The sequence below is a fragment of the Lethenteron reissneri genome, chromosome 24 (genome assembly GCF_015708825.2).
Source record: "Lethenteron reissneri isolate LAM-NWPU_2019-01 chromosome 24, ASM1570882v1, whole genome shotgun sequence".
Taxonomy (NCBI): domain Eukaryota; kingdom Metazoa; phylum Chordata; class Hyperoartia; order Petromyzontiformes; family Petromyzontidae; genus Lethenteron; species Lethenteron reissneri.
In genome coordinates this window covers 11193898-11312401 of record NC_083802.1, presented here as the reverse complement: position 1 = coordinate 11312401, position 118504 = coordinate 11193898, and the positions used below count along the sequence as shown (strand labels likewise).

General features: G+C 42.2%; 2 protein-coding genes and 2 pseudogenes across 5 annotated transcripts; 2 read left to right on the top strand and 2 right to left on the bottom strand.

The window, feature by feature from the left end:
- Positions 1-17436: 17436 nt before the first annotated feature.
- On the bottom strand, positions 17437-24874 carry LOC133346591 (methyl-CpG-binding domain protein 2-like). Of its 2 annotated transcripts, none has more exons than XM_061558258.1 (8): positions 24618-24874; positions 21454-21612; positions 20954-21113; positions 20706-20843; positions 19769-19859; positions 19077-19254; positions 18378-18508; positions 17437-18133 (listed from the first exon to the last, which is right to left on the bottom strand). In XM_061558258.1, the coding sequence occupies exons 1-7, from the start codon at positions 24728-24730 to the stop codon at positions 18379-18381; spliced, it is 969 nt and encodes a 322-aa protein (XP_061414242.1). In that variant the 5' UTR covers positions 24731-24874; the 3' UTR covers positions 17437-18133; position 18378. The 2 variants fall into 2 exon arrangements, with proteins under 2 accessions (XP_061414242.1, XP_061414241.1); XM_061558257.1 differs by having other exon boundaries at positions 19769-19880; positions 24618-24873.
- Positions 24875-25088: 214 nt separating this feature from the next.
- On the top strand, positions 25089-47828 carry TERB2 (telomere repeat binding bouquet formation protein 2). Of its 3 annotated transcripts, none has more exons than XM_061558255.1 (8): positions 25089-25144; positions 34545-34627; positions 35438-35519; positions 38351-38490; positions 39986-40047; positions 41720-41820; positions 42732-42817; positions 46184-47828. In XM_061558255.1, exons 2-8 carry the CDS (start codon positions 34564-34566, stop codon positions 46273-46275), a joined length of 627 nt encoding a protein of 208 aa, XP_061414239.1. In that variant the 5' UTR covers positions 25089-25144; positions 34545-34563; the 3' UTR covers positions 46276-47828. The 3 variants fall into 3 exon arrangements, with proteins under 3 accessions (XP_061414239.1, XP_061414237.1, XP_061414240.1); XM_061558253.1 differs by having other exon boundaries at positions 25104-25263; XM_061558256.1 differs by lacking the exon at positions 25089-25144 and adding an exon at positions 25309-25375.
- A 12652-nt stretch (positions 47829-60480) lies between these two features.
- On the bottom strand, positions 60481-102255 carry LOC133346589 (dual oxidase 1-like; annotated as a pseudogene).
- Positions 102256-102557: 302 nt separating this feature from the next.
- LOC133346588 (dual oxidase maturation factor 2-like) lies at positions 102558-115257 on the top strand (annotated as a pseudogene).
- Positions 115258-118504: the final 3247 nt, after the last annotated feature.

Here is a 118504-nt window from a genome sequence, read left to right as displayed (position 1 = left end):
ATTCAAAGCAATACTCACCTTCTTTAGAGTGTTTGCAAAGGGAGGAATTGTTTTAATTGTAAGAGCTTTTATACGTATAGTACTCTGCTGAATGACTATAGTCTTTTGCCTTTCATTCTCCGAGAGACATTGCAAGGGAATGCCACAAGACAGGCTTCACAAGTGCTTTTGTTTCTTGGCCCAGTGACTAATGTGAGGCCTAGAGTCATCTCCCTGAAAGCACAAAGAGAGGCCCTGATACCGAAGGTCGAGTGCCATGCTGTGCCATTGCTATATTGAGTGAGACGTACAGAAAGTCCTACAGGCATGCAACTGTGCACAATAATCCACACTGTGCTTCCGTGTGCAGGAAGCCAAGTGTCCCTTCCATTCCCAGTGGTATCATGGCTCCTTACCCAACCTAGACGAACGGAGCGGCAATAACAACAAATATCTGTGCTGTCACCGTTCCTTGTTGAACAGGAATTGTCCAAGTTTATTTCGGGTGAAATATCGTCTCTGGAGCTTTTGTTGTAACACAGAAATTGGAATTGAAATGTGTAAATTTGCACGTAAAAATATAACTTTCGATGTTTCCAGCAATTATATAATTACAATATATGTAATAGCCACACGGTCCACAATTGTGTAATGTGATTGACTTAATATAAGCACAAAACCCAATGACTTACAAAATAATATTAAGTAATGCAAAACAAAATGACTACAAAAGAAGTCACCGAACAGTTGTTTTGTTCTCTTTTAAAGGAAACGTGAACAACGAAAGGAAATAAATAAAACCCAACGTTGCTGTCTTATTTGTAATTTACAGTTGAGTTTAAGAAAAAAAAAGATCTGGAAGGATGGAGGGCATTGTTTAAATGAAGGCATGGGCATGATTCAAGCTTGACACTGACGCCATTGAAAAGCCCAGTTTGGCAGAATTGCAGAATTGCACAGGCATCGGTGGTCAGAATGCGACTGTTCTCATAACACGACTCTGTGCATGGCTGCACATAATGTGAAAGTGGCACCTCAATCTTGTGTTTCGCCCCCTTTGAGCAAAGTCGTCATATATCGTACTTAAACGGTGTCGATGGTGCTTTATTATTGTATCACACTACTCTGACAGCCATCCATGAGGATTTATGATTAAAGTGCTGGATACATATCTTTGTAACAGCTTCATAGTGCCACCCACGTTATAAATATGAAACATTTCTTAGGCGCATTATTCTCTACATGTGTTATGCACTTACATTATTAACGTTATAAAAGGTGTGAAGGTGTGAAGTTACTAATGCAACAAAAATGTTGGCTTCAAAGGTCCATTTAAAATCTACTGCCAATACCAGGCTAACATTTCAACGTTATCCTCTGTTCCCGCACAACTTTTAAATTGCTATATCCTTGAGACCATGAATTATCTGCTAATGAAATTAGCATCAGAGAAAGTCTATTTTTATTTTCTTAAAATATTCACTCGCAGAAAGCCATACAACTCTCAAGAGCTACAAAGTCACAACCTCGCCAGGGTTTTTTGTGTGTGATGTAACATAATCTGACACATACCACAAACAAGCAGGAGGGGGTGAAAGGTCATGGAAGTGGGTCATTAAGGTAAGCTCGTGTGAACAGCTGACTCACCTGCGCGTTTCCCATTTTGGGTAAACCAATGCCCCAAAAATGTCTCCATTGTGCTAAAGTTCTCAGCGTGAGTGAAAAAATCTGTCAATGCGGGTATGTCATCTTCTGCTGCTGCTATAAACGTATAATTATTACATGAAGCGTATCTTGCCTTAAGCATGGAATCATTGTCATTTGTAACTCAGCTAAAGGCGCACTCAATGCAAAAACGCATTAATCTACCGAGCCATTTGCTATAAAACCACGCTTTACATGTGGAGATTACAAATGGTGCATATGTTTTACCGGAAAATGAGAGAAAAAAAACATTTTTTATTGCGGTTTTTAGTTGGTGCATACAAATGATTTCTCTTTAATAAGATATACACACATGTACAATTAAGTGTAAATGTAGGAGAAAAAAAGGACACTTAGATTTGTTATTGCAAGCGCTCGGCACAATAAATGTGCCAACTGGTGCACATTAACACTCCCCGTCCGTGCCTGTTGGAACATCTAATTAGTCAGATCGCAAAACAATGGGCTGTTCTCCCAGCTGCCTTAGTGCGAGATGATGGCTAAAGGGTCATCTATGAAAAGAAGCTATGTTTTTTTTCCACCTCAAAAAACCAAAAAAATAAAAAAACAATCTTGGGAAATGGAACTCATTTGGCCATCGGAAAATGAACAAATGCTTACTTACTCTTTGGTTCTTTCAGTAAAAAAATGCTTACTTGTGAGTGACAAAACCAAACCAACATGTCTGGCGCATTGTTAGAAAATAAAATGCGTTCAATGTGTACAATTCATGAGATACAGTATTTCCTTTTAACTTGGCCTAACGATACGAGAAATATTGTTAGGCTATGAAATGCCGTGTTGCAAATTTCAGTCTTTCTTCAGGTAGATAATGACTGTTTTTTTTAAATATTTCTTAATATCTCTAAACGTATTAAATTATTCATAAGCCATTGCAATTCTCAGTAGCGTGCAAATTGTTTTAATTATCCCGGGAATAGTGCATATTGTTTTTAGTAGCGGTTTGCGAGACCATATGACGCCAATGCATAATTGGCCTTCTCCTGAGTGCTAACTTAGAAGTCAGAATGTTTACATTTTAAAGGAGAGGGTACAGCTCGTTCGACTTTCCCTACAAAGGATGGAACACTTTGCAATGCTGCACGAAAAAAACAGCCAAACTTCCCCTTTCAAAAGTGTGTTCTATGCTTCGTAAATGCCTTTCTGTGAGCCTTTACCTCATATTTATAATGAGTTCTACTTTTGCATGTTTTAATATATATAAATAAAACAACCTTTGCAGACCTCTTTTCATTAAATGTAAATTAAAATCAATTTTGAAATAAGAAAATAAATTCAACAATAATTGCTGACCAAAAACTGAGTTACACTTGCACAAGTGTTAAGAAAAACACCTGATTTCAATTACATTTGCATTTCTAAAGTCAATGCGTATAATTAGTGTCGTGTGGTGCCGTGTTGCATTGAGCAATATAGGGCACTCAGCAGAATGTGGGTTGCACGAATATATTAAAAGTAAGCTTTAAAACATAAAAGGATAGTTATTTTACTATGAATGTAAAATGTTAAAGAGTGTAAAGAATAAAAAAGAACATACAATGAAATGAAACTGCGTAATTAAAATTGCTTGAGAAGATATTACCTTTCGATTTAAAGCTTTCGTGACTGCAGGGATTCATCTTCTTGGTTCTTTCGGTAAAGTCACGTAGAAGGGAAGTAATAAAATAATAAAAATAAAACATAATAAAATAATTCTCACGACGTTTCGGCCACAACGCAAGCAGCCGTTCTCAGGTGAAGACCAGGTCAAAACATATGCTGCGACTCTAAGACCTGGTCTTCACCTGAGGATGGTTGCTTGCGTTGTGGCCGAAACGTCGTGAGAATTATTTTATTATGTTTTATTTTTATTATTTTATTACTTCCCTTCTACGTGACTTTACCGAAGAGAACCAAGGAGAAGATATTACCTCAAAACAATTTCAGGAAAATTTCTTGGACAATTGTGAGCATTCTAAAAACAAACTCTGGTCCATGGATCTTAATTTATGCGAAATGATGAGTTTAAGCTTAAACCTCCCAAGGCACTGGAGCACAGAATCCTAAGGCACACACGACTTCCCCATTACAAGCCATGCTTATCCTTAGCTCCCTGATGTGTTTTTGGGTGGCATTGCGTGCTGAGCAGCACGATGTCCAACGTTCCGTGCAGCGAATTGTCAGACATCAAGCCGGTCCAGAGAGCTCCACAGCACAAAAGATGTTTAAGAGGCATCAGTTAATAAACCACAGGTATAAAATTACAACATATTTATCATGCAAATCAAAACATACACGCCACCTATTGCAATGTATACGTTATGGAGTTAGCACATTTTCCGCACTTGTAATATTTAGTAAATTGTGGCTACGTTAATGAAGAACCAATTTTATGGCTTTGTCATCACTTACCGTATAAGCTCCGAATCATCATTTATGAATGCCTTTGCAAAAACTAGGCCATCCATTCTTGTGGGTGTTGTAGTTCATCCTTCTCAGGCAGAAAACCCCAGGAGTGCTGGGGGGGGGGGGTTGTGCATCGCTGCTTCAGTAATTATTAAACAGACATTCTCCGTGAGATTAAAATTTTATTCGGTAAAATCGTCCTGAATTTAACTCAGACGCAAAGTGCGCATCGTGATGTGACGGTGTAGAATTATGAAAGTAAATATTATGAAAGTAAATATTACCTCGGCGCCAAAGCTGTAACACTTTTGAAATAAAACACCTACTTAAACTCATGTTATTACTATAATCATTCAGCTTTGAAATAACAAATTGATTTCCATTTTTCTTTAAACGGGAAAGTGAAGTTAGGCACTAAATCTTTCCATTCGTTCATTCGCTAGAATCTCTGGTATTAACTGACCGATCTTGACAAAATAATTTCATAGATGGTCTACCACCACCATACGTCATGTGGAATTGTATTGCAGGTGAAAAGGTCAAAAGTTAATGTCACGTTGGTCTAAGTCCCGCCAGGCACCTACTGTGTCTTTTGAACCCTTGCACTAAAGTGTTTGACATGTTTAGGGATAGTCCGGCAGCTCACATGTCTCTGGCTGGGGATAGCTTTCCTGTGGCAGAGCTAAAAGGTCAACAACACAATGCTCTTGCGAACTGTCATTGAGGTGAGAGTTATCGGAGTGAGGGGTCCAACATTGCACTGCTTACGTTCCCTGGTGTATAAAGCACGGGTGTGAAGCAATGGGTGGAAGAAAATAATTCTGATGAAGCTGTAGAAAGGGTTGTAAAGCGTTTTTAAAACGTCATCATATGAAATTTCTGGAACACATCTTACATTTTTACGATTAGTTGTCCCGTAATAAAATGTATGGCTATAAAACTATCACGCATGTAGACAAGAATTGTGTGTGTGTGTGCATGCACAGGACAGGGTTAATCAAACTTGACCAAACACACTGTGTGCAATGCAGATTCTAGAAAGGTGTTTGTTTAGTTGTTACATTAGACCACGTGTGTGCTATCAGTAATTTTCAAGAGCAGAAGAGCGAATATGAAATACCATCATAAATTATGATTAAGGCATTTGATTCAGTATAAACTAATGCAGTTATCCCAGTTGTCACAACACCATTTATATAGAGCGAACAGCAGCAACACATTGCACAAATGTGAGGGATGGTGATGGTGTGAGGGAGCCTTCATCCAGCAGTGAATAATGATGCTGAATACAACTTACAGGTATGCCACCCTCAATGGATAAAGACAGCACAAATTTACACCAGCGAGTGCAATGTTTGCCAAAGATTTACAACGACGAAAAACTGCATGCTAAACTGATTTAGGTTACATGGATTTCATATTGAGTCTTACTCAGAGTGTATTTTACATTCTGCGACCGCACTCCATTGGTTGCAGGGTAGCACAGGATTACTGAATATCGTGTATGAGTATTATACTTCTATTGCCCGCTAATCCATATTCCGCACATCATATGATGATGCACACAATTGGGCATTGACACTGCGCTGGTTGGCCTGTGACACAAAAACCCACTGCCATTCGTCGACCACAATATCACACCTGCACTGTATGTCCTGATGCGGAGCAGCACACTTCGTTTTGAACTGAGATATTGCCTCAAGTTTCAAACATATTCATGTTTAGTGGACCATAAGTGATGATTAATTACATCTGGAGGCTATTTTGACTAATGGCATGAACCGACCGAGCAAAACAACGCACATGGTGAGATTTATGAAGAAGCTGTTGGCCCCCTGTCCAAACACACTTCATCCTCCATGTCATGGAGTGGAACAGAGCAATTCCATCGCTGTTTGTTCAGGATACAAACGTTTCCTTCTTGTCTTGATTATTCGCGTGGTAAAGGCCCCGTGCAGCGGCTGCATTCGCCGTTGTCCTAGCAGTATCATCACCTTCGTGGAGTTCACCATGAACCTGCCCCCCCCAATATCTACACGACCCAAAAATATAGCATAGATCAGCCGCATAAAAGTTGGAAGTTGTTTGAAGGGGCAGAGCCCCCCCCCCCCCCCCCCATCAGCACCACCGTCATTGAAGGATCAGCCAAATTCTAAATTCTTATATAGCTGTCAAATATTTCAACACATAAACTGTCCGCACCAGCGCAATAAAGCTGTAGGCATCACAGCTTTTCTGCATACGCACAGGGGGTGGGAGCCAGAGCGGAATACATGATAGACACAAGCGGATCGTATCATTACTCATTCTGTTCTATGTTTCACATTTGTTGAACGTTTTTTAACATTGGCCGTGTCGTTCTATCCACCCTGAGTTTGTATGCTAACCCCCCCACCCCCCACCCTTTTTTTAAACAATGGGAAGCTAGAGGGCTGGAATAGTTGCCAAAATATTTAAGCCCATTATTTTTTTACCAGGTCTGGTAGTCTCGGTGCTGATGCGTTTTAGAAGTATTTTATACCGTGCTTGCAAATTATCATAGATTAAATATGAATGGCAGACTGAACACATTGATTAGATATAATAAAGTCATATCTGCGTACTAATCACATCGTCATTAGTCACATCGTGGGGTACTAATCATATGAAGAAAACTACATTTGTATTCAAGGATCATTACATTGAATAGCACAATATTTTAAAGGAGTTCTGGGTCAATTCTTGTGAGGCAGAGACATCTAGTGGAAATATACTTTTTTTGAAAAAGGCTTGCAGTTTTTAAAGCGAATTGAGAATACTATACATGTTTAAATGCACTAAACAATTAATATCCGTGAGAATGTTGAGGAACAGGATTGTCGAGAGGAAAATTAAGATGACACATGCTCCCCTGGGGTTATCTGCATGCTGCGTTTTGTTTGAACGAGGAATCCTCAAGCCTATCATCGCGATGTCTGAACCACATCGCACACATGATGTCGGGATATCGCATTGTCAAAAACAATAAATAGCGATCATGCCACGTGTGTCGGTTTATCTGTTGATTAATGTTGTATTGTAAAAAATAAAAAATTCGGAAGTAGGTCTGTGATATCACCTTCCGGAGTCACTCACCCTGGTGCAATGATGGGACGCTAGACTGCAAGAATGGCCATAGTAGAGGTTTTTGGGTGAAATCGCGTAAATATAAACGTGTCGTTAAACCCGCCACCACCCAACACAGCCACATACGTGACTTACGTGACTTTACCGAAAGAACCAAAGAGTATGGATTCCTGCAGTCACGAAAGCTTCAAATCAAGAGGGCTTCTTATTTATTTCTCACACTTGGGCACAAACACTGGGCGATCTATATAGCTACACAAAGCCGACCTTTCTACACAGCCCCATCGCCGGCGGCTAACTACAAAGCTGGCCAACTAATGTAGCGATGACGACGATGGGAGCCGTGCAGAGGATCGGCCATGCGGCCGAACGAAGAGAGATGACGTCGAGCAGCGACGCAGCCAGGACCCGGGACCCCTTGACAGCTCCGAAACTTCGGTGACGTCCCCCCTATATACTTCCCGGCGTGGCCAGGCCCCCTTCTAGAACCTTCGAGCAGGTTCCTGGAGCTTTCCGACTGACCCTGCCTTTAACCTTTAACCCAGACACGCCCCCTTCTAGTTGGTTATTATACAACGCGCCCATACCCGTGATTACCCCTCCTGGCCAACAGGTGGCACCCTGTCATTACATAAAGTACAGAACGCTGGCATATTGCAGAGTAAACCCACAACATTTACAATTCGAGTGCGACATTTAGCCGGTAATTAGAACCAGCATCATCAGGCGGCAGCCAGAGTTGGATAATATTGATCGTGAAAGCACCTGCGCACGTGTTAAACTGCGAGAGTTGTACGATGCCGATTGGCACAATTTAAATGCACGCGCCGCAAGCGTTCATGAACATTCAACGAAAAAAACACGTAGCTCCCCCATTAATAATGCGTCGATAACGTTCGGCGTGGTGACGAGGTGCGCACACACAGTGAGATGGTGGAACAAGTAGCGGAGGGTATGCCGCCGCGTTCCTGCATCACTCCCCGTACTGTGTAATTGTACCGCTCAGCCGTGCAGCTCAAGAAGGTAGCGAAAACGCGTTGTGTTGACATGCGTTAAGCGAGAACTTACTGTGTTTGTGAATGTAATTCGGTTAAAATGTGTGCTGGGGGGGGGGGGGGGGTCACAAGGGTTCCCGCCATTCACGTTATATCCTCTGCATTGCTTTGCACTCCGTTCACTTCTTGAGCTTCGAAAGTTCGATTTCCAATACTTTTCAGTTTTTAAAAGAATCTATGTCAATGCCCCCAGCCCCAACTCCCCCCCCCCCCCCATTGCTGTATATGCGGGACATGGTACATACCCCGAGTTTACATCTCCCCCTTTAACACAGTTTCGCAAATACGTCGTCGCTGTATGAATACCACCACTCAGTTCTGCGTCGCCTCAACCCACACTCGCGTCGCTGACGGCACCGTCCGTCCCTTGTCGTATCCGTCACCTCCCGGCCTTCGCCCCCTCCACCTCCACCTACCTCGCGAGTCGCTTTGATTGACGTTGTTTCCATATTCGTCGTCGTGCATTTCAGGAAAAACGCATCCCCGACGTCAACCCCCCCCCCCCCCCCCACCTTTGTCTCCAGCAGCAGAGGTGCAAATGTGCCCTGGATCTCTTCACCCCCCACGCCCACGCTTGACCTCCCACCCCCTCAATCTCTGCCCCCCTCTTTCCACCTCCTTCAGCCCTCTCCTCTGCGCACCCACCAAGCCAACCCCGGGGGTGGCATAGCAGGCATCGGCAACAGCAGCAACGGGGAGTTCCTCTTTGCCTCCCCCGTGCGTACCCAATTCCTCCGATGATGATGACGGACACAGTGTCCAGGGAAGGCTGTGCGGTGCTCCGAGCGGGCTCGCATTGCTAATCTATGATGACAACAAGCAATCCGCCTCATGTGGGGCTTGAGGGAGGGAAGGGAGCGATGGGCTGGATGGTTGAGACGCCGCATTGGTGGCGAACGAGCGAGAAGGCAACGCATGGAGGACCGCAGGAGGTTGCGTTTTGTGGAGAACCGCAACACGACATAGATAATATTTCACGCGCGTGGGTGCCCTCCCTTCTCTACGCTTGCGAAACGTGGAGCCTTCTAAAGGAGCACCTGCGCATGTTTGAAACATTCAGGCTGAGGCTACCTACGATCCATTCCGGGTTTAACCAGACTGAATTGTGTGAGGAGCTCACAGATCCTTGAAATATTCTGGACACAGCCCCATCGGTGAGCTCCTCCGGCAAGCGAGGCTCTCGATGGCTGGGTCATGCACAGACACAGCACGTCCAAGCAGCTTCTGTTTGGCCAGATACAAACATGACCCCCTCCCCACCCATTCATGCGCAGCGCCGGCCTTAATCGGTGCTGGCTAAACAGAATCATAATATTTATACTGGAGGAATCCGATGAGCTATAAAGCTCTTTTTTCACAGTAGGGGTGGGTCAGAAAGTTACAAACCATGCCAAAAACACGATACGTGTGCAAAGTATTGGAAAGGTAAGCAAATCACTTAAAACATATACAGCACTTGCGCCTCCACTGCAGATCTGTATGGCTTGCACACACGTCCCTACTCTCTCTCTCTCTCCCTCTGTGTGTGTGCGAGGGGTCTCAATGGCCTCTTCACGTGAACAATTGGGCCCTATACAATGTGAAAATTGCCGCATACCGTGGGGTTACACGCGTGACCTTCATAAGGGATTGCATTATCAGACGGGTCAGAGTGTCACGGAATGTATACACGTACGTACAGCCGAGGTTATGTACAGCTATTCTATTAAACCCTTCTTGGCAGAACACGACTTTTAGTCTGGCTATAGAGCGTTGCTCGCTGCAAATGTTGCCCGTGAATGCCTGTTAATGTCTGAGCGACACGGACGAGAGAGAGGGCGAGGTGGGGTGGTGGAGGTCGTGGCGTTTATATAAATCGGCCACCTTTGTTAATTCGCAGTGGCGATGTCGAGAACTCGTATTTTCGGCTGAGTTGACTGAGGTGAAGTCAAGGCCAAGGTTCATGGTTATCCCTGGCTCGCTAAGCACACCATGACCGGGGATTGAACTAGACGGTCAGGCTGATGGTATTCAGAGAAAAGACAAAGATTCCCCATATTTTCAGACTTGCTTGCCGTGTCATCGCACTTGCAGAACCTTGTTTTTTGGACCACTCATTGATATGCAAATGTTTTCCCTAACCCCCTCCCTCTCTCTGCCTCCTCCCCCCTCTGTCTATTTAAGGCCACCCCACAGAGATGATCACCCCTCTCTGGTTCCTGTGTTGCTCCCTCTATGTATCTTGGTGATATCTGTCTGCTAATATGTCTGTCTATAGTTTTCTGGTTAGATTTTATGTCGCTATTTCATTATACCTGATGATGATTGCTTGTGTTGCAATCGAAACGTCGTATGCTATTATTTAATTTATTATTTTATCTTTAGACGTGACTTAACCGAAAGAACCAAATAATCATTTACTGCAGTCACGAAAGTTCTAAAATTAAGATTCCCCATATAGCCTTAACAGTTGGGGCAAGTGCTGTGAGCGAGCACCTATGAAGGCCAGTACGGCGCACGAGGGGGTGGGTGGACAGCACCACGCCCGGCCGCCTTTGTCCTCCCCAGCGGGTGCTCATTTGAGGCTCAGTCGACCTAGGGGTGGCCCAGGACCGGTTCAGATCAGCGTCATTGTTGGTAGCCGTGAGCGGGAGTCGAACCTGGGTCGTCGGTAGTGTAGAGTGCTAACCTCTACACGACTGTTCCCCACTACACGACCAGACACAGTGGAACACACGGACACTCACACAGAGACGCAGATATACTATACACACACCTATCTGCAAACTGCCACGGTCCATGAACAACAATTAACAATTTAGAACCTCTGGCCTCAATGGATAACAGTATCTTTAGATAAGAGGATGGCACACATGAGATTTTCATCATTACAAATGGATGAAAAGTTTTACCACAAAATATTGGCAAAAGGCAATATTTAGAATACACTGACAATTATTGTGCGCTGTTAAAATCTTATTGTAAATGTAAATAAATCATTTAAGGGACTGCACTGGCAATGGTACAGAGGCAAACATCAAAGTGCAATATCCAAGTCTGCGAATCTGTCTACCGAAAAACGGCATATTTCTGAAATGTTCCATAACAGGTTATGTTTCTAAAATGTTATCCAATTATACAAATAATGTTATAACTACATGCGTCCAACCTTCCAAACTTGTATACACCATGCAATCTGAAAAAAGGATATTGATTGTGAATGCAACACATAGAAATACAAATATATATTAAGAGGAATAGAAATGCAGAAGGGTTAGCTTTTAACAGAGGTCTGCCGAGGTGGCCACACATTTAACGTGCATAACACACGCAAGTTCAATTGACCTTTACGAGCACAATGGAAGTTGTACATCCAGTTATAGCCGATTTAAATTTAACACAAAACAGTTACATTAGTGCAGTTACATTAGTGTAACTGCATCTTCATTTGAGACATTTAAAGTTGAATACACTCACTCCAGAATAAAGCGGGCGGTTTGAAATTGTGAATTTGGTAACACGGCGAAATTAGGTTTTGGCAGAGTGAGCCAGAGAAAGAATCTGGAGCACACACACAAAATATAAAAAAGACAGAGCGGTAAAAGTCAGTGTCCTATTTACCTGCCATTAGGAAAGTGCTGTTTACTGCCACAGTTCTGGCTTTAAACATCTGTCATGCTGGATTACAGCAGAAGGGGCTACATGGCTGTGCAACGTCATGATGGCGTGCTGAGATCTCCGGTGTAGCTGTCACTTGTGTTTAGGGTTTTGTGGGGAAATGCTTTTAACCCTGCTTTTTTCCAGCAGAGTTGCCCTGCAGGATGGGACTGTTTGAGAGATTTCTTTCTTGGTTATTTGTTGTGACTATGCTATTGTCTAGTCAGGCCAATTTTGTCAGGGACAATCTTTTATAATGACGAATATGGAGCAATATCCGCTAATGAAACATTAAGCACTGACCCACTTTCGGTCGTAGTAGGAGGCAAATGAAAAATAACTATGGAGATAAATCATTACAACAAAAAGGCCCCAAACTCCCCTAGGTGCCGTGGTCACGTAATGGACTAATGCACCATACACTCACAATTTTCCATTCCGATGTCTGTGGATTCGTGCCCTAGATTAAGTGAATGCCTTTATTGTCTGTGCGTTCGCAGCGTGTGAACGCAGGCACAAATTACTCCACGAAAGTACAACCGCAAATTGTAATCACTGGTCGGTTATGCTTAAAGGTGAGCATAATAACATCTTAGATATATTTATTTAATAGTGACAAGATTGAGTTAACTTAAAATGTAGGGTTTTCACAGCCAATACAGTGATCCGTATTTGTTTTTATTTGGGCCACGGATTATTTTATGTCAAAATTCTTGTCATTAAAAACTTTCACCACTCAACAAGATTGTCACGTCTTTGTAACGGTTAACAAATACGAATGTCATCAGCCAGTGAAATACGCTAATAGCTGGTGGTGGGATATGAGGTTGGTCTGTGATGTTCCTAACAGGAAACTAATTGAAGATCAAACTAATGGAAATCTCTGGTTTCTGCTGATCTCAAAGACACCACGTGGAATTTAACTGCATTAGAACGAGACATGGGAGGAGGTGCAGTTACTTCCTCCATCAGCGGAGAATTAAGAGATTGTCGCATTGTGACTGCGGTGAAGTGCAATCCAAGTGCAATCCATCACGCACATCACAATCACTGCCCTATATACACTATTGCAGTAGGGTACGAATAGGATATATCTGCTGACCACAACCCCATCGAAATGTCATTCCAAAATTCAACGTACTGCAGTTCTCAACTGGGTCCATTGCTTTTAATATGCCAAACGAAATAAAGTGACAATTGTGTGCGCATGAGCATATACACACGCAAAATTAAGGGAATGCATTGGCAGTTGTGTACAGGCACAGCTCAAAAATAAAACGCAAGGCATTAATCATTTACACTGCCTTACAAATGGAAGATATCCATTATGGGCAATGACCCATTTTCATTGTAGAGAAAGAGAGGGCAGGGAGATGGACTTAAGAGTTGGAGGTCACACCTTATTCTGCTGGGGATTTTTACCACTTAAAGAATGCAAAAAGCACTTTCATATAATCGACGGTACAACTCGATTTCACTTTATATATACAGCAAATAGAAACATTTATATATTTGCTATGTTTGTGAGGTCTTGTAATAACAGATTCAAAAATAACCAGAGATCTTGGCAATTCAGCCATCTGGCCTCGTTTTATGACAGGACAAAAAAGCCTACCCCGTTATTTTTAATTATCCTCTTAAATGCATTTATATGGAGGCACACGTTTAGATGACCAAAATGCATGTGCTGGAATATACGCAAGGCAAAAACATTCCCTTCTCACTCCCAAATGTCTCCTACACCCTTCCTCTTCAATGTCATACATTCCCAGTACCTTTTCTCATTGCTTAAGAATCCTGTGTACTCGTTCTTTGAAATATGTCGTCTACTTTGTTGTTGCTGTGCTCACGCACCACTGATCTCTCTTGTAATAGCAAAGGAAACTGGCTAAACGGGAGACGTGTAACAAACAGAAACATGCTTACTCTTTGGTTCTTTCGTTAAAGTCACGTAGGTATAAAATAAAATAGATCACGACGTTTCGGGCGCAACACAAGCGTCCGTCATCAGGTGGGAAAGCATGGCCTGCTGCTGATGCAGACTGTTTTAAAGGTTTGAAATGGGTGGAGCCCAAGGGTCATAAAGAAGTGGCTGGGTCTAGTGATGTTAATGTAAAAATTAGCATGTAACTGGGTACGGAAGTGGCTATGTTAATGTGAGATTAGCATGATGTTAAAGTGAGAAATTAGCATGTAACTGGGCACGGAAGTAGCTATGATGCGAGAGATTAGCATGATGTTAATGAGGAGGTAGCATGTAACTGGGCACGGAACTAGCTATGATATTCAGTCCTGTACGTACCCATTACACTCACTCCTTATTTACACTCATACTCTTTCACATTCACAATCTTCAATCCCAACCAACTCCACGTCCAGCCAATTGGTGAGGTGGGATTTGTATTGTGTTCGAGTAAGAGCGATTCATCGAAGCATCCCACAGCACAATTTTCTCACTAAATTCGCCTTACTTTGGCCCCTTAGGTTTTCGATGCTGCCAATGAATTTAACAATTCCAAGATAATACATAAATGCTAAATATAACATTTCCTAGACGTGATAAAAGTAGACCTCTGACCAAACTACTAGGGTTTGACCCAATCTTGTCAGGTTTTGGAAGCTAAGCAGATGAGAGCCTGGAAAGTGCACTGAAGGGTGACCAAAATGCACAAACAGGTAGTCATAGGCCACCGGGCTAAGCGATTGGACAGCAAAACTCATCGTTGTACATACTTCTCCACATCCACGTCACCCTGCACTGACCAGCGCGGTGAAGTATGGTCAACCAACCCCCCATGACTTGCAGTGTGTAGGTAGGCACTCGCCCAGCAGTGGAGTGACAAACGGGCTGTAACAAATCAAGGTGCAAACCATCATCCACACGCCGTGCATATTAATGCAGGAATGACGGTAGCTCACGTGTGCTCCTACCCTCTGGCAATGAGCAGGCTGGTGTTCACACATACTTTGCTCGCGGATGGAGTTTGGTGATTAAAATAATGATCTCACCCTGCCCCCTCCTTTGACCACCCCCACCCCTCCTCCACTTTGCCCACTCCCTCCATTATAAAATTACTGTTCCACATTGACTTTTGGCATCCAAAGAGAATAATGGGTAGACTAAAACGAACAATAAAATTAACTAAAAGGTTACACTTTTTTTACATTTCTGAGAAGCACTACACTTTGTTTCAAGACTAAAAATACTGTGGTATCAAAATCATCCGTATTTATTCTGGAGTAATCCGATGAGCTATGAATGTATTTTTCACAGATGTCGTCTGGTTACATAGCCGAAACAGGACATATATATATGTACATATAACTGCAAGCGAAGTGTTAATGCCCTGTGGGAGAAACTAAAACTGATTACTCGACACGTACAAGTAGACTTGCATGCAATTAATGTGGCTATGCAGGTGCCTATTAAACCATATTACAACATGACATTATTTTAGAAGCAAAAAAAGTTTTGCTGGCTGGCCAACCCACGGGCGGCCAAATGAGCGGTTGAAACGTCACCGCGCACATCTGCGTGATGACGTCACCGGCTTTGCATATCTTTGAACCGGGTTCGTGTGTGCCGACGTCAACCCTCAACCCCACCCACCCCCCACCCCCGGTGGCATATTCCACGCAAATGCTTGGGGAGTGCAGCTCAAATAAAACAAGTATTGCGTCCTCACTTTCAATTTGACCGTACAGAGCTGAAAAATAAAACCTGAGTAAACAAATGTGTGGCATTGGCAGGCACTGGAAAACCACGTCTCATTTGAATGAATTGTATTGTAACTTGCATCTGAGCAGTTGGTGGGTGTATGTGAACAATCACACTTCGTAACTCGTGACATTCCAGCCATAAGCCTGATGAAGGGAATCTGGCCGTTTTCCACCAGCCATTGCTGTGAACTAAATTACAGCCACCTATCTGGTGCTGAGGTGTAAGAAGTGAAACTGTTCTTCGCTGCTATAAAATAAGGAGCTGTTTGTGAAGGCTGTTAACCTCTGTGGGATTTAGTGAGCAATAAAAGATCAATGCCTTCCTGAAGCCAAGGAACAAAGCTAAAAAAAATCCAGCACATTTCAAACCCAACTAAAACTCATTTGTAGGCAGTATGTAGTGCTACAACAGTAAAATAAAAATCTATACAAATTAGAACATTTATATAGGTTAATTTTGACAATTTTACAGTGAACAGAATATGCATTGTAATACTCTTATTACCCATTGGTGTGAAGATCAAATAAGCACAAACGCATGCAGTAAAATACAATAAATAATATATAAACCGTAGCCCACTGAAAAGCATAAATGTATTCCATCATGTATGCAGCTCCAATTTAAATTGGTCAGTTTATCATATTGTACCATGGATACAAACATTGTAGTTGACCATTAGTGTAAGTATATGCATACAATCTTGATTTGAAGCTTTCGTTACTACAGGAATCCATACTCTTTGGTTCTTTCGGTAAAGTCACGTAGGTATAAAATAAAATCACGACGTTTCGATCGCAACACAAGCGGTCATCCTCAGGGCGGAAATATTATATTTTTACCTACGCGACTTTACCGAAAGAACCTGAGTATATATGCATACATTACTTTTAATCAGTTGCTTAAAATAATCAGCAGTTACATCGGTCTGGCTTACACTAAATAACTATTACTTCGTCCATTACCCAGTTTGAAAAGTTAACTCATGTTTCAGTAATTTTCTCAAGTCAACCATCCATTTAGTCTAGCCCTTATTATGGCGACATTGCGTCACACTGGACATGGCTGATAAGAGGGTTTAAGACCTTTGGAAGGCATTTGGGGGGCAGCCACCATTTTTAAAGAAGCCCAAATAATCGAGTACCAAAAAAACGTAGTCGATTGCCTGACTCGATGTATCGTCCCAGCTGAGCGAAATCAGTACACCAACCCCTTGGCTTAAATTCTGCCCTCAGGCCACTCTTGTGTGTGCATTTTTTTTTCCACGAGATTCATGTCAACGGAAAGCCAGTTAGAAAAGTGGCAAAATTGCAACAATTTTCTAATTCGGAAACTTTGAACAGAAACACTGTTAAGTGTTTTTCACAAATATACAAAAACATCGAGAGGAAGATTATTTTATATACGGATTTTTAGAAAATTATCCTTTTACAATTCAATTCCACAGCATTTAGAGAACCTTATTAAGTACAAATGGAGGTTAAAATGTATTAGCTGAATATTTAAAAATTCCACATCACATATTTCCATCGTTAGCTTTATTGTATTTTTTTCTAAATTGGTAAAAATTATATTGCACGAGTACAACTGATTACATTATGGTTTCAAAAACCCATTATGAAAGAGAATAAAAACACGGGAATGTATACCTGGTTTCTAAAGTAAAAGTTATTGAATAACATACAGCAAAACCTTTTTATATGTACTGTACGTCACTATGCAAGTCTGAATCTTGCAAAATACAGATAACTTAAAATATACAATCTTATTGTCGGAATTAACCTCATGTCTGTATTTACAGATTTCTGCATAAAAAAGGAAATCAGAAGCATATATTTTAATATATATTTATTTTTTGTAAAGAAATCCACTATGCTAGATGTTTTTTTCTTGTAATATTCAACTGCATTGTACAGTCATGGACAAATGAACACCCGTGTGAATTAAACTAATGCAAGCCAATACAACCATATAGCAATGAACACTTGTGCCACAAATGGGAATATACGCAAATCTATAACTAGCTTTTACTTTGTGACAGTTACCTTTTTAAAGGAAACAAAAGTGTATTACAATGATTCCATAATTGGTATTGAATGCTCATCATACTAATAATGGGTTCCATCATATCACAAATACTTATGGCAGATTTATCAAAAGCACTTTACACTGTTTTATTAAGCAAACATGTATTTTTTGACTGAATATAACTTTGTTGAAAAAGCAAAAGTATAAAAACAGTCACAGAAGCATGATCAATGTACAGCAAAGTATGACTTTGCAAAAAGTCACGTAAAAAAATGAAGACCCTTAGACTAGTCCTCATTTTACATCATGTGCACAGCTACAGTTACATACCGTTCGAGAACAATTATCAAGTTTGAAAAAAAAAACGGGCAATATTTCAAGCATGGCAGCCTTATCTTGTCAGCCTTCTTGTAAAGGGCAAGGACTTCTGGAATATTGGACACACTTGGCTAATTGTCGTCTTGTTGAACTAGTTGCTTTTCTCAAGATATGCACAGCAGCCCTAAACGAATGGGAAGACAAATCAAGATAACATTATATTCCATTAACCCTGGATCAATGACGTAAATAATTGGATTAACTAAAGTTATTCTGACATAGAACATTGCTTTTGAATAGTTAGTTTTGCAGTGTAACATTCAATATTTTAAAACAATGCAAGTATTTTAAAAACAAAATCGCAGATTTTACATTTTTACAGTGGTATTTTAGCTTATTATATAAATGTGAAATGTACTGCTTCACACATTAATCTTCTTCCATTTTCTCTGGCGGAGGGCTCTCATCGTCCACTATGTCCTCTGCTGAAGCCAGGATATCAGCCATTACCACTTGCTCCAGTTTCTTGCGAATGCTTTGAACCCGTTCTTCTTGTTTTCTATGGCAACAGAATGTGAGGTTGAATTAATCATTGTCTGGCAAAGGCATTCAATAGCTACTAATGTCAGACCTTCAAGGTTCCTGAAAGATACCAGCACCAGAGATTTACCACATTATCGAATTAAGCAAAACATTATTCATGACGTTAAACATGTTTTAAATGTTTCTTAATGGCAGAACCTACGGTTCTCTTTATTAGTAAACGTAATCTTAACATAAAAAAAAAATCGTGGCAGGTATTTAACCAACCTCGGCCCATAACAACCACAAAGGACACGACGTAGCATGGGGGATGCAGATAAACACGGGGATATGTATGGAGCCGATGTGACAAAGGATTGTATTGTGAATTAATGTCTGGACCACTTCATTCATACTCCTGTTTTGTACTAAATAACAAGAGTGGTCTTTTAGCGCCACCTTTTGGCTGAGCAAGTTAATACAGAAACGAAAGGTCAAACAACTGTAGATTGTTTGTGACAAAAATAAGACATGTCATTCTATACTTGTGATTGCTAGTTGGGAGGTCTCAGTGAGTCAATTGATACTTATCTTAAATTTCTTACCTGATATCATCATCGGTGACGGTGAAGGCTTTACAAAGAGGCTGGCTGGTGTTGAGCCATATAGCTGGGTTTTTTTCCACACCTGCAGACATCTGGCCAGTGATGGAAGATGAGCTAGTGTGCAGTGCACTAGCCAGTGAGGACAGGAGCGTCTCGGCAGACCAACCTGGGCCAACACCTTAAACAAGCAGAGTTTCAAAACAAACATGTTAGATGAGTAACATAAAGGTTATGGCATTTTGATTTCAAAGGCCTCAATATGTGACTGCATTAGACGATTTTGTAAAATAACAGACGTGTGCATCAATAGGACTTTTGAAATATATATATAGGATTACTTTGGGAGGTTACTGACGGGGTAGTAGAATGAATACTCTTAGAGTAGGCAAGTCATCCACATGCAGATGATGGGTATTTAGATGGATTGTCAACATAGAAGTTGCAATCGAGGACGGGAGGCCTGTGTTGGGTATAAAATCAAGTCGGAAATAAAGTTTGGGTGTCTATCTTTGGCACATAACAGAATTTAATTTGGAGATTCAAAAATGGTTCATTGCAATTTATTCACCAAACTTTATTTTTCAAACTTTTAGAATAGATAACAGAAGACCATCTTTGTCAACATCACGAGGTCAGCATACAGATGTGAAGACAGATACATTGTAAGCCGAAGAGGAGTAATATTACTGTACCTTGGATTCCTTTTGGTAGGTCCATAGACTTGAGGATTTCCTCAGTGATATCAGAAGCACTCCAACCTTGAAGCCTCTTTTCCCAAAACAACTGCCACAGGGAAGACAACATCTGACATACTATTATAATATAGTAATAAAAACAAAATATTAATTAAATGTAACATCACACATTTTCAACAGGCAAGTGCCCTTTCAGATTCACCAACTCTTTACAAGATAGCTGCGTTATGGTAACTGCATACGTACAGTCCGTAAACAATATAGTATTGAAATGTGTAATTCTGTTGGACTATTATTTGCACATAAATATATTGATTTACTCTCAGAATTATTTGTCTCATACACGAGGGTGTCTATAATTCACATTACTTATAGTTTATGTCACACATATTAGTTGCATATATTAATACATTTGTACATGTTATAGTTTAAGTTAGGTTTAATATTTTGTTGTATTCCAATGACATGACATGACTGAGATTTCATTGTAAGAGGCAATGCATCATGTCTCAATGGGCTTATTAGTCATCTGTGAATCTAAACTGATTAAGTAAAATAGTCACTATTATACATTATAAAATCAACATCTATCAAAAGTATAAACTATAAAATTTCTATTTGAGTTAAATCCAGTAATACATACATTAGAAATTGATCATCTCAAGTTAATTTAGACCAGAACTAATATTACTAAAGCAGAAAGAACTGAAGCACTAGGAGATAACCCCGTGCATGCCAGGGGCCAACTCTATTCCATACAGTTGGAACAGATTGATTCCAAATTTTCTGTACCGACTTCATCTGGTATGCCAGGATTTTACAACATTTCTGAAATGTACCAACCCTCGTCTCAACAAGGATCGATTCCAGGCGTGCATCACCACTGCCCAGCTAATCATATGTATTTATCGTGACAAATGTGCACTTGACTCACCTGTTTTGGCTGGTCAATGGCTCTGTGTGGATCTGCCTTCACTTTGCTAGACGAGTGATTTACAACTTTGGTGACAGGTTGCTTAAAGATAGAGGCTGTTTGTCTGATGGGCAGGGATGTATTCAGATCCGGTTTTCCCTTCAAAAAGACATAAAATGATGGGCATTATTTAAGGAACTGAAATGCACATGTCAAACTTAGTGAACATTAAACAAAGAATGTTTTTTGTATTTTTCAAGAACTCTTACCTTTCCTTGGCCAATTTGGTCATTGCGAAGGCGAATCTTGTTTTTCTGTAACTTGCCCGGGATCAGTTTTCCAGTCCTGTAATCGAAACTACTAATATCTGCACCGGTCCCCAGGTATCGAGCCAACTGTGGCTTTCCACGGAACTTCTTCACATTTGGACTGTCGAGGAAAAGCAGAGAAAACTTGGTGTGAATTTACATCGTGTAAAACATGTTAAGGGACCACATTAATCTTCAAGATAAACCTTTACCAGGAAGGACACACTAATATGAAAAGGAAAAATTGCCGGAACTAAACATTGTATTTTGCACGAATTTTCAGTACAAATCCTAAGGAAACAAAAATAAAAATGTGTAAGATAAACAGTTTTCACGGCTCATCAGTTTTGCAATATTCAATTCAACTTTGTTTTAACCAGGTGAGAACTCAGGAGACCAGCATAGTATCCTTCGCACGAGTAGATGGGTATATTGGTTAGATATATCAAGCACAGGCTTACTCATTTGGATCGATGCCCCTGATGAGACGCCGATCACTTGCCGGCAGCAGTCGTGTGTTGGGGCTGCGTAAAATGACAGCTGGGCCATGTTCTCTTTTTCCATCTGGGAAGTGGCAGCTACAAACCATTGAGTGTTGGCTCGGCTCTCTGTCAGCACGACTACAATGCACACCATAAAACACATGTTGAGTGATTAGTGGCTTACAAATCACGTGTACACAATTCTATTGCAAACACTGAAACTGGATCATTATATTCTTTGGTTCTTTCGGTAAAGTCACGTAGATAGAAAAATAATCAAAGAAGCACGTGAAACCCTTTACAATGATATGGAAGATTACCATTCACGTCTTTTAATACAAGGTCTTCTTCCAATTATCCATACAATTTTTTTGTATCTACCTTAGCCTTGCTCCAAAACTCATCAGTGGTGCACATTATTTCAACTCACGTGAGTTTGACAAAAACCTAGTTTTAAATGCAGATTTGAGTAACCTGTCTTAAATGCATAGTCAAAAGATACTACTTATTTTTGACGTGTATTATATGAAACCAAAAAAATGGGAACATAAAGTGAATAACTTCAGCAAAATATTAAGGAATTCTTTTTTTCTCAATAAGCTAAATATATATTTCACGTGAGATGATTATGCAATGTTTATGCGACTCAGTAACAATCGAAGCAAGTGTTACTTTAACAGTGTTGCTGACAACCAGACGTTTAGAATGTATATATTTACATGCATACAAGTCAATTAACATTTAAGTGACCTAACAAAAGTGAACAAAATCTGTATAAAACTGCAATCCACGTACTCGATCGTAAGAATGTTATTAAGGAGAAACACCGTGCAATATAGATTGCATTGTGCATTTTGCAACCAGTGGCCATTAATATCTGGACCCAAGAATAAATACAGGAATGCATTCATTAACTGAAGACATTTCCATTCTGAACTCTGTAGTAAGGAGTGCACTTCCCTGTCAGAAAATGACCTTGGAAGAAGACATCACGGATATCACTTTCCTAAGTCACTTTGAAAGGCTGGAATGTATCCAAATTAATTGGGAAAATGTTTTTTTACATGACAGTTTTTATCTAAATAGTCATTGGTGAATGGGCTGAAACCATCAACTCATTACACTTGAGAACCTGGTTTGGTCACGGTAATCTGCCTGAGAATTAATCAAACCTATAATATCAACAGTGATCATTCAGCCCTTACTCAGTCATCCGGCCACCTAGACCGTATTGTGTTTTTCAACTACTTTGTGGTTTCCCATGGCTAGACCGCGATTGAGACTGGCCTTTTTGGTTTCGGATATTGAATTTTACCATGAGAATCAAAACACTAAACCCTAGGCATCATGAAGGTGACAACTTGGCACACTGCGTGCTATTTAATCGATTGGTGTATGCGTGAATATACAACAAATGTTTGTACAATATCACATCTGCGGGGACAGTCTTCACTCCTAAAAAATCTGTCAGACGCAGAGGCGTTCGACACGCCATTGACTTAAGAGGCAATGTATCATAACATTTAACAAATAGAACTAACCTATTAAGGTTCAGTGTACCGTAGCCGACCAAACGGACTGCCAAACAATCGTGAAAAAGAACTTGCAACACGTGCAATATGCTTCTATTAAAAAAAATCAAGTAACGGTGGACGTAAACACCATTGTATTTTGTAGTGGTTTAACAGGCGAATTCGTAGTTTTACCCATAATCCACCACTAGAGCCAGACACGGGGTCAGTGGCAAGTTAAATTTAGGTATCGATTTAAAGCTTTCGTGACTGCAGGGATTCATCTTCTTGGTTCTTTCGGTAAAGTCACGTAGAAGGGAAGTAAAATAATAAAGTTATTATGTTTTATTTTTATTATTTTATTACTTCCCTTCTACGTGACTTTACCGAAAGAACCAAGAAGATAAATTTATTTAGTTTAACCAGGTAAGTTAAGAGACCTGGTTTGTCTCATTTGCGAGTGACCTGGGGCATTCGTCTGCCAGTAAGGGTCGATGATTGCTATGAATCATTAAAGTCGAGTAATATGCGGCTAATTTTAGAATATGGCAAATTTACAACGTGACACCGCCACATCATGACCTACTTTTTCTAATAACGTTAAGGGAAGCAGACAGCGCGTATTCGGTTATTACATCTGCAGTAATACTCAGGGCCGCCGTTAGATTACAATTGATATACATTTTATATTTTGCAAGCAATATTTTATGTTGGCTAAATGCAATGCTGCCGTGTTTGAAATTATAATCGAATCCTGGTCTTATAAGGGTACATACACTAATACACACTGTCAAATGTGCTTTGGTTCCAATGAGTAGGGTTAGTTGATGTGCGTGGAGAGTTATTGCCTAGAATAGAAGGCAACCCGACAGTATTTCAGACTCCACATCCTGCTGATCACTCAAGAACTGAAACCAGCAAAGATGTTTTCCTTGTACAAATTCTGCTTGAAAGCATTATTCCAGAACCGACCTGGGGTAAACCATATCTACTGAAGCATTGTTAGCTTCAAGTACAATTAAACTGCAATTGCAAATCATTACAAATAACACAGTGACTGTATAGCAGTAATTGACTCCACCAGGTCTGGTCCAGAAGAAGAAAATGTGTAGCTTGATGGACATAAACATTACTGCATTGTGTTGCCGTGCCACACAGAACCCTCGTCTGGATGTCGGTTAATGAATTCACAATTACAGCGGGGCATGGCTTTGTTCGCCCGAGTGCAGGCAAATCACCTCCGCCCCAACAAAGCGCCTCGAACCGACGACGAGCACACATCTCGCCTTAACACTGCAAACTTCACCACAAGATGCGCAAAGTCGGCGAACAGCGACGCGTAGAGCGTGCAAAAGTGTTGGGCATTAACGCGTTACATGTGCACAGGCATCGGTTACACGGCAGAGCACCAGCCCTTGACTGAGGCCCAGGCAGGCGCCAAGGCCCCGGGCTTCTTCTCCGATGAATGCAACTCGCAAACAACAAACAAAAAACCCCGAACAATAAACGACAGCACACACGCGACTAAACCCACACGGTTTTGCGCGTTGCGCCTACGAATTGCCCGTGAATGCGTTATTATATTTGCTTTGTGTTCGCCGGCGGCCGCGCAGAGCCTGAAGCCCTCCTCACCTGATGAGCTTCTTCCATTTGTCGAACTCGTGGCGCGTCTTGGGGAAATGAAAGAACTTGCACGAGTCCCTCTCGCTGTAATGCCTGCAGTTTGGTACGAAGCACATCACCATGTTTGTTTACTCGTTTGTGACCGCTATTGTCCTCTATTAATTACATCAATTGGGTTTGAATTGTACACACAACAAATGTTGCTGCCGTCGCGGCGCCCCCCTCCTACAGTCATCCCCCGCGCCGGGGCCTCGATCATGGCCGAGCGGGACCGCGTTGCCCCGGCAACCGCGATCCAACCGAAGTCGTGGGACAAATTCTTTTTTTTTAAACACGACTCGTAAAATTACAGTCGCGGGTTATTAATTGCTCCGATTGCAAAAGAACGCGGTAAATTGTGTGTTTTGTAAAATTAAAAATGTTTTCGTGTTTGTTAATCTTTCGGCCGCGTTCGTGAGAGTCCCACCCCCCCTCCCCCTACCCCCCTCCCCCACCACCCCGAGGGGTCAGTGCTGAGTGCTGACCGATAGTGAGACGTAAGTTTATTATACAAGTTTATTATACTTATACAAACGCGATTTAATTCAGAGGCGTTCATAGTGTAAGTTGCAAATCGAAGCGTGGCATCGAATACTTCCCGTCAAGCGTGAGTGAGGTAAAAAATTGTGTTTGTTTTTAAACCGTTACAACTCACGCGGAAGAGTAGGCCAATTACCCCCTCGACAAGCTTTCCCCCCTTGTTGGAATTCCTCTCGCAAGCAGTGGCGGTGAGCAAGGCATATTTAACATTAATTAAAGGAGTACTTTGCCTTGCAATCTCAAGCCTTGTCGACCCATACGTTTGACCTGTAATGTTGTACAGGGAGAGATTTCAGGTCCATACGGCGTACAGCCGTTTCAAGTTAAAATGTTTCGTCTATTTGTGTTTCTCCCTTGTGATGGGACTTTGTCGGATGAACGTTGAGATTTATGAGGGCACTGAGGTGGCCAAGAAGGTTGGAGTTGGTCTGTAATAAGGTGTGGCACTGCTATAAGGGGTTGGCAGCTATGGAATGTGACTTAATCATCGTAAGCTAATTGGTAAACACGAAACCCAAAAAATGAGCTCGTACTTTTTTCTTCAACGGTTTTACTTAACTTTATTCCTCTGTTTGTCGTGGTCAAATCTATTTCGTCCACTTCCCGTTGTCCACTCAATTCCACATTTTTTACACGTACTCAGATCCGGTGACAATGCATGCCTGTATCAATAATTGTATTATTTCTACGTGACTTTACCGAAAAAACCAAGACGATCGATTAATCAATTAATTAGCTACTTTAAAGCAATTTACATTTTGTCGGTCAAAAACGCCGCAGTCCCTAAACTGCAGAGGCGTAGCTAGGGGGGTGCAGGGGGGTACACGTGTCCCCGGGCGCCAAGGTAAAGGGGCGCCAAAATTAGGCTTACAACGTGACATTATTACTTATTGCGGCGGGCGCGGCAGCCTGAAACTACTGCGCAAATCTACACCTCAACCTAAACGTTTATATATCCCGCCACACACAGCCTACATTGCATGTAATTACATTTTCTCAGGTCATAAGATTTGTGGATGTGGATTTTCAAACTAAAAAAGTAACTATCAAAGAATCATTTTTAGGTTATATCGAGATACATGCAAAAGATGCAGCAAGTCTAGAAAGAGTCATCGTCGAGAGACTGAAATCTGACAACATACCTCTAGCCGACTGTCGGGCACAATGTTATGACAATGCTGCTGTGATGACTGGGCATATATCCGGCCTTCAACAACGAATATGTGACAAAAATCACAGAGCATTGTTTGTCAACTGTGACAACCACAGCTTAAACTTAGCAGGAGTACACTCAGCTAAACAGGATCCACTTGTCTTCACATTTTTTGGAACAGTTGAAGATATATATTTTTCTGTCGATCAACAATTCGTTGGGAAGAGTTAAAAAAAAGCTGTGCCCATCACAGTAAAGCGGGAGTCTGAAACACGCTGGAGTGCACGATCAGAAGCTGTTAAAGCTATCTATGAAGGACTGGATGAACTAGTAGGGCTGCTAGACAAATTATCGGAGGACGTAACTATGACGCCTGAAACCAGAAGTGATGCAGAACAGTTACAGGCATGCGTATTAAATTTTAACTTAATAGTTTTATTACATTTCTGGAATGTCATTCTTGGAAAAATTTATCGTGTTCAGAAGCGCTTACAGGATCCTACTATGAATTTCAAGGAATCAGCAACTGATCTTGAATCTTTGGAGCATTAATTTGTCCAGCTTCGTGATGATTTGAGCCAAGTTGCTGTAGAAAACGCCAAAACAAGATGCTCACGAACTTTTCACAGAATTTGGAGATTGCCAAATGCTGCTCAGTAACCGGAATGAAGTTCTACCATGAACTCCTTTGGATCTTCTTGGTTTTATTGTGTTTTATGGAGACGACATATTTCCGAAATTGCGAATTTCACTGCAATTTTATTAACAACTAGCAGAAGTACCCGGCGTTGCCCGGGTGAAAAATATATTTCTTACTAACCTTGCATATATACACAGATACTAAGGTATTGTCAAAGCCCACCGGGCTTTGACAATACCTTTCACCACTCACAACTCACCCTCACCACTCATCGTCACCACTCCCACTCACTACTCACCCTCACCATTCACCATCACAACTCACCACTCACCAATCTCCCTCACCAATCTCCCTCACCACTCACCACTCTCACCATTCACCCTGACCATTCAGCCTCACGACTCACCAATCACCCTGACCACTCACCCTCTGCCTCGCTACTCACGGTTACCACTCACCCTCACCACTCACGCTCACCACTCACTCTCTCCCTCTCCACTCACCCTCACTACACACTAATCACCCTCACTACTCACTAATCACCCTCACCACTCATCCTCACTACTTACTACTCACCTTCACTACTCACCTTCACCACTGCCCCTCACCACTCACCCTCACCACTCATCCCCACCACTCACCCCTAACCACTCACCCTCACCACTAACCCTCACCCTCACGACTCACCCTTACTACTCACCACTCAACGTCACCACTCTTCGTCACCACTCACCCATCACCACTCACCCTCACCACTCACCCTCACCACTAAGCCTGACCCCTCACCACTGACCACTCACCCTCCCCACTCACCCTTCCTACTCACCACTCAACCTCACCACTAACCCTCACCCCTGACCACTCACCCTCCCCACTCACCACTCACCCTTCCTACTCACCACTCAACCTCACCACTCACCCTCACCACCCACCACTCACCCTCACCACTCACCCTTCCTACTCACCACTCAACGTCACCACTGACCACTCACCACTCACCCTTACCCTCACCACTCACTCTCACCACTCACCCTTACTATTCACCACACACCCTCACCACTCACCCTCAACATCAACACTCGCCCTCACCACTCACCATCATCACAAATCCTAACCACTCACCCTCCCCACTCACCACTCACCCTTCCTACTCACCACTCAACCTCACCACTCACCCTCACCACCCACCACTCACCCTCACCACTAAGCCTGACCCCTCACCACTGACCACTCACCCTCCCCACTCACCCTTCCTACTCACCACTCAACCTCACCACTAACCCTCACCACTGACCACTCACCCTCCCCACTCACCACTCACCCTCACCACTCACCCTCACCACCCACCACTCACCCTCACCACTCACCCTTCCTACTCACCACTCAACGTCACCACTGACCACTCACCACTCACCCTTACCCTCACCACTCACTCTCACCACTCACCCTTACTATTCACCACACACCCTCACCACTCACCCTCAACATCAACACTCGCCCTCACCACTCACCATCATCTCAAATCCTAACCACTCATCCTCACGACTCACCCTCACCACTCACTCTCACCACACCCTTAGCACTCACCCTACCCACTTACCCTCACCACTTAACCTCACCACTCAACCTCACCACTCACCCTCACCACTCACCCTCACCATTCACCCTCAAAACTCACCCTCACCCCTCTCCCTCACCACTCTCCCTCACCACTCACCGTCACCACTCACCACTCACCCTCACCACTCACCCCTCACTATCACAACTCACCCACACCACTAACCCTGACCCCTCACCACTGACCAGTCACCACTCACCCTCACCACTCTCCCTCACCACTCACCACTCACTCTCACCATTCACCCTCACCATTCAGCCTCACCACTCACCCTCACCACTCACCCTCACCACTCACCCTCACCACTCACCATTGACCGTCACAACCACCACTCACCCTCACCACTCAACCTCACCACTCAACCTCACCCTCACTACTCACCATTCATCCTGACCAATCACCACTGACCAATCACCACTCACCACTCTCCACTAACCCTCACCACTCAACCTCACCACTCACCCTCACCACCCATCACTCACCCTCACCACTCACCCTTCCTACTCACCACTCAACCTCACCACTGACCACTCACCACTCGCCCTTACCCTCACCACTCACTCTCACCACTCACCCTTACTATTCACCACACACCCTCACCACTCACCCTCACCACTCATCCTCACCACTCACCCTCACTACTGACCCTCACTACTCACCATCACCACTCACCCTCACCACTCACGCTCACCACTCACCCTCACCACTCATCCTCACCACCACCAATCACCCCTCACCACTAACCCTCACCACTCACCCTCACAACTCACCCTCACCACTAAGCCTGACCCCTCACCACTGACCACTCACCCTCCCCACTCACCCTTCCTACTCACCACTCAACCTCACCACTAACCCTCACCACTGACCACTCACCCTCCCCACTCACCACTCACCCTTCCTACTCACCACTCAACCTCACCACTCACCCTCACCACCCACCACTCACCCTCACGACTCACCCTCACCACTCACTCTCACCACACCCTTAGCACTCACCCTACCCACTTACCCTCACCACTTAACCTCACCACTCAACCTCACCACTCACCCTCACCACTCACCCTCACCATTCACCCTCAAAACTCACCCTCACCCCTCTCCCTCACCACTCTCCCTCACCACTCACCGTCACCACTCACCCTCACCACTCACCCCTCACCATCACAACTCACCCACACCACTAACCCTGACCCCTCACCACTGACCAGTCACCACTCACCCTCACCACTCTCCCTCACCACTCACCACTCACTCTCACCATTCACCCTCACCATTCAGCCTCACCACTCACCCTCACCACTCACCCTCACCACTCACCCTCACCACTCACCATTGACCGTCACAACCACCCCTCACCCTCACCACTCAACCTCACCACTCAACCTCACCCTCACTACTCACCATTCATCCTGACCAATCACCACTGACCAATCACCACTCACCCTTACCCTCACCACTCACTCTCACCACTCACCCTTACTATTCACCACACACCCTCACCACTCACCCTCACCACTCATCCTCACCACTCACCCTCACCACTCACCCTCACTACTGACCCTCACTACTCACCATCACCACTCACCCTCACCACTCACGCTCACCACTCACCCTCACCACTCATCCTCACCACCACCAATCACCCCTCACCACTAACCCTCACCACTCACCCTCACAACTCACCCTCACCACTAAGCCTGACCCCTCACCACTGACCACTCACCCTCCCCACTCACCCTTCCTACTCACCACTCAACCTCATCACTAACCCTCACCACTGACCACTCACCCTCCCCACTCACCACTCACCCTTCCTACTCACCACTCAACCTCACCACTCACCCTCACCACCCACCACTCACCCTCACGACTCACCCTCACCACTCACTCTCACCACACCCTTAGCACTCACCCTACCCACTTACCCTCACCACTTAACCTCACCACTCAACCTCACCACTCACCCTCACCACTCACCCTCACCATTCACCCTCAAAACTCACCCTCACCCCTCTCCCTCACCACTCTCCCTCACCACTCACCGTCACCACTCACCACTCACCCTCACCACTCACCCCTCACCATCACAACTCACCCACACCACTAACCCTGACCCCTCACCACTGACCAGTCACCACTCACCCTCACCACTAACCCTCACCATCACCACTCACCCTTACTACTGACCACTCAACCTCACCACTCTTCGTCATCACTCACCCTCACCACTCACCCCTCACCATCACCACTCACCCTCACCACGCTCCCTCACCACTCACTCTCACCATTCACCCTCACCATTCAGCCTCACCACTCACCCTCACCACTCACCCTCACCACTCACCGTCACAACCACCACTCACCCTCACCACTCAACCTCCCCACTCAACCTCACCCTCACTACTCACCATTCATCCTGACCAATCACCACTGACCAATCACCACTCACCACTCTCCACTAACCCTCACCACTCAACCTCACCACTCACCCTTACTATTCACCACACACCCTCACCACTCACCCTCAACATGAACACTCACCCTCACCACTCACCATCATCACAAATCCTAACCACTGACCCTCACCACTCACTCTCACCACACCCTCAGCACTCACCCTCCCCACTCACCCGCACCACTTAACCTCACCACTCAACCTCACCACTCACCCTCACCCTCACCATTCACCCTCAACACTCTCCCTCACCACTCTCTCACCACTCACCCTCACCACTCACCATCATCACAAAGGGTGAGTGAGGGAGAGTGGTGAGGGTGTATATATTTGTGTCTATGATGACAGCAGTACATGCTGACGTTTTGTATGTTAAATGTAAAAGCAAAATGTGTGAATGTGTGTGTCTGCGACACGCAGTTTGTTAAAAAGGGAATAGGGCGATTTTAAAGTAATCTAAAACCCTTGATTCCTTCGCAACGATAGCAAAGAATCGCTTATTTTCGCGCTTGGGCTACATGTTCAATTACAGAGTTTTATTTCCATTGGTATGTTATGTTTGAAAGTGTTCAGGAGTTTTTAATAATTTTTTTGCCCCGGTCAACGCCGGATATTTCCCTTTCGTAGTAGTTTATATCGACTCTATAATCAACTTATTTTAAAGGGGAACAGGGCGATTCTAAATGAATCTACAACCATCGATTCCTCTGCGCGATTCAGAAAATCGATTCTTGGCGCGTCGGGTTTAAAAGTAATTACACAGTTGTATTTTCATTGGTATGTAATGTTTTAAAGTTTTCAGAAGATTTAAAATGTGTTTTCCCCCCAGGCAACGCTGGGTATATCGAGTTTATAGCACAAAAAGTCTTCTCCTGACACGTGTGGGGTGTGGAGGCCTAGTAGCGTGCAGAGCCTCCGGCCTCGCCTAGATAGCCCACCCGGCTGAGGCTAGGGGCTGGGCCGCTACCCCCCCCCCCCCCCCGCGCTACAAAAATACTGTATAATCGCTATAATTTTATTATCTACCGACCCTATAATAGTAAGTGCACACATTGGAGTGGGGGGGAAGTGAAACTTTTATGTATTTACCTCAGCGTCGCGTGTTAATGCGTGTGCATATTTTTAACGGGAATTTAAAATGGTGTCCACCCCGCAGCGAAGGCGTCGCTACCCGTTGCCAGGGGCAACCGCCGTGGTCAGCGCCGGTCGGCAATAGTAAATAAATAAAGAGTAAATAACTATATAAAGAGAAATCGCACGAAATCTATCATTAGACCGATTTAAAGGCGACGGACGAAAAATCGGAAATGCCTACGTTCACCGCGGGGCCGGGGCCGTGCCCACCTGCAAAAATATTTCTTCCTAAACCCCACGGCCCGAGCGCCAAATCCCTCCAAAGCGAGCGTACGCAGACGGACAGACAGACAGACAGACGGACAGACAGACAAAAAGTGACGTTTATAGGTAAGATAGCAGTTTCAATTGCAAGCTGTGAGCGATCGTTCAGCAAATTGAAACTTATTTTGTCGTATTTGCGTGCTTCAATGGGACAAGATCGTCTCAGCGCTCTTGCTCTTCTTAGCGTTGAAAGAGAAACATTGGAAAAAAACTGATTTTGATTACGTGATTGACCAGTTTGCGACAGTAAAATCAAGAAAAATTAATCTTTTGTATACTATGTCAACCAGTCTACGACAGTGACTGAGTGAGCCATGTAATTTAATTTCTATAAATTTGCTTCTTTAAATACAATGTTTCATTAAAATTGTTATTCCTTATTCGATGTAATAGGAAAATGTGATTTAACGGGCGGGGGGGGGGCGCCAATTTAATAGTTCGTCCCCGGGCGCAAAATATCCTAGCTACGCCTCTGCTAAACTGTGGCATTCGCTCGCACGAAACGCAGGCGCCACGTGTCTCAAGCGCCAATGACGGACATCTCGACCCTGAGTTTAACGAATTTGTTAATAAAACCCTTGTTTTTAAAAATGTAAACACGCGACTTTTAGCAAGAACACAGCGCCACAACGCTCTTAAGGGACGTTAAATGATTAACTCCAACGAAGCTTCAAACTGAATAAAATAAGACAATAACGGACTGCTGTTAGTTTTTTTTGTGCCACGCCTTTAATGTCAGTCGAGGACTTCTTGTGCGTGTGTAGTGATGTAACATTTACCTTTGTAATATTATTCTTGCGTACGCGGCGAGCAATATGTTCAGGCGCGAAATGCAAATGTTTTGTAATAAGCGCACGGCAGTTATTGCTAAAAGTCGTGTGTTTACATTCATTCATAAGAATGTAAAATGTGCCTTTGGCTCTCGTGAGCGTCTGCAGTGCATTCTGATATCTCCACACAAAGAATATATTTAGTCCCATCAGCCTATTTATTGCCCTTCCAGGCCAATGTTTTCAAGAAATATAGAATTAAGCAAGCGAACTGAACTGGTCTTCGACCTTATGGGTCTCATGAGTAGAGTCAAACTGACTCATTAAATCTCATATTTGAGCTTCAATCTTAACTAATTTGAAATTATCTACTGATGGGCATGAAACCCTTGAACACGGTTCAGAGTTTGCCTGTCTTGAATCAATGCTGCTGAAATTCTACACACCCAGAATGCCGTGCGGCTCACGGATTGTGTCAGAAATACTTTCATTTTGTATGTGGAGAGACATTTACGAAGGACAGATTGCATTCATTTCACCTCATCCCACATACAATCATACTAGGGTATCTTAGTGCGTCTTTTTTAGGTGACACCATCACTGGATCCAGTTTGACATGTCCAGGATAGAAGCTCATTGAGCTGAAGCTTATTTTATGGCAGATAATTCATGCTTACATAGAATGCATTTCATTGTTGAATAATTATCTCTGGAACTGTATTATAGATTTTGAAGAATAATTACCGTCTCTGATATGATGTCAAAGCGAACAAAGTACACTATAATGTCACAGCAGCGAGAAAGCTGTGATGTCACAGAGCCGAGAGCAAACTGATGGTATATTTTGATCTATACCTGGCTAATACATGTCAACTTACGTTCTGAAATTTCCTAACATCTGAAACGTATTAATGGGCGGCAGGGTGACTGGTCACACTTGCACCTCACAGCAAGAAGGGTCTTGTTTAGATTCATGACTCGGGGACCTTTTTGTGTCAAGCTTGCTCTCTCGCTGCTCTGGATAGGCTTTCTCTGGGTTCTGGTTTTCCCCCCATGACAAAAAAAATGTAATATAAATTTGGGTTTAAATTAGCACGAATTATTCAGGTTTTGGACCACCTTGTGTCCCAAATGGACAGCTGCCAATCAGAGAATCTGTGCTCGGCATTTGCACTGAAGGCGTTACGTGATAAAGCACAACATCAATACAGTACAAGTTAATTCATAAACATATTACGGCATATTTATACATTCTTGGTGAAATAAAATATATTCTGTAATGTTAAAGTGATGTGTTTTTTTAATGAATTTTGGTTGCAGATATTCGACACCAAAAAAAATGTTCACGAATAAAAGAGCATGGTTTTCTAGCAGCGTGGACAAACAGCTTGTGAACATGTGGGGTAAGTGCTGGTTTAGTGAGCTATTAATTCAATTTTTAATAGCACAGTGCTTTGGTGCTTTAATTTTAGCTTTAATTATGTTAAGTCAAACCTAACTCGAGTTTATTAGGAGCATTCGCCAGATGAGGGCAGAGTTGAGACGTGTCTTTTGCAAGAGAGACCTGAGTGAATTTTTAAAAAGGATAATTGCACAAATAAGTGCAAATAAAATATAAAAAATGGCAATCCAAGAAAAAGGCAATAACACTAACTCAATTTGTATACTGTAAATGCAAATCATTCCCATGCGTAATTGTGCACTGCATTTCTGATTGCATACACCTACAGGGTAATGATTGCATACAACTTTTTGTTAATCCACTGCTTGATGAACGTCTTCCCACGAGGGTTGTTTCACCATGCTCTCACTATGCTGGCTCGTGCAGGTAGGTGAGGTGGGGAGGACCCAGGAACAGTTCAGATATCACACGCATCTGATATTAGTCATGGCCAGCAAGCGAACTCATGTCAAACACATGTCTAATTATTGCATACAGCTGTGCTTTCATTTTACATTCAATATTCATATTATAATACTCGGAAAAAGATGTTTCATCTGTTAAGTGAGCTTGCTTTTTTATGTGATCAGAACTTTTGAATGTTTTCTATGCAAAATGCTTAATTAATTGGCAATTGTGTTGCACATGATTTAAGTGAATAAAGTGGATGATGACCTGTTGTTTAATACAGTAGTCTAATAACCTGTCATGTATTACGCGTAATAATACATCTAATAACCGGCCGTTTTGTGTTTCATGTGGGTCCCTCAAGTTGCCAAGGGAGGCCAATTGTGCTCCATGCTGTCTGCAGACTTCCTGTTCAGCGATGATGCCACCAGCACTGACACTCAAACGTAATGACATTGTTTCCTGCATGTATCAACAAGTCAACAGTGAATCGATCTCCATGCTTAAACAATTGATGGGCGATGCTCATAAATTGGTGTTCCTGAGCCATTGGTGGAATTTGATACGCATCGTCAGTCTTACAAAATACACCGTGTGCATGACATCATTATTCCATTTACGTATAATATAGCGTACATGTACAACTCTTGTCAATTCACTTTTGGATGAGGGCTTCCCCATGCTTTGCCGGTCATGAGGTTTTTTGACAATGCTGGTTGGTGCGAATTGGTTTAAGGTAGGACTCAAATTTAGGAGCATAGTGCAGTAAAACAATGGAATGTTTGCACTGCCCACTGCTGACAATGTAGTCCTGCAACAGCCTACAACACCCACCTGTTTTTTTGTTGCCAGTGGTCACCCATCCAAGAACTAGCCAGGCTCCTTCTGCTTAGCTTCTGAGTTCTGAAGAGATTAGGTGCATTCCAGGTGATGTGATCATCTGTTAAATGCAATACAATAGTTTATTAATAATTACAGCTGAGATAGGTCACCCAGTAGAGCACTGGACTCATGGCAGCATGGTTGTGACTTTAACAACATCATCATCCCTCCTTTGTTGGTAAACATCACACAGTGAGCATTGCTTGGTGCAAAGTGGAAGGTGGTGTATAGTGGCAATACTATGCCTTACCATTGGAATGTGGAATTGTATCCCCTGACTTAGGATTGTCAATCATGATGAACCCCTACAAACTGCTTTAGAGAGCATGGATACATATTTGTGTCTTTACTCTTTGGTTCTTTCGGTAAAGTCACATAGGTATAAAATAAAATAGATCACGACGTTTCGGGCGCAGCACAAGCGTCCGTCATCAGGTGGGTAAGCATGGCCTGCTGCTGATGCAGACTGTTTTAAAAGGTTTGAAATGGGTGTAGCCCAAGGGTCATAAAGAAGTGGCTGGGTCTAGTGATGTTAATGTGAGAAATTAGCATGTAACTGGGTACGGAAGTGGTTATGTTAATGTGAGAGATTAGCATGATGTGCGTTTTAAATCTATTGACATGCGCCTCAGAAAATATTTAGTTTGGAATGGTATGGGATTTCAAGAAGTGTGGATAAATTATACAAAGAAGGGGTTAATATCTAGAACTTGATTCACATTTTCAACACTGCCGAAACATATTGCCTTTGTGATTTGCCATTTGTTCGATGAAAAGAGACATTTGGGCTATAAAATATTGATCATCACCACTAGGTGTCAGTGATGTACTGATTGAAATCATTCCCCATTGTGGTTTTGGGTTGTACCTGCTGGTATCCTCTTCAAGACACTCAGTTCCTCAAGCAGCTCCAAAAACATCGAGCGAAAAGTCAGACACCATGCTGAAAAACATGCGGAATAACCCAAAAATACATACAGCGAAACAACTTTTTAATCTACTCAATGTATAGCTATATTTATCCTCTCTTAGTAGGGATGTCAGTGTTTTTGGCAATGGCCTAACAAAATATCCTCACTATAGTTTTTACATGATGAACTGGCACATAAAATTAGCATGCAAAACTCATGTTTTCGTAATTATTTGTAATTGAAAACTATAACCAGATTTAATTATTCAGGAAAGTATCAAGACATGTTTAGCCAATTCCACTCAGTTGTGAGGGTGACAGCACAGTCATGTCAGAACGTGATTAGTGCAGTCATACTATTGTTACCCGTGGTCTTGCATAATTATCCACAATATTTATCCATAGTTACTGTGGATTCATCCCATTATATCGTGGACAATTGCAAATAAGTGATGAATTACGGATGATATAAAAACTACTTTTAAATGTACTTATTCCTGATGGGGTGCTCCCACTTTAACAAGGCTACTGTTGTGTTAAACATTGCAGTCACTATAAATTACGATGTCCAGGCTCTGTTTCATGTATATACATTTGGAATCATGCTTGTTATATTGTCACTTGTCATTCTGAAATCATGAGGATTCATATTTTGGTGGTAGCCAAAAAATGAAACCCTAAAAAAGATGTTTGCAAGGTGATTTCCCAAAACTTTAAGGCAAAACTCACAACTGCATTTCCTATTTTCTTTCCACTTTATCAAAAACGCTAATTTGTTTACATTTGTGTAATTTACAACATTACTGCAGTTGCTACCATTATGTGTATCACTTACTTAATGCGTATTCTTTTGCCATTGTGTTTGTCTACGATATTTTATCATCACATGTCATTTAGCTAAAAGCGTGGATATATTTGGGAGCCCATTTTATCCTATAATCAAGAAGAAAACGCTCTAACAAGGAGCAAAAATCATTAATATGCGTAGATTATGTCACGCTTTATAATCTGTCATGCTTTCTAACAGGTGAATATAATCGGAAGTATATATTGAGCATTAATAACGCTACTCCCAAGCCGCACAACAATATGACATCACACGGCTCGTGACATGACATTACGATATGACACCTTGTGTAATCATTTCATGGGGAGTCGAGGTGTGCGCATTGCGTATGATGTCATCAATTTGTCCAAAGGTATTATCCATTTAGCATTGTTCTTTTATTGCCAAGTTTTGGGAACCCCTTGAATCAATGTGGCTGGTTTTCTTTTCGAGTAAGTTTCTAATATCAACACAATTTTATTCCAAAATCTTCCAGAAGGATGATCTTCACAAGAGTTATTGTGACCCCCATTTTATAGACAGCGGGACAGAGATAATGCATTCACACATTTAACCGAAGTTGTATTGTTCAGTTAATTTCCTTGAACAAATATTTATACATGAACCGTATAAAGGCAATATTTTTCTCTCTTTTCTAGAATCTACAACTCCTGGATGTATTTAGTGCATGATGTTACAGTATTTCATTCAAGCTATGTTGCTGCATGCTTGGATTCAAAAACATTCAAGAATATATCAATTGGTCATTATGTCCTGCCTCCAGCAAAGCTGCATGACGGTGTGTCTCACATATTTTATGTAAAGTTTCCTTCATTGCTAAACTTCACGATGGAAGCAAATTAAGAGGCAAATAGACGTTCATGTTCTTGTCTAAATCAGATTTCATGGTTCGGTTTATATTTTAGATGTTTATAGCGTGTATGAGAACTACAGTGCACATTTTAAAAACCCTTGATTTTATTGTGTGTTTACCACTTCAAACTCTTAGTTTGACCTTTCATGTTCAACGTTATTTAATTAACATGGCATTCAGATTTGACTATTTATGGATTGTTATCAGATGAAAATTTCCCTTACATTCATAAAGTTGAAAAATATTTCTAACCCACATATTTTGCATGGCTGTAAGGTAGTGACATCATGAATATGGTATGTGAATATTTAATTATATTGCTACACATACACAGCCCTTTTACTAACCCACTGCTGGATGTTTGCCTCTACACGCCATGCAGGTCAAGGGAGATATTTGACCATAGTCTTGGTTCTTTCGGTAAAGTCACGTAGAAGGGAAATAATAAAATAATAAAAATTAAACATAATAAATTAAATGCAAATAGTTTTGCAGATTTACTTATTTATTATTTCATTATGTTTTTTTTATTTATTATTTCCCTTTTACGTGACTTTACCGAAAGAACCAATAATATGAATCCCTGCAGTCATGAAAGCTTTAAATCAAATTTATTTGACCATATTTGAATGTTTGTCAGTGCGTTTTGGTGAAGACAGGGAGTAGACATCTGAGCATAGAATCACAGTAATAATAATGTACATTTTTAAGGCACATTCCATCTGTAGATTCCAATAGATTTATTTTACACATTTACTGAAAAAAATTGCAAGTTACCAGAAACAAACACCACGATCTTAACATTTTTATAGATAAGAGTTTACATGTATTTTTCTGCACTGGCCTCTGCTGTGCATGGTGGTTGCTTATCCCAGAACTATCCACCCTCGACCCTCCTTAGCTTCCAATATGTGATGACAGCAGATGCATTTCAGTTGATTTCGTCACAGGCATATCGCTTTTTTGCATCATACGGAAGCCGGATTAATTGGTGGGAGATCCTTACCGGTCATGTGGATTGTATGGATATACTGCAATTACTCTTTGGTTCTTTTGGTAAAGTCACGTAGGTATAAAATAGCTTCAAATCAAGATACTGCAATTAATATATTTATTATGTGTTTTTGTCAAAATTACTCTTACCCCTAATTAACACCTAACCATTTAATTATCGGTGAATAACCTGACAAGGTGGTTCACTATTTACAGTTCATTGCTTATTTGTAAAAATATCAACAGTACAGTTTCATCTTAGTCGCCATTACAATGAAGCAGAGGTAGGCTGAGGCTCGTTTTTCATGTACATGAAGGACAGTGCCTCAATAAACTTAAATGCAAATGTTTGTAATGTCTTTGGAATCGAATAGTTAAATAAAACGTTTACACATTTTGCCTTATACTTGACGTATTATTTTTTTAGAAATAAGAAAGAAGGTTGGAGCATTTATATGGGAAGTGAATTCACCGCCACATACTAAGAAGGTGAGGTTGCAGAAAACGTCCATGTCCTTAAAATTAAGTTGTATCCTATTTGTGCCTGTCCAAAAATATTATTCCTTTAATCTGAAAAATATAATCATGAATAACCATATGAGGATGTATAAATAGGCTGAATGTAGCACCTGTGGTGACCATTTGTACATTTAAAAACCATGAATAAACGTGGTTGATAAGATCAGTTCGAAGCATGACTGCTATTATTGTGGGCCAAACAATTACATTATAGATGGGACCACAGAGTTTCGACAATTGTTGGCACCGGATCTAGTTGCCTTTCCTTGCCGCCGCGTAAATATTCTACAGCGTTTTGAGATACAATTGGCATGAACCATGCCCTATAAAAAATTACAAAAATATCGTCATGAAAAACACACGTGTCATTACAATTTCTACCAATTGGTTTAGGGGCTCCGGATAATAAGGAGAGATGATAATAGGGCTGCAGCTAAGAGGATATTTACTGGAGAAAATTATGAAACAACTTTGTAGGATTAACTTGTTATACATAATACAACTCTTATTCCATTTAAGTGCCTGTCATAAATATAGTATTATAAATGATCTCGGTAAACATATTTAATATAATAATTGCATGTTTCCACACTGAGCAAAGTGAATGGGGTTTAATGATCTCACCCCTGACTTTTCGTGACATTTCGCTCATGTGTTTTTCACATTCCACTTTGTGTGACTCGCAATTCTGCCTGGGGAGATGGATGAGCGAGGTTGTTGTGAAGGGCCCTAGACATGAGAGGTCGCACTAGCACATCACTATAGGGCCACTGTATCTCATACAGAGGTTGATTCAGTTCATCATTACTCTCAGGGGGTCGACAAAATGAATATCACCTTGTTTAGTCGACAGTGATCCTATGGAGAGACTCGCTCCACCATTGGCATGTGGAATTCCCACCACTGGCTCAAAGAGCTTCAAACAGGAGATGGACACCTTTTGAATGCTCATTGGAGAAAGAATATTGTAGCAAAATGTATATACTGATTTTAAAGGATTAACATGTGACACAAATTATTATAACATTTAATAAAATAATACGGAATTAATGGCAGTAACACATTGTTAACAATGACATTGGTAATCATTATTTACCATTATATAATGTGGTACGGTATATAAACAGTTGTAGTTAGCTATTTAAATAGCTACTGTATTATAACTTCCACAGTCATTTTGTGACCATAATTGTGCAGTCAGAATAGAGGTGGTTCTAGAAACTTCACGAAGTGGGTGGGTCGGTCCAGAAATGACAAACTTTTTCAATGTGGCCCTTAAGATCTGCCACTAAGTCACAACAAATTGGACTCCTCAGCTGCGTGTGCAAAGTTCAATGTTGTTTAGTCAAAGTAGCTTCCTCTTGCGTAAATCAGGAAGTGGATTAAACGTTGAATTACACTACATTGCAGAATGCGTCATGGAGACAACAGCTGGGAGCCACTCAAAAATATAAGAGTGTTATACAAAATAGGTTTCCTTAAGGGAACTTAAAATGAGCTGAATTCTGAAATCGACATTTCCACTTCACTAATTCAACATACCCTACACCCATGTGAAAACATGAAGCCTACATAATGGTAGTATATATTGTCAGTGTCTTGCATGAAGCTATTCAACCTCTGTATCTTTTTTTTTACAAAGGAAATTTCAATAAAAAGAAAACGAGAAAAAAATGGATTCACAACTAAAAAATATCTTCTGAATGATTCAGGAGTTGATGTGACAGAGGATACAAGAGAAATGTTAGTATTATACATGGTTGTATAAATGTGTATATTTATATATTACTGTGTAACGTAACCATTGTAGTTTTGAACTGAAGCTATTTTGTCATCCCCATTGAGTAAGCAGACTTCCATCGTCATAGTTTTCAGTTACATTTAGAAAACGAATGTGTCTTAATGTATGTATGTCAGACTTTTGGACCATAGGTAGCCAGCCGTGCTAATCAGAGGTACGGGATAGTCACGATCTGCAAACAATCTCGACTGTGTCACAAAAGCAGCTTGGTTATAGTTCAATGTGAACTTGTAATGTGATCCATGTAATTTACATTTTACACGTGCATTTTTAAATGCTTGTCATTGTTTTCTGTAACTGGAGAATGTGCAAAAATAGGTTAATTGTACAACACTATATTTATGGTTGACATCGTGCAATGGGATGCTGCTGTGGCGAAATAGTTAGCGCCCTGTTAATTGAAACCCAGAAATTACTTGTTCACCTCTGTCCACCCAGCAGTATAAATTGGTACACCGCAGTCGATCGACAGTTCGCATATGGTGGGGTAAAGTGTGGTTAATCCCACCTCTTCCAAGACGTCTGTCCAGCAGTGAATAGTCGGCCTAACACCTTCTAGAAGGGCTCCCGAGCTCCCTCAATTGGCTGCCCTTCTGCCAGCAGTGGTGTGAGCAAGCAATTGCAAGGGTGCACCTTTAACTTATCACCCCCACTGTGCATCGTGATCACCAACATAAATTAACACTGGCATAAAGCACACGTTATATATGTTCATGGTTCAGCCCATTGTATGAATGCCAAGCAACAGAGATCATCTATATATGACCGACTGTATACTTCTAGAATGTATTTTAAAACCCATACGCTATACATTGTTATAACAAGTCGTATATATCTTTTTTTTATCACACAGCAATAATTCAGCGCAGCACATGAACTCTAAGGGAAACTGCTGTCAACTAAAGCAGCATAATTACCAACTTAACAACCTCATTGGTAGTAAGTATGAACATGTCTATATTCTGTTCTGTAGAGCTTTACTTTGCTGATCCCGAACATACTAATTTCCTTCATTACCACTGACTTCTGGCAGAAAGATGGAGAGTAGGGTAACACTGCAGTGACTGGCTCTTCGTCATGGATTAAAGGACTATTGAAGAAGGTTAATGTTTAAAATATTAGTTAGCAACCTGATCAATTCCTTATAACAAATATATATAATTGGCTATAGATTAAGAAAATGGCATATCTGTATGGCTCTGAAGAAGTGTCACAACCGATAATGTTTACTTGTTGTGTGACAGTGGTAATGATGGTGGGTTCTTTGTGCTTGGACACTGACAACTCAGTCACTTAATTTGTAATATATACGTTGAGAAATTTGTTTTAATCCCCAATGACTTATTGAAACTTAACTACCTGTTATATACAAATACGTATTAATTGGAGGCTGATGAGTTTGAAGCATATTTCATACATTAATATCTCATACTATTGTGTGCAAAATGTCCCGTAATACAACAATTTGAAATATTCCTAAATATATGGATACAGGGTGCATTTGTCCGTAAGTGCTAATATAATTGTTTTTGGTGGGAACTGATGACTAGTGGCCCTTTTTGGAGATATCCCACAGAAAATACAAGTCTACACACCAACGTTAAACATTGAGGATGAAGTCATTCAAGTAAATGAATATCAGGAAAACACTAAAAAACACCCAAAAGATGCCTTTTTATACAAGGTAACTGTAATGCCACGATTGGCCTAAACTCGAATGAACAGTGTGGTGGAGTTGTGGGGAAATGTCAAGTCGGGACCATCAATGACAGAGGAAGCTTGTCTTCTAGACTTTTCAAGGAGCCCTTGGGCTGAAATTAGCCAACAGATTAAAACCTCGAGATGAACCAATTGGCATGCCCCTAATAGAAACGTTCACAAACAGATTGATTTCATATAAGCTGCTCAGTGCTTTAAATCAAGTATAAAGGCTCAAACATGTACTTATCCTGGTGCCGACATTCGAAGCGACCATGACATGGTGTTCATAGCCATCACCATGAAATTGCTAAAAATCTTCCTACATAATAAGCACGTATGCATCAAATTTGATGTAAAAAACTCAAGGACCCAGAAGTATTAAGTATTAAAATTTGACCGCCTCTACGGGGAGAGTTTCCACATAACCATAGGATCTTTTAACAAACTCCGAGACAAGAAAGCTCATCTGATCGAGTCACTCACATTTCTGAAGATATGCCGCGACTCTAAGGTGTAATACCGACCTCATTTACACTGACCTCTGCTGCTGTCACATCTTCCAATGCCAAACGAATCTTGTTTAGGGCTAGCTTTGCCCTGATATCAGAGAGAATTGGACTGCTCCGTACTGAACTAGCTCATGTAGACAAGACACTCTTGAAATTGCACTTAACATTGACGGAAAAAAATGTCTACATCTGATTGGGAACATGTAGATAACATGATTACTTCATCAGCCGCTACAATTTCAGCTAAATGTAAAGATAACCTGATTTCCAAGTTCAACCTCCTTTCCAAGAAGAAACCAGATCCACACATTAAAAAGTTAGAGGTTGACAAGGTTGTTATTAATCTGAGTAATAGCCCTATTTCCGATGGTCTAAAGTCGGTTTTAGCTAAAGGGTTAAACTTTGCAGTCCCCCCCAAAACACATACCAGTGGATGACATCATTGCCCAGGTCGATATAGCCCTTAAGCGTTTGGGACACATCGCTGCAGACGTGACAAGACCTCAAATTGCTGCAACCCTCAAAAGCGCTAAGATACGAGTCAGCAACATCAGTAAGGAGGAGCGCTTTGAGTTATTTCAATTAAAAAAGAGGGAAGATATTGTCATCCTCTCAGCCGACAAGGGCAATGCCACGGTAATCATGGACAAAAATGTGTACAATAACATAATTCAGGACCTACTTAATGATGCCAGCTACACATAAATGAAAAGAGATCCCACCAACTGCCTCGTTACAAAAACTAATAGTATTATCACTGAATCAGCTTCATTACTTGAACAGACCAAACGGTTTTCCTTAAAACCCTGTGCTGCTAGACCACCCAGATTGTATGGCTTACCAAAAATCCATAAAGAAGGTACACCCCTTCGTCCCATCGTCTCCACCATTGGCTCACCCACCTACAAACTGGCCTGATATCTGTCTAAGACCTTGCAGCCATTCACTGGTAAGACCACCTCTTCTATTCTTAACTCAGCTCACCTGGTATCGTCAATTAAAGACATATCACTGTCCCCAGGTGATTGCTCATTAGTTTCGATATAGTTTCTCTGTTCACCAAAGTTCCTGTGCCCAATACCATTTCAATAATTGAAGATTTGCTCCAAGGACTGAATGCTGATGTACCGGCCCTGGTGAGACACTGCCTCACCAATACATACTTCACTTGGAATGGAACATTCAACAAACAAACTAAAGGCACCCCAATGGGTTCTCCCTTATCTCCGGTTGTGGCCAACATTTTCACAGAAAAATTTGAGACGGACGCCATCCAGACATCCACTCTACGCCCGTCCTGGTGGAAGAGGTACATGGATGACACGTTCATCATCTGGCCACATGGCCGACTGGCTCTGGAACAATTCCTCAACCACGTCAATTCCATACACCCAGCAATCAAATTCACCATGGAGGTAGAAAAGGATGGCGTGCTACCCTTCTTGGATGCCTTAATCAAAAAGAGACCAGATGGCTCAATTAGCCACTCTGTCTACAGGAAAGTAACCCATATTGACGCCTACCTAAAACCTGATTCCCACCACCATCCATCCCAGAAGAATCCCCTCGTCAAAACGCTACAACATAGAGCTCAATGTATCTCCGACCATGAACACCTGACCAGTGAACTCAAACACGTACACCAGGCTCTCAATGCGAATGGATATTCTGTACTTCACAATCCGCAAAGCCATCACCCCAACCGTGAGGAAGGAGCCATCTGAAGATCCAATCAAAACCATCACCTTACCTTACATAGCAGGGATAATCAAATCTTGAACAAACACAAGATCCAGGTCCGATTTAACACAGTGCATAAAATTCGTGAACTGATCCCAGCACGTGGAGCGAAATGTCAAGCATCACGCCGAACAACTCGAGACCTATGTGTTGATACACACCTATTGAACAGTTGAGACTGATTTCTTGAACAGTTTAGTCTGTTGTCTTTCTCCCGCACCTCCGATTTGCATGGTTGGCTATGTACGGTGCGTGAAAAGAAGTTCAACATATATACATAAAAATGTCAATTCAAATCAATTTGTTTTAATGAAATGTCAGTGCCATGAAATACATTATTTCAATGTCATTGCAGACTTCACTCATGCCAGTGACATGAAGCAATACAAAGGATACCTGCGTGACTTCATGTGTGCTGCTACCAGCTATGCAGTGAAGCGAATGTGATTAAACTAATTCTTGAAAGTTAATCAAGATATAACCGCAAGAAAATAGCACCGAAATGAATAAAAACTACCCGGGGTGATGTACCGATGCAGAAATGATAATTTAAAAGCAGGCATGTTAAAAAGTCTGTATGGTAGTTATGTCCCTTACTGGAATTTATGGATAGTTGAATCGACATGACTATACGCAAGGAATTACATATTAGATGTTTTTGTCTATATTGTTGAGACTATATTTTTTACTATAAAACTAAAGTTTCATGCTCAATTTATTTCATAACATTTAGCACAGAATTCAATATTAGTTTTTCAATTTTATTTGTGAAGAGCCGTGTTATGATTTTTTTTCAAAATCACCCACTTTACACCAGGGCATCTCAGAGTGCTCTACGTGCGATATGCGACTTACATCACACCTCAAACATTTAAAATGGTACAGTTTGACACAGCACCTGGGCTGCAAGCAGGCATGTCTGCCAGTAAGGGACAGTGATTTGCTATGTGTCATTCCCATTGGGTATTGTGCGGGTAACTTTTAGAGTTTGGCAAATTTGGACCATGACGCAAGCACACAATGACATCCACTCTGAAGTTAATGGCGTATATTTTGACGGTTAATCCACTCGTTAATAACCAGAGCGGCCTAAAGGAATCGAACTACGAACCTCTGCAGTATGTGGCATATGCCCTATCGATGGACGAAATCATTGTCCCACATTTACGCGTGGTTTTTGCACTTCATTAAACATGTAGACAAACGTGAAATTGTCATTAAATGCCGTAATTTGTTATATCAGAGTTGCATCAGTAAATAGCAGAGGTGGGACAAAGTCATTGTTATGTAAGTCCAAGTCGAGTCTGAAGTCATCAAATTCATGACTCGAGTCTGACTCGAGTCCAAGTCACATGACTCGAGTCCACACCTCAGAGGTGGGACAAAGTCATTGTTATGCAAGTCCAAGTCGAGTCTGAAGTCATCAAATTCATGACTCGAGTCTGACTCGAGTCCAAGTCACATGACTCGAGTCCACACCTCAGAGGTGGGACAAAGTCATTGTTATGCAAGTCCAAGTCGAGTCTGAAGTCATCAAATTCATGACTAGAGTCTGACTCGAGTCCAAGTCACATGACTCGAGTCCACACCTCTGGTAAATAGGGGAAAGGAATGTTTGTTATTGGAGTTCATGAATATACATCTGCATTGCATTATTTTGAGCATTACCTAAACATACCCGAGGCTTAATTTTAAAGGGTATATCATTGTGAACCATTGCCATAGACTAAATCCTAAAAAAAACTGCCTTTTACTATCTTGTAAAACTAATGGATTAATCGACTGACTGCCAAAACTTGATCTTGCCTTATTGGTCTGGCTCCCTAGCAATGCATACATGTTTGTTAAATACCGCATGTTGGTTACTCAATTCATGGGCACCAGGATAGATTGAATCTGCTTTATATTCGGAATTACTGTTTGCTGTTACCCTGTTAATATGCTGCTGTTGGTGTTTTACAAATGTAAACGTGAATTAAAGGTTTTTAATTGTTGACAAACATTGTTGAGTTCTAATTTTATTAAATTAACGATGAGAACATGTTGAAAGTGACAACCAACTTATCTATTATGTAGGAGAGATGGTGGCATCTACAAGAGTATCAGATTATAACAGGACAGTTAAGAGCAATGCTACTGGAACTGTTTTATGCATGTATGTGTTTTGCAACATTTACAGAAATCTTCTTGGTTCTTTCGGTAAAGTCACGTAGAAGGGAAATAATAAAAACAAAACATAAAATACAATTTTCACTACGTTTTGGCCACAACGCAAGCAGCTGTCCTCAGGTGAAGAACAGGTCTGTCGGAAAGACAGCGTTATTATTTCCCTTCTACGTGACTTTACCGAAAGAATCATGAAGATGAATCCCTGCAGTCAAAGCTTTAAATCGAAATTTACAGAAATGTGTATTGACACTTGAATTCCACCATGAGGCGCCACGGTGGCAAGATGTTAACTACCTCGCCTAGTATGCAGGAGGCCGTGGGTTCTATCTCGACCCTAACGTGTGTATATTTGGAGTTTGTGGTGTCTCTCCCCATGGTCGCGTGGATTTTTCTCCGGGTCCCCTGGGTTTTCCCTCGACATTTATAATCAACATGCGTTTAGAGTATTTGACTGCTATAAATGTCCACATGATAAGCCACTTCGTTGAGTTATAATTTGTGGCCAGGTCGCTTCTGAAAAGGAGCTACATAGTTCAGTGAGCCTTCACCTGAGGACGGCTGCTTGCGTTGAGGCCGAAACGTCGTGAGAATTATTTTTTATTTATTTTATTATTTCCATTCTACGTGACTTTACCGAAAGAACCAAGAAGAAAAATACAAGTAGTTTAGTTTTAAACTTAATTTATATTCCTAGTTCGATCATTTTATCCAGTTAGGTGGTCTTAAGTGTGGCCAAATGGTGAACACTTGATGGACAAACGTTCGTGAGTGTCAACGGGCCTTCTTAGCCTCTGAAGATATTGGCTCATGCCATAGTAAAATAAGTTTCAGGGCTGCCATTATAGTTGATCACCTCTGCACGTCCGTTTGAGCATGGAGAGTTCAATCATTATCCAAGTTCACTGAACTTGTGTTGGCAATGTACAGGGTTGTTTTTTTTGTTTCTGGTAATTATTGTGTCAACAAACATTCGAAACCAGGTCATTACTACTTCTGGAGTAGAGGTCAGCTGTGGCCAGCTCGTGAACAAATAGCTTATCCATTATATGTTTGTAGGGCGGATTTACAAATCACACTTATCTAGGACAGCAAATACAATGATGAAATACTCCTTTGTCGAACTAAATTGATTTGCATTTATACCCTTTGGGGAGGGTCAGATTTGCAGTTCGGGTGGCTTAGCATAAATTATTTTGCGATATAAAACGGTTGACAGCAAATAATATACATCAAATCATCTCCAACATTACTCTGCATATCATGTATGACATGCATTACAAATATGAACATTTTACGTGTTTACTAAATATTGGTTTTCATAGATAAGCAAATGTTATGGTATTCTATAAAGTAACTTGTAGACTTGCAAGTGACTGCAAGTCATGAAGGTGTAAACACAAAACGGCAATGGTTGTTGGTATTTGTTAGACACACGTGATGACATAACGTTGGTTATGAGTCCAAATAACTGGCTCATGGTTTAAGTGATAACCTGCCCTCTGAAAAAGCTTAACCCATCCACGCCAAAAGGGGCATGGTTCTACAATAATAATACCAAGTCTGCTTAGAGCATGACATGCTACTGCAGTGTAGAAGGTATTTAAACACATTCCTGCGGAGGGAGCTGGTAGGAACGTTGTGTTGCTCAGTCAATGGCCAGGGTCAACGGCGGCGTGGTGTATTCCGCAAATATGCCCGACTGTGAGGGCGGGCACAAGCCGGCGTGAGTAGGTTAAACGTTTAGTTTTGTAAGGGCACCACGGGGTGACCAGCTCCACTCCACCCCCCACCACCCAGCCCCACCCAGCCCCTCCCCACCCTCCCTCCCCACCCAGCCCCTCCCTGCACGACGGACACAATAATCCCCTGTGGGCTGGTGTAACCAGGAGGTTCCTACCAGTACAGTATAACCATAACATTGTCAAGAAAAGTTTTCAAAACCATAGAAAAGAATATGCCCTCTTAAAGACTGGATAATATTTGTTTTAATCTACAGGGGAAGAAGAACATTTTTTGCCAATATATACATCATGCTCAGTGTCTATAATCTCAATTGGGAGTCAACATTTGTGTCTCAGAATGCTATGTATGTATTCTAATTACTAAATATTTTAGTCGTAGTCTATTGAAAACAACCTGTAGAATTTTAGTCAAGTCTTAAGTCTGGGAATTTTTTTATTTAGTCCTTAAAATAAAATAGCGATCTAAATTAACACTGCCGCTTACAGAGGAATTTCACAACCTTTGTATTATTATTACACGTTTTCTATTAACTCACTGTTGTTGTTGTTGTCGTAACCTCAATTTTAACCCACTTCCCAATGTGGTATCGACTGCAAACTTGGTATACCGTACATATGTCATACTGATGACAATACTATATTCTATCATAACAAATTAATATTTTAAAATAATCTTCTTTATGTTATGTTTCGGCTTGGGTCTAATTGTCCACGCTCAACTGACGTTGGCTGTAAATTACCACGGTCCCATACGTTATGGCAAGCTTCGGGGCCACTTCCTGGAGTCGTGGAGTTCTTCCATTACTAGTAGGGTACATTTCATTAAAGCGAGTTTTTTTTTAAGTTTAAAATATATATTATTTGACAAAGCATTTATTTCCATGTTTAGAGGCCTTCAAGAATAATATCGTTAATTTTTAGTTGGTATTTTAATGTCACTGAATGCAAACAACCAAATAACACCCGAATGAATATTGCATAATAAATTAAGTAACATTGCAGTACATATTGCCATTTGCCAAATGATTTCCATTGTTAAAATTAGATATTTTGTTGTTTGACAAGTATAGATGATTGCAATGGTCATCACTTCAAACAGTCAATACAGTTCTTGAAACTTTTATAGCAGCTTTTTAATAATGGTGTTGTGACATCCAATCACAATATAGTAGCCATTTGCCAAAGGTATAGTACATTGCTAGACGTCATAAATGGAAATGTATGCAAATGTTTTTTAATATCCTGTTTGAAACAGTCAAAAATATATGGCATTTAACACAACAATCCGTTTCCCCAAACTATTATCTTAAAATCCCCCAAAGATTGGATTTACCTAAATAAACATCCTTGAAGGATTCTAATCGCTGTTCAAACACTGCTACCACCTTATGCAAATCATCAGATTTGACAAACCATTTTGGAAAGCACCTTTTACGGATGTCTTGTTATTTTTAACTTTTTTCTCCATTTTGTTAATCTACTTGTGCCATCTGCATTCACGAAATGAAGAATCCATGTTGGAAATCTTGCACAGCAGTGCAGCCCCGTTTAACACGTATGCTTTCACCACCAATAGTATCCATAATAGAGGTCAGAGATTGTGGAAGAGACGTTTTTCACAGAACTTGTTCAGAATTATCCATCAAGGGGCATTTCATTCTTAATCACACTTTCCCATACACTTGTGTGTCTGTCACTGATATGTTTATTTCTCAGAGTTAGAATTTATCCACATTAAACACATAACCAAATGTAATGTGATGCTTTCTGGGGGCATCCACTGGCTTCGAACATCAACTCGTTATGTTGGAGAGTCCGTTAAAATGTCCATATATTTTACCAGGTAAGGCCCACTGAGCTATGTAGTTCTTTTTCAGAAGCGATCTGGCCACAAATGATAGCTCAACGAAGTGGATTATCACGTAAATTTGGAGGGAAAACCCGGAGGGACCTGGATACATTTTCACGCGACCGTGGGGAGAGCATGCAAACTCCAAATATACAGGCGTCAGGGTTGGGGGGGATCGAACCCACAACCTCATGCATACCAGGCGAGGGAGTTAACATCTCGCCACCGTGGCGTGATCATAGGTGGCAGCCCTGGGGTCCCAGTGGTACTGGTTCAGTGCTCGGACTTCTGAGCCACCTGACCACCTCTGAATTCGTTTTCAGAGGCAACCATTGAAGATCATTGTATTTTTTTAATATACCATATTTATTTAGGTATTTACTGACTAAATTTACTTTTGGCCAATTTAATATAATATTATTACAGTACAAATGACTTTGACAGTATATTAAGAAGTATTTTTTAACTACATTACTGACTACATTATTGCATTGTTATTCCTGGAAACGTGCCATTGTCTTACGATGCTATGCTATGTTGTATAATAGATGAAAAAGAGTTTGTCAATGATCATTGTGTATTTCATCAAATGTATATAAATCAGAGCTCTTTATCAACCATCCACTGCAAGATGAATGCCTCCTATCATGTCAGTCATAGGGCTTACTTCACCATACTTCACCATGGTGTTCAGTGTGGGTCGGTGTCGGCGAGGGGGGGGGGGGTCCAGGATCAGTACAAATATTACTTGCCAACGATTTTAAGCCAGGGCCAGGAATTGAACTCACAGGTTCATAGTCTTAATGCACTATCAACTGCTCCACCCTGACCAATAATTCATGTCTGTCATTCGCTGGATATTACTTTATTGTAAAACGTACGGTGAGAGTAGTAATAATAAGACTAGCTTCAAAATCAATCTGTTGAAGTAATGCACTTTGGTGGAGTGGGGTGGTGCTCCTATAATGTAGTGGCATGCAGCTCCGGTTGGTAGCACAGACGTCAGTGGCAAACTCAAGATATTTCGTCTGTTCGATTCACGCTCCTGCAGGGCAAATAGGTACCTGCAGTAAGCAATATGGCAATTTGTTTTGTGCTCTGTGTTTCGTCAGAGTATTGTCATCATCTCAAATCGTGGTTGTTCCCTGGTTTCGCCAGTTCCTCCAGAAAAAAATTGCACTCTCAAAGGAAGAAGCTCAACATCACAATCAGGATCCTTGTGAGGCTTTCCCACTTAAATAAAGCAATACGCTTACAAATTGCATTCAAACATTGAATCTTTAAGTTGCGTAACACCATTCCCCTGGCTGATGTGTTCTGGTCGTCCTGCGTGCTGTTCAGCGAGATGTCCAATATTTTGCTTCCAGGGCTGGGAGCTTCTTCAGCAACTTCCCTGCAGCTTCTTCAGTTCGTCAGGAAACACCCAGAAGAGGACATCAGTGGGGGCGCGGCGTCAAGCCCTCCGAATGAGCTCGAATAAGGCGGCTGTATGCCACCGAAATTTTTGTGGAGTCAAATGTCGGACATTCCTTCCATATGTTTCCTTTCAACAGATCTCTTCAATTACTTTGTAAAGTCATTTTGATTGACTCATTCTTTATCGTGAGCCCAACTTTGCAGCCTTCTTTATTAAATTAGCCAATACTTCATTGTATTGGTTAATGCAACGACCACATCATCAGTCAATTTGAGTTGGTTACAATTTTATCCGTGTACCTTGATAAACCTTCATTTCGCCAACCCAAATTTTTGTAGACATCTTGTAAGTCATGCAGCCCTGAAAAAAAAGTTTTTATTTCCTTATTAATTGTTTCGACATCAGTTTGATGATGTCAAGTTTGTTGAAAGCACAGAGCAACCCCTTAACTTTTGTTATGCTTATACATATCTGTCACCTGATACAAGATATCTTACATAATGGAAATAGCGCATTGCAGAGGCATTTAAAATAATCAGGTCTTGTTTTTCACTAAAGTCAAGTAAAGTATGTGAAGATTTGCATACATACAAATTAATACGATGTTATTTTCATACCACCAAGTGTGTGTGTGTCTATTAATGCAATAAAACACGCGTATGCCACTATACACTATTTTATGCAATGCTAACAGCATCCGCGCATCTGCGCACAACAATATGCACTTCGATAATTGTAACAATGTTTTCATTTTATTGAGTTAAATTTCAGGAAACCTTAATGTCATGGGACGAGATGTGTGCCAAGAGAATGGTAGCTACTGCCAGCAAAAGGTCAACCTGGCACCTGATGAAAGAACAAGAGGAGAGGCGTAGAGTATTTTGGCTGAGCACCTCCATAAATGTTATACAACCCACGTTTGCCACTTTACACAACTACCTGCCAAAGCAGATCAGACCAGAGGAGGGAAAAACCTGGGAATATCTGAGCCTGTGAAAATCAATGAAATTCAGGCATGAGCGACCTCAGACAATACTACCTTCTGACACACCACATCAGAGAGGCGTCGGCATCCAGCCCGTGATACGTGATCAAAGGGTTCGGGAATGAGCAAATATCCACGTTACACATCTCAAAGGGCCCAGGAAGAAATGGCCATCCTAGTAGAATTAGATGGTAATGCATCAGGGTCCGGGTGATCCCAAATATAGCATAAACGTATACACTTCTTAATCCAGGAGGCCCGATTGTTTTTATAATTTTGGTCGCCCTGAAGACCTACCATAAAATATAAGCAAACGATAAAAATAAAAATAAAAATCCTCAGGAACAACCAGTGTTCTCCACCTCTGTTATAGAAGAGGAGAGGTTGGGCAAACTGAAAGAAAAACAATAATCTCATAGAGGGCCCATGTTGGATACCACTTTCAGGATAAAGGCAACACGCCAGCGCAAAGTGGCCCTCTCGCCTTCAATAACCACGAACAGAGAGGAGCAGCAGAGGGCCTGCAGCTCTCCAACCTTTCTGGTAGAGGTGACTGCCACTTGCGTGGATATCTTCCAGCAAAAAACCGTAAAAAGCAAAAGTGCACCCATGTAATTGCTTGCCCACAACACTGCTGTCATGAAGGACATCCATTAGAGAGAGCTCTCGAGATCCCTTCTAGAGGGAGTTTGTCATACCGGAGGTGCACGCTTGGGCAGGCGTCTTGGAAAAGGTGGGAGTACAAAGACAAAAACAAAGTCCCCTGTATAGCTTGAACATACTGTTGGGGCAAGTGCTGTTAGCGAGCATCGATAAAGGCAGGCATGGCACACGAGGGGGTGGGTGGCCAACACCACGCCCGGCCGCCTTTGTCTCCCCAGTGGCAATGTTTTTACATACCGCACAAGGTACTCATTTGAGGCTAAGTCGACCTAGGGGAGGCTCAGGACCAGTTCAGACAATCATGACTGGTGTTGGCCGTGAGCAGGAGTCGAACTCGGATCGCCGGGTTCATAACGCAGCGCACTAACCACTCCAGTACCCACACTTCACCACACGTGACCTGCCGATTGACTAACTGTGGTAACTGTGGTTTACCCATTTAAACTACTAGGTGGACTGAAGCAGGGGGAATCAATACACGTACCTATTGTTTCAACTGCTGCGCTGGGAGATCGAAACAGTGGCCTCTGGATTGTAAGTCCAGAGGTCAACTACACCATCATCCTTCCAGGTAACAAATGTAAATCTTCTTGGTTCTTTCGGTAAAGTCACGTAGAAGGGAAGTAATAAAATAATAAAAATAAAACATAATAAAATAATTCTCACGACGTTTCGGCCACAACGCAAGCATTCAGACGCTGTCGCCTCGATAGACCTGGTTTCACCTGAGGCTGCTTGCGTTGTGGCCGAAACGTCCTGATAATTATTTTATTATGTTTTATTTTTATTATTTTATTACTTCCCTTCTACGTGACTTTACCGAAAGAACCAAGAAGATGAATCCCTGCAGTCACGAAAGCTTTAAAAGTTTAAATCGAAATGTAAATCCTCACGGAAGCCCGTTGCATGAACCCACCAACGTGACTTGTGTGCCTTTTCCACTCACTGGACTGGACGTGTTTGATCCAAACCATGTGGACTTTTTCCAAATGTATTCGTACATTTTTTTTCTCAAACATAAAATTTTCTAACTTTAGTTTTTTTGTAAACATTGTCCATAACGTGATGGATTTTCTGTTCGTCCTGCAATCCCACAGCTCTTAGTTGCTTCGCTTTTGTGTTACATGGTATGTGTGCAGTGTGTTGCATAACTCTACACACAGAGCAGTATTAAGATTTAATCGTATGACTTTTATCTGTCTTGCACACATCAGCCATGGTGTTGATAACAACATATTAATCTTGATTTGAAGCTTTCGTGACTGCAGGAATGCAAACTCTTTAGTTCTTTCGGTACAGTTTTTGGTAGAAAGAATAATAGATCACGACGTCGTGATCTATTATTAGGTGTGTTTTTTTTTATTATTCTGTGCTGTGGAAAATGGCTCGTGATTTTTTGTTGTTTTGGCATACACTTGATTATTTCAGGGGTCCTTTGGTGGCGCAATCGCTGTCTCACTGGGCTACCAAGCTGGCAAAATTAATTAAATTCCGACCATGGTTCAGATAATTTGAGAGTGACACCTCAACCCACATTGACCAACTTGGTGAAGTATTGGGAAACAACCCTGATGACGAACACGGAATGAGGCCTACCTCCATCAATGGGGCTGAACAATGTAATTATTATCTTTCACATTACCCCAGCAGTTAGTCACGCAATTCAAACGCCTTTCTAAATATTAACCTATAACGGACACCTTACGCTACACAAATTACATTTTACTCCAGCAAGTGACAATATATATTATTTTACACTATTTTAGTTGCGCTGTGCAAAAGTCGTACTTCATTCACATGTTTGTACCTGGTGTACGTGCATGCGCGTGAGGTTTTTTAGCACATTGCTTGTAAATGAACATCCACTTTAAAATGTTGATTTGCTTCCCTGGTTTCTCAATTGCATCTCACTCACGAGTCAAAACAACAAAAGTTAGGTGTGGATGTGAAGCCCTTTGATACGCACAATTGATATCATCTTCATTCAAAGAAACCAATTTAAAATTATCCTTCGCGAGTGTGATTTTAGATCGCTTTCCATTCGAAAAGAGTCACCAAGTACAGCGGTCACACTCAAGTGCCAGTCACCTCATGTACTCCTACTTCGCTCGTGTCGCTCGTGCTTACAAGGGGTTATCATTTATAAGCAAGTTCTGATGACACTTTAGGGATGTGAAAAATATGAAAATCAGAGGACCAGATATGAAACTTCAGATGATCTGAAGATTGTTTTTGTCTCGAATCGAAAACGTTGCTTTTCTCGCGAAAAGTGGCGTCACGTGGCATCGGGTGAAGTCACGAATATTAGCACGAAATAATTTAGGAATAGTACTTGAAGAAAATTATGCAAACTCCAAAAAAGATCTGATATTGTCCTTTATAATCCAAAATATGACATGTAAAATCACGTATGTAGAAATAAAATAAAATTTAAATAAACAAAATTTAATAAAAATAAATCACGACGTTTTAATTTAATTTATTTAAATTTAATTTTATTTCTACATACGTGACTTTACCGAAAAAACCAGTGAGTATAATTTCTGCAGTCACGAAAGCTTCAATCCTAGATTAAATGTAAAATCCAAAACTCATCCCTACTGACACGTTACCATCAATTGAAATGTCACTGCCAATTAAACTCAAATGAAAATCCTTGGTGAATTGTTTTAATGTCTACTTTAGTTTTATAAAAAAAAAAACTATTTGACAATAAAGAAAAGTGTCCGTCTTATAAAAATAAAACATTTAAAAAATAAATAAATAAACGCTGTCCAACGCCCTCACACGGTAAAAAACACACACGATTGCAAACTTGAAGTGTGCACTTTTCTCCCGCAATGTAATTTCATGTATAGAAGGCGTTGATCGTTGTGAAAATTGATCCACAAGTGGTAGGTGACTGGACACAGACTGGGTTTAAACATGGGGGAAAATGCGTCACTCCATTTGAGTGGCAAAAGAAAATGTAAGCAAGATTTAAATAAAACAAAAACGTTCCTGGATTTTAAAAGGTTGGATTTGTGAGTACATAGAGAAAATGAGTTACGCCAGGTGCAAATACTGCACTCACTGTGGGTGGTTTGTCATGTATCCTTGTCGGTTTACATACCAGTACAATAGTTACTTTACATCTATTACGTTTCCGTAACTCGGTTGGTTATTGTAATTTTAGCATTCTAAAAATAACATAATTTGAGTCGATTTATGCTAAATAGAACGTATAAATTTACATGCAATGATGTTTCTGCAATGTTTTGTATTTTTTCACGTGACACAGTCTTTTTCTCTCTCTCTCTCTCTGCTTTCTATTTGCTGCATTGCCGCATGTTTGTTTTATTGTTTTTTTTATTCAGTCATTTTTGGTGACTCAGATCACTGTTGCAAATTGGACTGTCCCGGTCTCTTGAGTTCTCGCCAGCAGGTTAAACAAAATGAACTTGAAAGTTTGGTGAATCATTCAGGGCATATAGACGTCATGTTTATATATGCGACATTGTCCTATACAGAAATGCATCTCCTGTTATCCACGGGGGATACGCAACAGAAAGCACTCGTAGTGAATACTTTGAAAATGGGAAGTATCCATCCACGAATAACAGGAGTTTTACGGATCAGTTCTGAGCCGTAAATTATACGAGTCGTGGATAAGCGAGTCAGAGATAAGAGGAGCTTTATTGTTCTGTAGGTCACAAATCCGACCACACTATCTAACACGATTTTTGTTCCTGGGTAGTAAGTGCAATTTTCTTATTGCTTATGCCTCATAAGTACAGACAATGGCTATTATTCCCCACAAACGTTGCTTTTGTGACCAGGACTTTACGTGAAGGAATGACACAAATGCACACGTTTTCGCATTGAAAATAGGTACATTTCAAAATATCAATGTCCTGGTCACAAAAGCAAAGTTTGTGGACAATAATAGCCATTCCCTGTACTTTTGAAGCATGAGCAATTAGGAAATAACACTTACTACCCAGGAACAAATTAAATATTTCTTGTTACACAGTGTGCTATCAAACATCCACCCTGAACAGCATGGGGTAACTGTCCTTTTAAAGAAATGTTCACATGTTCGACTATTCACAAATCTGTCTTTATCTCAGTCCACAGTGAGTCGCATATGCAACGCTATATTGCACCATCAATAGTAGAAAGATGCGTACGTATTAAGGGGCTGAGTCATTGGTCGAGAGGAAACAGAACAAACTAAAATTGTGTTACATTTGCTCACGTTTTACACCAAAGATGTGTGTAAATATCTTTTCCCAACGGTAACTGGCTCGCAATGCATTTGGTTACGTGTCTGATCATATCCGTCACAAATCCTGCAACCTGAGCTCGATTCCTGGCCGCGATTAACATCAGTTGCAATGATCCGAACTGGTCCTGGGCTTGCCCTTGGTCGTTTCACCCTCAAACGAGTACCTCGTGCGGTGTGCAAATGATCCTTATTGCGGTACTCCGAGATACCAAATAATACAAACTGGCCGAGACAATTAAATATTTTATTTCTGGGACACTATTTTCTTCCAGGGGTGTTACTTAACTCCGCGACTGGGGCACCAATCGATCCGAAATCGGTGCCACTCCGCGATGTCGAAATGCCAAACATCAGCATTAAAAATCTGTTCTCGAAAATTGCAACTTTGAATAGTGCATGGTGTACAGGCTCGTCGAGATGAGTCGATTGCCGCATCGCCGACCATCAACAGACTAAAAATGACTGCATCACGAACATTATGCAAGAGCCATGGTACAATGGTAACCCCGGGGTACCGCCATAAGGTTCATTTATCAAAACCGGGGAGAAAAAGATGGGCGTTTGTATTTAGCCACAACAACCAAAACGTGAGCCAGCGATGTTATTCATAGATGCCAACACCCCTTGCTCCAACAGCCATGTAAATGGCTTCACGGGGGGTGGACTTTGTCTTGGTATGTAGGCGACTTGCCCATGTTTGGGGACGAAGGCATGGGTGGCAAAGCGAGTTCCTGGCCCTGCTAACCCCCTTGTGAGACGAATTGGCTTTCTTTTGTCACCAACAGCACTTTTGTCCACGTGCGAGGAGACCGTTTTATTTTTGTTTGTTTAAACCCCAAGGGGTTGAGAATGGCCACTTTGAGGTGTGTTTGTCTCAAGAAAGCAAGGTGCAGAGGTCTCGGCCGAGATTGATTGAATCGTTCGACATGTTTTCGATTGAATGTTTTTACTTGCCATTGCGTGGCGGAGTACTGCATATGTCAATATAACTCGTCTTTTTTTTATTTAAAATGTTTTTCCCGTTGCGATAAATAATACATTGCAGTCCTTTGTCAGTACACTGTTGGATGCAATCATTGGGTCGGTCATTGGGGCTATCTGACTACACGATATTGGTGAAGGGAAGCCGAAGAATGGGTCAAGTATGACTCACCAATGATGTCCAACATCACTCCCCAAGCTGATACTATATAAACATGAAAAAAGGTTCATAACCTTCATTGTAAAGTATTCACCACCAATACTGAAGGCGGATGACTTCATTCAAATGTTGACATTACTGCCTTCACTGGCTCCTTCACAAATGTTTCCATTGTCTCTTTCACTACTTCTCGTCTGTAGTAGGTCTCAATTCATGACGAATGTTGCTTTATCAGTGTCCCTTCTCGCTTACATATAGAGCCCACGTTCATTTGCCTTCTACATCAAATTAGGGTTGTCAAAATTACGTATCCTTTCTAGAAATACCATTTTGCAAGCATTGGCATAATTCAAAGCATATGCACATTCTTTTTATTTTTTATTTAAGATGTATGTGATAAGATTTGCTTATTAGCACAGATACATTAAGAACGCACCACGCTAGATTTGCAACGATTCTCTGCATTCAACAATTACAGAACAGTGTTTTCAAAATGCGTTCACACGGCATGAATTACAATACTTATAATCACGTTCTAAAAATAGATATTTTAAATAAATTGTCGAACATACTGTACATCTTCTTTTTCACTTTTATCTCCAAAATAAAACCAAAATGTAGGTTAGTCATAATCGCAGGGCAGTGAAAAAAAAATCACAAACTGCGTTACAAATTGTAACAAACGTGTGCAGTGTGAAAGTGTGACCTCATATATTGAGCATACGTTTTAGGAAATGTGTGAAACATACATTGCGAAACGTATACAATAATTTGCTCTTTCATAAACCTTATATTTATTTATTTTTACTAAACAGGGTGGAAATGAACAATGACTGGTCATGTATATAACCGACGAGAGATGGACAGAATAAACTACAGAGTCCAAACTGAGAGAGTTCAATAGAAAGCAGAGGAAGACAGTGGAAGAGATGATAGTGAGACTGATAATTGAAAAACAAATGCAGGCCAATTCTACATAGGAGCAACAAAGGGAATGAAGTAATGGAACAAAATGGGGACCTTTTAAAAACGGACAAACCAGGGATATCTGCGCGAGCACAGACAACATGGTAAGAACACACTGTCATGTATGTGCATATATTTAATTTTTTTCGCACCATGCGTTGCAAACCGTGTGCTAATTGGAGGTGCGGTCTTGCGTGTTATATTGCTACAAATTATCCAAATTGTAGCTGCCGGTCTTCTGGCCCACGTCTGTAAAATGTGACTACATCATCTAAAAAGGCAGACAATAACCCCTACAATATTTAACTCCAGTATGAGTCCGACTATCAGACCACATCAAAAGTAGTTTTAGAATGTAGTCTTGATGTGAGCATGTGCACATTATTACTAGATAGTTAAAACCAAACCTAACTGCCATGTAAAAAAATGTACGTTGAAAATACTCCTTGTTTTCACGAAATATTATTTTGCTTATCCTCTGACTGCAAATTAACGCAACAAAATAAAAGATCACAACATAACTGATGTTTAAAGTGTACCACTTGTGATAACGTAACATTCTAAAACGGGTTTCATGACCAGCAAGTGAATCATTTGGTTACTGATACACGTGGGGTTTATATTTCGTGACCAAAATGTAGCTTGTATCTGCAATGAGTGCAAATTGTGAAATCAGAAGTTCTCGTAATGGTGGACAAAGAGGGTTTGATCATGACCATTTAACTGGCGGCAAGACTTCTCAACGGTCTTCGTAAGACCCGGAGGTCCGCAGCTGAAAATGCCGATCTTCCCAACCTAAAACAGAAAACATATATTGCATATAACATACATCATGCTCAGCGCTGACAAGAATGTAAAAATCATAACTTTGATGTAAGTTATCAGGAAAATAATACTGGTCACGATTGCATGGGCAGTTAAGTAAAATTGGGCCTAGAAAACACATTTTCACTCTTCAAACATAGGGGGCACATCGGGTAGAACCACTTCAGTTTAGAGAACCACTCAGATCAACAACGAGGGCACTTGGCCCATAATTCTGCAGGTCACAACATGGAGAGCTGCACTAACGTTGATTAGTGTGGTCAGGATTCATTGTGGATAATGTACTTTATGTCCTTAACTCAACTCAAACAGAACGCAAAAAGTTAAATTCCCAGCGTGGTGTTCACACAGTCCGGTTTACATCCATAAAATGAGTACCAGTGTGTGGGAGATCAACAGTGGGTATCTTATACAGCGGTAGTGGGGAGCAGTAGTGTAGCAGTTAGAGCGCTGCGCTACGAACCTGGCGATCCGGGTTCGATTCCTGCTCACAGCCAACACCAGGGACGATTATCTGAACTGGTCCTGGGCCTCCCCTAGTTCGACTCAGCCTCACATGAGTACCTGGTGCGATGTTTAAACATCGCCACTCGGGAGACAAAGGCGTGGTGTTGGCCACCCAACCCCTCGTGTGCCGTGTCGGCCTTCATAGGTGCTCGCTAACAGCACTTGCCCTTATATTCTGTTAAGGCTATAGGGGGGATTTTTGTACTTGTCTTGTACCCTATAATCCTATATATAGACTGTCTACTGCCATATGAACGTGAAATTTCCATTATGGGTGCAGGTCCATCAAATGAGACGAGCACTACCCCGTGCTTATTTGAGCAGTGAAAACATTTGACGATTCACTTTCAATTTTAAGTTAACCCATGAGTTTATAAAATGTGCATTAAAGGAATGTAGAAAAATTATTAAAATTTATTTTTTTGTCCATCAGCCGACTATCACCCTGTATGTAGACAACCACGCTAATGGAAGGTGCGGTGGAAGGATCAATATTATAATTATCAAAAAGCATTTTGCTTCAGAGAGCTATTGGGCTGATGAAGAGTGCTACGTCCATTTTGTTTTGTTTTACATGAACCTTTACTCACGGTACTCAACGGCAACGCGTAATGAGTTTGGGTGGCTAATTAGTAAGTTAGGCGTGCCCAAAACAAACTCATGAATGCAAAAATACTTGTCGGTAAATGAAGACAAACCTTTGGGTGCAGATTCTGCAGGGAGTTGAGGAAGGGCACAAACTGCGGGCGGCCAAAGTGCGTGATGGAGCGAAGGCCCGTGAACAGACTGCGGTTGGACACCTTCTGGAAGTGACGCTCGCAGATGTACTGCAGGAAAGAAGGTGAAAGAGCAGTGTTAGGTTATGAAATTATTGTGACACACAGATTACAAAGCACAACACATTTTCCATAAAAAAATGTAAAAGACCATTTCACGTAAAACATATTTGCAGTTAACAAAAAAAAAGAATACATTTGCCAGTCGTTATAGTAATATTTTCCCTCAGTGTACTCGTGTGTCTCTACGTTACATCAATTGCATTTAAAGACGTTGACAAATAATGAATCAAATTAGCTGTTAATATACAACAAGTTTCAGTTTACTTAAACTAGAGAAGAGCCCTTGAAGTAAACCATTTTTTAATACAACACTTGGATCAGTATAAAAATTTTACTATTATTGACATAGCTTTACAAACAAAGGCTTCATTGTAAACAAGCAGTCAGAAGACTGACAATCTTCAAACATTGGCAATGTATATTCAGTAGCAAATGCAAATATGCTATTAAGAGTATACTATGTGTGGGTAGAGCAGTGGCACACTTGTTAGCACATGGTATTAGAAATCTGAACGCCGAGAGTAAGTTTGATTGCAAGGCCATGACGAAAGTTGGCTTGGAGTGATATCTGAACCGTTCCTGCACAACCGTCAGTATGCTGAGGTATGGTCACACAACCAACAATCAACGACAATGAATCAATCCAAGATTTATAGCGCGCCATATTCAACAAAAAGCTGATATTAAAGGGCAAATAGCATTGAGAAAATGAAACTGAACATAAGAGAAAATGAATGTTTCTACTCCGGTCTTAGAAAAAAAAGATTGTCGCTGCTGACTGACTGAACTTCAGTTGGCAGACTCTTCCAGACGGAAACACGAATCGCATTGAGAAAACTAAATTAAACTGAACAGTAGAAAAAATACACGTTTATAGTCCGGTCTTAGAAACATCGATTGTCATGGTTTGACTGGACTTCAGTTCGCAGACTGTTCCAGACCACCAGGGCTGCAGATGAAAAGCTCAGCTCTGCTGTCCTAACCCGAGTAGATTTCACACAGCAGCAGCAGCAGGTCCATACTAAATGAGCGTAGGTCTATTGATGCTACATATGGGTGGATGGCATTGCTCAGGTACGTTGGTTGACCGGTTGTCTTAGCTATGAAAACGAACACTGTGATCTTGAAATGGACTCTCTTATGCACCGCTAACCAATGTGGCTCCTTAAAAAGGTTTGAAGAGGTTGTGAGAGGTGGGGGGCCAGGCAAACGACTTGCGAGGAGGGTGCTTTCACGAAGCTGAAGATGTTTGCCGAGGCTATCGTGAACTCCACATCGTACAAAGTTGCAATAATTATCAAGACATGTGGCATTGAGACTACATGCGATGGTATTCACTAAAACCATTTTAAAAAGGTTTTTTTAATTCTACCAGGTAAGGCCCACTGAGCTACATAGCTCTTTTTTCAGAAGCGACCTGGCCACAAATGGCAGCTCAACGAAGCGGCTTATCACGTGAAAATGTATAGCAGGCAAATACTTCTAAATGCATGTTTATAAATGTGGAGGGAAAAACTGAAGGACATGGACAAACATCCACACGACCACGGGGAGAGAGACACACCGCAAACTCCAAATATACATCAGGCGTCTGGGTCTAGATCAAACCCACAACTTCCTCCATACCGGGCGAGGTACTTAAAATCTCGCCACTGTGGTGAGACGTTCTTATCTATGGAATTTCTGAATATAACGTATTGCTCAGGTGTGAAACCTGCAAGACCAGATGAACTCGCTGATACGCGATTCAAAGCTGAGATGTTTGTCGAGTGTAATACCCAGAAATTTGAGATTGCTACGTGTTTTTTTGTTTTATGGAACTGCCAGCCACGATGAATAGAAACTGGCACGTTCAGACGTCGTAACTTCTGACGAGCTCCACGGATCATAGCCTTAAGATATTGAGGGGTTGAATTGTGGATTGTTGAGCATCAGCCAGTGTTGTAAAGCTCAAGCACATTATCATCAGCATATTGATGTACGGATACGTTTACACCGAAACTCTGTATGAGCATGGCTACTGGAAACAGGTAAGCTGCAAAGGGAATGGGGCTGAGAACAAAACCCCGTGGGACACCTAACAGAGACGGGATGATGTCCATGTCTGATGACAATAGAACAGCCAGTCAGGCACGGAGAGCCCTTCATCCAGCAGTGGATTGACAGAGGGCAGTCATTTGTTATTTCAGACGACATTACCAGGCTATACATTGCAAACCAGATATTGTATCCCTTGGCAAGCAAATGAACAAATCAAGCGACTGAAAGTGCACTGCGGCGTCATCTCAGAACGTGTGCTGTATACCAGCATGGCTGTGCGAAGATCAAACTTCTCGGCGAACTGCGTGATGTAGGTGTGCGTGGACACCAAGTCGTTCTTGTCGTTTTCTTCCACCTCCCGGATGATGTCCGTCAGCCACTCGAACTGCCGTTGGGTCCGCGTCACCCAAATGAAGTACACCTGGTCGAGAATGGCACACCCGTTTCAACGTGATTATTAATGCGAACGCATTCATTTCAAGAGAACATCATTCCAATTACTCTGAAGCTTTGGGACACAGAGTTGTGGTTTTAATGAGTGCATATCCATTACCAACCGATCATGGATATCCATTGTAGTTTATGTGCATACATTAACCCCCCCCCCTCTGGCCTTCACACAAGATTGGCTCACGAGTGACGACTTCACATTTATCCCTCTATCTAAGACCGGAGGAGGAGGAGGATTTCTCCACAACTCTGGCTGCCCGCCTGATGATGCTAATTCAAGATTTGAAGCTTTCGTGACTGCAAGGATTCATACTCTTAGGTTTTTTCGGTAAAGTCACGTAGGTAGAAAATAATAATAAAGTAATAATAATAAATGAAAATAACTCAATTAAATCACGACGTTTCGGAGGTAACACAAGTCTCCGTCTTCAGGTGTGACCGTCACAGCTAAATTTACTGTATCAAGTGAACTTGATGAAGTGAACTTGATACAGTAGCCAAGTTCACCTAAGAGTCTGATGATGCTACTTGTATTTACTGGTGAAACGTCATACCCGAATTGGTAATGTTGTGGGTTTTACTCTCCAACACGCCTGTGTGCTGTCGCATGGTGGTGGGTTGAACGACACATTTATATTTACGCGATCTAACCTAAAAACCTCTATTAGTGGTTAATGAGTGCTGTATCATGAATGTGATACTTCAGATATTACCCCGTTACCTTTTTGCAGGAAATGAGCCGGGCATTGATCGACGACTTGTGAACAATGTCTTTGAGGATGGACGCAAAGGGAGTGACTCCAATGCCTCCTCCCACCAGCACGGACACCTCGAAAGTCATTCCAGTGCTGGTGTCCCTCCCCAAACGGACCAGTCCAGGTATATCTGCACACGTACAGACAGCATGTTAGGAACACTGTAATGTTTGTCATATCATTGCAGATGATCCCAAATGTAACTGGCAGTCTTTTCAGCCACATCTCTACATGTAACTACAATATACTCACAACGGACGTTGATTCTAAATGTGGAGGGGGGAAAACCGGAGGACCTGGAGAAAATTTCACGGGACGACGGGGAGAGAGACACCGCAAATTCCCCATATGCAGGCGTCAGGGTTGGGATCTAAATCGAACCCACGACCTCCTTGCATACCAGACGAGGTAGTTAACATCTCGCCACCGCAGTTCCCCTAGTAAATAAGCATGCTTCTATTCCTCCAGCGTGTCCCCTGTTCCACTGTTTCTGTATAGTGTCTTAAGAGAAGCAGTTGCAGTATCATTATAATGCCTATATATCTTCGGGAAACTATTAATAAGTTGCCTCTCTAGCACGTAAAATTATGTACCTTGGAAAAGGACCTGGAGTTGTCTGGAGAGTAGGTTTCACGGAGCCGCGTGGTCCAGGGCCCCACTGCGCGCACGTGGACGCTCAGGGTGTTCTCGTGGGGTGCGGACGTGAGCGTGAACGGGTGGTATTCACTGCGGCCCAGTTTCAGGCAGGCCACGCGCACCAGCTGCCCCGACTTGTATTCGAAGCCGTGTGGCCGTTTAAACTCCAGGTGAGTCACCCCTGAACAAGACAAGCACTCTTGATTAATCTCGTGTTTTTACAACTGCCGCAGGTGTTATATAGCTATCTGATGTGTCTTCGGTGTTCTCAGGTGCTCCCAAAAACGTCGGACGTCGTGCCGAACAGCACGCAAGTACAACTTTGAACACACATCAGAATAACATAAAATATGAATAACTGATGCAATTACTCATAACCAGGTGACGGTATAACAGCTTTTGATTCGCTTCTGTAATTGAAATATTGTTAGATATCTCAGAAAAGTTATAATAATAGTATCGAATATATTGGTAAATGGAATTTTACAGCACTCTGTAGTAATATAATTGTTAATTTAAAGGATTGATTTCTTACTCGGTGTTTCTGGATTGCTTGGACTATGGATACGTGGCATAAGGCACTCGTGATGAGTACAAGGTACAGCATGCATATCCATATCCCGACATTAATGTACCCTATATTGTATTCCTGTAATCAGTTATATAACCCTATTAACAGGTTTATTTTTTTTAAAGGACAAAATGAGGCCAGATGGATATGGTGTGTAAAAAGAATTCCCAGAAGAGCATTCCTGACTGTTTCCAAATGGAATTAAACAATGGCTAAGCTGTGTGTGGCGATGTGATGAATTGCAATACCATAAACCCTTGTTAATTCGACTTATATGAGGCTCTGGCTTTATCCAATATCCCGAATTATGTACAATGATAGTCCCCAGTGCCTCCTGCCCCAGTACACTTTTTATTCCAAATTTTGTTTTCCAAACTCTTCACATCATACACCCTACGCATTGACACACCTGCATCAATTACATCCACAACTGTTGATTTATCTCGCAGACTAAGGGATGTATACTTCAGTCCCTTCCTATTACATCTTGATGTGCGTCTAGACGACATTTCTGAGAGGGTTGGCTTGCACAGAGTGCACAAACAAGGTAAAGTCCAAAGCGACGGGACTGAACTAACACTCACCACGCGCGTCGCCACCAGACTGAGTCGGTGTTTTGATCGTGGTGTGCGGTGTCGCTCGACGTGTATGCCGAAATTGGACCATTCGGTACGGCAATTCGGCTTATGCCGAAATACTAATACACCGTATATATATATCCCCAATTACGAATGATCAAATACCGAAATAACGAGGTTTTACCGTGTAGCGTAAATCATAAGAATGAACTCAGGTAATTGCAAGAAACTCAGAAGTTACCAAACATTGATTTTGCTTCTGGCATTTTCACGTGAAAGTAATGTAATTATTTTTGCTGAACCGTGATGGATTATGATAAATGACGTCTGCATTGCTTAACATGCTCACAGTGTCACGACGTGGGACCCATCTGTCAAGGGTAGCCGTGGCAACGTGGTTTCAGGGCTTTCTCAATATTGGCACTGAGCACATAGTTCAATAAAGCAACTGCCAAAAAAATATATATATGGGTGGGAGTGATAGAGAGAACAGCTGAGTTTATGAGAAATTGAGAGATCTTAAATATTTATTTTGGCGTATAGCTCAATGCAGGTGTGGAACGGCCGTGCAGGGGAATCTGTGTGCTCCGCCATGCAGCTGGCAAACAACCACGAGTTTGAAATTCCTGCCATGGCTTACAACGGCTGTGAGCGGTACCAGAAGTGATTCCCCATCCTCATTTACATCAGCAACTCATACTGACCAGTGTGGTGAAATATGGTTAATATAAAACAAAAAAAACAAATCTATGACCAACATGGTTTCGGGAGGCCTTCACCCATTGGTGAATTGAGAATGGCTGGAATTGATGTCATCTAGGTATAATTTCACAGCTCATTATAAACTTATTTGTGTTTGCAATCAATACGTTTTTGTCAGCCTTGTTTTGCTTGCGCCGGGTAAAGTAGTTTACAAGCAACACCACACCAGGATGCAGTCTACCCAAGCATGGTTGATGATATCCATTCCTTCGATGTTGTCTTCATCTGACATTTTCTTAATAAGGCACTCAGCCTGATTAAGAATAATTTATTTAGGGCAGATATTTATCGTAACTCAAAATGTATTTGGGGTACCATACCAATATTCAATTTCAACACATCTTTTCTACTTTTAATTTAAGATGGATTACTTTTGGTCTTAGTGCTGCATCATCAACAAGGATGCATCATAACTGACCCAGTGATTGTAAACCAAATAAGCAGACGATATGTCTCCTTCACATATCCATCAATCCACGTAAATAATTCAAGTACTTTTTACACAACCCATCAGCTGCACAGCCTTCTGGGAGTGTATAATTTCAGCAGCCTTGATTCAAAATAACCAAACTCTGGGCCAGTTTCGACATACAGCAGAGCCAGGCATGGGTGAATCAATGCTGGTCAAATGCTGATATTATAGTCAAATGCTCTCTCTTTTATGATATGGGTCCTCGTTCGATACAAAATAATATTGGGATAAACTACTCAAATGTTATCATTCGCATCATTGTGGAGAATATAAATTCAACATAAATAAGAAATGTCTTCTTCACATATCCATCTCTACACATAATAGTGATATTATTTGTGTATTGCCTCTAGACCACAAGAGGTCCCTCAAATTATATAAAATACTGCACTATATGTAGTCAGAATCTTCCCCTCTGCAGTTTGTGTAAAGTTATTTGGCAGAACGTAAATCTCCCCCTCCTTCTTCCTCCAGTTTTAGGTTGTCTGGTTGACTTTTTGTTTCACTGACATGTTTAACTAGTAACACTGTTAAACAGTACTACAGTTTCGATTTAAAGCTTTCGTGACTGCAGGGATTCATATTCTTGGTTCTTTCGGTAAAGTCACGTAGAAGGGAAATAATAAAATAATAAAAATAAAACAATAAAATTCTCACGACGTTTCGATTGCAACACAAGCAATCATCATCAGGTGTGAAAACCACAGTTTCGTGTTGGATTATATTTTATTCGCACCGAGCCAACCTTTGTCGATGTGATCAATGGCAACCCCATTGCCTCATGTGAACAAGCGACTTGACCAATGACAATTGCTCTGCATTCAAAACCATTGGGCAGAGGAAAAACGAGATCACACCAAACAAAAACATGCATGCAAAGAGAACAACATACCCGAGGGGAGAAGCTCAGCCTTAATAACATCGATCTCCACCTTGCGTCGGCTGAGACTCAGGAGCCGGTCACCCATGAAGATGAGGGCCGGTGGCAGAAAATACATGTAGAACCTGGGCTTCTGGACGAGACCAACACTCCCATGCAGGAGCATCTATGACAGAGAGGAAAAATTGGTGCTTTACATTTGTTTTTTTAAAGGATGCTGCCATGATTACACTAGACTCCCACACCTTAATTAGCACGGTTGGCTACGTGCGGTGCAAAATAAGTTCATCATACATACATGCAGAATTGCAATCCAAAAGTTGCTGGTCCAGTGGAATTTCCCGACATGGCATTTGAAACCATTGGCAAGTTTCTTAAATCCACCCCACCTCCAACCCCCGCCACCTCTGTCCGCCCAGCCAGTACAAATGGGTACGCTGCTGTCAATTGGTAGGTGGCGTGTGTTGGGGTAAAGTGTGGGTAGTCACACCTCCTCCGTGACGTCCGGCCATTGCTAACGCAGAGGCCAAATAACCCCCCTCTAGAGCTCCCTCTCTCGGAGGTCCTTCCACCCGTCGTGGCCGCAATCTCTCTGCTCCGTCTCCCTGCTCAAACGAGCGTCGTGTTTTGCGCACATTGACTTTGGTGGCTCTCTGAGCCGCCAAAAGCGGAAACTCCACGTTCGTACGATGTTGGGTTAGGGACTCACTCTTGATTGCCCACAAGGCGGCACTAGTTTCTCTGATCACGCTTCTCTGATGAGCACGCTCAGACCATTCGGGTTTCCTGAACCTAAAACGATCGACTGGTTGCCTACCAGAATGTAGAACGCAAAGTACAGCTGGTGGGTCAGCCAGAATGCGTTGAACGAGTGGCTTCGGGAGAAGCGGCTGGCGAAAATGTAGAGCACCGCAAGGACCACCAGGAGGAGGACTCCAGTCAAGCCTGTTGGCAGCAACACGAAACACCAGGAGCGGCGCTCAGAGACCGAAATTATTTTCGTGGTCTTTGAGGCATTGGCCCTGAAAATGGCTTATGGGTAACCACTTACGGTGGCAAATGCTCACAATGATTTTCCGAAAGAGCTTTTGCAGATAGATAATAAATATGCGTGATTGCTAGTTCAACATGGAATATTATGATGATAAATACGTCGTAAACATGGTGCCAGAATTTCTATGATATACAATATTGTGATTCAGATGCATTTAAATATATAATCACAGATGTACGGTATTTACCTGGGATTGTTTGAAAGTACCACCAGTAGAATTTTGGAGGTATTTCAGACCTGGAGCATAAAACAAACACGTTTAAATGAGGCTATACAAGTGTAAGCAATGAGAAGACCTTTAACAACAGGGTCGATAATTATTGTTGCATTAAACCAAAACGCCCTGATAGTCATAAGGAGTAAAGGAAACTATTTTTAAAGAACAAAATATAAATACTTAAAATATATGCATCTACAATTACATGCCAGCGAATTAATTTTGGAAATACAGTCGTGTATTATCTATGGAGTTTAAATTTCAGTAAATAGTATATCAGGGAGATTATAGAATTCTTACAAATACTTTGCATGCTGCGGTGATACCTTGTAACAATGTTAACTAACAGTGGCATTTTACGGGGTTGTCTGGTGTTTAATATCAATGCAATGCCGTGGCTGTTAAAAAAAAATCTTTACAGAATAACGACTGGGGCAAGGAGCAGCAATAAACATTCCTATTGTCAACATGATATATGTCCCATTTTTATGACCCAGGTCACTCTTGCAAATAAGATGATCCTGATCTCTTGATGTTCATTTGAACCTGGTTAAAGGAAATGAAACTTGAAGACTTAAACTATTGCGTCTGTAAACACAGTATAATATTAATGGTCCACGACAAACTTTATAGTGAATAGTAATAAAATGCTCCATATTCTGCCACCAGCATTTGTAAAATCCCCCGGTGTCAGTTTCAGGCCATAAAATGTTCATTAAAGAAATTTGCATATGGAGTTGGGCTACTACATGGCAACAGAAACCTTTTCTTCTTAAATGGGTTCCCACCAGGTCAAACATCATGATCACTGCATGACTGAATTATTGTTAGATTCATGACACATCATCTCAAGACAAGTTAAAATAAGCACCAAAATAAACGTTTACCATTGATTTATTCAATCCATTGTTTAATTCCATCAATTGATTTATTCAATCCATTCATTTATTCAATCAATTTATTTATTCAAACCCACACTTACCAGTCGTTGTAAAACCAGTTTGGAAAGAGGCAGGAGAGCACGCTTAGCGGGATGATGGAGAAATAGTACACGTTGATCACGTGGCCAATGGTGTGCACGACTGATGGAGCAATAGAGAACAAAGAGAACAGGTCAAGGCGATGCCGATATTAAACTTCCATTACTTGTTGTATTTACCCACATCATATGACGCACCCCCAAAAACTCGTGACCGGTGTCATTAAAGTCATGCAAATCTGGTCAAACACACACACACTTGTTAAATTACAAGATGCGCCGCCAACTTTTTATTCAAAAAATATGGAGGAAATGTGCATATTATAATAGGTGTAATACTAGAGTACTTAAGCGTGTGACTGGCAGTGGGTCGTCGTGACCTCCAAAACTTCCACCCACCTAAAGTGGTCTCATGCGAGCCTATTTCATGGATAAAGATGTCTGTATACCATATTCTCTGGGTTAATAGATGCTCCAGAAAGTAAGAAACTCACCAAAAACTGGTGCCTGGTGTCAATAACGTAATGCAAACATCTACCTACTGATTATAAGATGCACCTCCCAACTATTGCTTTAAAGTACAGGGGTAGTGAGTTTTATGACCCAGAGAATACTATACATACAAATGTATCTGCTAGATGAACCAGCCGACCTGAGTTCGATTCCAGACAATAACTAATATCAGTGGCGAGAAATATCCGAGATATGCCTGGGCCACCAACTTCACCAACCAGCACTGACCACCATGCTGGAGTATGGTCAAAAAAATCCCATGACTGAAAGAACATTGAAAATTATTATTATTTTGAAGCAAATAACAATTATGAAAGTATTCTTGTGCATTGTGCGCCCCCTTTTACCATAGTCAAGTATAATAAGTTCTGCATATAATTAAAAATGTATTATTTTTCGTTAAATCAGAACCGTATATGCTTGATTCAATTAGTCAGAGCTGCAAGAAGAAAAAAACGTAGCCCAGTATAAAAATAATAATCGAGCCTTGTCAAGCAAATATCATTTTACGAAGGTAAACTGGTTTCGAACAGAGAGTCGTATACAAGGTTTCAGATTGAAAACTCACTGGACACAACGAGGCCAGTCATCGCAATTATGCGATGAAATTCCACGGCCGAGTCGAAGGGGATGTAGTGGTTGAGCGCCGTCTCGCGCAGCGCCGTGATGATGTTCCGGCACATGGTGAGGAGGATGAACGAGTAGCAGAGGCAAATTCCAGCCGCCGAGCCACGAGCCAGCCTGATGCCAACCTCCGTTACCTGCTGGATACCAATGTCTTTTGCATCTCCTGGGTAATCTGCAAGAAACAGGGATGGGAATGGGGGGAGGAGTAATGATACATCGAATCGCATGTGTAAGGAGCAACGTTTTGTTATTCACGTGCGTTGTATACAATGTGTTCATGTGATCCCCCCTGGAGCCTGCAGCCACGAGAGGCCACTATATTAACCACAACAACAAAAAACCGATGATTGAATCCAGTCGCCACCCTGACTCGCAGTGATTTGTTGATTCGCAATAAGGAAGGTGGATCATTTTATCTGTAGAAAGTATCTGGAGGCCTGAATATAATTTTACCCAATGAGGTTGCATTGTGGTCCTACTGATGCAAGGAAGGTCCAGTGCAGTACTCATTCATATTGCTATGGTGCAGATCTGTGTCTACGTAGAACGACCACTGACACTCTTGACCATCCAACAAATGTAGTACGTAGCCGACTCACTCGCAACTAAGGTATAGGAAGATGTTACACCATCCACATATAGGTTACTGGACAAATATAAAGCACAAACCGCCTTACACACGGGGATCTTCTTGACTGTGTAAGCGAATGTGTCTTTATACCAAAAACTGTATGTAAAAAGGTCAAATTGGTGGACATCTCTAGATTCGCAATAAGGAAGAACAAATGCAGCACTTGGGTGCGGCCAGTCAATTGGTCAGGGTGGACATGCGGTGGGTCGGATATACGCGGCGCACTTAATTTGTGAACCCAAGGCGTCGGTGATGAATGCACATGGCGGTGGAAGATTCCCACGCTGGTAACGAGGGGCACAATACGCACGGAAGGCGCGGTCGACCATGACGCCGGCCATGACGGCGTAGAAGACGAACACGCAGAAGATGTGGCGGCGGTAGTTTTCCACGTAGCGCTTGAAGGCCTGCGTCTTCTGGCCCAGCTTGCTCCGGTCGTAGTGCTCGTGGGCAGCGTCCGTGAACGGCTGGTCTCGTTTGGCGGTAGTCCTGTGATAGGGGAGAGTGCGATACGGTACATTGCTCATTTGAAAAAAATATACAAGAAATATTTTTAAGGTGGATTTATGATTCTGTTGTAAAAATAATATATATATGCCATAGGCGGAGTTTTACTTCCATATTTGGGGGGGGGGGGGGGGCAGGGGTTCACTTTGTCCCTCACAGGAATCGTGGGTACATAAAATGTATGTTTTAATCTTAATTTGAAACTTCTGAAAATAAATTAATAAAGGTGTCCAGTTTGGGGGGGAGTGATGCCCTCTTGTGCCCCCCCCCCCAAACTCTGCCCATGATATATACATATTTATTTAAAATGTGTTTTATTTCCCTGAAAGTGGTGCACAAGCACAAATAACAAAGTCACGTTCGTCAATAACACGAGCCTAAAGGAAAACAATATATAGCTTTACAAAAATAATCTATGCCTTGAGTTTCCTGGCTGGCTGCTGGCTGGACTCCTGTCCACCGCAACAATAGTCCTGTTGTTTGTGAGTGGCTGTACAAATCTACCTGGGTAACTGGCTAAACAGGATTTTCCATGGGAATAAATAAATAAATATTGAAGTGAAATTAAACGGTAGTCTAAAATAGACAGCGACACGGAAGAGGTGGGACTAACACATACAGAAGACTGACACGGTCCATTTAAAATTGCTGTAACTTTTCAGTTTGTGCTCATTTATATCATTCTCTTGCCAAAATTTTCAATTCGAATATCCCCGAGATTATTAAAAAGGGGATTACTTTTAAATGCTCCGAGTACTGGGTCGTGAGAAGAGTATGAAAATGACAGCCGTCTTCTACTGCAGAGCAACGGATTCTCTACGAGTTTCTATAAAAGTATAACCCGTAAAAACAAAGTTTTTCACTCTAAATCCTTTATATGCGTGGCGGCTAGAGTCCTCTCGTCCTCTGGCTTGAGATGGCTGCCACCTATGGGTCAGATGATTGTCTGCCAGTATTAAGCAATTGGTAATTAAATATTTAATTTGTTTTCCCTAAACAGTGTAAAAATTTGGGAAAAAAATTTCACGAACATTAATTGTCTCGCACAACGAGTCTGTGTGCAAAATGTCAGCTCGATTGGATCACGGGAAGTGGGTTAAAAAACGACCGAAAGATTTGCACGGTCGTAAGCAAGCAAGCACGCAAGCAAGCAAGCGAACTTAATATAAAGGATTTAAAAAGGCAACGTTTAGGGTAATGGCCCATCTTTTAAGCAGAGAAACATCTCTGAAGAGGGAATATTGATGGAAACTTTACCCGTAATATATACACAGTATTTTCCTCTTAAGGGCAATGTCATCGACGCGTGTGCTAGGGGTTTTTTTTTTTAACTAAATTCTAAATGTTTTATATCGCGAGTATGCTCTTCTCTGAATTCATCTTAATAGCCCATCCAACTTTAAATAAGTTCACATGCATGCGTTGCACAAACCCAACAAACACATGCATTTTAAATTATACCTTGTGCAAACAAAGAAAAGCCAGTCTCACTTCAAGATAAAAATGTTGCATTAGCAGCTGTCCGATTACTTGGGTTACAAGGCGTTTACCTGAAAAGGTCTGCATGATGCGTGTCTAAGCAGTCACATCACAGCTGTGTAAATACAGTCCACGCATTCAGACCGAGGCGAACTTAATAAAAGGTCACGTCACTGTCGAGTACAGTATTCTGTCCATTACAGTACTTGTTTTGATCCACTGATGTATTAATTTCAACCGAGAAACTGCGTGATTAAATAGCTATCTGTGCATTGTTCCTGTTGGCGCTCGTGATGATATAACTGGACCCCTTTGTGGAACACGGGCAGTGTGTGAACAATAGGTCTCATTATAGTTGCAGCCTTTCACGGCTCCCCAGCAAGGCGCCAAGGCCCCATCAAACAATATCCGGAACAATTGTAAACTTCAAACTGCATAAAAACAAGAACGACAACGAAAGCACGACTCTTTCCTAGACGTTTCACTCCCGTTGCGTTTGTTGTTGTATTGTTTGTTGCTGTAGCGTTTCTGGACATCTGTGCAACAAAAGAAGCTTCATAGCTCATCGGATTCCTCCAGTACGAATGAAATATTTCTAATGTTAGAGCGCTCTTGGTGCCACTGCCATCAGATCCTCACAACAAACCCCCCCATCCTTCACAGCGATGTCGCAACCACCACTCGACGGCACGGACCTGCTACATCCGTCAACCTCCGCTGATACTTTCACACCATTCAGCAATAGAAGATAAAACGCTCCCATTACGGCTCCCTTCCTGCTCAGCAACCTCAGATGTCGAATCGCGTCCAATTGACTGGTGCCCACTTTTATGGGGATTTATCACCCCCCACAAACACCGTGCCGTTTTTTTTTTATCCTAACTGCTCACGGCAGCAATGAACAAACCTTTTACAATGGCCCCAAAGATGGCTATCTTGCGTTAAACCACGGTGTGGAGGAGCTTCCTTTTTTGCCAGGCTGTATACCAAACAGTCAGATCGACGGAGGTTGTCTCAGCCACCAGACTGGACTTTATCTGAATTGCAATACGCGTGTGCGTTACAACAATGTGCCTTTGTAAAAAGAGGCAAAAGCTTCGAACCCGCGGCAGTCGCTTTCTGATGCCACTGTTGGCAGAAGGGCCTCCAAATTAAAAGCAAACACTATTAGGGTACTTGGTCCATTCTTTGATGTTGTCCAGACACGGAAGAGGTGGGCATACCCACCACACTTCACCTCAAAGACAAAGATCCGCATATAGCCTTTAACAGACTTGTAAGGAGCAAGTGCTGTGAGCGAGCGCCTATGAAGGCCGGCATGTGGCACACGATGAGGGTGGGTGGCCAGCACCACGCACGCCCCGGCTACCTGTGACCCCCCAGTGGTGGTGTTCGCACGCCGCACCAGGTACTCCATTGAGGTTGAGTCGACCTAGGACCGGTTCAGATAATCGTCGCCGATGTTGGCAGCGAGCAGGAATAGAACTCGGGTCGCCGGGTTCGTAGCACGGCGCGCCACCCGCTACACTACCGCTCCCATCACACACAGTCGCGGCTGGCCGGATCGTTAAGTTTAGACAAATTGTGATGTGAACATTAATAATGATGTGAGTGAATTGAGGTGGCGGGAGGGTGGATTTAAACAAAAACGTGCACCATTGTTTCAATTGACTTGCTGGGAGACAACAGCTGAACTGATTGGTGGCCCTTTAGATTGCATGTCAGGAGCACTAACCATTACACCGTGGCAGCTCCTGTTCTGATCACTTGGCTACGGGAGACGTAAAGACGATATCACGTATACCGGTAATCGCTCCCTGAGCATTCTTACCCGTTTGGTTTGCGATGGTGAATGAAAGAGACCGTGCGTTCTGCTTGACGTTTCGCTTGGGGCAATTCCATACCTAGAATTAAAAAGCAGTTACAGTCAGGGTGTCCAGTTCGGTTGGATTCTTCTTGCATGTATGTTGAACTTATTTCGCACCATACATAGCCAACCCTGTTAATCGGAGGTGCGGGGGAAGGACAACAAACTAAACACAAAAAGCAGTTTTGAACAAATGAGTTTTCAACCTCGAATATTTAAAAGTGCATAGCTCCAGTTGCTTCCTGATATCGGAAGGAATCGCGTTTCAGACGGCCGCAGAAGCGCATCTAAAAAGTGTGCGATGCAGTGACCATCTTTGCTCGATGGTTAGTCAAAAACCACTGCGAGAATGATGTACTTACCAAATAACCCACTCCCAACCCCCCACTGTAATTGATGTAAAGCACCTTGAGATGTTATTAAAGTTGGTAAATAAGCTTCGATTTGTATAATATTTCTTGGAAGTGTGCACAATCAAATAATTAAAAATAAACACTGAACGAATTACACGAGTGATAATGTGGAATATTTATAAAAAGTTAATTCACCAACAAATCCTACGTTTTTCATTTTAATGTGGGGAAGTCAACAGTGGTTGTCCTATCTGTAGACTCACCCCGCTACAAAAATGCGGAATTTAAACCAACTGGCTCATGGTTGTAAACCGGAGATAAGCACTGCTTCAGTGGTGGTTTGATCAGGAAACTTGACTTTGACCTTTGATACTCTTTGGTTCTTTCGGTAAAGTCACGTAGGTAAAAAATAAAATTAAAAAATAATTTTATTTCATTTTTTACCTACGTGACTTTACCGAAAGAACCAAAGAGTATGGATCCTTGCAGTCACGAAAACTTCAAATCTAGTTTGACCTTTGACTTTTTTAAAATCGGTTCATATGTAGGCCTAAAAAAGTCAAGTACAATTGTAGTCATGTCACGAAGGATGGGATAGATAAAACATGTATAAACACTAGACCACAGTATGAATCTGAACAACGTAGTACGCTACCTGGGATGTGAATCTGAAGGCTGCCGGCGTCATTGTAGTGCTCATCCAAGAGGGCATGCAGATCCTGCCAGGTGAACTCCGTCTTGTTGAATTCTTGTTTACTAAACAATGCGTTGATGATGCTGTCCTCTTCCTTCTTTTGTAACTTGTAGTTCGCCATCTCCAAGAATGACCTGAAATTTGGGACGAATCAAAAATACACGACGTTTTGTGAACACTATTGTTTACAGCAGCACCTGTTTGTCCATTCAATTGTATGCGATGTTTGGGTTTTTTAGCTTATAACTAAATGTGATTACGTCTACAGGCACATGAAAAATGACAAGAAGAAAGACGTTTACCAACCTGAGCATTAATTCATACTTCTCCTTTGTCATGGGCCCACACCTCCTTGTGGCGTACATGTCAAACATCTGTTTGGACTTTTCCTCAGCAGTACCTAGTTCCACACACAACGCAGTGCTGTGTTAGTTGGATGTGTTATTTGATTTTTTCCGAAGAACTTTATTTGCAAATCGAAACGAACGCTTCAAATTATAAATGCCATTTTCCAGTCTTTCTGGATGCAGCTAAAAACAATTGTAACCATTTGTGTTTATTTAATGACTGCCGTTATATTATATTTTTATTAAAACAATAAGGGGGGAGAGGTAATGTTTGCTAACAAGGAGGAGACGCTGATAGGTTAGTAGCGAGGGAATATAGATTTAACATTTTCTTCTTACCTTGGGGCCTATTAACTGAGCATTTAGTTCTGAATTGCACATTGGGTGGAGGTTGCTGTGGGTTTGAAATAATTGCGGATATATTTTTTGCCGGTGGTCTGGTTAGAGTTCATTTTCTAAAGATAAGGTTAAATAAATGGTCACGTGTCCATGAGACTGCAACATACTTATGTTGCACCAGTCACTGAACATTTTGAATAACTAAGAAAAGTATACTAAACAAAAACAACAACGTGATTTGTGCAGTAAAATGAAAATGGAAAATATAGCAGTAAAATAGGCCCTACCTGTTATGAAGACGCCAAGCACATCAGTCAGCTCATTAAAGGATAAGTACCCATCATCGTCTTTGCCAGTCAGATGAAATATGCCCTGCATAAATGTGGAGCTAGGCTTCAGGCCTAGCAATTCGCCCAGCTCTTCTCGAGACAGCTCACACTTGAGCGACTGTTTTACTGCATCCGCCTGTATCTCCACATTTCTCTCCGGGTCAATCTTCAAAACCTGCCACGGTAAAATGTATCAATATTGCCCGATATACTGGAAACCGTGAAGCATAGAACACATCACTTTGTAGTCGTTGATTAATGCTTTTAATTACATTTCTCATTTTAAAGTATTACAACATCATATCATAGCATCATAACAATTGGTCAACATGTGCAAAGATAGCGATAAAAATACGTTTTAAAATTTGATGTATAAATGTTCGTAAAAATATTAATTACCTTGGAAAATATCTTCTTGAATGATGTCTCCAGCAAAACCTTCCTTTGCTCCTTTGTAACGGCACGTTTTAAAATTGCCTTTTTAGTTCCAGCGTCCGTCTTAACAGAGTGATTGGCAACTTTTGTCACAAATTCTTTTAGCTGATGTTCAAATTGACTCCGCTGGATGGTCGATTCAAAAAAGATCACCTAAGAAAACAGCAATGCATTTATAATTAATATTTATATATATATATAACGTTGATATATTTTTTCGAGCTAATGACAAAGCAACACAGAAGCTTAATTCCGGATAGACAGCTAAATAGATAAAGCATCATCAACATCCGCTATGATGAATTTACTGCTGGAGGAAGGCCACTCCAAGCCTTTAGCCCCTTCAGGAAGCTCCCAGTACGTGGAGCAATACACCAGACATCGCGTTGAACAACCCGCAGCACAGCCCAAGACACACACTGGAGCACTGGAGGACATAACCACAAACACCTATGCAGTGCTACCTGGAAGAATGTAGGACAAATACAGAGCCAGTAACAACAATACATCCAGTATGTTCTTTACAATTTACAATAACAAATGTACACAGTCATGGAACGGTGTATAATGGAGCACAGTAAAGAAAGCTTTCACGTGGGGCAACGTGGTGGAGCGCTGCCACGTATCGCACGCAATATCGTACACTCGTAACGGCATTGGCCCTTGACCTCTTGACGGTGCACAACTCAACGCCTGCTGCTGCTGCTGCCTCACCAGGTCGTACTCTTGGGGCACGTGCACCAGCAGCAGGTTGCCCCTGTCACTGGCGGAGAGCAGCTCCACGCCCGACAGGGCCTTCACCTCCAGGCTGCGCAGCAGGGCCCCGGCGCAGTCCAGCACCTTGATGGAGCCCCGCGTCGTCGAACCTCAACCGCACGTCCCGCAGAGGTTCCTTCTTGCCCTGCCATTCCCTGGCTAATGGACGCAATGCATCTGTGTTAATTTGTCACCCATGTTCTCAATGGCCCATGTTATAGAGGATGACAAAATACGGTCAAATAATGCCCCACGCAACCCACATTGCGCGCGTGGGGAGGTCCTACTTCAGCAGTGGAATACGAAGAGTCGTAGATGAAATGCTCCAATCGTTTAGAGTTAAAGTGTGACTGTTCGTGGACCCGTAGTAGAAAAAGAATGCATGTATTTTAGATATACGTGTAACAAAAAATCGTCATCAGCCTTGGTTAAATTACTGCTGGTTGAAAGTCTCCCCAAGCCACGCAATACATATTTACATGAATATATGATAACTATTACATTTTAAAGTTCGCTTTAAACAAACATCTATTTTTTTAAACCAGCGAACAAATAAAAGGAAAACACTTTACGTACAAAAACGTACAACAAAAATAAGCAAACCATTAGAAACTATAAAATAAATTATAGTGCACAAAAATAATCCAAATTATATGCAAAATAAACATGTCTTTTTTAAATGTTAAACGTATATTGTATCCTATTTTTCACGTGTCTATCTGCGTGTTCGCGTTTTCATTTGATAAATTATAGAGTAATCAATTACAGGGGTATGCATTGCCTTCACGGCACATCTTGGTAGGGAAGCATGGCAATAATAATATGGCTACCGATTAAACAATCTCACAATGTAATCACAACTTAAAGCTTTCGTAACTGCAGGGATTCATATTCGTTGGGTCTTTCGGTAAAGCCACGTGGATAGATCAAATAATGAAAAAATAACAATATCAGTGATAGTATTATTATTATTTTGTTATAAAACATTTTTTATCTACGTGGCTTTACCGAAAGACCCAAAGAATATGTTATTTGTAATGTTATTAAGATTCTCCACAGCAATGCTCAACGATTTATTGTGCATTACATGTGCAGTGCAGTGCAGACAATTGTGTACCAGGAATGCCGTCTGTCTCCTTCTTTGCTTCAGTTTTTGGGTCATTCTGGTCTGTCAACTTCTTGAAGCTCCTCTTGCGGTTGTAAGAGACGCACCACAAAATTGCAACGCATGCTGTGGTGTGACACAGAAAAACAAGAGTGTCATTATTTATAGTCTGCGGTTACCTCCCTGACACACCCCACTTCCAATGCCATATTTACACTTGCCATATTTGAGTTGAGGGTGATGAGGTTTAGAGGGTGGCGTATTTGCCCCCTGTCACAGGTCAAATACAGCTGTCATACTGATGGTGAGATGTTCACTACTTCACCTGATATACAGGAGGTCGTGGGTTCCATCCCGACCTGTATATTTGGAATTTGCATGTGTTCTCCCCGTGGTTTTTCCCTCCACATTTAGAATGAACATGCATTTATGGTATTTGGCTGCTTACATTTCCACGTGATAAGCCACTTCGTTGAGCTATCATTTGTGGTGAAGAGTAGGTCGTTTTGTGTTGACGTCACGGCCCAAATTTGGCAAATTCGAAAATTACACCGCTAAGGCAGTCATTTTGGATTACACGTACATAGGTATGTATGTTGAACTTCTTTCACACCGTACGGAAGCCAACCATGCTAATCGGAGGTGCATAGCAACCATCGCCCCTCGAACGGCGGACTAAAGCCCCAGGTGACCTGCACATTAAGACTAACCTGGTCTCCTGAGATCTCGCCTGGAGAAACAAAACCAACTCGAAGAAATAAACTCGAGTTTTACTTTCACCGCGGGCGAGGAATGAGCGGCGGCCGATGTGCTGACCTGCAGGTATGAGCAGGAGGAGCACGTTGGTGATGATGAAGGTGACCACGCTCCCGGAGAAGTAGTCAATGGTCTGTGGGGGGGTGCACACCTCCAAGTCCTCCACGCTGAGCTGCTTGGGCTGCTCGCAAGGGTCCCCTGATGTGTGTGTGTGTGTTGCATAACACAGCAGCACATCGGAGCATTTACACTCTGTTAGTTTTGTACATGTATATGGCACGTGTAAAAGGGATCTCTTTCTCATGAGATTAATTCTCATCTGCAACACCGCCAATGCAACTGGTTGTTACTAGCCGCTTGGCGTTTTGCATCTGTCTCTAATGGCTAAACGTAAATATGCATGAGGTGGTGGGTTTATTAAAGGGCTGTTAGACATTCATCAAAGTATTTTGTAATTATAATCTCGCTTAAACTTTTTGAAATGCTAACATCTTAAAAGAGTGACGGTGTAATATACACAACTACAGTTAGGCGATGTGAATGGAGTTGGGAAGGACTCAATCGCAAGGTGGGATATTAGACTGATGGACAAGGCTGGTGATGGAATGGCAGCCAAAGAAAAGATAATGTGTTCACAAGGATGTCGCCACTGCGCGGATGGAGCAATATATATATATAATAAAATACGTTTGACACTTTTTGGCAATAAAACAGGTATAAGATGTTCAAACACCAAATAGAAACCTTTTTGCAAGGAATCAAGTTCGCATTAACCACACGTCTATGCATGTTTGTTTGCATGTTCACCACATGGAGGACCTTACTTCGTGTTTCCAGTTTTAGGAAAACGAATATTTCCGATTGAAATGGACATTAAAATGCAGAGGTAAAGAATGTTGCACCTACTGCGGGACTGCAGCCAGACCGGTTTTCTTGGGAAGCTGCAACTGTTGTTATTTGCATATCCGGGTAAATAAACTGAAGGCACCGAGTCCGAATTCCATTCATTAAGACACACGCATTACGAACTCTAAACCCAAGGTTGAATGTATATATCTATAGCCTTCTAAAATGTGATCCACAAGCCACATTTGTTTTACAATATGAGACCTAGGATGGGAGATCAACCTGAAAAACTGAACATGTTGCGATACGGAGACAATGGCCACCGCCGAGAAAATGTGGAAAATATTCCACAGGCTGAGGGCCACCAATGAGTATGACAGGACGCTCCTGACAAAAAAAGGTCTTAAGACTAAGTGAAGCTTTCCTGGGTTTAAACAAGCGTAGTATTTACAATAATAATAATACTGCACCAGTGCATTCTTTGCTTCCAGATATCAGGCATGAAAATATGAGTAAATAAAATAATAATGATTCTAGATTTGAAGCTTTCGTGACTGCAAGGATTCCCACTCTTAGTTTTTTCGGTAAAGTCACGTGGGTAAAAAAAAATGAAATTAAAATTAATAAAAATAAAATAATAAAAAATCACGACGTTTCGGAGGCAACACAAGTCTCCGTCATCAGGTGGGACCGTCACAGCCAGATTTGCTGTATCAAGTGACTCAAGTCATAAGTATCAAGTGACTCAAGTCCATTAAGACAGATATGACAGGATCCTCACCGTTTCTCCAGAAGAAAACCTCTTCTTGGACAGAGTTCTCATCGATCATCATTGCAGCTCGCAGGACGCTTGAGAACCGCGTGCCTCGCACCGTCTCTACGTCCGTGTCTGTGAACATCCTGAACAGCGAAACCAAGCAGTATCGAAATGATAAAAAATATGTTGTATATACGTTTCGTAAACATCATACAACAACCGTTCATCATCATCACAAGTCATGATCATGGCACTGCTGGATGAAGCCCTCCCCATGCCGTCACTCTCCTAAATGGCTCTGAGATGCCACAAACAATCATCTCAGCAGTGATCATCTTCGAAGGCATGTTTAATCCTTATCCATTCCACTATAAGCCTAATCCACCAGCCATCCTCTCTTCTAAGTGAGATATGTTTTTCTCAAGCCCACTTACTCTTTAATAGTCAGTGGGAAGTCTCTAATTTGACTTTCTGTCTGTCAGTGCAATTTTAAGCATGCATCTCTCCGTGCTTCTTCGTAGGCAGAGAGGGCTGGTCAACGTACAACCCTCCGGCACACATGGCAGCAGTGGGCAATGATGCCAGTCATGAAGAGGCACAGTTCTCATCAACCAGGATTGAGTAATGCCAATGCCTGACATTGCTCTAACCGCAGGCACCACGAGGTAAATGATGACCATCTCCCACCTGAAGACGATTGCTTGTGTTGCGAAACGTCGTGATATTTTTATTATTTGTCTATCTACGTGGCTTTACTGAAAGACCCATAGGATAAGGCTGAAAACTCCTTAATCTGTGTTCCATTTGGAAATTGGGGGAATTGTCGACAAGGGGATGAAAGCACCTCACCCGTTGTTGGTGTTCTCAAACCAGAAGCGGTCCCCGTCGCGGATGCGCTCAAACTGATCGACGAGGATGCGCGAGAACAGGGGCCCAGGCCCCCCCTGGCACTCCAAGAGCCCCCCCGGCCACAGCTCCAGCCGGGAGATGTCACCGTTATAGAGCTGCTTCAGTCGCTCGATCACCTGATAAAAGACAAATAACCACGTGTAGCTGCAACAGACTGATGGGGCAAGTGCTGTTAGCGAGCACCTGTGAAGGCCGGCACGGCACACAAGGGGGTGGGTGGCCAGCACCATGCCTGGACACCTTTGTCTCTCTAAATGGTCCCAGGTACTCATTTTAGGCTGAGTCGACCTAGGGAAAGCCCATGAACGATTCAGATAATCGTCACTGGCGACGGTAGTGGCCGTGAGTGGGAATCGATCTCAGGTCATTGGGTTCGTAGCTCACCACAATAACTGCTACGCTACATCTCCCCTCAGACATATAAAGACAAAGATCCCCCATATAGCCTTAACAAACTGTAGGGGCAAGTGCTGTTAGCAAGCACCTATGAAGGCTGGCACGGCACATGAGGGGTTGGGTGGCCAGCACCACGCCCGGCCGCCTTTGTCTCCCTAGTGGCGATGTTTACACATCGCACCAAGTACTCATTTGAGGCTGAGTCGACCTAGGGGAGGCCCAGGACCGGTTCAGATAATCGTCACTGGTATTGGCCATGAGCGGGAACGAACCAGGGTCGTCAGGTTCGTCGCGCAGCGTAGCGCTAATCGCTACGCTACCGCTCCCTTCAGACATACACATATATATAAACAGGAGATGTCATCGTCACATTGCTGCTTAAGTTGCTCAATCACCTGGCATGCAGACCAAGCATGTAAACAAGCATTTAATTGAACACGTACAAATGGTATTAATGGTATTCCACACACAGATACACATCGATGTGTGCAGTGCATGAAATACACCACATGTTCAATTTAAATTGAAATGTTTTAGACTAAAATCGCTCTCACCTTTGCATTTATTGAATTGTAAATGGTCCAGAAACTCTAGATCCAAAGCAGCAGCTACACTCATCAACGTGGGTCTCATTTGATGTACCTTTGCACACATAGTAAATTTCCCCAAGATCATTATTATGCCATTCATATATCGCAGCTCTGACTGCAAACATAGCTCTAGACCTGTAATAGGAAATGAACAAAAAACACTCCGAAGAATTGCATATGCATGACCAACATTGCAATCACGCAACCTCTTGCTACATCTGAAACGTAAAGTCGACAATTGTTTTATTTTCATGGCTACAATTGACTTTAGTGTGAGTCTACCAGCAGGTTACGTGTTTGAGAGTAGGGCAAACACCCTCTGGAGGGGATCTTCTGCCAGCAGCGGCATGAGTGCGCGAATTGCAGGGATGCACCTTTGCTTTCAACCGGACACATTTCGGTGCAGAGTGATGTACCTCGGGGTTGCTTTGATTGAGCCCGGGGTTGATCTCTCCCCATTGCGAGACAGGGGGCAGCTTCACTGCTCGCCGCACCTCGTTGTAACTGGGAGCTCCGTGGTCGCGTCCCTGCTGAATGTTCATGGCCATGAGGTCCAGGCGGGAGGCCTTCAGAGGTCCGTACATCCTGTCTGCAGTGAGCAATGAAAAGCATTTGCACACACGGTGATGTCATTTCAATGCGGCCACACTTGCTCAAAGCATGCCAGAGTATTAGAGGGTGGTTACCGCTGTGGGCAAACAATGGTGAGAAGCATATGATTATAAAAACACGTTGATAAAATTCAGTTGGAAACCCAGAAGTAACACACTTGAAGGGGCAGTACTACAATATGTGTGGAAGAAGAGCGCCTTAACAAAAAGAATGTGCATATCCACCTCCAACTCAGCTTATATATATAAGCTCCTAGCTTGGCAGTGTCTCATTCTTCACCTGAAGACGGCTGCTTGCGTTGTAAGCCGAAACGTCGTGAGAATTATTTTATTTTATTATGTTTTATTTTTATTATTTTATTACTTCCCTTCTACGTGACTTTACCGAAAGAACCAAGAAGATGAATCCCTGCAGTCACGAAAGCTTTAAATCGAAATTCGTGTACAATTTTGCTATTGGCGTCATGTGACAAGACAAATAATCCATTCGGAACTCTTGCATATCAGTGGTGCATCGCCATGTGACAGAGAAGAGTCTGAAGAAGGAGCTATCACGGAACTCATTCCCACATCTCAAGTACTCTCTGGTTCTTTCGGTAAAGTCACGTAGATAGCAACAATAATTAAAGAAACACGACGTTTCGGTCGCAACACAAGCGTCCGTCTTCAGGTGAGAAAATGATCTGCTGCGCTTGTGTTGTGACCGAAACATCGTGTTTCTTTTTTTTGTTTTCTATGTGACTTTACCAAAAGAACCAGAGAATATAGATTCCTGCAGTCACGAAAGCTTAAAATAAAATCTCAAGTCACCTCTTGACCCACACACTGGATAGGAGCATCACTTTCCCACCTGCTATGCTATCGAGTCATGATCGTCACATTTAAAGTCAAACCGATACATACTTTTATTTATCAGAGATACCATTTTATCCAAATGAAGTACAACATTAATTTCGAATTATTTTTTTGTGTGCGTAGTCAACAGTAACCGAGCTGAGACCACAACCCCACTGCAACCATTTACCCGGTTGAATCACAGACGATTGAAATCCAGATTTTGAACTCAGGATCTCAGCAGTGTCAGCATGTTGCAATTACCACGTTACAGTGTTGTATATTCAATGTCTCACCGAGGATATCTTCGACAACAATGTGGTCCTCTCTTTCAGCGATCTGAGAAGCCATTCCCAGCAGCATTTCATCAACTTCATTCCGCGATTTGAAAACCTAAACATAACGCAATATTTGTAACCATGTTAGAATCGCAACAATATAGTTTTAGGTGACAATATACTGCGATTTAACTGTACACTTAAATTAACAGGTGAAGTATATTGCACTAACTGCTGGACTGCAGCCAGACTGGTTTTCTTGGAAAGCTCCACGGCCTTTATTTGTATATCTGGGAAAGTAGACTGAAGCCAACGTCTCTGTACAATTGCAATGGCACGAGCAAATTGGACAAGAATAAATAATGAGGCTCTTAAATCATATGGCACTTAAATGCCTGAACAACCCAAAGTGCAACTCAAGGAACATCACATCGAGCCTAAACCATTCCCAGGCCCCCCTGTGCCGGCTGACCCTGTGCGGCGCATTGTGCATGCAGCACCAGCCTGCAATTGTGCAATTGGAAGTTAGTCTGGTGGTAGGGGAGAAAGGTTACGGGGAGATGATTACGAGCAATTGAGGTGTGTTTCGTTTTGAAAATGGGCAAGTTTCATGCAGTGACGCATTCAGCTTGCGCGTACGCCACTGCGTGTCTTTTAGAAATGTTAAAGTGGACGGGAGAGGGGAAATCAAAGTGGGTGGGTAACTAGCACAATCAGCCACGTCTAGGTTAGCGTTGATTAAGATGAAAGGGGAGCGGGCTTGGATCGTAAAATGTTGGGTCGCTGGAGAAAAAGTGGCACCAATAGCTGGTGGAAGGTGACGCATATCAAGCCACAATTAAGGGATGAAGGGGCAAGGCAGACCCCATTGTTGTCAGAGGAAGTCGAGATGCAAAGTTGGGGCAATAAAGGGGAAGGGTGACGAGACTTCGTGAGAGGGAGCCTTAGCCAGTTGGACAGCGAGCCTGTGCGTGCTGTATCGTCGCACGCAGCGTACGTGACACAGGGGACAATTAAAGACTTTACTGATTCAGGAAATCGTCACTGAGTCTCGTGGCTCTCTTTAAGGAGGGCCCTGCATTTGTTTAGCAGGAAAGGACAGTGTTGCAATGTGTTCTCCCTATTGACTAATTTTCACGGGCATTTTTTCTACACTTGGCAAAATGATATTCATCACAGTTCTGTACGATTGATGCACTTAACCCTTTCCCATTCCGATGACGTACATGTATGTCATCGGTTTTTATTCCAATTCCGTTCCGCTGACATACGTGTACGTCTTCCGATTGCCTTTCTGATGACGTACACGGTACGTCTTCAGGTAGGAAGGCATACCGAGGCTCCCACAAAGCCATGCGGGAGGGAGTGTGGCACAGTTTGACGCCAGCTATCATGGAGTGCGGTCGTGTCGCTACAGTTCTCTGCGGTGAATACAATGTCTTTAAAAACAGTGGCACCCATGCCTTTGTAAAGAAAATGTATGCTTGTGTGTCCTTGGAGCGGGAAAGGGTTAAGAGTCCACCGAATGTACGATTACCTTATGGTACCAGTAGTTGTTGCACACACGATTTGCAATAAAACCAGACTCGGTTGGCTTGAAATGGCAGGATTCATTCCTAGTGGCGTACAATAACAAATACGTCAATAAGAATATACTTTATTGTGCAATAATATATGGACAGTTAATTTGCATTTATTTATTTTTTAAAAGACAAATCTCAAAACAACACAATATCAGTTGGTTAGTATATAGCTTATGTCATTCATAAATTGGCTTTTAAGAATGCTAATTATTTAGTTAGAGTGGAACCCGACATCCACCTATTTCCAGCTTCTGAGCAATGATGATGATGTTAGACCGAGCACAAACTAATGCAGCCAAATTAAACACGAACTTCACGTGCAGTTTAGAACAGGACTTCATTTCAGCCACGTCTGTTTGAGTCAGTCACCGAGAAAATATTTCCCGTGCCTGGTACACAACATCAAGTATTACCGCTCACTGCTGCTGCGGATATTAGTTACCTCCAAGTCTAAAATCGGCATCGACAAATTAAACACCTGGTTTCAGATTGTGAATAAAGTAGTCTGCCGCACTTACGGCAGCTAGCGCACGACGATTAATATGAGAACACAACTCATTGATGGCGTGTATTTAACGTGTGCTTTTCACCTCGTGTAAACGCCTGGAGGAAGCATGGTTTGGCTGTACCTCATGGCAGCTGCCTCAAACTCCACCGAGATACCTGGATGCACGTGCATCTTGTACCCTGAAATGCACAACAAAAGTGTGAGAGTGGCAGTTTAAGTTTTGCACGTTGCTTTGCACCGTATGGAATGCTTCAATAAAACAAAAAGGAATGCAAAATGCAGTATATAACGAAACGCAATTATTTGTACCTGTGTAGTCTGACACATTTTGTCCAAGCATCGCTGGTAACCATTCGTAGAGGATAATGTTCTGGAAATAAAGCGAGAGATGCATAGAAAACACAAAACTTTAATTCCAGTAAAAGGCACAAAGGTGCAGTCCTTCATTGGGTTGCTCTCAGCACTGCTGGGGAAAGGACCTCCACAAGACCACAAGAGAGAGCAATAGAGAGCCTCCCCCCACCCCCCCCCCATCGAGGATATTTGGCCGATTCTTTCATGTTGGCCAGACAACTTGTGAAGAGGTGTGATTGCCCACGCCTTACCCCCACTGCACGCAACCTGCCGATCGACTAACTCTGGTTTACCCATTGGAACCTCATTTGCCAGAAGAAAAAATATGGTAATTTTTTTTTACCCTTTTATCTGGCAACAAAACTGACACCTTTTTTTACAAGCTCTCATACTCTGATGGTGCATTGTCTTTGAGTTGTGCGCCTTTTGGCGTCATCTGGTCCAACACCATTTGAGACTAGGCTCTAAGGAAAGCTGTCTCGGGTGTGGACCAATCAACTTCAAGGACAGTGCATACATTATCAGAGTTATGTTTTTTGTTTGCATTACGACTGCAGGTATTGTGGTCTATGCAAACATGACTCCTTGTAAAAAAAGGTATCAGTTTTGTTGCCAGATATAAGGTTAAAAAATAATTATCATCTGGTTTACCCATTTCGACTCCAGGGTGCTTGTTTCAACTGCCGGCGCCAGAAGATGGAACCTGCAAATTTCTGGATTGCAAGTGCAGTGTGGAACCATTTGCACTGCGGCAACATCACTTGTGCCGGTGTGCTCATTCATTACAATCCGTTAACGTAATCGACTGTGCCAATGCAGTTCATTTCAACTGGCCTGCCATTTCATTTTGACACGATAAATTAATAAATCACGCACCTGATAGATGGCCACTACCCACTTGCGTGCATTTGAAAATACTTCTTCGTCATTCCAATCAGGGTGAGCCATGCTCAGGTTGCGTGCCCAGTAGTTGTGGTAGCGCAGCCACACCGTGCTCAAGGCCTTCAAGGACGGGCTCTCATTTGCCCACGGACTCCCAAAAACTGCAAGAAAGAATGAAAGGGAAAATAAAGGTGGATTAATTACGTAACACCCCTTCCTACATGCGCGCGTATTCGTAAGTATGTAATTAGCAGTATGGAATGTAACGGGTAGATCTGAAGGCAAAATACATTTGAATATTCGCAAACAGTTATTTTTGCTTAGGATTTAGTGGCCAGGCGTTGAACAACCCTCTGATCAATGTGTCATGTTTTCAAATAGAATATGCCACTCACTAACAGCAACACGCTATTACAGTAAAAGTGTATTTGCATTTGATCATCTTTACAAGAGTTAGCTTCAACACACCGGTAGGCTAAAGCAGTGAACTATTTGTCTTTTGTCAACGAAACACTTTTTTTGCTGATTGGCCGTGTCGCGTGGTGGAGAGTGATGACGCATTTATAAATAACGCAATCTAACCCAAAAACGTTGATTATGAATAATACAGCATTCGTTTATTTTGGGTTGAATCCTGTAAAACCCTTATCCACTCGACACAGCCAGTTAAGGGAAGTGTCACGTGATTCAAGCGTGCCAAACGTATTACTTCTTCAGCACGAACTAAACAAATGTTTTATTTTTTAGTTTACCGGGTAAGACCCACTGAGATATTTCGCTATCTTTTAGAAGCGACCTGGCAACAAATGATAGCTCAATTAAGTGGATTATCACGTGGAAATGTATAGCAGCCAAATACTCTAAACCAGGGGAAAATCCATGCGACCGTGGGGAGAACATGCAAACTCCAAATAGAGAAGTGTCAGGGTTGGGATCGAACCCACGACCTCCTGCATACCAAGTGAAGGAGTTAGCATCTCGCCACCGCGGTGCCCTTTAAACAATATTTAAACAGTGTGCTCCATTAAAGTAATGTGGATATATTCTGTAGTTTACTGTGGCAATAAAACTATGCAATGACTGTACAAATATGCAAATTATTTAACTCAGGTTATTTAACAAAATTTTTTTTTTATCAATGTGTCCTCGTAAACGGAACTATTGCACTCACCGTATTGGGTCTGAGGCCCAATGCTGCCAAACTCGTGAGACGGAGAGCGAATATTGATCAATGTGGATGAGTCTTCTGCAAGGGGCGCAAGAAACCCATTGCTGCTGGTTTTCAACATTCCCTTCGCAAACTGGCGATGTGCATTGCAAGCAGTCTGCGAGGATCCGTATATCGAGTTTCCATCAATCCAAGCCGTCACCATATTTGACTAGAAAACAAGCGTAAATCACAAATATTCATCAGCAAACATGTTTTTTGTTGTTATAAATCATCATCACTCATGTTCAGCCGACTGTTGGATGAAGGGCTCCCCAAGCCGCCGTCAACCTCCCACAATCCTGTGATGTCGTAATCCACCTCGTGGCTACGCAAGAGCACATTTTATTGCTCCATCTCCGCAACGGAGAGTCCCGTCAGATGCGTTCCACTCCTTGGCTGCAACTCCGTTATTATTCTTGACCATCGGTCAACACCCTGACTAGTGACGTGCGTTTCTGTCAAAGCTCTCTTAATTTCACGAAACATCTCTAACAAACAAACATCCTCTAGGTCTCAGTATTGCCTATTTCACACGAAAGAATATTTCTCTGGGCTAATCACTTGGATTTTAATAATTCGCATTCCCGGTAATTGAATGAACTGTCACAATGCACGGTTGAAAAGTCGATTTAAAAAAAAGCGTCTCATATTTACGGCCTTGTGTGTTTTGTTTCCCATTCTTTTCGGTATCTGTACGCTTTCGTTAACTCCCTTGGCTTAATTATAACACCAGCATGTCGTGCCATTTGCTGTACTCCTACCCGAGTGCATTGTTATGTTTACCCTGTACCCTCGATCGATGTTACGTTCACCCTGTATCCTTGATCTCGGGTTGTCCTGTTTCCTTGTAGTTTTCTTAACTCTTCTTGGATGTCAATATGGGGCTCGCAATGTTCCGCAACTTTTGATGCAATTTACACGAATGACGCTTTGTAAAAATGAAACAATTATTATTACGCATCGTTTACACACACGTTGTTTAAAACGTGTTGCCATTTCTCAAGTACACGGTCGCGAGCCCAGGACTCAATAGGAATCTCACAGATCGATGTGTCGCTACTTGTTTTATAAGCATCTTACCGGCGTCCTGGGGTTGTTTGGAGACGACCCCGTATCCTCGTCCCAGTGGCTGCGCTGGAACGGCAGGACTTTGTAGACGCCATTTGAGAATGCCGAGTCGTTCGATGGGATTCTGATATTGACAAACTCGGCGGGGCAACCTTGATGTTTAGTGTTCATGATCTCATTCAATATTTGCTGACCTGTGACCAGGTAAACATACCATGATAAACAGAATGTTTTTACTCTCGTTATAATTATTTTAATAATGTTTAAATGATCATACCTATGTACAAACTAAAATTTTATCATTATATTGTAAATGCTACACATGCTATGAATAACAAAAACTGAACACGCTCGTTAATACCACTGTCCTGAAGAGGAATATATATATGAGAACGTCTCAGGAAATATTTCAAAACGTCTTCAATGTAAGTGTCACCCGTGATTAAAAATGGAGTTTCCAGTGTAACTATGTCTCTGCCTGATCGCTTTATTTGGCTTCATCTCATTTTTGAGAATAAAAATATATTGTTTAGACTGTGGTGTGACGATCTCAGTGAAGAGTCGAGGGGCAAAGTTCGACCTCTGCTGTCTGAAGGATGAGGAGGCCACTTAATGGATCTTTTCTGGAGTAGACTCCTAAACCATACTCTCCTGCAGCCAGGCTCTAACACATGGGATGCAATGGTCTGCGAGATTTACAAATGAAATCTTCATCTCATTAAATTATATTGACAGCCCGATTGTAATAAAATGGGGGGGGGGGGACCACAAGGAATATTCTATATTATTGCATTGTGGGAAAAAACTACTTAAAAGTGAGTGATTTGTTAGGATAATGAAAGCATGCCACAGTGCGGTGTAAAAATATATTGGAGGTTTCAAATAATTGGCTTTATTCTTATTATCCCCTTGGGTGTAAAAGCAACCTGGATCATACCAAATTTATATCTGAAATTAGCTTTTCCATAAAATAGTCAATCCAAGGCAGGATAAAGACCTCTACATGACATATCAGTAATGGATGTTGTTTGACCGTTAAGTTGTGTACATGAAACACAATCTTTCCAGATGACAGCTGAATCCCATAGATGTTTCAGTTTCTGACGAGGGCTCACTCCAATTGGAGCGAAACGTCGGACATCATGCTGAACAACAAACACGCAGTGCAATCCAAAAGACGCATCAGAAAGCTATCCCAGTGCAAGAAGATGAAGGTATTTGCATGACCAATGCGAACAGGGCATTTCTACCGAAGAAGACGGCCAGCACGGTGCGGTTGAGGGCCGAGGGAAGGCCGCTATCTCCCCGCATGACGCCGCTGCTCAAGCGACGCGCGTTTGGCACCGCGGGCTCGTCCCACATCTGGTAGACGCCATCGGCAAATGATGCCGGAGCCAGGCGCAGCAGCTTGCTCCCTACGGGCAGACGGCACAGGGGCAGAGAACGCGATGCAAAGACAACGGTCGTTTCAGTGCTCATATATCGATGTGAGTGAATCATGAACTCTTAGAAAAGGCCACTGAATGACGCTTCGACACATTTGTGCGAAAAACTGTGCGCATTACTAATTCTGCAGCATCATTATTAGTCGCTGCAGTTACCAATTCTTGCAACAATTTGCATGAACGAGCTTATATATTGTCAAATCAAATGAAGCATTGTTATTATTGTACGATCAATATTTTTTGTGTAAGATCCTAATGAACCGACTGGCTAATGAAAGTAGGCAACAAAGAATTCAGAACAAGTGCAGGCTGAGGGATACAATCAGTCATCATTCAGGAGAGTTGGCAGAGGGTGCGGCTCAAATAAGACTGGAATAAATTAAAATAAGTAAAACTAAACTCAACAATTTATATTTTACCAGGTAAGGCCCACTGAAATAATATGGCTACAAATGATAGCTCGATGAAGTGGCTCATCAAGTGGAAATTTATAGCAGCCAAATACTAAACGCACGTTTCTAAATGTAGAGTGAAAAAAATTAACCCGTAAAAACAAAGTTTTTCACTATAAATCCTTTATATGCGTGGCATCGGTTTTATTTTATTATTCATTTCTGTTTTTCTTGAGTAAGAGTTTCATTTTTATCACATTGGTATTTTAAATAAAATATGAAAAAAAAATTTCCTATAAAGTGAAAAATTTTGGAAAATTTTTTTCACGAAAATAAATTGTCACGCACAACGAGTCTGTGTGCAAAATGTCAGCTCGATTGGATCACGGGAAGTGGGTTAAAAAACGACCAAAAGATTTGCACGGTCGTAAGCGCGCAAGCAAGCAAGTGAACCTAATATAAAGGATTTAAAAAACGGAGGACCTGGAGACAAATCCACGCAACCAAGGGGAGAACATGCAATCTGCAAATATGTAGCAGGCGTCAGGGTCGAGATCGAACCCACGACCTCCTGTGTAACGTGTGTACACATCCTTAAAATAGCAATGCGGTTGTGGTCATCTATGACTGGACCAGTGGTGTAAATTCCCAACGTTTTATGACAGTAGCCAGTCATGTATTGTTCGCTGCTATTGAACTATAGTTGTTTGTCATATAAATTAAATGGCTGTCGTAAAAAGTTACGTATCAAGGTTTCCAGCAATGACTTCGGGCTGTAAACTTGAGTACCTTTTGTGCTCATTTGGCGGGTGACCAGATTGGGCAAGTTGTACAATTCGAGACACAGTTTTGGCTTACGTACGGTGCGGAAGAAGTTACACAAACATACATATGTTGATAAAAAAAAATACAAGTCCTATTTAAAGTATTATATATTCATCATGTTATCCAGATAGTTTAATTGAGGAAAGTTAACTTGTCAATATGTAGCTGGAGTATATGTTTTCTTATTTTTCTTATAAGTTCCATAGCAAAGTGCTATGTGCCGTTTAAACACAATGCTCACCTGCACAGCCCCACTGAATGTTCACCAAATTGTTGTACCACCCATCGTAGCGCTCCACTTCGAAATTTGGAAGACAATCTGCGAAAAACCACATGAGGTTAATATTTTGCATAATTATTTTTTTTTGGTATTGTGGCCTGTAAATGTGGTAAATGACTCACCTGCAGACAGCCACATGGAGCAAAGCAATAACAATAGCAGAGGCATCGTGAAGTCTGGCTGCATACAATTGGATCAGGCTCGGGGAGTATAGATGATGGGCCCTCTCTGCTTCTTCGTTCCTGGGGTGATACAACAAATTAACAAAAAAATACAAATTGAACAAAATATACATGACACATTTTACAATCTTTCATGTAGATGACCCATCTACTAATTTTAAAAGTGCACAATATATAAATGTTCGCGCTATTTTTGCACATTGTTAAATGTGCAAGGCAGAATTTAAATAATGTAAGCTTGCTTGTATTAATATGGCAAGCAATGATATTTGCCTTTTGGCGTCCTCTGGTCTAACACCGTTTGAGACTAGGCTCTAAAGAAAGCTGTCTCTGGTGTGGACCAATCAGTTTCAAAGACAATGCATATACTGTCACAGCACGTTTTTTGTTTGCATGTTCACCACAAGTATATGTGGTTAATGCAGACATGATTCCTTGCAAAAGGTTTCAGTTTGGTGTTTTAACATCTTAACACCGCTGTTTTGTTGCCAGAAAAAAGGGAAAAACCTCTTCTCATATTTTGACACTGGCCAAGGAGGTCCAATGAAGCAATAATATTAACGTTCTGTATTTATACCGACTTAAATACTTGATTTTAGTACTTAATCCAAGACTGTTAATACTTAAGTAAAAAAAACTATATATATTACTTTTATTTGTATACTTGAAATGTTAACAAGTAGTATTCGGTGTATGTTGTACATTTAAAAATGTTTGAAAACGTGACATTGCATGTTTCCTAGATGTGACACACTACGCCCTGGACACCCTTCCAAGGGATTATCCAGGTGGAATATTTAAACAAGTAAAAGAATATCTACCTTAGGGAAGTGAATACATCAATCGTACAACTAAATCAGGAATGTATTTATGGATGCAGCATATTGTCAAACAGATGTGCTTCAGAGAGGTGCTCGGGCTAAAGTTTGATCATAAAAATATATAGGTAAAAAATATATACCTATAAGTTACAGTGTATATGTATAATAATTAATAAACGTCATCATATCATCATCCCTTCAAGTGTCAATAAGATTAAGGGAATTTTCGTAGAAGTGTAATGTGATTTGAAAAGTGTAAGGATTTCCCCCTCCTCCCCGCAAATAAAGTGTGCTGAATATTTTTCAAATTATTTCATAGAAGTCGCGTATATGACAGCCATCCACCTCTTGGGACGTGATGGATGAATGACAGAGTTCAACATATAGCGCACTCAGTAAAATGAGTACACACTAAACAAAACACTCAGTACGCTTAATTATGTTCAGCTTAATTAGTTACAGAGTGCAGCACAATCTATGCAAGATGTCCCGACTCACCGACTGCCAGCCAAACGCACTCTTACCAACTTCGCAATCCCTGCTGCGGGCGCGTTGCTGTCACGGTTGTTGTTTTCTAGGTTTATTATTGCAGGACATGATCTCACGTGGCTTATTGTCTGATTGCGTGGGCACGCTGACCCAGAGCTGAGCATAAATATGCACACTTCCTTCCCATTTGTGACCCGCTCAGGAACGAAAACAATAAAAAAGGTCAAAGACTTGAGATAAGGTGTGTATATACTGCGTGAGATGATGGCAACATTAAGATGTTCAAACACCAAATAGACACCTATCACAAGGCATCAAAGTCTGTATTAGTCGTATTTGCGCGTGGCAAAACATGAAAACAAATATGCTTTGATAATAACGTATGCATTGTCCTAGAAATGTATTGTGCTACACCCGAGATAGCCTCCTTTGTGGTCTTGTCTCAAACGTGTTAGACCAAAGAACGCCAAAAGGTATGAAATAAAATATGTTATACCTACGTGACTTTACCGAAAGAACCAAAGAGTATGGATTCCTGCAGTCACGAAAGCTTCAAATCAAGATAGCAAAAAGACAATACAAATACGAAAGCATGAATAGCTCGGCTCGAGCAGTTAATATATCTATGGGACTTTTTTTTGCCAGTACTAAAATGATAGCAAGGGTCCCATAGATATACCGCAGAAGAGTCATCGTGTTTTCAAGCCAGACGTTACTAATCTGAGTAGCGTTACATTTATGGCGAACAGTAAAAGCCAAGCAACAATGCGCCAACCCTCTGTCACTGCCTACTTGCTCTTTGCCGAAGTGGGTAAACGTAAGCAGTTGAAATAGTGGGAAGCTAGCTGTAAAGAATGCGCCTTGACAATTTGCATCGCGAGTGGGATCTGTGAAGGGTGGTAAAGGCTGCTAACGCTCCTTCGGGGTAAACAATCGGTGAGTGCGGACTGGGCAAATGAAAGATAGGGGAGGGAATTGTCTTGAATGCAATTACTGCTGATAACAGGCTGTATGTTGAAGCTGGTCAAGAGTTTTGCTTGGCCTGAAACAATTCTGCTGAAATAGCGCACTCCCAGAAGATCGTGCGGATAAAATGTTTGGGTTTTTTTTATTCAAACGGATATGTAAAGGAGACATTGTCCGCTAATTTATTACAACATTGTCGTGTAATAAAATAATTGCAAATGATATTGTGACACCCCTTTAAAATAATATAATTATAATAAATAATAATAATCTACAAGTGTTTATAAATTAACGAAAGAGCTGTACATTTGCACATATAATTCAATATTGGGATAAACCGTAACTAGGAAAGAGCAGGCAGTTCAACACAAAACGAATATTTCCCCCGGTGTCTATCATGACATTATGTGCGAACGTAATTTGCTGCACAACGGTATCAATGGAGCACAATGTACATACAATTCAGGTGAAATGAAATACCCATCACTTTTTTGGCCGGGCAAAAACCCTTCTGTGACGAAATATTTAACAGCTATGAAGAGCGCCACCTATTGAATGCTTGGGTCATTTGCATGACATTTTGGGCGCCAAGATGACGAATCTCAGATTGGGTGGGAGGGGGGGGGTTGAGGGGTGGGCGGGGTCCGGGGGATTGGGGGGCTCCGGAAAATATTCTCTGAGAAATGAATCTCTGCATAATATTGTAAATGTGGGTTTGCCGTATAGTAAGACGTTTAAGATTCTACGGGGAGCGGTAGCGCGTTGCACTATGAACCCAGCGAGATCGATTCCCGCTCGTGGCCAACACCAGTGACGATTATCTAAGCTGGTCCTGGGCCACTGGGGAGACAAAGGCGGCCGGGCGTGGTTCTGGCCATCAACCCCCCTCGTGTGCCGTGCTGGCCTTCATAGGTGCTCGCTATCAGCCTGTTCAGGTTATACGATACTTTACCATAATTACTGAGATTTACCGTCATTCAATTCTGTCTGCACATTATCTATGGGGCCGTCCATAAATGACGTCACGCGATTTTGGACGATTTTTGACCCCCCCCCCTTCGTCACACGGTGTCACAAAAAGTCAGACCCCCCTCAAATATGACGTCACAAAGCTCTGCCCCCCCCCCCCCCCCAAAATAAAATGTGCTTCAAATCGCTTTAAACTATTGTCATTGCAGTGGTATTTAATGTGCCGCTGCACTCTGATGTTGTAGGAGAAAACATTTATTTAAAAGTCTATTTAATTAAGTAGAACGCGTCGTCGAAATGTATTTAAAGTTGCGCGTTTTGATGTGACGTCACATTTCTCACCCCCCCCCCCCTCGTCACACATCGTCACAAATGTCTGACCCCCCCCCTCCCTAAGTGCGTGACGTAATTTATGGACGGCCCCTTAAACGGTACTTTACCGTAATTACTGAGATTTTGCGTCATTAAATTCTGTCTGCACATTATCTATCTCACGTTTTGCTTATAAACAGTACTGGTTTTATGCAGTGTTGAAATATTCACACGAACCGCGGTTTGTGCTCTCGCAATGAATACAGATGTTTAAAATAACGTTTAAACCTCATTATTAATTGATAATGCCGGCAAACAAAATGTGTACTTTTCGACATAAGATCACGTCGTTTCGTTTAATAGAATAGCCCGTGCAGTATGCAGGTATACACTCATAGCGCTTCCTACAAGTTTAGTCGCGGTATTGAACTCAAAATCACAACTTTGCATACAACAAGAGAGCTGTATCGGAGGCGGCAGAAGGGAGCAGTCAGTGGCTCTGGATGAAGAGGAAAGACCCCAGCTGGGCCCCAAAGTGAGAGGGCCAGGAGGTATGCAGTCAACAATGCTTGACTCAGGGAGGAGGACGCCCCTGCCATGCATAGTCCCATGGGATGTTGGCTATCAACAACAAGGCAACTCCTATGACTAATTGGGAATGGGACGCAAGCGTAGGATTGATCACCCTGTCGCTGGCCGCCTTTGGGGAGGGTGTATAGTATGAAAGGCCGAAACACCCTAGGAACCAAAGGGTCACTACTGACGATGCGCTCCCCAAATTTCACCAGGCTCACTGTTCATGAACTCTTGGAAGTGCTTGCACAAAAGATAGTAACATCTCATCCTGTGTTCTTTGGAATCTCATAGCGCTTCCTACAAGTTTAGTCGCGGTATTGAACTCAAAATCACAACTTTGCATACAACAAAAAAGCCAGCTGATGCGTTTTCAGGTTATACCCTCGTGTTGTCCGGGGGCACGATGTCCGACGTTTCGGTCCACGTGCTGAAGCATCTCCCAGCACGTGGAACAAAGAGCGTCGGGCACCGTAAAAAAACAAACAACGCATGACGGTAACAACCGGGACACAACATCTGGGGAGAGATCACTTACCGCAGCACAACCACGGAAAACCTATGCGCAGTAGTTATCTGGATTATCTGATAACTAGATTATCTGGATAAACTACTGCGCATAGGTTTTCCGCTCCGAAGCTCTCGTTTGGTCGAAACCCCACAACAGTGACGCAGCACAATTCCAGAGGCGACACCGTTCGACTTTACCTGAACGAGATCGAGAAGAGAACGGAGCGAGAGGGGTAGACCAAACAAATGAGCGGGTGATGCTGAGCAGGCAGCGCCAAACGTGCGCTCAAGAAACTTTCGTCCCAACAACGAACGCTTGCGGTGCGACCGTGGCGATGATGATGGACAGGCGACTGAACGGTGGTGGGAGGAGGAGGAAGGAGGGAGGGAGGCGCTCGTTTCGGACACAGGTGTGTTATTTTTTGCTCCTCCTTTTGAAACTTCCGATTGGCGTGAACACACGTTCGTTTTGCATGTGCAACGACCGGTCAGCGAGATTTGCATCTCCGGCATGTATATTGGGCATGGGAAATCCGCTTGGATTTAATATATCATTATTTATGTAGGTACCCCTGATTTGTTGACCCACCTCGCCCTATATATATCGGTATTCAGCAATACCCGTTCAGTCGTTAAACGGTTTGCTGTGAAGTTATACAGACTGGGTGGCGAAGTTGCTTAGACCATCTAGAAGACTTTGATCGTCTTTCATCGGTCGGCATTCGTTTTGCGATCATTTGAGGTTAAATTTTTTTTTGCTTTGCGTTGAGTATTTATGAGCATTTAAAGTCATACCATAGCGTGATTTGAAAAACATATCTGTGAGTATAAATGATAATGTGTGTGTGTCTAAATGAAGTGTAGTATCTGTTGTTGCTGTAGTCGTTTAAGTGGTTGAATTGTAGTTGTGTAAAATGTTGAAGGAAGTCTATTTTGACTTAAAGCTTTCGTGACTGCAGGCATTCATATTCTTTGGGTCTTTCGGTAAAGTCACGTAGATAGGGTCAAAGAAAATAACAAAAAATAACGCAACGTCGTAGTTTTTTTTTATTATTCGATCGCAACACAAAAGTGTGACTTTACCGAAAGACAAATTTGAGCTAGAACAATGAGCAAGAATAATACAACTAGCGAGACAAATCTTCGTTTCGAAGCCTTACTTTAATTATTAATATTTACGTATCGATATTTCATACGATTTTAAGCAGAGTATAGATTTTTGGAATGTTTGTATTCCGATTTAATAATGCTCAATATTTTCCATTCATCATAATAGTTCTTATATTATTATATCGCTGACCTTGTATATGACTTAAACGGATTGTCCATGGCAATTTGGCTTTTGCCTATAGACTTTACAGTTTACTTCTCTGGGAGCAACGGACAAAACAGGAGCGTTCAACATTTGGAGTCTCACAAAGACGGTCGACATATCCACCAATGCCACGTTGAATCGTACACGTCTTGTACGTTAATAGTTGTGCATTGCATACGTCGATCCAGCTATGGTCCTGTGGTTGTTGCATTGCCGCTTGAAGGGATGAATATACAACTGCTTGGAGCCGAGTCGAGTTTTAGATCCAGAGTAATGAATACAATGAGGCTAAATTCATGTCTGGGCAAATGTTTGATTCGCAGGTCTCCCGCCACGACTCATCCCGTGCCCCAACTCCAGCGCAAAGATGACTTACTCTGACGGATACCCTCCGTTCTACGGCCCGCGGCGCACACCCGCCAATGTGGACATACATCAGTATATCGTGGTGGCGGTGTTCTGCGCGCTGGCTGTCGGGTTTCTCTCCATCCTCGCAGGCATCAGAGGGCGGGCGGTAAGTGCATCTCCTAACGCATACATCTCACTCGCATGGGGGGGAGGGGAGTAGGGGAAGGAGTGGGAGCAAACTGACTGCAGAGAGGTGTGAGGACACATGCACGAAGAGTTGTGTGGCCAGGCTGCATGGGACTCCTAGAGAAAGGCGACTAACGTTGCAACGCTAATTCATCATCAGCCATGATTGATCCGATGCTAGACGAATGCTTTCACAAGCCGCCGCCACCCCCTCACGATCCGGCGATGTCATTCTGATTTTATCGCTCCATTCTTACGGTGCGCGTTCTCTCAGACGTATTGTATTCAATTTCAATTACCACCTCTCTAAGTCTAATTAGCATACACTGGGTTCACGCAGGTTAAGCAGACAAGCTGTGTAATTGGGTTGATTAAATTACTTCCTGCTGGTTTGCCCTCGTTGCATGTTTAATGATATGCAGTCCATTGTCCCGTCAGCCAGTCCGTTGCAGTGGTGATGTAACTTTGATTTAACAAAGGCATAAAGAGGGACACACTTGATTTGAAGCTTTCGTGACTGCAGGAATCCAAACTCTTTGATTCTTTCGGTAAAGTCACGTAGGTAGAAAAATTAAATAAAAAATAATATATCACGACGTTTCGATCGCAACACAAGTGGTCGTCCTCAGGCGGAACAATAATAATAATAATTCAGCAGTTCCACCGCTTGTGTTGCGATCGAAACGTCGTGATATATTATTTTTTGTATTTTATTTTTCTACCTACGAGACTTTACCGAAAGAACCAAAGAGTAGGGACACACTGTGATGGTCAAAAACAATTACGGTAGCAGCCAAGCGATGGAACACGTCCGCATCATGTCGTGTGCAGATGCCAGGTGGCCTGGTTATTGCAGGATTGTTCAGGATGGTGACTGTTTGATCATGGCCGACTGAAGTTGATGATGATGATGATTAATGTAACTTGGAAATTTCCATTTAAAGCTTTCGTGACTGCAGGGATTCATCTTCATCTTCTTGGTTCTTTCGGTAAAGTCACGTAGAAGGGAAGTAATAAAATAATAAAAATAAAACACAATAAAATAATTCTCACGACGTTTCGGCCACAACGCAAGCAGCCGTCCTCAGGTGAAAACCAGGTCCTTCGAGGCGACAGAGTCTGAATGAACATTCAGACTCTGCCGAAACGTCGTGAGAATTATTTTATTGTGTTTTATTTTTATTATTTTATTACTTCCCTTCTACGTGACTTTAGCGAAAGAACCAAGAAGATAACTTGGAAATGTCCAGAAGGTGGTGAAAATAACTTAACATTGCGAATTAATGTAGCATCACGGGTAAATGAACTTGTACGAACTATCCCAATGGGTTTAATATTGTCGTCATGGATCATGACTCTTTCAATGCTGAATTAATTTGCATCACTGTGCATAGTATAAGCTATGTATTAACGTCAAATATAGTCATTAAAGCACGACTGCCCTTACAGGGAGACACTAATTCCATGACTCAGATGGGTCACAGGCAGGGTCAAAAACCTGCCAGTTATTTCCACTTTGGGAGTTGTGAAATTTAAATAGCTTCATAAAAAAGAATGTACAAAATGCATAGATACTCTACTTAGGTATGGGATGGCTCTCTCACTCAGAACAATTAGACATGTGCACTTTCATCACTGCCTGCCAAATAAAAAAAAACATTGAGAGAAAAAAACATTCATATCGGGTGTGACATGTTCTTATGCTGTATAAATAGCACAATTCCTTTGTGTTGCTTGCTGGTAGCTTTGTCCATGTTATAATATACTGCGCTGTTTGTACACAAATGTGCGCCATGAAATATCAAGCGGCATATACTGGCAATCTAATGGTTAAATATATATTTAATATGTATTGAACGCGTGCTGAAATGTATTTATTCATTAACGTTGGCAGTATTGTACAGTACTCTGGAATAACCAATTGGTTCATTGTGTGGGTGATGTATTTATGTTTTTTTCAGAGAGTTTTCTGGTTCACAAGAGTCTTCCTTAGCCTCCTTATCGGATGCATCACACTCGGTGAGCAGGACGCCACAGACACTCTCAATCTTCCTAGCAGGCACGCGTTTTTGTCTCGCGCGATTGTGATCGTGAACTACGAAATCGTTGCACAGGCTCAGCGACCTTTGTCAATGCCACTGCTGCTGGATGAGGGCCTCCTCCACACCATGCCGTGCGGGTCGTGGGTGCGGTTATTTGACCATACCTCACCAGATTTGAAGCTTTCGTGACTGCAAGGATTCATACTCTTAGTTTTTTCGGTAAAGTCACGTAGGTAAAAAAATGAAATTTAAATTAATACAAAAAATATATATTTATATTATTTATATTATTATTTTATTTTTATTAATTTTAATTTCATTTTTTTACCTACGTAACTTTACCGAAAAAACTAAGAGTATCATACCTCACCACGCGGGCCAATGCTGGTTGGTGAAGGCAGGAGCGAGCATATATTGGGGATGGGGCAGGTGGGGGCGGCATAGAAGTATGGTACAACAATGGATTATACTGTACTGCCTTCTGCTGCCCACGAGCTAGAAAGTAAATGCGAGTTTAGTTCAAAAAACGAAATATATCCCTGCGGCAAACAACGGTGCAAGTGAAAAGCTTCAAATGTTTTGTTTGGTCCAAGCACGCAGCGTTAACTGCTACACTCACACAAGTGCAGCAGTTCGTAAGGGTCCGTCCATAAATGACGTCACACACCTAGGGGGGGAGGGGGTCAGACATTTGTGACGATTTTTGACGAGGGGGGGAGGGGGGTTTGAGAAATGTGACGTCACATCAAAATGCGCAACTTTAAATAAATATAAACAATAGAATTGTTATAACAACACTCATTTTGAATAATTTTCATTATTAACTATTTTATTATTAAAATATACTAAGGTCGCCTTTTATTTATTCTATGAAGGAGCATTTTGCTTCTCCATGGGAGAATGGAGAAGCATACATTTAGAAAAAAAATTTATGTTTGATATTAAACATTTTTATTTTAATGATTCTACCAGGGCTTTTCATTCTGTGGAATGAATATGTGATTGTTATAATTGTACTCTCCATTTTTCTTCGTTCTACTACAAAGTTAAAAGTATTTTTTAATAGTTATAATTACTTTTAATGTTTTATAATTATAAGAAATTTTCAATATAATATCCTGAACATCTGCAGTTTAGGTTAGACGTTGAATATTTTCAAGTGAATTTCATGCTAAATTTCAGCTTTCCAACGCCTCCTTTTTAATACGTGCTTTCTCATAAAACATCAAAGTGCAGCGCCACATGATTTGAAGCATGTTTTATTTTCAAATTGGAAATATGGATGTGGGGGGGGGGGAGAGCAGAGCTTTGTGACGTCATATTTGAGGGGGGTCTGACTTTTTGTGACGCCGTGTGACGAGGGGGGGGGGAGAGGGGGGTCAAAAATCGGCCAAAATCGCGTGACGTCATTTACGGACGGCCCCTAATACTCCATTCGAACTATTGTTAGCACGTGTAATATCCGTGTTTTTATCCACACTTAATCATAGCCAGGTTTCTAACTTTTCAAACAGCCCCCCCCCCCCCCCCGTGCACTCTGCGTCCGAACCAACACGCGTTGAAGTCACTTACGCTCCCACTCTGCTCTCCCCCGCCTCCACCCGCTCAGTGGTGAACTTCCAGACGCACTGGGAGGTCGGCCACGTGGAAACACAGACGGAAGTACCGCGTGGCGGATGGCAGCACCATCAAGGCGCGCATCGGCCTCGGCGTTTCCCTGCACGGCTTCAACATCACCCTGCAAGGTACCCAAGAGCCCACACACAGTCGGCCCTGAGTCAGCCGTGTACATTATTACGGCTAAGTACCTAAAACGTCATACAAGCACCTAAACCGTCATACTCATAGGCACAATACATATGAATCATCTACAGCCCTCAGGCACCTTGTGCTCTTAATAAACTACATCATTGGCCTCTTGTGTCAATTTAGCAGCAATCTTCTCGGCACTGGTTGAGATACCACTTGCCTCCATTGTAAGCTTGGGTCGGGATTCAAACTCAGGCCACCGGATTGAAAGTGCAATGTGCTAACGCACCTGCCTCCGCTCCCCCCAATGTCTACACACATATAATTATCAACAATTTTCATGATTTTTTTTTTATCTTTTCTCAGAAAACAATATTTTACCCTGTAAAATCCCTTGAGATGGAGCATCTCGTTTGCAAGGCTTGTCGCTACTTGTGGGCATCATTCCTGGTAGTATTATTATTTTTGTAAAAAAAAAAAGTCTAAATTGTACGTGTCTCCTCATCCTCATGCAACGCGTTGCGTTTGGCCATTTCCCTTGCGACGCGAACAGGCCTGCCAGAACTCCAGCTCAACGAGACGATTGCCTACAACGAGCAATTCGAGTGGGCTTCGGGAAGCATCAACAGCGACTACCAGGACGCGTTGGAGAGGGGGCTACCCAAACCCATCCTGCAGCTCGCCGAGACGTTTCTCAGCGCGAGCACCTGCGCAAACGTCTACCTGTACGCGCAAGCCGGACTCTACGCGTCCGCCTTCCTCTGGTATAAACGCACAGCTCCTGCATGACCTTACACATTTTATATATACACAGAGCCGGCCCAGCCACTTGCAATTGCAAAGGGCCCCGTGGCCAGCAGAGGGCCCCCTAGAGTCACTGCGAGCTAGTGGGTGAAAAAAATCATACATCAAAGGGGCCTCAACCAAATTTAGCTTAGGGCCCCCAAAGGTCTCGGGCCGGTTCTGTATATACACACACAATGCTCAAAGTGATGTCCTGCTCAAATAAGCATTAAGGTGGTGCCTCACATCCTTACTCTTTGGTTCTTTCGGTAAAGTCACGCAGGTGCAAAATAAAATAAATCACGACGTTTCGGGACGCAACACAACGCTCAGGCACCTTGCGCTCTTAATAAACTACATCATTGGTCTCTTGTGTCAATTTAACAGCATTCTTGTAGACACTGGTTGAGATGCACGACGTTTCGGGCGCAACACAAACGTTGTGTGATTTATTTAATTTTGTACCTGCTTGACTTTACCGAAAGAACCAAACAGTATGGGTTCCTGCAGTCACGAAAGCTTCAAATGCAAGATTGCCTCACATCCTGTTTACAGCAAGTGGTGTAAATTCCACATTGCTATGGTGGGCGCTGACCTACACATTTATAAAGTACAACGTTTATATATTTAGAAACTCATTTCTTTAGAACTACTTTTTGTGTTTAGTTTGTTGTCCTTTCCTCGCAACCTCCGATTGGCCACGTACGGTGCGAAAGAAGTTCAACGCGCACGCGAATATGCTCGAGAGAGGCTGTCGGCAGCTCCCTCTCATGGAGGCCCTTCTGCCAGCAGGGGCACGAGCAAGCAGTTGCAGGGCTTGCGCCTTTACCACTCATAACTGTTGTGGATTGCTCTTCGGAGTCTTCCAGATACGACCCCCTTGAACAGCGTAAGGGATTTCAAGAACTGTATTCTAGGGTGAAGGTTGATGAGACCTGTCATTCTTCACCATTGACAACTTTGTCAAATAATAAATAGCCTTCAAGTCAATGCAGTAAGGGTGCGTCATAATGTTATTCTGGAATCTGTCAATCACACAGTCGCTCACAAAGCTGTATTTTTGCCGACACATCATAAGTATAGTTAAAAGGATATACAGTATACTAAATAACTGCAGAACACACGCAATTCATGGTACTGTATTGTAGGCAAAAAAGCAGTATGCGGCTTATTGAGAAAAAAAAGTTGTACGCAAATATATGTTACTGAAACTATCCATTTCTATCAACCAAAGTGTACTGCAATGAGACTTACACATGTGTACAGATGTGCTTTGTTTGAATTAAAACGCGGCATATTTCATTCAACATAGAAGTACCCTGAGGCAGTGACACCCATTATATTGATTAAATATTGGGTGGTGAAATTATTTTTAGGACATTTCCTCTTCGATCAGAATTTGACCTGAAGAAGCACCTTCTAATGTACGCTCACTTCTCACCTCTACTGAGTTCCTCTTTTCTATAAATGTGCCTCGACGTCATTGACGTGAAAACATGGATCGTACATCAGATGACAAAATATTGAGAACATAATTTGTGTGATTCAGAACCACACATCGTCGATTTTATTTTTAGTTAAAATGGACATTTCATACAACACTAGGACCATGTTTTTGTATGGACATTTCATACAACACTAGGACCATGTTTTTGTATCTACGATCGTGTTTTTGTTTTGTTTGTTGTTGTAACGTTCTTACCAGCCCCTACTGGACATCTGTGAAAAAAGTTTATAGCTCATCGGATTTATGCAGTATAAATACAATTTCTGATGCTTATTCTTAGGTTTTTTCAGTAAAGTCACGTGACTTTACCGAAAAAACCTAAGAATATGAATCCTTGCAGTCACGAAAGCTTCAAATCTAGAATTAATTTATGATGTTGTTTTACAGTTATAATAATTCTACAAAAGGCAAAACGCCACACACATGTTCTGAAAACATGTTTAAATATGTTATCCCAGTCGGGGACATGGTGAGGGTTTCAGTGCTCACAGCAGGGTTTAGTGACAACTCAACAACCTGTTGCCACCGTGTAACTTATAGTAGTAGGTTTTTACCCTTTTAAACTGGTACAAAACTGACACCTTTATTCAAGGCATCATGTTTGCAATGACCACAACACAAGTAGTCAAAAAAAGCAAACAAAAAGAAGCAACTTTGTGTGATAATGATAATAATATATCATTATCAGAGTTGCTTCTTTTTGTTTGCTTTTTTGACTACTTGTGTTGTGGTTATTGCAAACATGATACCTTGAATAAAGGTGTCAGTTTTGTACCAGTTTAAAAGGGTAAAAACCTCCTACTATATTTTGCCACTCGTAAAAGAGATCTCACACCGTGTAACTGTTTAGGAAAACAGCGGCGAACACAACAAATACAATATTTTTCAACGGAAGTTTTTCGACAGAAGTTTAAAAATAATGTATTTCAACTTCTTTGTCTTAGAGTGTCAAAGATAGAACTTGACAACGAGTGGTTCGCAATAAAAAATGTTACGAGTTCAAATCGTGGTTTGGGTGTAGATTCAGACCATCAAACAAGTGGCCTGTCCTATTGAGGACTCTTGCCTCCACGATCGGACCCTGGAATTTCCACCGCTGGTTCAGGAATGTAAACGGGAGATAACCACCGCCTCATTTGCATGTTTGAGCAGGGAAATCACTTAGACTTTTGTATGTTGATGTTCGAACGAACATTGATTCGAGCGCCATCGTTTTACCCAGAGCCTGAATATTTTACGACTCATTGGTAGACTTAAAGTGGACACGTGAACTCGTAGCCTCGGCTGCATCGGGGGAAAAAAATCACACTGTGTGAGCCTCCCGACGCCTTCAAACTAAACCAGAAGTATAACATCTGGCACTGTGACGTCGAAGCACGCCACTCTCCCCCCCCCCAAATCGCGGGGCCCGGGTCAGTCGCCCCGATTCGCAGTACCCTAGGGACGGCGTTTGCCGGGTGCGGGAACAAACCCTTCCGGCTCTCCGACCTGAACGGATGATGAACGAAGCGTGCGTTTACCCTTGTTTCCCCATCAACGCCGCAGGGTCGCGTTCGCCTGCTGGCTCCTCTCCAACCTGTTCTTCTTGATGGTGCTGACCTACGGCGGGGCCGCGTTGCTCCTGACCGGCTTCTTCCAGCTGGTGGCGCTCGCCGCCTTCGCGTGCACCCGCCTGCAGCCGCTCTGCAGTGCTCACCTCGGGCTCGAAGGCGCGACGCTGGTCACCGCTCTGGGCTCCAGCTTCTGGCTCACGCTGGGCAACGGTAAAGCGCAACGGCAAAGCCGAAATAAACCCACCCCGCCACTCGAACGCACCCCCGTGCCAAGAATAATTTTTTTAACGGTGCAGTCTTGCACCGGAGGCTGTGTTGCGCGCGTAACGGGTTAGCGACACTGGACTCGGCGGTCTATCCAAAGGTCAAAATCAAAAGTTGGGTGGGTGGGTGTGGGGGGAACGCGTGTTGAAGTCTCAACTCGTCCACGATGTCTGTGCAGAGCATCCCTCCAGTGGTGGCATTCGCGTCAGCAGTGGCGTGAGAAAATACATTCCATGTCTGAACCGTTGCCTCTACGGTCTTGCATTAAGCAAAACGCAGTACGCAATACAAAGCCACTTTGATTTATGTAGCGTAGCAATGCAAGAGACACTGTGCTCAAACAGTGGGAGCGTATTGATGTTATAGACAAAGCCAGGAGGCTTTATGCTTTGCGTATAGAAATGTATGACATGTCTGCTTCTTAAATAATACGTATGCTGTGCGTGGTAAAGTGCCTGTTAGTGTTACACAGGAATTCCTTTGTTTCAGGACATTACTGAAAATGTGTAGTCAGTATAGAGCAGTGCAGCAAAAACCATTGTTGTACTGTACTCAGCTATGTCATCGACGTTCCCTCCTTCACAGCCTGCACAGACCAGTTTGGTGCAATGTGGTCGATAGGGGAGGCCTTCATCCAGCAGTGGATTGGAAAATGGGTTGTACGTGTACGCACATTCGCTGGTATAACTAGCTACTAGTCCTGTGATACTTGAAGTAAACGTCCATTCCTCGTTGCTTATATTCTAGACCAGGGGTCGGCGACGAAAATTTAAAAAAAAACCTTCAAATATTGCAATGAAAATACGCAGGTTGGCGAGCCCCGTTCTAGACAATGGGGGGAGCAAAGGTCCCCCACTCTGGTCAGTTCATTCATTCCAGCCGTAATGTAATTGATGAGCCAGATGTCGGTGATCAAAATTCAACTAACCACCGTAACCAATTAAGACGGTAATTCTTTTTTTTTTTACACAGACCTGAAACGGAGCGGTAATACTTACGGAAATAAAAGCAATTAACATACTCTTTGGTTCTTTCGGTGAAGTGGTGACTTTACCGAAAGAACCAAAGAGTATGGATCCCTGCAGTCACAAAACTTCATATCTAGAATTAAAATACTCGATGACCAAGTCACCCGGAATGCGTCCGATCTCATCAGATTTCGGATAACGAAAGAACAGGTTTCTTATCTTTTTAAGCAAAAATAAACTCGCATCTGTTTTTCAGTCAGAGGTTCAGTGTACGTCAGTGTTGTGACTAAAGCAAATGCGTGACCAAACATGAAATGTAATCTGGCAGACGGAGTTGAATTTTCCGTGTGGATTGTTTGAAATGAACATCTCTGGTTTCTTCCTCTCTCTTCTCCCCTCGTGATGGATCGCGATGGCAGCTGTGCTCTGCCTGCTGCTGGGGAGCCTGGTCATTGGCGCTCACTTTTTGGCTCCACACACGCTGGAGGTGTTTTTCTCCATTGAAGAAGAAACTGCAAATCCATGTAATGTTTGCATGCGCTCCACAACACACACAACACACACGCAACACACACACACAACACACACAACACACACAACACACACAACACACACAACACACACAACACATGCAACACACACACAACACACACACAACACAGCAACACACACACACACAACACATGCACACACACAACACACACAACACACACAGCACACACACACAACACACACAACACACACACAATGGCAGCCCATGCATTGGCATTGCCTTTGGTTGTCCTTCCCTACGTATGGTGCGAAAGAAGTTCACCATAGTCCATATAATTGAACTGTAGCACAGCGCTTGAATCGTAATGGGAAGGTTTCATGAGTTTAATTCTGATCCAGAGATAGATTCGAACCATCGAAGTTATGGAGGTAAAATAACGTGTACCACATTTAGGAAACGAACGTTCATTGTCCTATTGAGGGACTTGTCCTGCCATAGGACTGTGGAATTTCCACCACCGATATTCACCAACATAAATGAGCAAATGCGGCACGCTTGCTTGAGCAGGCAGACACTTTTTTATTTGCGTGTCATCAACAAACATTATGAACTTGCCAACAGTAAAACGAACTCGCTGTTTAAAATGTTCTGACGGAGCTAATGCATCATGGATATGTCATCTTACAGCGGCGCACATTGTAGCTTTACAATGATTGCATATTTCACTATGATGCCCACAACATATGCATGCAAATAATAGTGTTTTATTGTTTTGTGTTTCTACAGATGAATCTGAAAAAGTTCCTTTTGGAAACGATGGCTATCGAAATGAAGCGTTCACAGAGGGACCATCCGTTGAGAGGAATGTGGCTGTCATGGTAAGACATTGCAGGATATACGTATACAGTGTATGCAAATCACCTTAGTTAAGACTATATTATCAGAAGTAACATACACACACATATATATTAATGTGTTCTAACTCGTATTTTTTATGATTTCAGATTCCGGAGGATTTGGAAGCCAGCAAGTAAATAACATACATTCTCAATGTGATGTTCAAGTCACTGCTACTACCAACAACTACCCTACCATGAATGGCCACTCATAATAAATTCAGTGTTCGTTCACCAAGTGAGAAATATTATTGCCTGCAAAAAACGCATAAGCGATTATGTGCATTGAGATATTTTCAACCACCGCACGACAGGACACGATACTTCTCTATCTGCCTCTTCCCTGACCCAGTTCTATTTGAGTTTTCCCCTCAGATTAACTCCTCTTCCAAGTTGTTATAATAGCCATGCTTAATTCAAAAAGCGTTTTAACCCTGAGTGTTATTTGTTCCTGGTCGCTTGAAGTTTGAGGCCTGTGTTGACAAAAAGATGATCTAATTGTATTCACCAAGTGATGAAGATATTAGTCTTTAAAAAATATACAGATCATAGCATTCAAGGAGATTATGATCTTTAGATATGTATTCACCAAGTGAGAAATGTTTAATATCTTCTAAGCCTTCTTTTGAAGTTTGACTTTGCAGAGATGTTTTTTTTTATAACTGTATTATATGTACACGATATTTAAACTTTGCTTTTTGATATAGTGTTGATTGTATAAGTATAGTGATGTTCGGCGTTTCGCGGAATTATTTGAATTCTAACATATCCAGAAGTCAAACTGTTGAATATCTACACTCATGAAATAATTAGTAAATTATGATTAATGGCTTTATTTATGGAAATCTGTGAAGTACATTTCGTATTCGTTTTATATTGTATAGCTATTTGACTGCATAAGACTCGATAGCATAACGATGTGGCTGGGAATTTCCCTAACGCTTCGGATACATTGAGCAACAGTGATGACCTTGTGATTTCCACTTCATTATGATGTGGTCATTGCGAAAGGTGGAACTCTGAAATATGTTTTGAATAGGTGTGGTGCTGTTAAGTTTACACGAATACACAATGCAGTTTGTGGAAGTACTGCAGACATATCGAATTTCATTCAAAGTGGTCTGGATACCCCTGTATCATCTGAAGTAAAAAAAATTCTGTGCTATGAGCCTGACGTGCATTGTACGTATAGCATGAGAAATATGATATTAATGTATACATATGTGTGTTTATGCCTGCAATTGTACCATTTCAGTTTTTTTTTTTAATAAAATACACTTTCATGTAATTTTTACTGAACAAAGTCATTTTCTAAAATCATATTTACTCTTTCCATGGTTCTTATTGTTTATCATTGGTCCATTGCCTGTGGAACACTTAGTAATGTGCCTAGCAGTCTCCAGCTGAATTTGGCATGCTGATGATCCGCTAAGAGGGTGAAATACAAACAGTCCCTCACATGCCTCATCTGAGGGGCATTTTAGGCAAGGATCGACCGGTATTCTCCAGGCAACTACATTTCTGGAACATTTTTTTTACTCGGTAGAAGCTGGATGTACGAACACCTTATACAGTACATACAAGCACCGTTCTAATATAAGCAACGCTCACTTTACAATGTTGGGAAGGAAGGATTGTAATGCAAGCACACTACTTCGGACAACACTACACCTGTACGTGCTCCATAGGAGTTCTTATATTCACATTGTTCCAGAGGCTACTAAAGCAGCATGAATGTAATTCGCTTTTTTCACACCATATTGAACGATGGCCAGGGGCCTGGTTGGTGACACTTAGCGTGTGCCGGTGCATGTAACTTGTACAACTGCGAGGAGGTTGCCATCGTCCACCCAGGAGCATCTATGCAGTGTAAACGATTCACAGACAGTTTCTAGGAGGCACCTTCTTTATTAACAACTTCCACGGTCTCGACCGCACACTCTCCACAGTAGCCCAGTCCACTTGTACACAACACTAGCCGTCTAACACTGACGGCGCTGACTGAGATGGCCAACTGCTATCTTAAATTTCGATTTAAAGATTTCGTGACTGCAGGGATTCATCTTCTTGGTTCTTTCGGTAAAGTCACGTAGAAGGGAAATAATAAAATAATAAAAATAAAATACAATAAAATAATTCTCACGACGTTTAGGCCATAACGCAAGCAGCCGTCCTCAGGTGAAGAACAGGTCTGTCGGAAAGACAGCGTCTGAATGTATCTAGTGGAGACGTTTAGCGACGACGGTGACGAGACGACAGCGACGACGAGACGGGTCCACTCCCAGAACCGTCGGCCTCGAGCTCCCCGCTCTCGGCTCCTTTCATGCTCCCAGCGCGGCCTGGCTCCGCCCTGACCTCGTCTCCCTTCTCGAACCCGCCAGCAAGTTCCAGAGGCCTCCAGATGGGATCCTCCGTGACCCCTTGCCATAGTTCCTCCTCTCTGCCAACACACACCGTGCACACCCCCACCGGCGTGTGCGCTCTGTCCACCGCAGTTGCCGCTGCTGTCCACCAGCCGGTGCTATTACACTCCACCTACAACAGACACACCGACGTCCAACTCCACACAAGGAAGCCTCCTGGCTTCGATCTGACCAGAAAACAACGGGACCACAAGCGGGCACTGTGCCCATCTCACGCGTACATGAAAAGAAAAAAACCCAATTGCAACCACAGGGCCCCACGGTGCAACCCACGGACCGTATCCTTATCCGCTGCCCCAATTGATCGTTCGATGGAGGAGCTACGCACGGTCTCTGCAATGCCATAAATTGGCACAATAAACTGGACCTAAATATCACATTTTCTGTCTTCAAAGTTTCACATCCAGCGATACGTGAGAATAAAACAATGTAACGCTCTGCTTGTTGTCACCGTGTTTTGTGTTCAGAAAATACAGTAACATACGTAGCAATACGTAAAAAAGTTTGTTTTGTAATCAACACTTAGCCATGCTTGTCCGCTACCCCGATAAAATAAATAAATAAATAGAAGACTGCACTGGGTCGAACGTGTGCAGGATGGAGGGACGGTTACCGAGATGGCCATCGGCGCGTTCTCCCCAATTTACAGCAATCGAAGGGGAAGTCCTTAGACCAAGGTGGTGGGATACCGTTCGGGCAAATCCTTGGAGGTTTGCGTGTCGACTGTGCAGCCGCTGTGGGATCTGGCGAGGTATGGTGGTGCCAGCGGCTATGGCCCATGATGGCATCTTGATCTGCTACTTAGATTAAGTACTGGGGACCCACATCAGTCCACCCAAGTGACCTCAAGGCAAGAGCTGTCACCGATACCGACCTCTTTACCTGCAGGCTGGGAGTGGCTCAATGTGCCGCACCCAGCCTGCAGAATGTGGAGAACCCCACCTACGAGAGTTACGCTGCCTTGCTTGACTTTAAGTGCGGGCTCACATCACACAAAGGCGTCACATTAGGTAAAATTGTACGCTATCATGAATGGCTGAGGCACTGTGACCTAATATCGGAGCACAGGTGTACGACAACATACAAATCCATTTCAAACATAGCATTATCTTAAAACCAGCACGGCAACATTGCATAGCCGTCGGTTATTTTGTTTTATATATATGTTGAGGAGTACCCACGGAGGCACTCGGAGACGCAGGTAAGTTGAGAGGCTTCCGCCAAAGGTTTATCAAGGATATTACAATAACACATACCAGGGTATTCAACTTCCCAGTGGTTAGGGGTCCTACACTGAGTCCCGCCACACGACCATGCTCTGTCTGGTCCCAGCCCGGCTAGCTCCGGTCTCTCTCTCTCGTGTCGGATCGGGGACTCTGCCAACTCCACCGACCGGAGAGAGAAGCACCTCTACGGCTACCACCGGCTTTTATTCACTCACCTCTTGATCCCTCTACCCCTGGTTCTCTCTCTACCCTTCTACCATTCCCCGTTCCCACAGTGACCCCGCTTTCGTCACGGGGTCTCCCTTAAGTACTCTAGGAGACGTGACGTCATCGCACTGAACGGCACACCTGACGTCACGTCCCCATTTCACTCCTCTACATATATGCCTGCTGTGGCCCTCTTGGAGTGGAGTTGATGGATCACAAAGATTGCCGAGGCATTAAGTATGCCTGTGTGGCAGTACAGCAAGTAGGCTGCTGGTGAATCCGTATAGAGTGTATAATATTGCATTACCAAATCCTCTATTTTGGTTTTATTTAAGTACGCTGGTATTGGCCGAACATCATCACCGTTATCAGTCAGCTACGATCAATCCACTGCTGGATGAAGGCGTTGCCATCTCTCACGATCCTGCAATGTAATCATTCACCAGATGAACTGCACAAGGGCTTATTCCTTCACTCCATCTCCTCGGTCGACGTCTTCTTCGACACGTTCTGTGATCTGCAAGGGGGGCGGGCATTGTCTCGGGCCTCTCGCCGAGTACCTGAGTGGTGTGGGTGGCCCCTGCCCATGTGTTTAGGCCTCAGGCCTACGAGGCACACAGAGTG

Bases quoted from the DNA above. Each gene is read 5' to 3' on its own strand.
- LOC133346591 (XM_061558257.1), bottom strand. From the start codon at position 24,730: ATGGTGATGTGCTTCGTACCAAACTGCAGGCATTACAGCGAGAGGGAC. The intron at 21,613-24,617 runs GTGAGGAGGGCT...TGTGCATTGTAG, and splicing joins AAATGGAAGAAGCTCATCAG to TCGTGCTGACAGAGAGCCGA. The intron at 21,114-21,453 runs GTAAGCCTGTGC...TTTCCTCGACAG, and splicing joins AGGGGCATCGATCCAAATGA to TCCAAATGTGAAGAAGTTCC.
- TERB2 (XM_061558255.1), top strand. From the start codon at position 34,564: ATGTTCACGAATAAAAGAGCATGGTTTTCTAGCAGCGTGGACAAACAG. The intron at 35,520-38,350 runs GTAATGACATTG...TCTCTTTTCTAG, and splicing joins ACCAGCACTGACACTCAAAC to AATCTACAACTCCTGGATGT. The intron at 40,048-41,719 runs GTGAGGTTGCAG...TTTTTTACAAAG, and splicing joins CACCGCCACATACTAAGAAG to GAAATTTCAATAAAAAGAAA.